At 47.8% G+C, this 141,442-nt stretch overlaps 7 protein-coding genes, 2 long non-coding RNA genes and 1 other non-coding gene across 18 annotated transcripts; 2 read left to right on the top strand and 8 right to left on the bottom strand.

The window, feature by feature from the left end:
- Positions 1 to 3,672: 3,672 nt before the first annotated feature.
- On the bottom strand, positions 3,673 to 7,592 carry LOC120680919. Its single transcript, XM_039962496.1, has 3 exons — positions 4,737 to 7,592; positions 4,250 to 4,396; positions 3,673 to 3,732 (listed from the first exon to the last, which is right to left on the bottom strand). Exons 1-3 carry the CDS (start codon positions 7,590 to 7,592, stop codon positions 3,673 to 3,675), a joined length of 3,063 nt encoding a protein of 1,020 aa, XP_039818430.1.
- Positions 7,593 to 20,236: 12,644 nt separating this feature from the next.
- LOC120684154 lies at positions 20,237 to 20,375 on the bottom strand. Its single transcript, XR_005679134.1, has one exon. It is a non-coding gene; the product is annotated as a small nucleolar RNA Z247 (small nucleolar RNA).
- Positions 20,376 to 31,381: 11,006 nt separating this feature from the next.
- LOC120683203 (disease resistance protein RGA2-like) lies at positions 31,382 to 35,512 on the bottom strand. Its single transcript, XM_039965231.1, has one exon. It carries the CDS (start codon positions 35,035 to 35,037, stop codon positions 31,804 to 31,806), a length of 3,234 nt encoding a protein of 1,077 aa, XP_039821165.1. The 5' UTR covers positions 35,038 to 35,512; the 3' UTR covers positions 31,382 to 31,803.
- A 10,015-nt stretch (positions 35,513 to 45,527) lies between these two features.
- LOC120680918 lies at positions 45,528 to 46,590 on the bottom strand. The gene is made up of 2 exons (XM_039962495.1): positions 45,855 to 46,590; positions 45,528 to 45,706 (listed from the first exon to the last, which is right to left on the bottom strand). The coding sequence occupies exons 1-2, from the start codon at positions 46,588 to 46,590 to the stop codon at positions 45,528 to 45,530; spliced, it is 915 nt and encodes a 304-aa protein (XP_039818429.1).
- Positions 46,591 to 52,052: 5,462 nt separating this feature from the next.
- Positions 52,053 to 59,677, bottom strand: LOC120682353. 7 transcript variants are annotated; one of them, XR_005678376.1, is made up of 4 exons: positions 56,892 to 59,514; positions 52,875 to 52,993; positions 52,392 to 52,768; positions 52,053 to 52,361 (listed from the first exon to the last, which is right to left on the bottom strand). XR_005678376.1 is itself a non-coding variant. In XM_039964203.1 (4 exons), the coding sequence occupies exons 2-4, from the start codon at positions 57,226 to 57,228 to the stop codon at positions 52,454 to 52,456; spliced, it is 771 nt and encodes a 256-aa protein (XP_039820137.1). In that variant the 5' UTR covers positions 57,229 to 58,352; positions 59,521 to 59,677; the 3' UTR covers positions 52,053 to 52,453. The 7 variants fall into 7 exon arrangements, 5 of the variants coding, with proteins under 5 accessions (XP_039820137.1, XP_039820138.1, XP_039820139.1 ...); XM_039964203.1 differs by adding an exon at positions 59,521 to 59,677 and having other exon boundaries at positions 52,053 to 52,768; positions 56,892 to 58,352; XM_039964204.1 differs by adding an exon at positions 59,521 to 59,661 and having other exon boundaries at positions 52,053 to 52,768; positions 56,892 to 58,409.
- Positions 59,678 to 80,278: 20,601 nt separating this feature from the next.
- Positions 80,279 to 82,143, bottom strand: LOC120682164. Its single transcript, XM_039963932.1, has 3 exons — positions 81,933 to 82,143; positions 80,920 to 81,017; positions 80,279 to 80,823 (listed from the first exon to the last, which is right to left on the bottom strand). The coding sequence occupies exons 2-3, from the start codon at positions 81,000 to 81,002 to the stop codon at positions 80,694 to 80,696; spliced, it is 213 nt and encodes a 70-aa protein (XP_039819866.1). The 5' UTR covers positions 81,003 to 81,017; positions 81,933 to 82,143; the 3' UTR covers positions 80,279 to 80,693.
- Positions 82,144 to 84,285: 2,142 nt separating this feature from the next.
- Positions 84,286 to 86,734, top strand: LOC120680717. 2 transcript variants are annotated; one of them, XR_005677775.1, is made up of 4 exons: positions 84,286 to 84,587; positions 84,819 to 85,177; positions 85,735 to 85,957; positions 86,430 to 86,734. It is a non-coding gene; the product is annotated as an uncharacterized LOC120680717 (long non-coding RNA). The 2 variants fall into 2 exon arrangements; XR_005677776.1 differs by having other exon boundaries at positions 84,287 to 84,587; positions 84,819 to 85,131.
- An 11,452-nt stretch (positions 86,735 to 98,186) lies between these two features.
- LOC120683951 lies at positions 98,187 to 103,631 on the bottom strand. Its single transcript, XR_005679003.1, has 2 exons — positions 102,837 to 103,631; positions 98,187 to 98,405 (listed from the first exon to the last, which is right to left on the bottom strand). It is a non-coding gene; the product is annotated as an uncharacterized LOC120683951 (long non-coding RNA).
- Positions 103,632 to 110,749: 7,118 nt separating this feature from the next.
- LOC120681567 (thaumatin-like protein 1b) lies at positions 110,750 to 112,491 on the top strand. Its single transcript, XM_039963095.1, has 2 exons — positions 110,750 to 111,183; positions 111,482 to 112,491. The coding sequence occupies exons 1-2, from the start codon at positions 111,081 to 111,083 to the stop codon at positions 112,192 to 112,194; spliced, it is 816 nt and encodes a 271-aa protein (XP_039819029.1). The 5' UTR covers positions 110,750 to 111,080; the 3' UTR covers positions 112,195 to 112,491.
- A 236-nt stretch (positions 112,492 to 112,727) lies between these two features.
- Positions 112,728 to 140,294, bottom strand: LOC120681566 (pullulanase 1, chloroplastic-like). 2 transcript variants are annotated; one of them, XM_039963093.1, is made up of 27 exons: positions 139,967 to 140,294; positions 139,472 to 139,607; positions 139,323 to 139,375; positions 139,093 to 139,201; positions 138,873 to 139,009; positions 138,576 to 138,772; positions 138,344 to 138,493; positions 138,191 to 138,251; positions 137,976 to 138,096; positions 137,517 to 137,607; positions 137,325 to 137,418; positions 137,071 to 137,166; positions 135,866 to 136,006; positions 135,585 to 135,635; positions 134,699 to 134,769; positions 134,518 to 134,610; positions 130,494 to 130,584; positions 117,573 to 117,644; positions 116,576 to 116,701; positions 116,332 to 116,388; positions 115,997 to 116,071; positions 114,902 to 114,990; positions 114,631 to 114,708; positions 114,303 to 114,441; positions 113,771 to 113,880; positions 113,500 to 113,599; positions 112,728 to 113,103 (listed from the first exon to the last, which is right to left on the bottom strand). In XM_039963093.1, exons 1-27 carry the CDS (start codon positions 140,219 to 140,221, stop codon positions 112,996 to 112,998), a joined length of 2,901 nt encoding a protein of 966 aa, XP_039819027.1. In that variant the 5' UTR covers positions 140,222 to 140,294; the 3' UTR covers positions 112,728 to 112,995. The 2 variants fall into 2 exon arrangements, with proteins under 2 accessions (XP_039819027.1, XP_039819028.1); XM_039963094.1 differs by lacking the exons at positions 139,472 to 139,607; positions 139,967 to 140,294 and having other exon boundaries at positions 138,873 to 139,013; positions 139,301 to 139,323.
- Positions 140,295 to 141,442: the final 1,148 nt, after the last annotated feature.

Raw genomic sequence — 141,442 nt, 5'->3', positions numbered from 1 at the left:
GCTCCCTTTGTGACTCATCCTTCCACTGGCCAGGCGAGGAAACTGTTTATCCGGAGACACTACCAGCTTTAGCGAAAAACATCGCCGTTAACTTCATGGAGCGCTTCTTCAAGGGCGAAGGTCGTGCCCTTGTACGACGTGAAGTCGAGCGGATGAAGCCCCAGGTGATTGTCTGCGCTCTTTTTTCTTTTTTTATTACGGAAAACCCGCTGACTTCTGGTTGCCATCGTTCAGCTCCAGGCCAAGGCTGATGCCATCGCGGAGCCCGTCCTCCAAGAAGCTGTGTCTGCCGAAGAAGGACCTGGTGGTGAGGGTGCGAATGGCGAAAACGGCCGCGACGCTACTAACGGAGCCCCGGCACCCGAAGACCAGACAAGGGCGTCCTCTTCTCGTCCTTCGACTGGCGAGGTGCTAGGGTCATTGTAGGCTGTTGTATAGGGGTCTTCTGGTTGTAACTATTATTTTTGTAAGCTAACACCTTCGGTGCCTGCGCAGGACCCTGCGTTGGCCCCTGCGCAGGTGACCAAAGGCGTGCTTCCTCACAAGCTTCATCGAGGGGATTTCTATGTCGCTGGTGCGTCCTGGGTGAAGTTCCATATTCGTTACCCTTTGGTTTCATTTGAAGAATTTTGGGCGGATAGGATGCGTGTTTACGACCTTCGGAATGCCGATACGAAGCGTTTTTTTGCCGAATTTCAGCGTGATCTTGAAAAACACACGAAGATCCTTGCTGATCGCATGCTTCGTCGCGAAATAAAACGGATTCTCTATACCGATAGGCCATATAGTGCTCCCGCCGGTCTCCGTGAGCCGAAGCCGGAGCCGGTGGACGAAGAGCCCCTGTCGCCTTATGAGTTTATGTACCGACACAAAGGCATCTTCGACGAGAGCTCTAGTTAATTTGCGTTGCCCTCGGTTTCAGGGGATGACTTCGAAGCATTTCTTCGACGGACAGCCGAAAAAATAATAGATGTGGCGGTCCGAGAAGTCATATCTGAGGTGGACCGCCTAGTCTTCGAGGAAGAGGCCTCGGATGTAACTATGTAATTTATTTCTTCGTGCCTTCGCGTGAAGTGTATCTTCGCGGTGTAATAAACCTGTACTTTGTGTGTAATAAATTATGTAATTTTTTGGCATTTATCCTTCGACTGTGCACAAATATATCCTGCGAAGCGCCACCCCCCCTTTGCGCGGGCGAGGTTACAAACGCCTTTTTGTTCGTTCATCTTCACCGGCGTCGTGCATGTTTCTTGTTTCACGAAGCGCCACCCTCCCTCGCTCGACTGGCGGGGATGATGACTGTGAAACGTGTTTTAGCCCCTCCAACCTCCTGTTTTAATTATGCACGCCTACAGGGTTCTTCGGCTCTTTTGCCGGAGAGGTTCGCGCCTAGCCTTCGACTTTGCTCGTGAGGACTTTCCACCCTTCGCTTTCTTGCGATGGGGGATCCTCGTCTCTTTTGCCGGAGAGGTTCACGCCTAGCCTTCGGTTTTCGCGTGACATTCCACCCTTCGCTTTCATGCGACGGGATTTTGTTAGGGGACCTTCGGCTCTTTAGCCGGAGAGGTTCGCGTCTAGCCTTCGGCTTTCGTGCGACAGGACTTTCCACCCGTCGCATGAAAGCGACGGGATTTTGTTAGAGGACCTTTGGCTCTTTAGCCGGAGAGGTTCGCGCCTAGCCTTGGCTTTCACGCGACAGGACTTTCCATCCGTCGCTTTCATGCATCAGGATTTTGCTAATCTCTCCGGAAGTGAAGCTAAGAGGAGCGAAGCCCTTAATCGGGGTTGTGCCTCGTGCTTACTTCTTTGAAGCATTATGGCTTGTACTTCGCGCCGATGACTCCCCTCTTCGCTTTGACGAAGAGGGATAGACGCTTCGGTGCCTTTGCAGTGTGCCTGTTCCTTCGAGACTTTTTTGTGGGGGCCTTGTTTATATTTCACAAGGGGTTACATAGGGTTCCGCCTCGTTAAAAACCTCAAACCTTCAGCGCCCGAGTGGGCACTTGAAAGCTTTCCCCGTGAGGAAAAGAGTACGGGCCCTTCGGTACATTGTGCGGATTTACACATGAGAAAAAAGGAAAGATGCAAAAAGAAAAAGAATTTTCCCTACAAGCCCCTTCGGTTATTTTCCTCCGGTGGCCTTTACACATTTCCTACACGTAGTACTTCTATAGCATGTCCTTGTTCCATGAATAAGGGTCTTCGGTGCCTTCTAGCGTGCGGAGCCTGCAGGCCTCTGGCCTTGCCATAGATGTGACGATAAATGGGCCTTCCCACTTGCTGTGCATCTTTCCCTTTTGCTTGGCCTTCGATATTCTTTGAAGCACCAAGTCGCCTTCTTTGATGTTTCTGGGCTTCACTTTCTTATTCTTCCACCTTCGTGTTTCCTCTTGATATTTTCCCAAGTTGATTGCTGCTTCTATCTTGCCGTCTTCGATTGTGTCAATTGAGGGCTTGATGTCTTCTTCGATATTCTCTGCCCTTCGGCTGTTCTCCAGGATTTGAGTTTAATTTCCTCGGGTGTTACGGCTTCTTCGCCATATAGAAGCTTGAAAGGGGTGAACTTCGTGGTCCTGGACTCTGTTGTGTTATGAGACCATATGACCCTTAGCAGCTTATCCGCCCATTTCCCCTTCGGCAGCTCAGTGATGATTTTCTTGATGCCTGCAAAGATGATGCCATTGGCCCTTTCCACCGCGCCATTGGACTGCGGGTGGTAGACCGACGCGAAGCATAAGTTGGTGCCAAGTTTAGTGGTGAACTCCCTGAAAGTTGCACAGTCGAACTGCTTGCCATTGTCCACTGTAATCTCCTTCGGGACCCCGAAGCGGCAGACGATGTTCTGCCAAAAGAATTTTTGCAGGTCTCCTGCTGTGATGTCCCTGAGTGCTTTGGCCTCGACCCATTTGGAGAAGTACTCTACCACCACAGTGGCGTACTTGTAGTTTCCTGGAGCTGTAGGCAATGGTCCAACAATATCAATGCCCCATCGCGCGAGGGGCCATACCGGAGGCAGTAGCTGCACCTCGTCGGGTGGGAATTTGCTGTATGGGGCATGCCTTTGACAATTTGGACATGTGCAAACCACATCGTGAGCGTCCGCCACAGCCGATGGCCAATAAAATCCTTCACGGAAAGCTTTGCCGACCAGGGCCATCGTTGCTATATGCGAAGAACACATCCCTGCATGTATCTCTTCAAGCAGCTGTTTACCCTCTTCGCATGAGATGCAATTTAGGAGTGGTGCGCAGACTCCCCCTTGGTATAACTCTTCGCCTATGATTCTGTAATTCCTGGCCTGAAGTGCCATTCTCTTTTCTTCCTTCTCATCCTCCGGGACGAAGTGTCCGCGAAGATAGGCCATTATGGCGGCCCTCCAGTCTTCGCTGGTTATGGCGTTGACGAATTTGGCTGGTTCTTCGACATAATTGACGGAGGCCTAATTTAATGTTTCGAAGAAGACATCTGGTGGTAATGGATCGAACTGCGCTGCTGCCTTCGCCAGTTGATCAGCTTGCTTATTCTTCATTCTGGAGAAACTGCGGATACTAAACCCGAGGAAGTATTTCTCCATGCTTCGCACTGCAGCCAGGTACTTCGCCAATTCTGGCTTGAGAGCGCTGTTTGACTTGTTTATTTGTCCTGTGATCAACTCTGAATCAGACCTGATTGTTAATCTTCGTGCGCCCAGCGCTCTTGCTTTTCGAAGACCCAAGAGAAGGCCTTCGTATTCTGCGACATTATTGGTGCACCCATTGAAGTCAAGTCTGACTGCGTACTTCAGTTGCGTATCTGAAGGTGCTGTCAGGACTGCTGAAGCTCCTGCTCCGTCTCTCTAGTAAGCCCCATCACACTCAAGTTGCCATATTGCTTCTATCTTCGGCTGCTCTTGCGAAAGTGTGACTAGGGTCCAGTCTGCGATGAAGTCTGCCAAGACCTGTGACTTGATTGCTGATCTGGAGACGAAGTCAATGGTGTGCTCGGCTACTTGCGTAGCCCATTTGCCTATCCTGTCGGACGCTTCTCTGTTTTCAAACATATCCCGAAGTGGGAAAGAGGTTGGAACCTTGATTTTGTGGCTTTGGAAGTAGTAACGAAGCTTGCGTGCTGCCATGACCACCGCATATGCCATCTTCTCCATTTTTGAGTATAACAATTTTGACCCGTTTAAGGCTTCGGAAACGAAGTATATAGGCACCTGTGTCAATGCCCCTTCGATCGTGTGCTCTTCGACGAGAGCAGCACTTACGGCTGCACCTGATGTGGAGATGTCTAACAGCAACTCCTTCTCCGAAGGGCTGGACATGACTGCCAACTTCTCAATGTACTGCTTGAGGTCTTCGAAGGCCTTTGCCTGCTCTTCACCCCATTCGAAGTTGCCTGAGCCTTTCAGCGCCTTGAAAAATGGAAGGCACTTCTCCGCAGATTTTGATATGAATCGGTTAAGCGAAGCCAACCTGCCTATTAACTTTTGCACCCCCTTTCTTGTAGTCGGCGGCTTCATCCACCTGATGGCTTCTATCTTCTCCAGATTTGCCTCAATTCCCCTTTCGGTTATCATGCATCCCAATAATTTGCCTCTTCGGACTCCGAAGACGCATTTCTCCGAGTTCAGCTTCAAACCATGACGGCGAAGGTTCGTGAAGGTCTTGGATATGATCCTCCTTCCTCTTGCTTCGGACAACGACATCATCGACATATGCGGAGATGTTCATCCCCAGTTGATCTCCTAGTACCTTCTTGATCATTCTGTTAAAAGTACATCCGGCATTGCAGAGGCCCTCCGGCATTCTCACGTAGCAATATGTCCTGAAGGGGGTGGTGAAACTGGTCTTCTCTTCGTCTGCCTTATTCATGAATATCTGGTGATAACCAGAGAAACAATCCAACATACTGAGCATCTCCGAGCAAGCTGCTGCATCGACCAGGGTGTCAATTCGTGGTAGTGGGTATTCGTCCTTCGGGCATGCCTTGTTCAAGATTGTGAAGTCAATGCACATTCGCCACTTCCCGTTCTTCTTCGGTACCATGACAACATTTTCTAGCCACTCCGGGTACTGGACCTCGCGGATGACGCCCGCGTCGAGCAATTTCTGCACCTCGGCCTGAGCCGCTTTCTGCCTTTCTTCGGACATTGTCCTTTGTCCCTGCTTTACTGGTTTTGCCTTCGGGTTCACCCTGAGCTCATGCTCGATGACCTCTCGACTGACCCCTCGCAGATCCGACGAGGACCAAGCAAACACGTCTTGATTGTTGCGAAGAAACTGTATAAGCCTGGCTTCTTCGGCCTCTTCGAGCCCTTTTCCGATGAGCACCATTCGGTCGGGCTCATCTTCGCACAGTGGCACCTTCTTCGTGTGTTCTGCCGGGGATACTCCCCCTGACTTCTCTGTCTCTTCACTGTTTGTGGCCTCATTGTCCTCATTTGGTGTTTCAATGACATGGACATTCTTGTTGCCGATTGATGCATTGTCTTCGCATCTTCTTGCTTCTTCCTGGTTGCCGAAGACTGTGACAATTCCTCCGGCCGAAGGTAACTTCATGCATAAATAGGACTGATGAATCACTGCTGCAAATTTAACCAAGGTGTTGCACCCGAAGATGGCGTTATATGGGTAATTGATGTCAACTACATCAAAGGTTATTGCTTCGGTTCTTTGTGCTGCTCCTTCGCCGAATGTGACATTGAGCTCTATCTTGCCCAGAGCTTCGATTCTCTTGCCTCCGAAGCCAATGAGCGGATACTGTGACTTGTGCAGGGCTGTTTCCGTGAAGCCCATTTTTACAAAGCACTGCCATACGAGGATGCCTGCGGAGCTCCCATTGTCCACCAGTATTCTCCCTACATCGTTCCCTGCGAAGTGCATTGAATTCTTGCCGATGTTGGCCCTTATGATGAGAGGGTCATTATGTGGGTAGTGTTGCAGCCGAAGGTCTGCCTGTGTGAAGGATATCGGGACATGCGACCAAGTTGTTCGGAAGCATTTGCCCTCGCTGACATGAGAAACTGTTCTGAAGTACTCATTGCGCTGCCTCTTCGTCTCAAGCACTGGTTCGTTAGATCCTCCAAAGGTGGCGTTGATGATGTTCACCCTGCTGCCCGAAGGTGCATCGATTGCTCGCTCTGGAATCTGCCCCGGCTCAAGTTTCGGAGGTGGAGGTAGATTTGTTGTGTCGCAAGACAATGGTATTGAGCTTCTGGCCCATGTCTGACTGTACTGCGGAGGTGGTAGCATTGGTATTGAATGTTGCGGAGGTGGTGCATACGGTAGCGGGTTGTAATTGAAAACTGGGTATGACACCGGCCAATTTGGTGTAGGAGCCCAAGTGGTTGCCGTTGCCGAAGACTGAGGTGGCAACTGCGAGGTATGATTGACTGGCTTCGCTGGCTGGGAATTCTGCCGATCAAACTCTTCTTTCCTTTCAATGGCGAAGGGGCATTCATTTGTCCAGTGGCCTTTGTCCTTGCCGTGGAAGAAACAGAATGGAATTTTCTCTCTTCGACCGCCGCTGTCTCTTCGGCCTTTGTTGTGTCGTTCTTCACGCTGGTGACGATCATCGTGGTTGGATCGTTCTTTGTGACGGTCCCTCTCGCCTTTGCCCCTGTGATGGTGTCTGTGCTCTCGGGGTCCTTCTTCGGACACGTTGTTCACTGTTCTTTTCTGCTTCGGCTCGTCAGCGTGCCACGGTTTTGAATGGGACCTCTCACTGTTTCGCGACTTCTTCTGCTCGTTCTTCTCCTCAAGCCTTCTCCTCTTCGCATGGTCAGATATGCAACATTCTTGCATTATCTTGAACAGCTTTGTGAGTGTCTTCGGCTTGCGCCGGGATATGTATTCTGCGCATGGTCCCAGGTTGATCCCCTTCACCACCGAATCGATGATGCTCTGGTCAGCAACATTTGGTGCTCTTGCGCGAATCTTCATGACACTCTGAAGATATTCTTGCAAGGTCATGTTTCCTTGCTTTAGATCGTGAAAATCGCAAGATGTGACTTCGTCGGGCCTCACGGCACGGAAACTTGCACATAACTCGAGGTGAAGCTGCTTCCAAGACAGAATGGTTCCTGGTGGGATGTTTGCATACCAACGCTGCGCCAAGCCCTTCAATGCAAGGACGAGCGCCTTCACTTTACACGCGGTGCCTCCTCCTGATGCTTCAATGGTGGCTTCGTATTTGAGGAGGAACTCTTCGGGGTCCGACTCCCCATCGAACTGCGGCAATATTGCTGGGTTGAGGCGATGAGGCCACTGCACCTCCTCCAGCTCTTCGGACAATGGTGATATTCTTTGATGCCTTCTTTGGTAACGCTCTTCGCCGTCTGACTCAGAATGGTCAGAAATCTCTTCGACCGGCACGAATTTTGAGCGGAACCTTGGTGGTTCTTGTTGCCGCGGGTTGACCCCGGTCATCTCCTTCTGCGGTGGTGGTGGTGGTGGTGGTGCCTGCAATTTCTCGAGCTGCAGCCGCTGGGCACGGAGCTTCTCCTGCATCGCCTTGCAGCGAAGCTCCTCCTCCCTCAACTTGTTATACTGCTCTTGACGCTCTGCTTCGGTGAGCATGGTCTGCTTCCCTTTCGCTCTTGTCGTCATCTGTGGCTCCGAAGGTTCTGCTTCCAAGGCCTGCTGCTGAGCCCTTCATGCCTCTTCGATGCGAGCGTCGATATGACGCATCGCCGCGATGTCTTCAGCTGAGATGCCAAGGTCCAAAAGGTTGACTTCAAGCTGGCCATCTGCAAGGGCGTCGACGGAGACGCCATCGCTGCTAGTCCCGTTCGCCTGTGTTGCTGCCGCTTCGCCCTGCGAGGGTGTTGTCGTCGTCGTCGTCGTGGTCGTCGTGTCCTCCGAAGTGGCTCCGGTGGTTCCTCTCTTCTTTGTCGCCACCATGTGGTGTATCGAACCGACGGGTGGGCGCCAAACTGTTGGTGGAGAGTGTTTCCGGAACGGACGGGCACTACAACAGTAATGAGCAGCACACAATTCAAGCAGTGAATATTCTCTCTCTCTATTCAATATGTCCCATCAGTGAATATTACAGGGGGTATTTATAGGTGGCATTACACCTCCTATGTACAATTACTCTTTTGCACCCTTACAATGGTTATATTCCTAGAATATTCCCGGACATACACGTGATTTCCATATCACAGCCTAGGTGCGGTACAGCTCAGAAGGGCCCACAACTCTAGGCGGCCCTCTTCGTCCTGACTGACGAAGACCGTGGGGCCCACCGATTACTCCTCGTCACGACGCTTGGGTCGCCCGGTCTTCGTCTTATGACCCGAAGATACACGAAGACGGGCCATCTCCGCACTTGCCTTTGGCATCGGCTTCATTGTTCCTGACGTCTTGTCTTCGCGCACCTTCGGTGACCGGCCCGAAGGTGGTGTCCCCAATAGAGTGTTAGAATGTTAAGGTGTGCTCTTTGTGTGTTGTGTGAAACGATGTGAGGAGACGTCATATTGCACTCATACCTCGCATGCATGCATACTCTCTCTTTTGGTCTCCAAATCTACACCAAATCCACTTAAAGTGTGGCAGGCTAGATTTTTTAGTCTCCCAATCTCGATGTTCATAGTGAATCTAACTATGAATCTAATGTACCATTCTATTAGAGTTTGCTACCCAATTATCAATCTTGTGTCGATCATATGTTCGATTTTTATCCACGCATTTTCCTTTCGCCTTTCTTTCAAATATCGTTCTCTATCCTTCATTCCCGATTGTTAACCTATCTTGTTTGATAGCAGGATGGTGTTGCATTCGGGAACCGAGCAGGATGGTGCTAGTGGTTCAGGTGGTAATAGTGACAACAACAATGCCCCTCTTCCTAACCCTCCCATTCACCCAACCTTCGTGGACATCCTTGCTCAACAAACTCAACTCCTTGGGCACATAGTCAACCAACTTAGCAACATCGGCAATCAAGGTCCTAGAACCTCAAGTTAACAAGTTCAGGGAATTCTTCCGCACCAATCCACCCATCTTCCATGGCTCCAAGGATCCTCTTGTTGCGGACTGTTGGCTTAACGTCATTGAAGAAAAGCTTGGTCTTATTCAATGTGATCAATATGAAAAGGTTCTTTTTGCCGCTCATCAACTTCATGACACCTCCGGGGCTTGGTGGCGGAATCTCAAGTCCTCGCGGCCCGCAGATTACCACTTCACATGGGAGGAGTTCCGGACGGCTTTTCAGTCCTTCCATATCACCAAGGGCATCATGGACATCAAGAAGAAGGAATTTCTCAATCTTACTCAAAGAAACCGTGATGTGATGGCATATGTCAATGTCTTCAATATCCTCTCCCAATATGCACCCGAAGAAGTGGTCACCGATGCCAAGAAGTGAGAACAGTTTTATGATGGGCCCTCCGAAGAGTTGCAAGACAAGCTCTCCACCATCAAGTTTGATGACTTCAATGACTTGGTTAATATTGCCATCCCGGCCGAGCATAAGATGAAGAAATTTGAAGCCAAGAATAAGCGCCCCGCTCCTACCTCGGCGGGTGGTACCTCCTCATGTCCACATGTGGGACCTCCTCCACCTCGTGCGCCGGGTGCTCAGTTTCCGCGCCCTATGTGGGTTGTGTGCCGATCTCCACCTCCGCAAGGACAATCTCCTAGGCCGGCCAATGCTTATTGGAGTAACCCAAATGTTGTCATAAAGGGACCATGCTACAATTGTGTTGGCGCGGGCCACATCTCCAAGAATTGTCCCTCTCCAAGACAAAGTGGTGCCTTTAATGCACCTAGACCCAATAACCCTCCACCACAAGCACCACGTCAGGAAGCCAATCCACAACAAGCTCCTAAGTGTGGCCGTCTCAACTACACCACCGCAGAAGAAATTCTGGAGCATGCCGAAGTACTCATGGGTACGCTCCTAATAAATTCCCACCCCGCCACTGTTCTTTTTTATTCCGGAGCAACTCTTTCTTTCATCAATAAGAAGTTCATGTTGCATAGTAAACTCTCAATACAAAACCTACAGGTACCCTACCATATAGAATCACCGGGTGGGGAGATCATCTATAGAAACATTGTGGATAGGGTTCCAATTCTCATTGAGGGAGTCACTTTTCATGCTAATCTTCTCATCCTAGACAAGATGGGTTTGGATGTAATCCTTGGGATGAATTGGTTAGGAAAACATGATGGGGTTATCAAATGTGGGCCACGCACCATCAATCTTTTGCACCCCTCTGGGAATAGGGTCCTACTCTCTCTTGCCAAGAAGGAAGTTTGTCTCTATGCTTTGACGGGTACCAAAGCCACTGCGTTGGAAGATATTCCCGTGGTGTGCGAATTTTCGGATGTCTTTCCAGAAGAATTATTGGGTATGCTTCCTGATCATGAGGTTGAGTTTGTCATAGAGCTTATGCTCGTGACGGCTCCTATCTCCAAACACCCTTACCGCATGCCACCAAATGAGTTGAAGGAATTGAATGAACAACTCAAGATCTTGTTGGACAAGGGTTTCATTTGTCCGAGCTCCTCTCCTTGGGGATGCCCGGCTCTCTTTGTGAAGAAGAAGGATGATAGTTTACAGATGTGTGTTGATTGCCGTTAAATGAGGTCACTATCAAGAATAAATATCCTCTTCCTCGTATTGATATTTTGTTTGATCAACTCTCTGGAGCTCGTTGTTTCTCCAAGATTGACCGAAGGTTGGGTTATCACCAAATCAAGATTCGAAGAGAAGACATTCCAAAAATGGCTTTCTCTACTAGATATGGTCTCTATGAGTTCACCGTCATGTCATTCGGCCTTACCAATGCACCGGCTTATTTCATGTATTTGATGAATAGCATCTTCATGGAGAAACTTGATGTCTTTGTGATCATCTTCATTGATGATATTTTTATTTATTCCAAGACCCAAAAAGATCATGCTCGTCACATTCATATTGTCCTCCAAAAGCTTAGAGAGCATCGTTTTTATACCAAGTTTAGCAAATGTGAATTTTAGCTTGAAGAAGTAACTTTTCTTGGTCATATTCTCTCTATGGATGGTATTGCCATGGATCATAGCAAGGTGCAAGATGTTCTTAATTGGAAGCAACAACGGAATGTTCTCTATGGATGGTATTGCCATCACGCCGGCGCGGGCCCGCCTCCACGTCATCCACCTGTGGCACTTTGTTGCGCCGCATGCATCGGCGTGATAATATGGTCTCGTCGCGCCATGTGGGCCAGCGTGACCAAAAAGGTTACGTGATGAAAATAAATTTTGGGAGGAGTTATTTTTAAAATATTAACAAAAAAGTTTAAAAAATCGCTTGATTAAGGACCGTTCGTGGATGCCATCGACTTTGAGTAACTTAGCGTGCTACCACATATCCGAAATAATGGTAAGGATGAGCCAATTACCTCCTTTGGCTTGGTCATTGAGGCCCGGTCCTCGATGCGTGTCCAAGAGGCTATGTGAGAGGCTTAGGGATGTCTCCGGTGGACCTATGTGACTCTCCGCGCAATCTAGGGGTACCCTCAATGGCTGAGACTTGTTGGGAACGGTTGACACGCCCCCTCATCCAATGTGATCAGTTGGGTGAGCTGCATGGTCTTTGTGTCGTGTGGGGAAAGAAATACTCCCTTGCAAGGTTATAATCAATTTGAATTGCCGTGCTCTCGGTTATAAGTAAGCTCATTGTCTGTCAAATTCTTCGTAGAGAGTTCCGTGTATGTTGAGCTGGTTCATGGTACCTTTTTGGTACCGTGCTTATTTTGCTCATAATCAACTAAAACTTGAGTTTTGGATGGGCAAGATTAATTAATTTTGCTAGAAAACTTGAGGATAGTTCAAAGAGCACTTGCTTGCAATAATTATTTAACCTTAAAGCCTCATTTGTTAAGCCCTTTGCATAATTCTTGCTTATTTATTCGCGTAAGCCTTGCGAGTACCTTTGTACTCATGTTGCTCCCTATCATAAGTTGCAGGTGAGCCGGAAGCTGTGTTTGGCTACTTCTATCTCACCAACCTAGGCGCGGGAGAGTAGTAGTTCCTTGCCTTGGTCTTGTTGTGCTCTCTTTGATCTTTCGCTACGTAGTACCTCTTTCATGAGAGCATGTTAATAACAATAAATTTTAAGTTTCTGTTTTAGTTATGTCTTTTGTGAACTTAAGGCTTGTAATGAAAGTTTGAACCCTCCTATGTTGAACTTGTAAGAGCATCTCCAAGAGTTTGCCATATTTTACTTGGCATATCTTGTGTTTTGCCAACTTCTAAAAATATATGCCAAGTAAAAAAAGAGCTTATCTCCAACAGTTTGGCATAATTCACTTGCCAAATCCAAATCTAACTTACATCAGGAACCCTGAGAGAGAAACAAAATTGTATTTATGCCCTTCCACCTCTTGAAAACTTAAATAAGGAACCCTTCTCTGTTATATATTTCTTTTTTCACCCTCCCACCTGACTAGAAACCACGATGCCAACCGCGCGCCGCGTGCGTATATTTACGCGCTGGAGGCTGGTTTTTCCCAAATTGCCAAAAATTGCCAAGTCTTTTGCCAAACTGTTGGAGGAGTATTTTTAATATTTTTGCCAAAAATCAAAGATGTCAACTTGATTTGCCAAACTCTTGGAGATGCTCTAAGACTTAAGTGTTAAACCTTTGTAATGGTTTAAAACTGCTCATTATGGTGCTTCGGCAATGTATCTGAATGTAAACGGTATGTGTATATGCTTGATCTTGGACATATAGTGGAAGCACATACTCGGACTACCGAATTTAATATTATTTTGAACGAATGACGTGTCGAGTGTTCGTGTTTTTAGATGTGAATTAACACGTAGCACGCTCTCTGGTGAGCACGTGTTAGGCCTCGTCTTAATGATAATAACCGACGGTTTACCTGTCAAAATTGGACGAAAATTGGACGGTTCTTACGCTCCCCGCCGCCAGCGAGCTCCTCACGAGCTCCCAACCGTCGTGGCCATGGCTGCCGCGGCCGCTGTAGCAGACATCCCTCTCCCCTGTCCGGAGTCACAAAAGTGGAATCTCCTCATCCTCCTCTCTCTCCCCATACCCTTGGATTCAAGAATGGTGTCCGGAGCCGCCACCAGCTCGAGCTCGAGCTCGAGCAACCCAGCCATGGTGTCCTGGCAGGGAGGAACACGGGCTATTGTCTTCTCTGTTTATCTCCTAAGCACGAATGGGCTTGGTTCTTTATGGACCAAAGGCACCGTTGCTGGGCTGTCCAGCCCACAGACTAGGATGGACCACGTTGTGCTACTGATTATGGAAGCACTTAATCAATATTCTTTTCTATTTTCGAAATTTAATTAGAAGCCACCAATTACAAAGCCATACCTCACCCATCCAAGCTCCGACTGAGTTGTTTCTTTTTCCTAAATTCCTATGAAATCATATACTATCTATTCCACCTATTTTCATCTCCGTTTGAGCTCATTTTATTTTATATTTGTGCTCGCTTGTGTTGTCCATCAATTGTGCCATTCTCGCCCGTAGTTGGCGGAATGATGGAGGAGGAGAAAACTGAGGAGTTCGAAGATCAGTACCGCGAGGAGGAGTTGGCTGAAGGCTTTCAAGACGGCAATTCCAACCTATTTCCTTTTAATCATATTTATCCCAGTTTTCAAACACAACCTGCATATATATATATATAAAAATATATATATATATAAATATATATATATGTCTATATATATGTCTATATATGAATACCTTAGTCTTAGTATATAAAAATATATATGTCTATATACTATATGTATGGTCACATACCCAATATATATCATCATAGATATTCTAGTATGAACACATACTCCATGTACATATTCTTTGTTGCATCAGATACGTACTACATCATAAGATACACACGTGGGAGTAGCTATAAAGGAGGATATATATATATATATATATATATATATATATATATATATATATATATATATATATATATATATATATATATATAAAAGTTATTCGGTACCCAAGCTGATCCGCCCGCGTCCCCGATCGGGCTTGCCCACCCCGCGCACGCGCCTGAGGCTCATTCGGATTTTTCGCAATCGACGGTTTCTGCTGATTTTTTTTCCAGTTGTCCGTTGTCACCCACGATTCCCACGTTAATAGCAGATCGATTCGTCCGTCCGTTCCGTTCCGTTCTCCGCCCCTCCCGTCGTCGTCGCCCCTACCTCCGCCGTCGCCTGCTGGAGTCCCGAGACCTGAGTCCCTAGGCATTTCGCTTCGCAGGAAGCGGCGCTGCGTGCATCCAGCTTCCTCCACGCGCTCCATCTCCGGTTGCTCGCGCTGGATCCCCGGCAGCAATGCGCCAATTCTCCACCTGCTGCGCCAGCCACTGGCAGTCTCGCACTCGTCAGGTAGAGCCTGGGCCTGCTGGTTCAGCTTCATTTGCGCAGATTTTTAGCTAGTCGCCCCAACTCCGCCTCGACTGCGGCGGCGAGGCGATTGTGTCGTCATCAGCACTGCCTCACTCTCTCCTGCCGGCGCTGCCGCCAGGCCAGCTAGATCCAGGTTAATTACATCGGCACCCATCGTTCCAGATATTGGAATCTGTGAAGGAGGCATCGACCGAAGGTAATTGCAGATAGGAATTCTTTGATATATCCTACGAATGACTTCAAATCCTAATATTTCTTTGTCGCTTGCAGATCAGTCTCCAAAAAGAGAATGAACTGATCTGTTGATTGATTGTGAGCATAATCACCTAATCTGAGCATCTAGATTTGGATTTGCCGGTGGCTGTACTCAAGTCAGCGCGGTTCATCCCCGCTCCTTCCTGTTTGCCCGTACCGTTGGTTTTTTTCCGGTTCTTTTTCACCCATCGCCAACGATTCCCCCGTCGGGTCATTATTTTCGTCTATATTGGATTCGTCCGTTCCATTGCTTCCGCCGTGATTGATTGAAAAGAAAAGATGCTGAAAATTACAATTCTTCTTCTGTGGCGTCCGCCGCACCAGTGGCTGTATCAATTTGGGTGGGTTCATCCTTTCATTAGTGAGAAGGTGCGTCTGAATGAGAGCCCCGTGCCCCCATGTTCAGATCATGAATGGGTCCCCTTGCGTGCATAATGATCTCTGTGTCTTGAATGCGGCAACCTTTCTAGGATGCTGCTGCTTATGAAGCATGCCCGTGTCCATGGTTTCTGTAGTGGCCAGGTGCATGCAAGTTTTAGATTATTCTTGCCTTGGTTAGTCTGCATCTTCTTCATCTTGCCTATGTATGAGCTTGTGTTGCACGTTGTTCTTGCACGTTATTCCTTTTAGTGCTTTTCCTTCTCTCCTTTTCTTATGTGCTCAGTCAGCTGGAATGTTATATATTTGGTAGCTGGGGGACTTGTAACTTGTTTGATGTCTGGTAGCTGGTTTGCACTTGTAAAGTACTATAATCAGCAACTGGCGGATACTTTATTTTTCATCAGTATTATAGAATTAAATAGTCTACGTTGCTTCATTTAATTAGGAGATATGGTACAGTGGTACTAGTACTGCTCTTAATAAGATGTGGTACTCTGTAATTGTTTGCTACTCTGTGTGATTGTTTGCTACTAGCCTGCTACAGCCTTCAGCTTGTGTGTCTCTGGCTGCTACATTCAGTACGCAGATGTTTCTGGATGCGTAAATTTAGGTGATACATGTTTCCCAAACATCCAATTTGTTTACTGGATCATTCAATCTGGTGTCCATCAGTATTATAGCATTAGATAATCTCTGTTGCTTCACTTAGTTTACTCAATCATTTAATATAAGAGGTTAGATGGTTTCCATCTTGCAGTCTTGTAGCAATTTAGTCTGGATACTAGAGTGTACTTTTTTTTCTCGAACGGTGCAGGAGGACTGCACGTCATTTCATTTAAGATAGAAAAAAGGAAAGAGCACAGAGGTTAGACAACCCCTGTACTCTGTACAACTCATACAAATAGGTCGACTCTTACAAAAGAAACAACCCATGACCACGCCCCTAGGACCCAAGGTGTCGGGGCATCCAACTATCGAGGAGCTCCTTGAGCTTGGATGCTCCTGCCATGCACCAAAGAACACACTCGCTAGACACTGTCTGGAGTAGCAACTGAACACTTGGTCGAGCACCCTCGAACACACAAGCATTGCGATGCTTCCAGATCTCCCACGTGATCAGGATGATGAGGGAGTTCAGACCCCTGCGACGATCTTTAGGCACAGATTTTATAGTTATGCTCCACCAAGCCGAAAAACTGGTCGTTGAAGTGGCAGGCCCGGCAATGACCAAATTCAGGTGCTGAGATATTAGCGACCAGCATTGCCGGGTGAACACACAAGTGAGAAGGTGATGCTGGGCTATTTCTGGAAGAAATCAGAGGAACGGAAGTTTGTGGGGGAACCGTGCGTCTCTATCTTGAGTATGCCGGGTTACGTGTTATCTTGGTGCATCTCAATGGAACAAAACAATGTACATATATAGACCCCGACTAGGCTCGGCCAGCTTCATCTACAAGTAATCTAGTTAACAACCCTATCTATCGTTACAACAGAATCACAACAACTTAGAGTCGGCCGAGCCTATCAAGATCTATTACGTTACAAGATATTGTTCAACTATAATATCTAACACTCCCCCTCAATCTGACCTTCTTAGGTTAAGATTGTTCTTGAACATCTCAAGCTGTCGCACCGTGATTGGTTTAGTAAAACCATCCGCAACTTGCTCCTTTGATGAGATATACTCAATATCAAGTAACTTCCTGGTTACTCTTTCTCGTACAAAATGATAATCAACTTCTATATGTTTTGTACGTGCATGAAGTACTGGATTAGCTGAAAGATACTTAGCTCCAATATTATCACACCACAACTTTGCTGCCTTTGGCGCTGGGAACCCAAGCTCATACAACAAAGTCTGAATCCACACGACTTCAGCTGTTGCATCTGCTACTACTTTATACTCAGCTTCAGTACTTGATCTTGAAACCGTTGCCTGTTTTCTAGCACTCCAAGAAACAAGATTAGATCCAAGGAATACAGCAAAACTTCCAGTAGAACGTCTATCATCAAGACCCCATGCCCAATCTGCATCAGAAAAGGCACTAACAAGCAAAGAATTAGACTTGCATATCTTAATTCCAAGCTTAGTTGACTATTTCAAATACCTTAGGATCCTTTTAACTGCTGCCCAATGCACTGTAGTAGGGGCATGCAAAAATTGACAGACCTTATTAACAGCAAATGAGATATCAGGCCGTGTCAAAGTCAGGTACTGAAGAGCACCAACTACACTTATATAATTTGTTGCATCACTCGGTCCAAGAGGTGATCCTTCATGAGCCGATAGTTTCTCAGAGGTGGAAAGAGGTGTGCTAACTAGCTTACAATATGTCATGCCAACTCGTCTCAGCACATCATTAGCATACTTTTCTTGTGTCAATATAATGCCACCTCTGACTTTGTTAACTTCTATTCCTAAGAAGTAATGCAACTCACCAAGATCCTAAAGTGCAAAGTCTCTGTTGAGATCTTGTAGAAGTGTCTTAGTCGCCTCTTGAGTAGAGCTAGCAACAATGATGTCATCAACATAAACCAATACAAAAATAGTTATTGGTCCTTTACTATAAAAGAATAGAGATGTGTCAGCCTTTGAGGATTTAAAACCAAGTTCATGCAACTTTGTACTCAACCGGGAATACCACGCTCTTGGCGCCTGTTTTAACCCATACAAAGCCTTGTCCAACTTACATATAAAATTCGGTTTTGAAGTATCCTCATATCCTAGTGGCTGACTCATATAAACATCTTCCTCAAGAAAACCATGTAAGAAAGCATTACTCACATCTAGTTGTCTAAGACTCCATCCTCTAGAGATAGCAATAGACAAGATAACTCTGACAGTTGCAGAATTAACAACAGGGCTGAAAGTATCCTCATAGTTTATTACATACCTTTGTTTGAATCCTTTTGCAACCAAATGAGCTTTATATCTATCAAGACTACCATCAGCTTTTCGTTTGATTTTATAAACCTACTTGCAATCTATGACATTAACACCCTTCTGAGGAGGAACTAGATGCCATGTTTTGTTGTTTATCAAAGCATTGTACTCTGAATCCATAGCTGACTTCCAATTTTTATCATGCAAAGCCTCATCTAAATTACATGGTTCACCAGAAGAAGTAAATAAACCATATTTAACAGTGCCATGTGTATACCTTCTCTTTTCGAATGCCACTCATCAATCTTGTTTTTGGCCGGAGAGGAATATCAGCTGATGATGCATCTGTAGCCCCTTGTGCATGTGTTGACACCTCTGAATGATCCGGCGCAGAAGATCCCGCACCAGGAGGCGCCTCGAGCTATTCCCCCTCGCTTGCGGAGCCGTGCGACTGCGTGGCAGACGGCGATTGGAGCGGGGCGGAGCACTGCAACGTGTCGGGCGCTGACGCAGGAGCAAGCGTGACGCGGGGCGCAGATGCGGTCGGCGCCGTTGAGACTAACGGCGCAAGTGTCGCCGCCGCCATATCAACACCGGGATTAACACCCGATCCTCCTCCATCTGCTACATCCACCCTGCTGCATGCACCATCATTCTCACCAGAAACATTAGTAGTATTAGAGAAATCAACCATATGGTCATGTGCATGTCCCAACTCAAAGGAAGGATTAAGAAGGGTGGGAGGAAGGAGGGAAATTTCAGATCTCAGACGTGCCCCAGCATTTGAGTGAAGTTTGGAGAAAGGAAATTGTGTTTCATCAAACACAACATCACGTGAAATATATACTCACCCGGATGCCACATCAAGGCACTTGAACCCTTTGTGGGAATTGCTGTATCCTAGGAACACACATTCCTTGGATCGAAACTCAAGCTTATGCTTGTTAAAGGGGCGAAGATTAGGCCAGCAGGAGCAACCAAAGACACGAAGAGATGAATAGTTTGGTTTTTGTTTAAAAAGGCGTTCTAAGGGAGTATCATAGTTGATAACCTTGCTGGGAACACGATTAATCAAATAAGCGGCGGCCAAAAAAGCTTCATCCCAATATTTAAGGGGCATAGATGAATGAGCTAAAAGAGATAGCCCTACTTCTACAATATGGCGATGCTTTCTTTCTGCAGAGCCATTTTGTTGGTGGGCGTGGGGACAGGATACTCGATGAGATATGCCTACTTTTTCAAAGAACGTGAGGAGGCGCTGATATTCACCCTCCCAGTCAGTTTGAATAGAAATAATCTTGCGATCAAATAATCTCTCAACAAGGTTTTGAAACTCATGAAACTTTTGGAATACCTCGAACTTAAATTTAAGCAGATAAATCCAGGTAAATTTGCTATAATCGTCAATAAAACTCACATATTAGTTCTTGCCCCCAACAGAATTTGATGCAGGACCCCAGACATCTGAATAAATAAGTTCCAAAGGAGAGCTAGAGGAATTCAGAGATTTATTATAAGGTAGCTGATGACTCTTGCCTTTTTGACATGCATCACAAACTGACTCTTTATTGGACTCAGAAGAACACGGAAGATTATTTTTGCTATGACTCTACTAACAATAGGATTGGAAGGGTGGCCCAAGTGACTATGCCACCTCTCTAGTGACGGTCTAACAGCTCCAAAGGCTTGCTTTATTGGTGTTGTAGGAAGAGGATAGAGCCCATTGCGACATCTCCCTTTAAGAATCGTGTTCTTCGTTGCCTGGTCCTTGATAAGAAAGTAATCAGGATGAAATTCAAGAAAAGCTGAATTATCTCAAGGCGATGAACAGAAACAAGATTTTTCTTAGCATTGGGAACATGAAGGATATTTTTAAGATGTAAATCACGAGATTGAGTTGGGACAATTGTATGACCAATGTGGTTGATTTTCATACCTTCTCCATTGGTCGCATGGTTCTGATTGCTGGTGATGTGGTCGGTGGAGCCGCTGTCTGTGTACCACACTGTGTCGCCACCATACGAATAGGCAGTGTTTACGAGCTTCTCATCAGCAACATAGTCTTCATCAAATCTATGCCAGCACTCAGAGGCAAGATGGCCCTTATTGTAGCACACTTGACACCGAGGACGCTGCTGAGAGTTGTTGTTGGAGTAGTTCTGCTGCTGTTGCTGCTGGCCGCCGCTGCGGTTTGATCCACCGCCATGGCCGCGACTAGTACTGCGCCCACGGTAACCATTGTTACCGCGACCGCGACCTTGACAGCCTGGCGGATGGCTCTGTCCACGGCTGCCATTTCTGTTGGCAGAATTGGCAGACGAGGACGAGTCGCCCAGCTGTAGATCAACTCTATTCTCGAAGCTCAGAAGTTGGGAATAAAGATCATCAAGAGAAATAGGGTTTTCTTTAGTCATGAGAGCAGAAACTATTGGATTGAAATCATCATCCAAACTGTTGAGGTTGTAGGCCACCAGCTCTTCGTCTTCAATTGGCTTGCCCGAAGCAGCAAGCTCATCCCCGAGAGATTTCATCTTCCCGAAGTAGTCGGAGACATTCATGGTCCCCTTCTTGGTGGTGGCGAGCGCGAGCCGGACATTGAGAGCCCGTGCACGCGTTTGCGAGGCAAACATGTTGCCGATCGCCCTCCATGCTTGTGCCACCGTCCTTGTAGCAGCAACTTGCGCTAGCACATCCCTTGATAGAGATGTGAGGAGGAAGCTTAGGATCTATTGATCCCGAGCCTCCCATTCTTCGAACGCCGGATTTGGGAACTTCACGGTCTTGCTGTCTTCCTTGTGATCAATCTCGACATCTGGAGCAGTGGTTCTTCCGCTGATATGGCCTTTGAGGCGTGCGCCGCGAATGGCCACGAGCACTTGCGCTACCCACATTGCATGATTTTGCTTTGTGAGCTTCTCCATAACTTGAGCGCCGGCGAGAGGGTTGGAGGAAGAAGAACTAGAGGCCATGGATGAGATCTAGTTCTAGGTGGCTCTGATTATCATGAAAGAAATCAGAGGAACGGAAGTTTGTGTGGGAACCATGCATCTCTATCTTGAGTACGTCGGGTTACGTGTTATCTTGGTGCATCTCAATGGCACAAAACAATGTACATATATAGACCCCGACTAGGCTCGGCCAGCTTCATCTACAAGTAAACTAGTTAACAACCCTATCTATCATTACAACAGAATCACAACAACTTAGAGTCGGCCGAGCCTATCGAGATCTATTATGTTACAAGATATTGTTCAACTATAATATCTAACAGTTTCATGTTCCTAGTCGCAAAGAGGGCAAGCAGCTTGGTGGGGTAGGTCCCGCTTGGCGAGGCGATCAGCAGTCCAAATGCATTGCTTGATGGCTAACCAGAGGAAGAACTTGCAGCGCAAAGGAGCCCAGCTCTTCCAGATTCGCCTCTAGGGTGGAAATCTGATGGAGCCGACAAAGCAGGCAGCATAAGCTGTTTTGCTGCTATAAGAACCTGACTGACTTAATTTCCACCGGAACTAATCAGGTACGCCCTGCTGTAGAATTACCCCATCCATAAGGTCCCAAACCTGTAGATACTCCATCAAGACCTGAATTGTTAAAGCACCTCTGATGTCACGAACCCACCCTCTATTTTGTAGTGCTTGAGCTATTGTCCTTGACTTTCTCACTCCTTCTGGTACAGCTTTGAATAAATTGGGGGCTAATTCAGCCAGTGTTCCCCCATTAAGCCACCGGTCTGTCCAAAATAGGATGTATTCGCCGTCGCCGACCACTGCATCAACTGCCATTTCAAAAAGAGCTTTTGCTTTCGCTAGCACTTGAATCGGGAGACCAGCTCAAGGTCTGTTGGGATCAGTTTTTTGTGCCCAGAGCCACTGTATCCGTAGTGCCCACCCAAAAACTTCCAGATTATGAATTCCCAGACCACCATATTCAAGAGGCCGCTGAACCTTGTCCCAAGAGACCAGGCAGTTATCGCCATTAGCTTTTTCCTGACCCTTTCAGAGGAAACCCCTTCGTTTTTTGTCAATTGCTTTGATTACCCATCGAGGAAGATCCAAAGCAATCATCGTGTAAGTGGAAGTGGCTGTCAGGACTACTTGAGTTAACACCAGCCGCCCAGCCCTATTCATAAGGGAGGCCTTCCACCCCGGCAGGTGATCTGCCACTTTGTCAATGAGAGGGAGTAGAACTTCCTTGCTGGTTTCCTGATGGTGAGAGGCAGCCCAAGGTATTGGCAAGGAAAATTTAAAATTGAACACGCTAAAACCTCTGTCGTGCGCTGCAGGTCCTCCTCGGAGCAGTGAATTGGAGAAGCAGAACTTTTAGACAGATTGGTGTGGAGCCCCGAGCCTTGCCCAAATAAATCGAGTAGAAACTTCATGACCCGGAGATCATTGCTGGTGGGGCGAAAGAAGATCACTTCATCATCAGCATAGAAGGAGGCTCGGTGTGCAACCTGCTGAACTGCTAAGGGTTGCAGAAGTTGCTGTTGGATGACAAACCTGATTAATGAGTTCAGTACATCCATTATTAGGATGAAAAGCATTGGGGAGAGGGGATCCCCTTGTCGAAGACCAAGATCGTGATAAATGACATCACCCGGCACCCCATTGACCAAAATCTGTGTGGACGAAGTAGAGAGGACCAAACAGAGCAGGTTGCACCACTTCTGGCCGAACCCCAAGTGCTTCAGGACCTCAATTAGGAAAGACCAAGAGACTAAATCAAAAGCTTTGGAGATATCCAGCTTGAGTAGGATGTGAGCTTCTTTCTTGCTGTGTAAGGCCTAAACCATCTGCTGAACAAAAAAAATTATCTTGGATGCTTCGACCTCTGACAAAAGAACTTTGGTTTGGAGGGACCAGATTGGACAGCAAGGGAGCAAGTCAATTGGCCATGATCTTGGTCACCAGCTTAGCAAGGCTGTGAATCAAACTTATCGGCCGGAAATTCTTGACCGAGATAGCATCAGGTTTCTTAGGGAGCAAGGTGATAAAAGCTGTGTTGAGCTGCCTGAAGCGAGCCACATGACCTTGCTGTATTACTGAGAGTGCTAGCATAATATCATCCTTGATTATATTCCAGTAGGTTTTGTAGAAACGTCCGGTGAAGCCATCCGGTCCTGGTGCTTGATCTAGCGGCATATTTTTACTGTAGTCCAAACCTCCTCCTTAGAGAAAGGTTCTTCTAGCACCGAGAGATCATGCCGCTGCAATCCAAGGGCCTCCAGATCGATTGTGTGATCTCTAACCTCTGCTGTACCCAGCAGGTTTTCATAGAACTGCAGCACAACCTCTTGTTTTCCTTCTTGGTCGACAATGATCTGCTCACCCACTTGCAGCTTAGCAATGAAATTCTTTTTCTTTTTGAACCGAGCTTGTTGATGGAAAAAAGAAGTGTTTGCATCCCCTTCACGGAAGTTTAAAATCCTGGAACGGAGTTGGGCAATGGTGTGCTCGAAAGAGGCCAAACCAAGGCAATGCAGCTTAAGTTTTTTCCTGAAGTTTTCTTCTCTCTCGCTCAGATCCCTTGAGTCCCTAGCTATCTCATGATGGTGTAGGATCTCTTTTGCAATTTCCAATTGGAGTTTGACATTGCCCACCTTGCGCTGCCCCCACCTCTGAAGATCTCTACTTAGTCGCTGCAATTTCAGAAACAGGCGCTCGACCGCGCAAGAGGAGTTCACAAGTGCATTCTAGTTCTGCTGAACCGCCTCAAGAAAACCCGGAAGCTTCATCCAGAAACTTTCAAAATGAAAATGTTGGTTGCCCGCGGACGCAACCTTCATCCCGAGGACCAACGGACTGCAAAACAGCATCAGGGAAAACCTCCTCCCAGTTCACACAACAGAAGACGCGATCCAACCTGACCAATGTTGGAGAAGACCGTTCGTTATTTTCTTCCCAAAAGGGGGATTTCCTTAACTTCGACCTCGTCGAGAAACCGTCTGAACCTTCCCTTCATTGCCCTATCGAGGTTGGTGTTGTTCTTGTCTTTAGCTTGGTAAATAAGGTTAAAATCCCCAGCCATAATCCACGTTCCCGAGCAGAGGGTGCGAACGTCCCTGAGTTCCTGCAAGAACGCCACCTTCTCAGCATCTGCCTGCGGCCCATAAACACCTGTAAACCACCAATTGCGACCTTCCTGCTCAGCAAACTGAACCGAAACTGAGAATGTATCCACCCTGGAGGATAAAGCTTGGCAGACGTCACTTTTCCATGCAATCAGAACTCCCCCTCCGGGTGTCAATGGCTGGCAGATCAACAAATTTATCATAAGCAGTACCAAACACTAACAGGAAGAGGCGCTAAGACAAAGCAGCGACCTTAGTTTCTTGAAGACACACAATTGGTGCATTTACAGAATGGATAACATCTATAGAATTGCGCCGATCAGCTTGGTTAAGACGACGCACATTCCAAACTAGAATAGAGGAAGGATTCATTGGAAAAAGGGGAGAGAACGACCAGGAACAGAGGGTCAGAACCCAAACCACGTGCCGGTGCCACGCACCTGCAAATCCTCATCGGGCGTCCAGCCGAGGATAGCAGCCATGGTAGCCATGTGGCTGTCAGAGAGCATCTGCCCAAACGTCTTGAAGTAGGCCTCTTGAGTTTTAGGATCAATCTTCTCTGTAGCTTCAAAACCGAGGCTCCTCATTACTTTCCTCTGCACAACCGTAGTCACCGGACCCGGCGAACAGGGATTAGCGCCGGCCACCTGCCTGCTCCGGCGCGGGAGAGAACCAGGGGGGAGGGAAGAGACAGTCAATTGGCTTGCGAAGTTCCTGGAGTTGACGAGGCGGTGATAATGCCAGAGTAGGTGCCACCGCAGCAGGTGGTGAAGAAGGCCCAGCTTGGTCGAGGCCGCGTCATCGACGAGAGTAGACCTTGAGGGGGGTGGCTGTAGGTCGGGCAGTGACCGCCTCCCCAACCAGCCTAGCAAAAGCCGAGGTGTTGGGGACCTGAACCAGCCCCGCGTCGGAGCCAGCTCCACAGGTGTCCTCGACCACCATCCCCACGGTCGCCAAACCAATTGGGTCGACCATGACAGGAGTTTCCGCCGCCAACAAAGAAACGAATGCCGCGACCATCTCCTCCGAGTCATGGTCGGCCGCCGGTGGGGAGGTCACAATAGCCGGTGCAGCATCCGGCGCCGCCACAGGGGAAGAAGGAGCACCTGGGCCACTCTCGGGCTGAGATCCCAGCTCTCCCTGGGTCGAGGAAGAAAAAGGCCAAGCAGAAATATCAACCGGCCCAGCAGCACCATCGACCTGAGGCCCCACCTCCACGGGAAAGGGGGGCACGGCAGGGCATGTCGCCTGGGCTCCAGTGACGGCATTAATGCCAGCAACAAAGGAGGTCTCCACAACTAACTCCACCGCATCGTAACTTGGATCCGCATCCCCCATCACCCGCAGGAACATCGAAGGTCCGGCCCCATCGGGAGAAGAGAGAGCCGCCAAGACTTGAAGGCCCTCACACGTAACCAAGGCGGTGCCTGTGGAATGTGAAGGGGAAGGGGCGTCCACCACGTGGTCCCGAACCACAGGGAGAGACCCCAGCCGCGCATGCACCGAAGCCCGTGGTTCAACAGAAGCTGCACGCGCCAGAGGGGTTCGCGGCAACCTGTCCTACCGCCACCGCCGACGGCCACGCTCGTCACCCTCAGCTAGAGATGGAACAGGGGGATCCCCGGGTACCACCGGCTGCTCCACGAGGGCCACCGAGATGCTGATTGGGTAGACCAGTGTGCGCCTCACTGGACGAGAACCACCAACCGCCAACAAAGGCTCCAAAATCTCGAGCTCCAACTCCGGCGGGATCAAGCCCGGGTGCGAACACCAGGCGATCACCGTGAACACATCCCGTCGATCCAAAGTAGCAGGGTGAATTTCACTGATCGAACAATGATCGTTGAGGAGTAGCGCAGCAGTAGCTAGCTCCCAAGCGTGGGCAGGGATGCCGCACAAGTTGATCTCCACTGCGACAAGCAAGGACGCTGCTGTAGCATGTAGGAATCTTGTCCAGCGCATCACGTGCAGATGGAGGGATGGGGTGATGATAGGCCGCCCGCCATTGAGCACCCTCTCCACCAGCTGCACGCTTGGCAAGATCAAGAGGAACCGCTCCGGCCCAAAGCGTAGAAGGGACAATGAAGCTACCTCGATCTCAAACCGGCTGGCCACACAACCAAGGATGGAGTCAGGGTCGCCAGCGATCACGGAGATGACCAATCTGTAATATGTTCATTCAAATGATTATTTTCAGGAAGTCAATCTATAAAAAGACAGCACAGTATATTCAAGTGTTTTTTTCGCAGGAGATGAGGTGGACACCATGATCTCTATTGACAGTGCCATATTTCAGCGGTACCCATCATCACCATTAGCTGTTTAGTGACAGCTCCCCTTGTTCATCACTTGATGGATTTTGTGGTTCGAAAGGATTTTACATGGATATTTTTTTGGGCCATTAAAATCTCAAGTCTTTATGAAGAGCAGATCTAATACAGGATGATTCCTTTCTCAAGAATGTGCTTTTATAATCCAAATTTACATATGGCGATGAAGCAAAAAATATATATGTATTTGTGATCCTAAATTAAGCATCTTATGTTTTATCTTATTGCACTTAATGTAAAGAACAGTTAATTTGGACTGAATAACGCATTACCTGCCAATATAAACAAATTGCTATTCAATTAGCCCTAACATCAGTGGCTAACGGAGCTGCAAAACTTTTTCTTAGAGCAGCAATGCCTTTTGTTTTCCACCGCTCTGGGCATAAGAATCAATTTTTCAAAGAAGAATCAATTTTCCAATCGCACGCTTGCTCGCGGCAACGTATTTTGTTTCCTTCTCTGGCAATTGATTCGTGGCTTCTTGTATATGGCTGACATCAGCCTTGCTTGCAGCTCCAAGAGAGCAAATACGTTGTGGGCGTGCGTGTCGTGCTAGGGTTTGGTAGTTTGTTTCTCTCAGCGCTCCGGAGAGACGGGTCACGGTCAAACTGGCCTCCGTCGGTGGGCCTGAAAAAAGGAGGGCCGGAGAAGCGATCGCGAGGTGGTGTGGTGCGCGCGCCAGCGCGCGCGGTCGCTCTGCGTCGGAGGGGGCTCGGGTATGGAATAGTTACTGGAAAGACTGGCGCGGTGTTGCCGCGCCATGACTTGTAGCTCAGTGATTGGTACGAAAGCTGGGAATGTTTTTTGCGAAATTTTTTGCTATGGATTAATTTATAGAAACTTTAGGGTATTATTATTTGGTTAGAATGCAGGGTCGTGGGTTGATTGTCATGGATTTGGGGGGCTTTTCTGCAAAGTTTTGGGCTGTGGGTACATTTTTAGGAAGTTTAGGGCCTTTTTTGTAAAAGTATGTGGACTGTGGGTTAATTGCTGTAGAGCTCGAGTTAGTAAAAAGTACATGGATCGCGAGTTGATTGTCATAAAGTTACCTGAGAGGTGGCTGGATCGAGAGAGTTGTCGTAAAATTGCCGGAGAGGTGGCTTGAATAAATGGTATTTATGAAAAGCTCGAGGGGTTTCAGTAAATTGCCAGAGGAGTGGCTGGACTACATTTTAATTTTGATAAAGTTTGGGGGAGTTTTGTAAAATTGGCAGCCCTGCTGGCATTCGTTCAAAGCTTGAGGTGGTTTCTATAAAACTGCCTGAGAGTTGGCTTGATTAAAATTGTATTTATATGAAGCTCGAGGGGGTTGCCGTAAAACTGTTTGGGAGGTGGCTTGAGCAAATGCTATTTCCGCGAAGCTCAAAGGGGTTTCTATAAAATTAACTGAGTGTGGGCTAGACTACATATTAATTTTAATAAAGTTCAAGGGTTTTTTTTATAAAATTGCCAAGCCTTCTGGATAATCCGAGCCATCCATGCGCGATCCACAGAAATTCAGGATGACGTGGCTCAAATTGTATTTCTATAAAGTTCGAGGGGGTTGCTGTAAAACTGTTTGCAAGGTGGCTTGAGCAAATGCTATTTCTGCAAAGTTCAAGGGGTTTCTGTAAAATTAATTGAGTGTGGGCTGGACTATATATTAATTTTGATAAAGTTTGAGGTTTTTTATAAAATTGCCGACCCTTCCAGATAATCGGAGCCATCCACGCACGATCCAACGGCCGGGATATTCCGACTGACATGGCTCAATGGGGGAAGGGCAAAAATCCCCCGTTTCAGGTCTTTTAAAGATTCCATGGGTATTGGTACTGAATAGCGGTGTCATATATATGCCAAAATTATTTTGTTGCTTGATTTAGTTATAAATCCAATTTGATCGCCACTCCTTACTTACCATTACCTCACTGATGATATACATAACCTAGAATTTATCGCTAGACATGATGCGCTCTGTTTACGCGATTACCTTGATATTAGCTAAATGCCTAGGACCTGTTATTCAATACTTTACTACTCGCTTTACAAATACAATTGTTTTGCAACAAGAAAATGTGTGAGTATGTTATTGGTGTAAACATTGGTTGGAATTTTGAAAAAGTGTTAATGAATAACAAGTGTTGGTGATTATCTTGAGATGAGGCGGATCATGGTTCCTTGTGTGGGATGCCTAGGAGTTTTGGCTCGTACCTTTGTGGCTGAGTATGGAAGATTTCTGCCTTGTCTCGACTAAGGACCGAGTCGATGTGTCATCTTGCATAACCCAATTTATTGTACAACCACTCGACCCTTGGGTGTGGCAAGGGTTTATTCTAAATCCCACTAGCTAGTCTATTAGCCGCCAGAAGGCAGGCGTGCAGCGAGAGACTAAGGAGCAGGCATAAGCAAGTGCAGGATTATTCGTGGCCTGGATGGAGACCTCGTTGGAAGGTCATGAACCCCTTAGTTAGCTCTCGTAGATGACTAGCATGACGACGCTATGGTGGGTAATGACTTTGATGGATCCACACTAGCACTAAGGTGATCATGTTGGAGTACCCTACTTGTAGGTAAAGTGTACACCTCTACAGAGTTTGAAATCTATTCGAATAGCCGTGTCCACGGTCTTGTACGAGTTATGACTTGCTCACTTTGACTAGTGTTTGGAATTTTTTTTTTGCGAAAGGAGCGAGTGTTGTATTAAACCATAGGAGAACAGTACAACCCTGCCCTTTTACAAAAAAGATCCTTAAGAAACTGAAAATTACAACCGCCACACTAGGTTACAGGGTCTTCACGTCTTCTTCCTCGATTCCGGACGCAACAGTCCGCCGGAGCCAAGGCTATAGCCGTCGTCTGCACCAATGACGAAGTCCACATGGTGGAGACCGCAGAGGAGGACTTACTGCTAGGCGACGAAGCCGAGTAAATGGTCTCCCAAGCACATCGGCCATCCCCACAATCAGTGAAGACCGGCAAGACTCTCCGGCAACGACCAGCAACAATCTGCAGTCCAGAGATGCAATCCGCGGCCGTCGACGAGGACATCAACGACCCGGAAGAGAGATCCGCACTTGCCGACCATGCCGATAGCCCAGAAGCAAATCCCTCCGCAGGGACAACCTTTCTCCCCCCTTTCGCAAAGAAGGAGCAAACAGAGCTCACAAGGTGGTGGGAGATGAACGAGTCACCTGAACCATCTTGGAGAAACAAAATTCCGCTCCGGCCGCCGCCGCCGTTGAATGCTGTCGCCGCCCGGAGCAAATCCTCCCCCCGAACTGTCAGGAGGCGCCAAGCTTTGGAGAAGCCGCAAGACTCAGCACCACAGACATGCCATGGCACATTAAGAACACCGAACGCCCATCGGCCGACTCCCACCGGTGCCGGAGAAGAAACAGAGCCGCGATTGCCAACTCCACGTGGTGAAGCACGCAACCCAGCACAAAGACCCACCCTGCCGGCAAGGGAGCCAACGAGCCGGAAGCAAACCCAACAACAGGGACAAAATCCTCCCCCACTTTGCAAGAGCGGAGAAGGAACCAGACCTCCAAAGCCCTTCGCCGAGCACGCCGCCGTAGACGCCGCCATCATCGAAGAAGAGCTTGAGGATTATTGCAAGCTGGCGCCGCAACTTCGCCGCCGCCGCTGAGAACACAAGCTCCGACTAGAAACCTAGCTACCTTATATAAGCTCGCATGGCGAGGGTCGGATCCCCTCATCTCCAGCCCCGGCCACCGCTGGACCGTCGGAAACGAGGGGATCGACGAATCGCCGCCGAGAGAATGCGGATCGCTCGGTTTTCGCCCCTCTCGACTGTAGCAAGGGAAAAAACGGAGACCAGTGTGGAGTGATTGAGTTGACTAGTGTTTGGAATTGGGCACACCAAAGGAGTTTGACTAGTGTTTGGAATTGGGCAAACTCCTTTGGTGTGAGTAAGGTGTGTGTGATTTTAAAAATTCCGGGGGTTTGCTACCATGGATGGGGTGTCCGGTAGCAATTAAAATTTGGATCCTTTGTGTAAGATCACCCCACTCTTTCATAGTTACTGCCGTTACGGCAACAACTTGTTTTACAAAAATTCAAATTACTGAACAACCTTGGATGTGTATAAAAATTGGCTTTATGCAAAGATAAACCTCAGCCTATTCCTTGAATTGCCCTTATGCATGTATTCTTATACCCCCTCCATAAGGCGGAGTTGGATTTGCTGAGTACGTTTATAATCACCCTTGCTGCTATTATAGAGGAGGACCCGGTCTTCGTCGCCGGTGAAGACTTTGAGTAGATCGTCGCGTCTGCACCCAACTTACGTGTGGCGTTGGGCTATTAAGGATGTTTCCGCTACCGTGTAGTCTCGAGTGTTGTTTGCGGATTTTATTATCCGTATCCAGCACTCTCAGTGTGTTGTGGTTTCTTATCTTTTGGCTTTGGATCACTCAGCCTTTACGGAGGGATTTGTATCGAGACTTAATCATCTAATGTAATAAATGTGTGTACTAGTCATCCTGGAACTGGTAGTTGTATCACATTTAGTCCCTATGCAAACGGGGCGCTTCAGCTCTCTTGCTAGGATGAGAATTTCAATCATTTGGAGTAAGCATCTTGCTCTGCTGCATAGTATATCAGTACGTGCAAATATGTTGTCCGATTGTCCCTGAATAAATAATTGGAAAAGCTAGCTAGTTAAATGCATGGTCCACACCTTGATGTCGAAGAGTCGAGATACTACCTAGTTCATCAGGTTATTCTCGGACATATGCAGCCTTATACTACTCTCAAAAGATAGAATATTGACAAACATATACACCGATTAATGCCAAAATTAATTAAAAACTGAGAAATACAACTTGAATTAGGTGTGTCCGGATCGTGATATATATTATGTTTGAACCTGCATGCCTAGTTCTTGTCCTGGTTAAAGTAAATTGTTAGAGATAATCAATTTTCATCGACAAACCAAAATCTAAAATTATGACAGCTAGTAAGTTAGAGCACTTAGAAGCCCATGCCAGCAAGATTAGTGAGATATAATAACTGCTTAGGTTTGATAACGACAACAACATCATGGCTTCATATGTTCCGTTCCTACATACAAAAAAGGCTGAAACCAAATCAGAGATAAACAAAGTGATGTTTTACAAATTTTTAGAACATCACTGAATCATTTGCAACAATATTTGCGCATTAGTACACTTGACTCCCACTCAAGTTGAACACAAGTAAAGTCGCAAATATAAGCAGCTGAATAACCCAGTGATACAAATCGTATGACCAACGTTGACATAGCAGTGAGAATACATCGCTTGGGCTGGATACTTTAGGGTAGAATAAATATCTCTAAAATATGGTCTGGTAGATATGTCAGCTGCAGGTTGGCCAAAGTACACCATCACCATGGTTGGCACTGAGGCATCTGGATCAAAATTGAGTCAGCCGTTGGATTGCATCTAACCACCCCCTCACATGCACTGCAACTCAGACGTGGATGCACATTATATGCGGCTGCGATAAGCCATATATATAGTCACAAGTGATCTGGAACTACCATATTGGGTTTGCTGCATCCAAATCCCTGTAATATCTATGCATATATTTGAGTAGTTCCTTCCCCTCCTTGGTCTGTAGTTCCTTCTTCTCGAAGGGCTGTTGCACCTCAGTAAGCTTAGGGCAGTCAGATAGCTCGACATGCTGTATGGATGCAAGGCCCTGCAATCCTCCGATGGATGCCAACTCCCAGCAGCCACATAGTACCAGGCATGTGAGCGTGACGATCGAGTTCGACAGGATGCACTTGACCCAGCCACATCCACACAACTGCAGGAGGGTGAGAGAGGTGAGGTTCTCTAGGCAGGCTGGGAATGACCTGTCCAGCTCATTGCAACTCACTATACAGAGTCGTCGGAGTGAGGGGGGCAGAACCATTTCCCGTGGGCACTCCAGCTTGCGACAATGACATATTTTCAGGTCCTGTAGGCAAGCAAACCCCACAAAAGTATGAACCGGTATTGATACAAGATCCCCACACTCCTCAAGCGTTATCGACTTGATGGATGGCAGTATCTCTGGGGTCAAAAAGTGCTCAAGATTTGTCAGCGCCCAGCATCCGAAAACAGCTAAAGTAGTGAGGCGTGTAAAGGCCAAGGACACAATTCCATTGTTGCGACTGATGCTGCTGCTCGCATGCTGCGTCCCATTATTGCCATTGCCACCCGTTTGTGTTCCATCGGCAAAGCAGGGGATTGCTAAACTTTCCAAGGAAACACAGTAGGAAAGCTCCAGGCTTCTCAAAGTTGGAAGGTCTTCTGGCTTAAACCAGCTTGGAAGCCTATCACCACAAAAGGCATCGACTTTAAGGCATTCAATTCTTGAATGCGGACGCAAGCCTTGGAGCACTCCATTATCACTGCGTGTCAACCTTAATGATCCCTGTCGCCACTGCAGAACAAGTTCCTTGAGGTATTGCTTTCCAACAAGTCTAGCCTCAGCAGCCTCTTCCTCGCTCCAAACATTAGCAAGACATCTGATGCAAAGCGTTCCATTGAGTTGATTCATGAACTTCAGCTCATCAATCCCTCGCCCACTCTCTTCTGCAACTATGTACTCACTCAAGTTTCGTAGACAAGACAGGTTTCCAAGCCCTCTTACCCATGACAAGGCCTGAAAGGATTCTGCTGGCAGTGCTAGATGGCGCAAGTTGATTAGCTTTGTTACGCCCTGATGAATTCTTTGCAGCTTTGAATGACTGGCATCAAGAACTTGTAGGTTGTAAAGGCACCAGAATTTCTCGGGTAATTCTTGTACACTGCTACGAGATATATCAAGATAACGGAGACTATTCAGCTCACATATGCTTTCGGGTAGCTTTACCAGCTGGCAGCCTTTCAAGCTCAAAAATAGAATGTTAGAGAGCTGATTGAACCAGGTAATTTCAACATCAAATCTGATTCCAAACCTAAGTGAATGCAATTTATTCAAATGTTGAATATCTCCCATTCTGGTCAATGACTCGCCACCCACCTCAATCGACATGTGCCGAACTGTATTCTGCATTCTGCTCTTCTTGTTCTGGTTTCTTAAATCTTGCATCACCAAACATTCATCCATAGAAAAGGACACAGCCATATCATGGATCAGATCGTGCATTACGTACCTTGTTTTATTCGGGCATTTTGGATCGGTTTGGAAAAGAAATCTGTTTCTCAATTCATCAAAGTAAATAATCCCAGCATCTTCAGGACGCATGCTCCCCCCTGGCACAACAAAGCCCTCGGCCACCCAAATGTTAACTATCTCATCTCTTCCAAAGCTATAATCCTTGGGAAACATGGAGCAAAATATGAAACATCTCTTAACCTCTTCTGACAGATACAAATAGCTGAGTTGAAGGGCCGGTAATATCTCATTCTCTTCATGCCGCAGCTCCCATAGTTCACTCTTCTGGATAGTACTCCAGTGTTGCTCTGTCAGGCTCATATTCAACAAGCGCCCGAGTGTTTTTGCAGCCAAAGGAGACCCGCACAACCTAGTGCAAATGCTCTTACCAATATCTTCCAAGTGAGGATATGACTCTGGGTTATTTGTACCAAATGCACACTTTCTGAAGAAACCCCAAAATATATCAGTAGGCAATCCTTCAAGTTGGACAGGCTCACAGTTGCTTGTGGTAACACGAGTAGCAACCACTGGACATCTTGTCGTCACTAAGACCATACTGCCTTCAGGTCCGTACCTCAGAGGTGCATAAAATGCCTCCCAATATGCATTGGCATTCGGCCAAATGTCATCCAACACCAAAAGGAATTTTGGGCACATCTTCAGGCGCTCCTTCAATTCGACTTGCAGAGCATTTAGACTGCACGATGATGTGTCGAATTTCTTCCCAGGGATGGCTTCAATGATCTCCTTTGTTATCCTTCTCTTATCAAACAAGTCCGAGACACAGACCCACATCACCACACCAAAGTGGCGTTGCACCCTTGGATCATTGTAGATGAACTGAGCTAGGGTAGTCTTCCCCACACCGCCAATACCAACAATCGAAATGACAGAAACATTGTTGGTGCAGTTAGTAGTCTCAGCAAGTCCGGCCCTGCCGCTGTTTCCTTTCGGTTGCTTAGCTCTGGATGTGGAAGCGACACCGTTATTGCTTGCTGCTTCTCTCTTCCGGCGATTAGACCCACCACCTTCAGAGGTATTGCCCCCAGTGAGTTGCACTCCCAATAGTTTGATCACCTGATCCCGTTGGGCTTCGCGCCCAATCGTCACACCAAGCATCTCGATCAACACATCTCGTTCACCGTCACGACCAACAACTTCCGGAGCGCTAATGACCGAACTCGTCTCCGGCATGATCTGTGATGGCTCAAAGCTCATAAGACCCATAAGATTGAGCACCCCCTCGATCTCAGCCACAACCTTGTCGAGCTTATCTTGGATCTCCTTTATCCTTGCTTTGCCACGAAGGATCCAAATTTTGGCAAAATTCAGAGAGGAAGATAGGAGCTGACCTGCCCTGCTCCGGTCAGCGTCCTGTATGCTTTGCCTCAGCGCCTGGTCATCTAGCTCGCGGAGAAAGTCCTCTGCATCGTAGGTGGTGTCCTTGAGATGCGAGAGAAGCTTCGCCAGCTCCTTGTCCTTGAACATGCCCCACTCGACGCGACAGATGAGCTTGCGAGCCTTGGGCATGGTGGCTCGGAGGCGGTCCAGCTCGTTGGTCGTCTGGGTCTCTTCGAAGAAGTTGGTCCCGGCTGAGAGAATCCATTGTAGTTTCTCCATGGCCGTCGGCCGCCGTCCGTCCTCCACGGACAGCAGCTGAGCTGAGCTGAGCAGCACTCAGTGGAGGCCGGCAGCTAGTGACAGCCGGATCGGACGCCGGTGATGAACGGAATGGAGAGCGGCGGCTGGATCCGAGACCGACCGGGGTACGGGAGATGTGCGCTGTGGGGGCGATGGGAGCTGCACGAGAAGACGCCGGCCAGGACAAAGTGGTAGATCTATTTTCCAGAGCCGTTGAGCGCATTCGGCTCGCTCGGCTGGGCGAGTTTCTTGGATTCCATGCGGTGAGGTGAGGCGAAGTTTCCCTGACAAAACCTCTGCAACCATGGGGAATACTTTCGGGCAAAGCAAAGCATAAACCTGACTTAGTGGGCTCTTGGCTCGAGATCGAATACACCAAACTTTATCAATAGGCATCAAGAGGAGGGACCTTTTATCAATAGACCCATATCCGGGCTGCCAAAGCGGCAAGAGGTCTCTGGTGGCGGCGACCGAGCTGTGCTCTGCCGTAAGCGTGACCATTTCCATCATCTCCGTCCTCTCCTCATCAAAAGTTGGTTGGTTCTAGGCTTCTGTTTTAATTCATGGCAACTAACCATTAATCGCCACCATTCGTTCTCATGGCTTCACTGACCGATATCGCCGGAGGATTCTCGGCTTGGAGCGAGAATGAGCTGCCTACCATCCACTGATCTGAGCTGAGGTTGTCAGTTGCCAGCATCGTGTTGTTGGAGCCCAGCGTTCTGTCAAGCATGTTCTGCTCCAGGATTGTGCATACGAGTGCAGTGCGCGCGCGTAAAATTTTCTTTTGATTCCATTTGGCAATATATTTTTGTTTGGATTTGTCTAAATATAGGTAGAGTGATGGTATTTAAACAGGAGTTCATATAAGCAAAGGTAGTACGACTAAAATTTGGAAACAAAAGCTTGAGTCCATTTGCCTTCCTTGAGACCAAAGTCAGCTCCTGTAACCAGCACTGTAAACTTGGAAACAATAGATCCATTGTAAAATTGGACATTTTGCTAAACTGTTATTTTACCGTGATTTTATCTTTTCATAATATCAATTGTTCAGATCAAGATTTAATTTCTCATTTTTATACGAAAGCCAGGGGCGGGCCCAGGATTTAGGGTGTGGGTATTCAAAATATATTAAGGGTCTAAATTTTTTTTTTGGATGGCCTAAAGCCTTTATACTTTTGGCAAGTATTAAGTATAGCTGATTTGATTATAGTATAACATAGCAGTAGTTCAATGTTCAATCATATATAGAAAAAATTGATCAATATACCAAAGTAGAAATTATTTGACATGCTAAAGTGGCAATTGACAACATGTGAAATACAAAGAAGACATTTAATAGCACAATGAGAAGAAAGCTTATAAATTATAAGATAGTGTAGACCTTTTGTAGTGTGCTGCTGCTTCCTGGTGCCTGGCTGCCTGCTGCCTGCCGCCAAGGACTTCAAATCAGGAGTACCAAACTTCTTCCTCTTCATGTTTCAAGGCTGCAAGAATAAATCACAGAATCACTTCATTCAAATTGTACACCACTAATTTAGAGGATCGAAGATAATGACACAATGAAATTTGTGCTCAATTAGACCTTTTGTAGTGTGCTGCTGCTTCCTGGTGCCTGGCTGCCTGCTGCCTCGCTGAGTCGCTGGCTGCAGCCCGCAGCTTGCCGCTGCCCGCCGCAGGCCCGTGCCCCGTGGCGGCGTGGCCGCTGCCCGCCGGCCGCTGCCCTGCAGCGCGCTGACGCGCTGGGCGACGGCACGCCGCCGGGCGCCGGGCGCTCTGCGTCGCGCGCCCTGCCGCACAGCCACAGTGCCGCTGCCGGCCTGGCCCTGCCGGCTGCCGCCGCGCCCGGCGCCCTGCCTGCCGCTGTGCCGCAGTGCCGCTGCCGCCCTGGATCTGCGCCGCCGCCGCGCCCTGCCGCCCTGGACGCCGACCGCCGCTCTGGCCGCGCCTCAGCGCCTGGCCGCTGGCCTGCCGCCCTGCCTGCCCGCTCTAGCCGCCGCCGCCGCCGATCTAGGTCGAGCAGGAGGCTCAAGCGTGCCTGTCGGGCTGAGGGAGGAGGACCGAAGGGGACTGGGCCATTGGGGAGTGGGGAGTTGCTTTGGCCTTTCGAGGTTGGGCCTATTGGGCTGATCGTTTGGCCAATGGGCCTCGTTGAGACGGGGAGGGAGGCGACTGGGAAACGAGTTTTGGGCCAAAATACCCTAAACCAATGTATTTTGCTCTTATTTGCTATTTTACAATGTATACATAGCATATACATGTATATATATAAAATTTTTTGCTCAAAATAATGGGTATTCAATTGAATACCCTTGAATTGAGCTGGGCCCGCCCCTGACGAAAGCAAAGGTACTCGCTAAGTGCAGACCAGCAACAGGCCGTCGGAGGCAGCCCAGCTAGCCCATGGCGGCGCAATGGTCGGGGCCTGGCTTGGGCGCCAGCATACCTGTACAGCAAGTACCCGCGAACTCCTGCCTCCGCTGCCTGGAAAGAAGGCTATTGATCCCACTGGAGATACTGGGTTATTAGCTGCAAAACCTCCAAGAACTCCTGGCAAATACTGCCCAATATTTCTTGGGAAAGGACCTCCATGGTAGCTTGCTGCTGTGGGAGGCACGCTCTGGTAGCTTGGACCTGGAAATGGATTGATATTGAGTGGGTAATGACCATGGAAGCTTGGATGAATGTTTTGGGGTGGGTAGTTCATGGGATAATGGCGTGGCTGGAAATTTTGGCTCTACTGCTGCTGTTGTGTGTTTGCATCTTGTGGATCTGAACTAAAGAGTGAGGAGTTGAGAAAATTTGTGAGGCTTCCAGAAGAGGACTTGTCCATTTGAACGGCTGGTTTTTGTAATAGGATTGTGGTCAGTAGTGTTGTGTGGAGATGGTATGTGTCTATATATATGCAGTGTCTTTTGAAATCAGCGGTCGGCCGTGGTGACCGTTGGTGGTTGAGCCCAACGGCCATGTAATTGGATAATACTATTTTATTGACAGGAAAGAGTGGACATTGGTAACAGTACTGTCCCCAATGCTTGATTTTTGGAACTGGGCATCGGGTGCTGCAGTGGGAAAGCGATGCCCCACCACACTGCGGGTGCCCTTATGGACTTGCTTGCACCGATGCACGGACAGGAACTCAACTTGCTTACATGCACGGGAACTCGAATCCACGAAATCACCGCCAACTAATTAACGTGAGCTAATCACTCGCATTCCATTAATGTATTCGGTTAGGAGTCTGGAAGCCACGATCGGCTCGGCTCGGGCCATGCAGCCTGGGAAGCCCCCGATGGTAAAAGGCGTCGGTGATTAAACTGGCTCATGCAATATCCCGCTATAGCTCCATTTAGCCGGGCTATTAGCTCTTTTTTAGACTAGAAGCTAAATAGCTTAGCCCGCTATTTAAAACAATGATCGACACTAATTGGTGCAGTCGGTTGACAGCAGTCCCCGATGGTGGAATCTATTCACTTGGATTCGAGTCCTCGACTCGGTAAGAGTGCTCGTATTTTTCTAGGTTTATTCTAGGATTCAACTGACATTATTATTTTAGTGGTAGACAACGTACCCGTCGACCGTGAGACGCCTATGGTGACTTCGTCAATCTCGATGTTCTGCCGGTTCAGTCTTTCGAAGATGCTCATCATTAAAGTATCTAACATTTTATGCCTATGTTAGCAGTGACATTAGCTGAAAGGGACAGTTTTCCTTTCGGGTGCTCCTGCACATGTTGGGAGCCAACTATGCATGGGACACGTGCCAGTAAGGATGGAGAAGGTGCGCTCCCGCATACTCAGTTTACACATGCTAGCATATGATAGTGTGTTGCGCGATTGGTTTCTGCGCGACCAGTCGCGCATTATCTCGATAACGAGCAGAGGTACGGAACAAGTGTCTATTTCTTCTAAATCATTCTGCAGGCAGAGGTACTGGAGCAAGTCAGTAACCTTCTTCTTGGATTATTGTCAACAGTGCGGACTAACACGAGGAGTTACACGACTTGTCCTTCTTTCCATCATCCCGTAGGCTCTCGGATCACTCTGGCACAGGGATGAAAACCGTCAGAAACGATCGGTGAAAAGCTCCACCACTTTCATATTTTTTTCATCGGAAATGAAAACGATACGATATTTTTGAAAATGATGTCGGTATTCTGGTAATTTCAGAAACGAAAATATACAGTTGAGAACACATCGATAACGATCGAAACCCATCAAAACGATATTTCAAAAATGATAAACATATCAAATAATAGAGCATATCACTAACTATATGACATCTTATATGCAAATACTGAAGATTCGATTAAGACATTAAATCCAAATATCCAACCAATACATGACGATTAACGCATAGTTGCATACGGTGTACATGACATAGTTGCATACACGATCATTAATCAAATTCAAAGATAGACACAAGCAGTAAAAGAAATTGTCTTAGAACAAGTTGTCCAAACTGCCGCCGTAAATGACACAAGCAGTAGTGCGGTACATATCTAATTTATAATAAAAAAAGAAATTGATCTGCACAAGTAGTATCTTCTTCTATTCTTCTATCCCCTAAAGTACCGATTGTTCTTTGCTACGGACACCCAGCAAAAACATTCCCTGCAGACATAACAAAACTGGTTTACCCAACAAAGTGTACCAAGGAAAACAACTTCAAAATCAATGGCTCAAATGGCTTGCTACCTGGTTTCAACTCGATCCTACGGCTGATCTTCTTCGGATCTGCCAGCTTCAACGCGTTGAAGCCCCGCCCCACCAGTCCACCACCGCCCTCCGCACTCCCGCATCGGCGCGCAGCGCTCCGCCAGGGTTCGATTCCCACCACCTACAATTTTGCCGACAACTCCCGGCCTCTCGCTCCCCAACCCTAGCGCGCCTCGCGCCGGCCGCCGCCGCCGTCCCCGCCGCCCGTCGCCGCTGAAGGGGTGCTGCCGGTGCCTCAAGAAGGCATTTTTGTGCGATGGGCTGTTCGATTTCGACTCCAGGAAGCGGAGGCAGAAGGAAAGCACGTGAAGCACGATCCAGCTCCAGGGGAAGGTACGGCGGCGGCGGCCCATGCGGAGGTGCTCTCTTCTTTCCCCTTCCTCTCTCCCAAGTTTTCATCCGCCCTGTCTCAAGCTCTTAGACCCCCCCCCCCCCCCCCCCCGGCAAGCAACGGTGAGGCGGCGGTTGGATCTACATGAATTGACGCTTCCTCCTGTCACTCCGCCGTAAGATCCAATGTGCAGGTCGCTACCCTCTGCCTCCGATCTGCATTCTGTACAGCGATCCCTCTCCAATATGCATGGTCTTTCCTCCTTGCCTGCACCTGCTTGGTCAGCATTAGTCTACTCTCTGATGTTGTGCTTTTGCATAATTTGTGCATGATTTTAATACCCCTGGTACGGGACTGCAAGCCCTGTATTTCTTAGGTAGTTGTAGAGATTTCTCCTAATGCAGTCTCAAAACTCAATAATATATGCAAACTTATCTAATAAATTTTATCACCAATACTGTTCTTTTAATTATGCCACTTGCGGCATTTGAAACTCGAGTATTTGCATATTAATTAGAGAGAGAGAGATATCATATTCGGTTGTTTCAACCACTGTTTTTCTTGTATCGACTACAATGTTGAGCATTGCCGAAGGCTGTTCTTTCCCTCTTACACTGAAATTAGTAAAACGTCCTACCTCTGTATTTTTCTTAGAATTTAATTGATGTAGATAGTACTGATAGATATTAACTATTTGCTGCAGAGATTCTTGGCTTCTGCAATTTTATCTCACATTCTAATGAAGAGCAATCTTCATGGGCAGTTGCTGTGCAAGAGTATCTGTTGTGCAAGGCAAGTTAATTCTCTTGTGCTGGAGAACTGATAGCTTTGAACTATTTGGTGATCATTCCCAGTATTGCATGGCAGGTGGAAGTCTTTGGATCTTTGAGAAAATGGCTCTGTCTATCCACAAGTGATATCGATGTAAGCATTTACATTTCCTCATCTTCTCTAGATTTCTAGCTTGGCATTTCACTTGCATTCCATTGTGTTTAATTGCTGGAGCATAATACTTACTTTGTTAAACAATACTATTCTGCTCTATGCTACTATGGAAATTTGCTTGGCAGTTCACATGTGTTGTCTGTAACATGTCTTCTTTTACTACAATACATGGTACAGATCTGATCAACCACTAGCATGAGTTTCACTCTCGGCTTTCGCATAGACTAAAGAGATAGTAAATTTTAGTGATTGAAACATTCTTTTTTACAATTTATAAACTTATTTTCTGTGACCAGTATTGGTCATTAGACAGCCGCAGCCTGTAGTTTCATCACCTATTAGTTCTGGTCATACTACTGTGGCAACAGTCATTCCCATTGAAACTGAAGTTTTATGTTCAGGTCAGTCTTCTTTCTTACTTCCCATCTTTCTATCTAAGGACTACTTCACATAACAATGCAATTCTTCAGTAAACAGATGATATCTCAAAGACTGCAATGTGAAGCTCCAACGAAGTTCTGATAAAGGTAACCTTCTGTTCAGCAATCTCCTATGATAAAGGTAACCTTCTGTTCAGCAATCTCTTATGTATATAGTGCTTTCCGTCAAACTATGATTTGAGTGAAAATAATTTTTTTGCTCCCTTTCATAATTTGGTGTGTACCAAGAGATAATTCACACATTAATGGTTTTGACACACTGATTGCTTTTAAAACAAAGTGGTGCTAGAACATGTCTCAAGAAAAGAAATTGTACTGAAGTCAAGTGTATTGAGTATTAGAAAAGAAATTTCAAGTCATAGGGAGCAATGCCTGACTCATCTGTTCAACGTGAGAGTGCTATAGATCATATTATTGACGTCATCAAGGAGAAAATGCTTCACTGATCTATTGAATAGGAGACTGCTAGAATGATGACATCACAAAGTAAACTCTAAATTTCTGTGGGGAAGGGTGGGGGCATCAAGGCATCGCAAGTGGGAACCTGCAAGGTGCGTCAACTGTCGACAGTACTTTACTTTTAGTTATAATCATATTGCATCAGCAGCATCATGGATTATGTAAAATGAAGAGCAAGGACAGCTAACTCACAAGGTAATATTTGTTAATACTCCTATTAGTATTTTAATTTTTTTAATAATAGATGATGCTTGCCTTGTAAAAATTTGATGTGACTCTTAATTTTGAAGTGTGATGATAATTACTGCTCTGATAATCCTTTTTTTCGAAACAGCAAAAAGGGCAAACGAGTAGCTAATATTAAAGTGTTCTTGTAATCTCAATTTAATTATTCCATTGAATTGACCTTCTACACAAAATTTGCAACCTCTTTTAAGTGCACCAAGCAAAATTTAATCATTGATGCTCATGTAACTCCAATGCTCTTTTGTAGGACATGAGTTTGCTTGCAACAGCTGAACATGACCAACTTCGATAATTATGTGAACCATTTCATAACTTTGTAGTCTATTTGAAGATAGTGCCTCGTGAACTAATTGGTTGTCATTTTGTGCAACAGATATTTCATTATATTCTCTTTTTTTGTGAATTATTTCATTCTATGCTTGACTATGGAAACATATATTGTCTTTTGGTTGTTTTAATATGCATGGACAAAGTGTCACCTGTAGCGTTAGTACGGGCAAGCTACTTATCAATATAATAATTGTATGTTACATCTTTTGGTTGTTTCAATATTTCTTATTTTGGACTGTGGATCATGTGGTGTTTTTTTGTGCTTTTGAAATGCACCCGTAGCGTTAGCACGGGCACCCTTACTAGTACTTCTTAATAGTTATCATTATCAACCACATCTCCTGCCGGTGCCATTGCTGGCTGCCTGGCTCGCCGTCGCCTAGCGACCGTCTGCAATCCGAGCCGAGCGCGCCGAGCACCCAAGGCGAGCGTCTGTGCGCACACCGTCGTGCTTGGGCCGCTGCCGAGCCACGAGACGAGCGCCTGTCCACGGTCCGCCCAAGGCTCGAGCCGCGTCGCCACGGGAGGGGGGCAGCGGCGGATCATGGGAGAGCAGGAGGCCGGAGGGGGCTTGTCACAGGAGGGCGGGACTGCGGGAGGCCGACGCGTCGGCCGGAGGGGGGGCGGCAGATCACGGGAGGTTGGAGGGGCCGGCGGCGAGTCAAGAGAGGGTGGGATGCCGGAGGAGAGGAGCAGGGGGGAGGGGGGCGGGGGCGCCGGCTGGGGAGTGCGAGAGCGGCAGGAGGAAGACAGGCAGTAGGGGGCGGTGGGTCACAGCCCACGGGAGGAGAGGTCTAGTGAGTGGTGTTGGGTTGGGCCGACTGGGCCGCTAGTGACAGCTCCTCAAATTCGGTATTATCGGCGGTAAAATACCGGCTAAATACGGTAGTTGTCGAAAATGGTTAGAAGGGGCCGAAATCGTTTTCGTTTTCATTACCGGAAGAAAATACCGTTTTCGTTTTCATATTTTTAGTAACCGATTTCATTTCCATATAAACCAAAATCAGGTAAAATCTCAAAAATGATTCCCGGTAACAGAAAATTTCCGTTTTCCTTTTCATCCCTACTCCCTTGCCTTCTCTTCCGACTATGGCTGGGCATTCGGGTTACTCGAATATTTCGGGTCGGGTATTTCGGGTTTTGGGTATTTCGGGTTTCCAAAAATGATACCCGAAATTAGTTGGGGAAAAGAAAAACCCGAAAATTCGGGTACCCGAAAATTCGGGTTCGGGTTCGGGTTTACCCGAATTACCCGATTTTCTCACACTTCACATATGCAACACAGCAGAGAGGCGACGACGGCTCGGCGACGGTGCCCCGCGGCAGGAGACCGGCTCAGCCAGGGCGCCCCGCGGCGGCGGCTTGGCTAGGGACGCAGAGACCGGCCGGGGAGGGGTCGGCGGCGGCTCGGCCAGCGATGCGCCGACGTGGAGACCGGCGGGGGCGGGGGCGGGGTCGTCGGTGGCTCGGCCAGCGACGCGCCGACGCGGAGACCGGCGGGGGCGAGGATGCGCCGCAGCAGGGAGACCGGAAGTTCCGACTGTGAAGTCCTCCCCTAGCCTTCCAACCCGAAAGCTCCTCCCTCCTCAAAAATTGGTGGTGGAGATTGGGACCTCCAAGAGATACTCAATCCCCCTCCTAATAGAACAATAGGGGAAGTGTGGAAATTAGTTGCATAAGCTTAGGGTTAATTCACAAGATAAATTTGTTAAGTCTAATTAATTTATAATTAGCATATGTTTACTGTGGCATCACTTGGGCTAATCATTGATTAATTAGGATTAATAGATTCATCTCGTGAATTAGCCCGGAGGTTATAGAATTAGTTTTTTTATTAGTCTAAGTTTAATACTTCTAATTAGCATCTAAACATCCGATGACCCAAACGGGCTCTAATTACATGCAGATACAACCACTGCAGCTGAAAAGACGAGAATGACGCCCCTGCTAATCAATATGAGAATCACAACCAGACAACCTGCTGACTGGAAAACCATTCCAGTCGGGGCCAACCTACATCAGCTAGCTATCAGCATGTCTACAGGTCATGTTTGAAACAGGTAAGCAATGGACTTACGGACAGGCAGCTCGCTCAAGAAATGCAAACATCATGACGCATAGACTAAAAAAAAGTGCTGACAGGAGTCATGCAACAAACAAGGACAACTCTGACCCAAATGAAAAAGCATTGGTGAAAATCGGTGGAGTGAACCACCAGCTAGGCAACAATTAGGCGGCAAGCCAATTATATATATATATATATATATATATATATAATCTTCTCAAAGAGCAGCAGATAAAATCACAACATGCTAGCTAGTAGCATAATCGCATTGCAATTAACTAAGGTGCTCAAGGCAACATAGCAGTACCATAGTAGCATTGATATTAACTAACCAAGGTGCTCAAGGGTAACATAGCAGTACCTACAGCAGCATTGATATTAACCAAGGTTCTCAAGGGCAACATTATCAACCAAGATCCAGCAAAAGTACCAAACTACTACCGTAACACCCCAGGGCCCTCCAAGACACAGGAGACTCTTGTCAGTTCAGAAATCGCCGGAGTCATAAGGATCGCCCCCTGGGCCCTCCTTGCCACTTAGTCCATCACTGTCATCACTAGCCGTAGGCGGATCCTGTGGGCCATAGTCATCCTCAACATCTTCATCGTCAACCACAAAAGTGTCATCATCTTCAGTGTCTGAACCTGTCACATCAGTCATATCTGAACTTCCTTGTCCGGGGTAAATCCTAGGACGGTGGTGGTCTTCAAGTGTGAATGATCCACCGGTCACATCTTCAACAAGTTGCCATGCAAGTCTATCCCTGTTATAAAGCTGTGCAGTGTGCAAAACTGCAAACCAACCCATTCATGGTCAAACTCATAGCCTTCAAGCATCAAAGGTAAGCCCTATCCTCCAGCCTCTTGCAGTCTGACGGTTTCATAGTTACAGTATGGATCTGAAATGTACATATAGAGAAAAGGAAGTCAGTAAACTTATCTTCCTAACGGGCAAAGACAGCTATGCCTATTTGCTGTTAATGGTTGGTTACTTACGCAGTCAAACATAGTCCAATTACGGTCATAGCCAGATGCTGAGCAATAAAGACCAACGATACGCCAAGCAAAACTTTTGAGCTCTCTAGCAGACCCACCATAAGCACTCCACCAATCATCTAAATGTAAGGCATATTAACAATTTTATAAAAAGCTTGCAAGGAAAGATAACATTGAAGTTGCAAAAAGATATAAAGTTGTACCATTTCACATAAGCTAAAAAAGAACAGGAAATTTAAAATTGAATACAAATAGAAGTTTACATACATGGGCTCAGGGTTGGTAATTTCTTCCCAAAGCTAGTTTCAGTGCTATCATATTGATTAGCTTGGCCACTTACCTTGGTGATCAATTCATCATCATCAACAACCATTTTTTCAATCACATCATTAAACATCGACCGTAGACTGGAAGCATAAGCAGGATCATTTTCTTTAATGTCGAAAAATTTGTTTGGATTCAGGAATAATGCAGCCCCATATAGCTTTTGCTCCATTTGGTCTGACCAACGCAGCTCAACAATATCAATCACTTGCTTGAGTAGTCCTGGATTGCTCGCAAAAGAGTTGCTGATTTTCTTCTTAGCAAGATAGAGACCTGCGAAAACCTCTGGCATTGCTGGTCTCTCAGCCCCATAAACCATCCTCAGCAGAGCAAGAAGTGGTTCTGATGCTTTTATGCAATCTTCTACTCCATTCCAAAATGTGGTAGACAACACAATCTCACGCACATTCCTGCCTACCTGTGTGCTTGACAACTTAGACCTACTCCAATCCTCGTTAGTGAATAGACACTTCATTGCATCTCTATGCTTGTACATCCTTTCCAAAGTGAGAAACAATGTGCAATATCGAGTGGTTGCAGGTGCCACCGGATCCTTCACACCCATCTTCTCGCGCATTGCATAGAGAAATCTCGGATGCCTGTATATTAAAGTGGTGACATGCTTGGCCTGTTGAATACGCTTCTTGAACTGTTCCAACCTCCCAATGTCCTTCAACATAAGGTCCAAGCACTGGAAAGCGCAGGGGGTCCAAAACAGCGTAGGGATCCTATCCATTAGAATCTTGCATGCCTCCTTAAGGTTATGGCTGTTATCAGTGACAACATGAACAACTTTGTCCCTACCAATGCCCTGAATCCTTTCCTCTATCAAGCCTGCCAGCAAATCTGGATGATCCGATGCATAGGTAGCATCAGCGGATCAACAACAACAACAACATAGCCTTTTTTCCCAAGCAAGTTGGGGTAGCATCAGCGGATCCCAAGAAGAAAATCCCCTCCACGCTACCGACCATGAAACGGAGCAAGTGAAGGTTCCTCCTAGGATGGATCCAGGAATCCACCATGAGCGTGCAACCATGCCACTCCCACGCCTTCTCATGCTTCTGCCTCCGCTCAGCCACCCAGTTCATCTCCTTCTCAAAGAGAGGCCCATTCAACTCCTCCTAACTAGGAAACACATAGTTAGGTCCACACTGCCGAATGGCCTCCATTATAATATCAAAGTTCATATTGTCAATGACACTGGGAGGCAGGTCATTTTCTTGCAGGAACTTGGTCATAAGCTTGGTGAATTGGGCATGCAGTTTCTTTTTCTCCTCCGACAGCTCGGGCTGAACAAAACTAGGGGCGCGCCTCTCCCGAACAACCTCCTCGGGAGTCTTGCAAAACGTACCCAGCGTAGTTTGCTTCATCCGTGGCTGCTTCCTCTGGTAAGATGCTGCGCGAAAGTGGTGAAGTGAGGACATTTTTCCTTTCAGCTAGCTGCGCAAGAGATGAAATTTGGGTAAGCACTTGATAGCAATGAATCTTGAGTATAGATACGTGAATTCAGTTGGTACCAAGAATCCATCCATGAATAGATTAGTAGAGTAAATCGCGTGCACAGATAAACTAATTTAGTTGCTAAAATGTAGGGAGCAATCAGCTAGCTACTGATGCAGATCTCATTCTGTGTTGTCAGCAGCTGAATGTATAATAACCCCTGCCTATTCTTTGGTTTCTTTGGTTCCAGAAGGGGGAAAACCCTACTTCCCCTCCCTCCAAATGCCCTTACTTCTGCCACCCGTGTGGTGTGCATGACAGATGTACAGATGCAGTGCAGAATCAATTTCTTGTAGACGGATAAATGCAATGCACCTGCTTGCTAAAAATCCATGTAAAGGTTCAATCTTGCGCACACAAAAAACGAGTTTGACCGCTAAATAAATAAATAATCGACACGCAGAATCAATCCCGTGTCGCAACAACAAAAAAGAGTTTACTGGCTAAAACCATGGGATAAACCCGCTGGTTCCCCACGACGAATCGGCTCGAGCAAGCAAAATCGCTCGCTCCCTCGCGCGCTAGAGACAGAGAGGCGGGTGCGAACCTGGAGAAGCCGCCGGTTGCCGGGGGGGGGGGGGGGGGGGGGCGCCGACTGTTGGCCTGGGCGGCGGCGACTAGGGTTCGCAATCTTTGTGCGGATTGGAATGGGAAGGTGGAGGGGCGGTTGGAGTGACTGAGGGCGCGTTTAGTTCCAAGAACAAAAAAAATTTTAGTTGTGACATCAACAGTTTCACCAGATGTCAGGAGGATTTTTTTTTATACTAATTGAAAAACTAATTTTCGAATTTACCTGAAAACCGCGAGACGAATCTTTTGATGGCTTTGACCGCATTATTAACACAAGTGGGGGTTACTGTAGCACTTATAGCTAATCATGCACTAATTAGGCTCAAAAGATTCATCTCGCCGTGTACATTCAAACTGTGCAATTAGTTTTGTTGTTTAACTATATTTAGTACTCTATACACGTGTCCAAAGGAAAGCCACAAATTTCGAGGTGAAAATTTTTTGGAACTAAACGCGCCTGATTGATTGATATCCGGGGCATGGACTCGCGCAGTGGACTGGTGGAGTGAGGGCACAAAGTTCAGCATAGTTTTCATACCAGTAAATATAAGTTATGTAAAATTTTTAGCTTATATAGACTATAATAAATAAAAATAAATGGAGGGAGGAAAAAATCGGATCTCAATATAAGGGCGGTCTCAACACTCCAACTCAGCTGATTTCTATAGTAGTAAATATGGTACCACATAGGCAAAAAACTGATGTTGTCTGGAGAGTTAACGAAGAGAGAAAAAAATATGAAAAAACCATATCTATATAAAAACCAAGATAAAAGAAGAGATAGAGGAGAAAGGAGAGAGAATATATATGATTAGATAGCAATTTATTTTGAAAAAAAATATTTATTGAGGATGTAGTTTCTATGATAGTGTTTGTATGATATGGCAAGTATAGAAACTACTAGTAGTGTCTTGGATTGGGATTGCCCTAAGATCCCGTGTCGATACAAGAACCTATGCGCTAGACACTGTTAAATTGTGCAATAAGTGTGAGGTGGTATCTTCATAATAAATGAAGAATAAATATGATAGGTAGAGAAGAGAGAATGAGTTTAATAGCAAACCACACCAAAATATTATGAGCTGTAGAGTGTAATTTCTAAAAGTGATGTTTTAATGATATGGCAACATAGACACTGCGCGCCTAATTCCTTCATGCGGCGGGAACAAGCGGGCCTTCAGAGACTGACTGCGTGGCCCACGAGGTCGCGAGATAGTCACTACTACAGAAATCTTAACCGAGGCGGTCAAAGAGGCGGTTTTTGCGACCGCCTCGGAGCGAAGGCCACTGTTAATCGTGGCATTAACCGAGGCGGTTTTTATAATGCAACTGCCTCGGTTAATTAGATAAAAAAATTAAAAAGAAAAAGAAAAAGCCCGTGGACAGGCCCGCCAAGCCCCATCCACAGGCCCGCCGAGCCCATCCACGGGGATGCCGTCGCCGCCGCACCTCCGCTCGCTCCGCCACCGGGGAATGTCGAATCCCACCGAGCCCATCTTTGCGCCGCCCGCCGTCCTGCCGCACGTCGCCGCGCCGCGAGCCTGCCCGCCGCCGGATCCGGCCAAGGATGAAAGGGAAGGGGGCGGCGCGCGCAGCGCCAAGGCATCGCCCACCGAGGCCGAGGCCCCTCATGCCGGAGCCCAGCTGCTGCTACTGCCGACGAGCGCCACCAGGAAGAACTTGGCCCGCGAGTCCTGCCGGCCCCCTCGGCCGCCGGCGCCGAATCCCGCCACCCGCTGCCACGCAGCGCGCATCCACCGCACCCACCACGTGCATTCGTGCTCAGGGCCGCCGCCGTAAGGTCGGCTGGGAGGAGAGGGAGGAGGGAGTCCGAGAGAGAGAGAGAGAGAGAGTCCGCGCCGCCGCCTCTTTGCTGCACGAGGAGTGGGGGTGGGGAAAAAAATGAGGATAGAGCTAGAGTTTCTGGAAAGAAAGTACATATATATGTGTTCGTAACTGGGCTTTTCGGGCTATCGGGCTGGGCCTGATTTACCAAGGCGGTTGAGTTACCATGCTCGCCTCGATTAATATATTTACCGAGGCGGTTACATTAGGATGACCACTTCGGTTAATCTATAAACCGCCTCGGTTAATCGATTTTGTGCCTCAGTTAATAAAAAACGACCACCTCGGTTAATTGCAGGCATTAACCGAGACGGTTAGATATCGTGTCCGCCTCGGAGGTCATTTTTAAAGATCGCGGTTAATATTTTTTTTAGTAGTGAATAGCCCAACAGGTCAGTGGGTAGGGAGGTTATTGCAGGCAGCAGCAGCGTGCGTTGATGTGTTCGCAATCACAACACACTAGTATATTTTTATCGGCAAGCAAAAAGTCTATTTTACTGACCTTAATGATTCGCTTTGTATATTTAACTTCTTAAACAAAATGTTAATTTATTACTTCCTCAAACTATTTAAATTAGTTCAATCTACACCCAAATAAATATTTGTTAATTTTTTCTTTCATTGTACATTTTTAGTTTTAGGTTCAACTTTTGCTAACTGACTATTGATGTTGTATCATATGTTACAAAAATATATATAATTATTTTATGATTATTTTTATAGGTTGAGAATATATAATACTTCCTCTGTTTCAAATTGTAAGTCATTCCAACATTGAGTCAAACTATTTTAAGTTTGATCAAAATTATAGAGAGAATTACAAAAATTTATAACACCGAATGGATATATTATAAAAATATATTTAATAAAAAATCTAACGGTACTTATTTGGTATCATAAAGGTTGGTACTTTATTGTAAAAATTTGGTTAAACTTAAGATCCTTTGAATTTCCAAGAAAATTGGAATGACTTACAATTTGGAATGGAGGGAGTAAAGTTTAACATTGGACATATAATGAATACTAATAATTTTTTCCTCACATAATTTATAATGTTATCTATTACCTCACAATTTGTGAACTTAAAATTCAACTTTTAGATGGAGGAACAGAACAGAAAATTTTCATTTGGGACTGGATTAGACCAATTTAAATAGTTTGAAAGGAGTAATTTGATTCATCATTTTGTTCAGGGTTTAAAACGGACAAAGTGAATCATTGATGGAAGTAAAATAGACTTTTTCCAAATGATATTGTAGCAAGATGTCATACGCTCATGGTGCTGTGTCAAGATGCGCTTAATTAGACAAGTCAACCTTTTCTCGGCCACAAGTTATATTAGTTAAATTTGATGTGAAAGTAGGACAACACAAGATAACCCTTAACCCACCTTCGAGCTCGATTGATGTGTATTCGGGTCACTAGCTTATTTGCCACTACCAAAACTGATGTTGTACCGGCGAAGAAGAATTCATGGCTCTCCGGCAACCTGCACAACTTGCAATTCTCTAGAACTATGCATCTACGGAAATTTCAACAGTTTTTGTTCCATGAACTTGATGTTCAGGAATGTCATAGATTCACCATACACGCCATTGTTTCGTATGAGCCGCTCTGTACAGCTGATCCCAGATTCTATTTTCCATTTAAAATTCTGGAGCTCGAGTTAGAACAAGCAACCCTGTACAAAACATCTAGGTAAGTTTTCCACTCAAGGAATAGTCAGCAATTTTCTTTACTCAGCATGACAAAGAACTACGTATACTTACCTAATTAACACATAAAAGAAAAGCAGCGATGCTCAGCATCTACGACTACGAGCCTATGGGACAAAGCAGAGAGCTGTAAAAAGGCTAAGATGTTTACAAGCACAAGGAACCATTCAAGCTGAAATCAGGAGAACGCAGCTCAAGTTACAACCACACCAATGACTGAAACTATAATTCAGAGCCAGCCTATAGCAGCTACATATCGTATTCCCTGCAGTTGATACTTGCAAAAAGTAACCAATGGAGCGATAGTATCTGAAGAAAGAGAGACATCTTAATGCAGACAAAGAAAAAAAAGGTTACTGGAGCTACGTTATTAACATGGACGACTCCGATTTGACAGTTTCATCGAAATAAATGGACGATGATACCACTGAACATCAGTCCAGCGAGCACCTAGGCAACTATTAATTCTGCAGACCGATTATATGTATCTTCTTCTCACAGATGCAGATCAGAGCAGCAAAGGAAATTAACTAACATGGTAGTACCATAACAGGATTTGCCATTAAACAAGGTTCCCAAGGGAAACATAAAACGCTAACATCCACCAAAAGCACCATGGTACCATAACACCAGAGTTCTCAAAGCTAATTAGATACCATACATCACATTCTGTCAGTACCAACTATCACCATCCGTCTCAAAGGTCCTTCAAAAACTCATCCATGTCAAAAGGATCAGCCATACGTCTAGGTGGTTCCTCACTCTCATCACTAGAAGTAGGTGGATCCTGTTGGCCGTAATCATCCTCGATGTCTTCATCATCAGCCATAAAAGACCCATCGTCTTCTTCAGTGTCTGAATCTGTCTCATCTGCGATCCTTGACATGGAACCTCCATCTTCAGAATTCATCATGTCATTACTTCAAAAAAAAAAATCATCATGTCACAGAAGGATCTTCTGAGACGATAGTGGGCCTTGAGCGTGTATGATCCAGAGATGATTTCTTCAACAAGTTTCCAAGCAAGATTATCCCTGTCATAAAGTTTAGCATACATGCCAACCCAATCATAATCCATCTCACAGTCTTCTAGGATCAAAGGGTCAAAGTTGCTTCCTTCTGAATGCTGCCTTTCGGACCTATCAGACATCATCCGGTTGTATTGGATGTAAGCACGATCCTCCAATTTCTTCCGCTCTGATTGTTTTATATATGTGGTATTCATCTAAAATGCAGAGACAGAAACAAAGGATATAAATAAACTGCTATTTCCACTTGGATAAATAAAACATCATATGTTTGTCTTTTATTGATTCTGCTTGGGTACTTACACACTCAAACATAGTCCAATTGCGATCATAGCCAGATGAAGAACAATAAAGACCAGCGATACGCCATGCGAATTTTTGGAGGTCTCCAGCTGAGCCAGCGTAGGCAGTCCACCAATCATCTAAAAATTAAGACAAAACACCAAAGGAGAACTTCAATACTGATATAAACCATACAAATTTTGCAAAAAGCACAAAAGGAAAAGGCGAAATAGCCAAATTCATCCCTGAACTATCGCGTCCGGCTCAAATTCGTCCTTGAACTTTCAAAAGGTCCAATTTAGTCCCTGAACTATCTCCATTGGTCCGGTTTCGTCCCTGTGCTGAGCTGGCGTTGACACCGTCTACTGCCTCCTTAACTTTCCGTCCATTAGGTTTACAGCAAACGCTGAAATGTCCATTTTACCCTTGTTTTTTTTTCTCAGTACATCAGCCCTTCCAGGCAGCCGTCTCGCTACCTCGCAGTCTGGCCGCCGCTGTTTCCAGCGAGCGCGGCGCCTCACCTCGCCACCCCCTCCGAGCCTGCTCGCTGGCCCCCTCCTAGCCTGCTCGGCATCCCCGGCAAGCCTGCTCGCCGGCCCTTGCAAGCTTGCTCGCCGCCTCCTCCAAGGCAGGTCGCGAGCCCTCCAAGGCTGCTTGCCGCCTCCGTCCAAGCCGGCTCGCCGCCCCCTCCAAGGCAGGTCGATTCCCCCCACAGTGGCCGCTCTCTGGACCTTGCACGGCGCTGCACAGGACGCCGCTCCAATCGTGGACGTTGGCTGTCGATTGAAGGTGAGCGAAAGTTCTGCTCGTGGGATCTAAATTTGATTTCTGTTTTTGGTGGAATTTGACCACGAACTAGATCTGTAGGGCGGAATTAACATGGGAGAGGATGAGGTATTGACTGTTCGATTTCATTTCAATGGGGATTTTGTTCTTGATGGGTCACAGATGCAATATTGCAATGGGGATTTGGGAGTATCACACATAGATAAGGACAAATTATCAATCCCAGAGCTGAATGGCCATTTGTTAGATCACACCACCTTTCAGAGATCTGTTAGGATGTACTGGTTACCAGTTGGTGCAAAGCTAAATAGTGGAATGAGGCTGCTTGTAGATGATAAGTCCTGCATGGATTTGCTTGATGAGATAGGATCTGCAGGTATTGTGGACATATACACTGAAAGAAATGAGTTGGACATGAGTGCCAATGAAGGCACAGAGACACAATATGGAGATGAGGACGTCTTTGCCTTATTCAGAGATGAGAACATTATGGATTTGAATGAACAAGAAGGTAACCAAAGCGCTGCACTGGATGAGAATATTATGTATTTGGAGGCTCTCACCACTCGTGAGGATGATCAGAATGATGGAAAGGGTGACCAACATGCCGAAAATGAGAAAGAAGAATCAGGAAGCGAGTTTGATGCCACAGGATTTACAAGTGATGAAGATGATGAAGTAAGGGAGATAAGAAATAAATACAAAGAGTTTATGTCGATTGCGAGGAAGGGAGGAGACATTGCATTGGATGCTCCAATTTATTTGGATGTCCCTGGTGGTAGTGATGTAAACAATATTGGTGAAGCCAGTGAAGATGGTGATGGCATTGCATACTTTGATTCAGATCATGATGCATCATATGATGAGGATAGTGATGGTGTTTCTAGGAGAAGGAACTGCAGGTTTCCAATATTTGATAGTCATGCTGAGACTCCACATTTTGCAGTTGACATGTGCTTCAGAAAGATATCCGTATCCCTTATGGTGCTGAAGGATGGGTTTTTATAACAGACAAACAAAAGGTAATTGGGACCACAACCTATGACATGTATGCCACTGAGATATTTAGAATTGTATAATAACATTTATGACATGTTATTGCAGGGTCTTCTAAGTGTAGTGAATGAGATATTTCCATTAGCAGAGCATAGGATGTGTGCACGACATATTTATGCCAACTGGAGGAAAAAACATAGGCTACAAGAGTACCAAAAGAGGTTCTGGAAGATTGCAAAGGCTTCAAGTGAGATGTTGTTTAATCATTACAAGAACAAACTCGCCAACAAAACTCCTAGAGGATGGAAAGATTTGCAGAATACAGACCCCATACATTGGTGCCGAGCTTGGTTCAAGGTGGGATCCAATTGTGAATCTGTTGATAACAACATGAGTGAATCATTTAATAGTTGGATTATAGAAGCAAGGTTCAAGCCTATCTTGACTATGTTGGAGGACATAAGGATCCTTGTGACCAGAAGAATCCAAGAGAATCGGAGCAACAGTGAGAGGTGGTTAATGGAAATATGCCCCAACATTATTAGGAAGGTCTGTAAGATCAGGCATAGGACCCAGTACTGTCATGTCTTGTGGAACGGTGAAGCTGGTTTTGAAGTGAGAGATAAAAAATGGAGGTTCACAGTTGATCTCAACAACAAAACATGCTCATGCAGATATTGGCAAGTTTCTGGGATTCCATGTGCACATGCTTGTGCTGCCCTGTTCAAGATGTCTAAAGAACCTAATAAATATGTGCACAACTGTTTCTCTCTTGAGGCATACAAGAGGACATATCAGCATGTCCTGCAACCTGTAGAGCATGAGTCGGCATGGCCTGTGTCCCCAAATCCTAAACCATTGCCTCCTAGAGTCAAAAAGATGCCAGGCCGGCCAAAGAAAAATAGAAGAAAAGATCCTTCAGAGCCAAAGAAATCAAGCACTAAATCATCAAGAGTTGGTACTAAAATCAGATGTGGCCGATGCAAAAGGGATGGCCACAACTCCAGGACATGCCCTAGGATGATGGTGTTTATCCTTTCGAGTTATTATCATGTCATTTGTTTGCTGCTTCCAGATGCACTAACTTTTGGTGCTTAACTGCAGGGAAGGTCAGTGCCACAACCAAATCCTTCACAACAGCATGCTACCAATGCAACGAGTCAAGCAATGGTACCTGCATCAGACGAGCAGCGTAAAGGAAAGCGTCCAGTACCACCTTCAATCCACACAAATTCATCTGCCAATTCATCATTTATTCAGGTTAGCAAATTTCAAAGCAGTGATTATGGAAGACAAAATTTTAGTAAACTAATTCCTTTCCATATCTTCTTTTCTCAGTCTAGCAATAAGAAACAAAAGGTGTCTAAGTCAAACTCTAGAGCCATTGCTGAAGCATCTGCAAAGGCAGCTGCTGGTGGGACTGCATCTATTACAATCGAGACAAGTGCTGGCATGGTTGCTGGGACACATGCAAAGGCAACCATCAATGTTTCAGGAGCAACCGGCACAGCCAAAATTCGATCCACTTCAACTGGTCATGGAAACAGCTTAGGAAAACGCAATGTCATCAGGGAAGAGCATCATGTAGTTTGAGTGCCAGTGCATGGCACATGTATCATTTGGCATGTTCTGTCACTTTGAAACTGGCATGTTCTGTCACTTTCGATGAACAAGTACTTTATTTATTTCAACAAGACATGGTTACAATTGTTGCAACATCATTTCGTACTTGCATTTTACATTACAAAATGAGCCATAGGCCTCCAGCGATTACAATACAGCGGCGGCCAGACTGCGAGGGAGCGAGAGGGCTGCCTGGGAGAGGGAGGGCTGATGTACTGAGAAAAAAAAACATGGGTAAAATGGACATTTCAGCGTTTGCTGTAAACGGAAAGTTAAGGAGGCAGTAGACGGTGTCAACGCCAGCTCGGCACAGGACAAAACCGGACCAATGGAGATAGTTCAGGGACTAAATTGGACCTTTTGAAAGTTCAAGGACGAATTTGAGCCGGACGCGATCAAAGTTCTCAAGGCGGTAAGGCAGACGCCTAGCAAGGTGGGGCGTCTGGACGCCTAGGCGGAGCAAGGCGGGCGCCTAGGCGAGCAAGGCGCAAATCAGTGGACGGCGCCTGGACGCCTAGGCGTCGCCTAGGCGACGCCTTAAGAACATAGGACGCGATAGTTCAGGGATGAATTTGGCTATTTCGCCAAAGGAAAACAAAGCTTGAAATCTAATAAAGATAGAAGTTTACTTGCTTGGACTCTTTCTCTTTCGCTGCAGCATAGCGTTCTCATATTGATCAGCTAGGTCGCTTACCATGGCAATCAAATCATCATCATCGGTGATCATTTTCTCAATCACATCATTGAACATCTCCTGAAGTCTTGAGGCATATGCATGATCATTTTCCTTAATGTCAAAATATTTGTTTGGATTCAGAAACAATGCAGCTTCACATAGTTTTTGCCCCGTTTGGTCTGCCCAACGCCGGTGAACAATATCCATTACTTTCTTCAGTATTCCAGGACTGCTTGCAAAGGAGTCACTGATTTTCTTCTTAGCAAGATCCAGACATGCAAAAACCTCTGGCATTGCTGGCCTCACACAGTCACACCACCATAGACAATCCTTAACACAGCAAGAAGTGGTACTGATGTTTTCATGCAATCTTGTACTCCATTCCAGAATGTGGGTGAAAACACAATTTCTCGCACTTTTGTCCCTGTTTTTGTGCTTGACAATTTAGACCTACTCCAGTCCTACTGAACAGACACTTCATTACATCTCTGCTTGCACATCCTCTCCAAAGTTAGGAACGATGTGGAGTATGTGGAGTATCGAGTGGTTGCTGGTGCCACAAGTTCCTCCCGACCTATCTTGTCACACATTGCACAGAGAAATCTCTAATGCCTGTAGATAAACGTGGTGACATGTTTGGCCTGTTGAATATACTTCTTAAACTCTTCCAACCTCCCAATGTCCTTCAACATGAGGTCCAAGCACTGGAATGCACAGGGGGTACAAAACAGTGCAGGAATTCTGTCCATTAGAATCCTGCATGCCTCCTTAAGTTTATGACTGTTATCAGTGACAACCTGAACAACTTTTTCCCTACCAATGCCCTCAATCCTGTGCTCTATCAAGTCTGCCAAATCTTCATGATCTAAAGAAATGAGGCATCAGCAGACCCCAAGAAGAAAATCCCCTCCACACTACCGACCATGAAACTGAGCAAGTGAAGATTTCTCCCATGATCGGTCTAGGAGTCCACCATGAGCGTGCAACCATGCCGCTCCCAGGCCTTCTCATGTTTCTCCCTCAGTTCAGCCATCCACTTCATCTGCTTCTCAAAGAGAGGCCCCCTCAACTCCTCTTGGCTAGGAGGTACAAATCCAGGTCCATACTGTGCAATTGCGTCAATCATGAGCTCGAAGCTCCCGTTGTTGATGACAGAGAGTGGCATGCCATTCTCCTGAAACACCTTGGCCCAAAGCTTGGTCAGCTTCGCATGCTGCTTCTTTTTCTTTTCTGACAGCTCAGGCTCAACAAAACCAGGGGTGTGCCTTTCACGGACAACCTCCTCAGGAGTCTTCCGGAACATGTCTAGAGTAGTTTGTACCATCTGTGGCTTCTTCCTCTTGGCAGGTGTAGCACGAAAACAACGAGCTGAGGCTCTGGTTGGTGATTCTTGGTCCTGCATTTTTCCTTTTAGCTTGCTGGATCAAGAGATGGAATTTGTTTAATTTGGTCGGTGCTCTATGTGCAGAGTAAATCTGTGCAACAGGGAAATGAAATAACTTTCCAGAAGGCATGCATCCATGAATAGGGTAAATCTTATGCACAGAAAAAATTGATTTAGTTGTATAGACATCTATGCATAGCGTAAATATTGTGCACATGACATGATTTTACTAGCTAAAAGCATCAGCGTTTTGTGCATAGGAGTCTGGGTTGGTTTGTGCCTCTTGCCTCTTGGTCCGAAACAGAAATTTACCAGTTAAATTTTGTGTGTCAAGAAATTGATCTAGTTGTTACGTAACACCGACTCATATAGAGTAAACCTTGTGCAGCCATAGAGACATGAGTTTGACTCGCTACTACTACAAGACAAGGATTTATGTTGTGCACAGAACACAGGCTTTGGTTGTTGTGCCTTTGATGCTTATGCATATGCTGTACAGACCCAATCTTGTGCACGGATTAAAAAAAGTTTGAATAGTAAAAAGAATCCATGTAAAGATCCAATCATTTTTTTTAAATTTGCCTTTGATGCTTATGCATATGCTGTACAGACCCAATCTTGTGCACGGATTAAAAAAAAGTTTGAATAGTAAAAAGAATCCATGTAAAGATCCAATCATTTTTTTTAAATTTGCCAGAAGCACTGGCCCGTCATGTAAGGGGTTAGGCGCCCACACTCAATGGACTCAACGTAGACAAGGCTGCCCGAATAGTCTCGGAACGCAGCATACCGAGGCCCTCACACCACACACGCGGACACACCCTCACGCACGCCTCAGCACCCAATGGGAATCGTGGGTCGAGCAAGGCTCGAACCCACGACCGGCCGCTCCACCACCTGGAGCACAGACCGCTCGAGCTACGGCTCGATCCCTAAAGATCCAATCTTGCGCGCATATAAATCAGTCAACTTACTCAAAAATGAACATCCAAGTAGAGAGATTTAATCTTGTACACAAACAGATGGATTTTTATGTGCCAAAAAAATTGATATTGAGATAAAGGAGTAGGCAAGTAGAGAGATCTCCCCTATCCGCCGCTACCCACTGGAAAGATGGACTCATTAATCGAGGGAAATCACGCGAGTTCTCACAATCAGAGAGGTAGAGGCGAGAATGGCAGGAGCAGAAAGAGGATGCGAACCGGGAGAAGCCTTTACGGCGGCTGGGCGCGCCGCGGCGGGTGGCCTCGGAGGTGGCGGCGGCTAGGGTTTGCTCCCCCTCCTGCTCTTTCGCTCTCGAATAATGGAACGGAATGGAAGCGTGCGGTAGTGCTAGTGAAATGTGGAGTCGCTAGCAGCGATTTTTTTACCGACCGGTCGCCTGAAACTGCCGGCGTCCGTTCCATTTTAGCGGTCCGGTTTGACCGGAAACCGATAAAAATTGATCAAATTCAAATTTCAAATTACAGACGCCAGTTCAATTAGTTTTCACCGGTTAGCTGACTGGTTTGAGTGAAAACCGGTCCGTTGAAAAAAAAAACGACTTTGTTCAAAACTTGAATTTTTGTATAACATGTTTTTAGCCTAAATGAATCATCCAACCCTCTTTTATACTAATTTTACATTAATATAATGTATAACATATTTTACATTGTAATTGTATGTTTTTGTATGCACGCCTTTTTTTATTTAACTTCAAATGCTCGCAAAGTATACTAAATGAACGAATATTTGAAAAAATTTGACACCAATAGATTCATCGTAACTTGAAGTATTTTTAGGAATTTTTTGAAATTTTTTCATTTTTTGAATTTAAATTTAAATTTTAAATTTGGGCCGGTTTGAAACCGTCCCAAATCAGAACCGGTCCGGACCGGTTTGACCGGTTCCCGCGGTATCCGGATCGGTTCCGGTCGGCTGGTCGCTAGTAACTAGATGGGCGATGGGCTGGCTTGTCGTCCGTCAGGGAATGGAATGGGCGAGTGAGCAAGGCGAGAGAGGACGCGCCAAGGCGGCCATGGCGGGTCCATACCATTAAAAAAACTAAACTATAGATATATACCATCAAAAAATCCTACTATAGATATTTAGTATCAAAAGTTCCAATGTTACAGCTATTTAGCATTCCGTTAACTTCCGTTACCGTAAATGTTAGGGGGCGTTTAGTTCCCAAAACAAAAAAATTTTGGGTGTCACATCAGCGTTTGACCAGATGTCGGGAGGGCTTTTCGAACACTAATTAAAAAACTAATTTCAGAACTCACTTGGAAACTGCAAGACGAATCTTTTGAGGCCTTTGACCGCATCATTAGCACATGTGAGTTACTGTAGCACTTATGTCTAATGATGCCCTAATTAGGCTCAAAAGATTCGTCTCGTCGTGTACATCCAAACTGTGTAATTAGTTTTGTTATTTAATTACATTTAGTGCTTCATACATGTGTTTAAAGGGGAGGTGAAAATTTTTGGGAACTAAACGGGCCCTTACTTCTATTTTTTCGTTGGGACAATACAGGTTGGGAAGTTACATTCTTACCCCTCACATTGAAGGCAGGGGGCGCACAGCAGCCCATCATCGCTGCCTCCTCGAGTCGTGCAGGTCAAGCCCGCCGCTCAGCTTCCTCGACTCGCCCCGCGTGAAGGGGCCAGCGAGCGGCGGCCCCCTCGGCGGCGCGCTCCCTGGCAGCGTCTCTCCCCAGGCAGCAGCGCGCTACGCCGGCGGCGGTCGCCTTCTCCGTCCTCCCATCCAGGTGTGTATCCCCCATCTCTCTTGCTTCTCCCTCTCTTTCATGGTTCTAAACTCTTGGATTTTCTTCTCCATCTCTCACAGTGCTGAGCAATTGAACCAAAATTTAGCTGAATGGATCCTGTTGAAGTTCCCGAGGGGTAAGAATCATTTCCTCTGTTCTTTAGTGGACTGGAATCTGAATTGTCGTCGATTGATTTCTGCTGGAACCAGAGATAGACGATAGCCATACAATCCTTTTCTCAGTAAGGGTAAAATGGTCACAATTAACTTGGAGTTAACTTAGAGTTAACAGAATGGTATATAGCTGCAGCATTGAATCTTTTGATGGTATATATCTACACATGAATCTTTTAATGGTATATATCTAAAGACTGGTTCTTTTAATAGTATGGATCCAATTTTACTTTTTTTTTATCAAGTATACATGTATTAAAAGCTAAGGAAAACATACAGGAGCCAGTATGAATACAGGTGCATCGTAGAAAGATATGGAGGACAGCTGTCCCACCCTACTTGCACAACAGACCTCTAGAAAACTTAAAATTACAAACTGGTCCTTGAACCACCTGTTGACGGAAGGCTCGAGAAATCGTCGCCGGGAAGCGCTGACTCCGGCCGCCGCCGCCGAACCCGAGGCCAGAGGGAGCTCCTTCACACACAGGCTTTGAAGTGAGCCGCAGTAGGCACGCATCCGCGCGGACGAGTTGGAGCCGTCGCTGAACGTCCATCGGTCGGGACCATGCCCCAAGCTCTATCGACCATGAATGCAAGCTCACCGACGACGACGACAACGGCTGCCACAGGAAACCGAGCCCAATCCATCCTCCTGGCTTCCGCAACACCCGCTGAAGCATACGCACCCTCGCAACACAAGGCCGACAAACTCACCTCCCTCTCGGGCCGAGGAGCCACCGGCGAAAACCTCATGTACACGGGCTCCACACCTGGAGCACCACCTCCACGAACTCTTGGAATGGAAGGAACAAGGAAAACCCCGCCCAAGTTGCGCGCCAGATCCCACCTAGTGGCGGGAACGCGGCGGGTTGACGAGGTGGGACCAAGGTTCTAGATAGCGGGCTATAGCGGGTGTTGGGGGCGCCACCTTCGGCCATCGACCGAAGGCCCGCGCACAACTTGAATGCCATGACTAGGTCTTCTGCCGGCTCGGCAAGAGAGGCGAAGACGAGGGCAAGCGAAGAAGGGCGAAGACCAAGGCGCCAAAGGCGAAGACAAAGGCAAGCGAAGAAGGGCGAAGACCAAGGCTGTAGGGTCGAGATGGCGGACTAGAGGGGGGGTGAATAGTCCTTTCTAAAACTAATTGCGCCGGCTAACCGAAACTTATGCTGAATTGAAACTATTCGCTTAGCCAAGACTTCACCCCTCTAACTATGACTCTAAGGCACCTCCAAAAAGATCCTACACAAAGCAAATGGAGTGCCAAGCTAGCAAGAGCTCTCCTAACAATTCTAATGCCAAGCCACACAAGTCTAAGCACTAGTACTTCACAAACCGGGGGAGCTCTTACACACTTCTTATGAGCAAAAGTACAAAGCCAAACCTAAACTCACTAGATGCTCAAGGACAAGGATACTCAATCCAAATCCAAGAGCTCAACTTGCTTAGCTACACAATCTAAGCAAGAGCAACTAATTAAGCTACACAAGCTAACTAGTTACACTAGAGAGCAACTACACAAGCACAAGATATAGATGAATGTAAATACAAGGCTTGTGATTTGGAGAATGCAAACCACCGAAAAGAGTAGACAAAATTGACACGGTGATTTTTATCCCGAGGTTCACTTGGTTGCCACCAAGCTAATCCCCGTTGAGACAAGCTCCAAGGTTGCCGCCGATCCTCTTGCTAGTGGTGACTCTCAAGTCACACTCTCCCACGTGGAGTGCTCACACCGAGCTCTAGCACATGATCCGGCCGAACCACTTGTTGCTCTTCACGTCTCGCTCAACTAGAGTTGCTCTTCGCGGCTCCCGCGGGGTGAGCACAATACCCCTCACAATCTCTTCTCCGGAGCACCACACAATCTTCTTGCGGGCTTCAACGGAACCTCTTGCCACCAAGCCGTCTAGGAGGTGGCAACCTCCAAGAGTAACAAGCACACCGGCTTGCAACACGATCACCTAGTGCCACTCGATGCAATCTCTCAAAGCAATCGCACTAGAGTCGCTCTCTCACTCGATCGGATGATTACTATTAAGTTAGAGTGAGTAGAGGGCTCTCAAGCACTCTCACACATGGACACCAAGTCCCCAAGGTGTTCAGCCACCACAAATGGCCGGCTACACCCTCTATTTATAGAGGGAGGCCCCAAACTAGCCGTTACCTCACAACCCCGTCGAAACAGAGCACTCGCGGACTGTCCGCTTTACAAAAACCGGACTGTCCGCCATTCAAACCCAACGACTAGATCTGTAATGATAATGTGTCAGAGTCGACCGTTAGAGCCCTTCGCGGACTGTCCGCGCCATACTTGCGGACCGTCCGCCGTTCAGATACTCCGAGCACTCAGAGAGACAGCGTCTCTGGACAAACTTAAAGTTTGAGGGGCGGACCGTCCGCACCCCTTGAGCGGACCGTCCGCCCTTCACAACGTGCAACCCACCAGAAGCAAAAACGTCTCTGGTCATTTTCTCAACTGACCGGCGGACCGTCCGCTCCCCAATGGCGGACCGTCCGCCCTTCACTCTTAAATCCCACCAGGGACCCAACACGTCTCTGGTCAAAATGTTAAGTGACCTGCGGACCGTCCGCGACCATGGGCTGGATCATCCGCAGTCCAACCTTTCAGCCCAAGCCAGAGAAACAACCTCTCTGGACAAAAAGAATTAAACTAGCGGACCGTCCGCACAACAGGGCCGGACCGTCCGCCCGTCAATTCTTTTTCCCTCAAGTTGGTCAACCACAACTCCAACACTTTCTCCTCTGCATATGTGCCAACAACACCACGTGAACAACACCATGTGCATGTGTGTTAGCATTTCACAAACATTTTCAAAGGATTTTCACTTGATCTCACCACGCCACTCGATCCTAACAACATCGCAATGTTAGAACGCTCAAGTGGCACTAGATGACCGATATGCAAACAAGTTTGCCCCTCTTGATAGTACGGCCATCTATCCTAAATCCGGTCATGCACTTCTCTACACAACCTTTGACCGGTGAAATGAAATACCCTACAAGTCATACCTTTGCCTTGCGCATTCCATTTCATCTTCCCAAATGTTGATGCCACACAAGCACCAAACTCCATCAAGCCTTTTGATCATCATCATGAGTCAACACTTGGCTTGATCTTTCTTAAATGATATGATCCACTCCATATCATCACATGACCTCTTTGGTCCATCGATCTTGACCTTGCTCGCTCTTCACCATTGCCTCGGTCCATCAGCGCCAAATCTTGCCCAAGCTTCACCGCCTCGCGGTCCCTCGCTTCAAAGCCTTGACTTGCCCTTCTCCATTGCAACCGGTCCATCAAGCCAAGCCTTGTCTTGATCTTCTCCACTTTGGTCACATTACTCCATGTCATGTCTCATATGCAATGAGCTCCTCGATCACACTTTATGAGCATAGCATCAATCCTTAGTCATTTCTCCTCCATGGCACATGTTGCTCATACTAGTGTCTTTGTGTGGACTAATCTCCTGTGTATCTCAACATAAACACTTATTAGTCCACCTAAGTTGTCACTCAATTACCAAAACCAAACAAGGGCCTTTCAAAGGCGCCAAAGGCGAAGACGAAGGCAAGTGAAGAGAGGCGAAGACCAATGCGCCGTTTGCGAAGTCAAAGACCAGCAAAGGAAGGCGTAGGAGAGCAAGCGCTTCAGAAGCCGCGAAGGGATCGTGTTCGCCGAATGATGATATGCAAATCTGGGCCCGATGGGCTGTAATGGGCCCAATGGGCAGAAGGGGCCTGGATGTAATCTACTAAATGATGTAAAAATATGGTTGTGCCCCGAGAATATACCGGGAATATAGTTGTTAGGGGGCATTACAGTGTAATAACAGAGGGTGGTAGGTGAACCGTCACCTATAAATACCCGACCCCTGTACATTGATGGGACACATTGAATACAGAGAGAGAATCATTCGTACTGTGCGAAGCCTCGTTTCAGATTTGGAGTTGTTCTCTTCGTCTGGTGCGCACTTTCCTCACTGTTGTGGTGTTTGTCCATTCCGGAGGCACTCTCCACCAACAATTTGGCGCCCACCCGTAGGTTCGACACACCACGCCACACCACATGGCGGCGAAGAAGAAGGGAGATGCTACTACCACTTTGATAGACACGACAACGACGACGACACCTCCGCAAGACGAAGCCGCCGCCGAGCAAGATCCCGCAACCGGCAACGAAGACATCACCGTCGAACACATCGCAGAAGGACAACACGAAGTCGATCTGCTGGACCTTAGCATCTCTGCCGAAGACATCGCTCCAATGCGAAGGGTTGATGCTCGCCTCGAAGAGGCGCGAAGAGCCAAGAAACAAGCTCTTCAGGAAGAAACTATGGAGCCTCAAATCATCACGAGGGCGAAGGGGAAGGAAATAATGTTGACTGAAGTAGAAAGGCAAGAGCAGTACAACAAGCTGCAAGAAGAAGAGCTCGACTGCAAGGTGTTACAAGAGAAGATCAGAGCACAACGATTGCTGCTCGAAAAAATGCAGGCACCGCAGCCGCCGCAGCCACTGCCGAAGGACACGGTCGCAACGAACCCACCAGGACATGCACCATCAAGGGTCCGAACAAGGACTATACCAATCGAAGAGATCTTTGACCAGTCTGAGCCAGAGGAGGAAGGGTATTATCGAAGGGGCCACCCGCGAAGAACGCCATTGTTCGAAGAGCTAGAAGAGATACAATGGCCTCATTGTCTCAACCCAGCAGTACTGCCTCAGTTTGACGGTGAGGCCGACCCTGAAGAGTTTCTCCTGAAGTACGAAGCCACCATAGAGGCAGGAGGAGGAGGCACAGCGTGCAAGGCGAAGGCACTTGTCCTCGCGCTGCGAGGACTGGCTCAGCGATGGTATGCAAACATACCCCCAGGAAGCATTCTATCATGGAACCAGCTTCGTTCCCAGTTGCGCTCAAGTTTTCGAGCCATCAGGCCCGACGAAGTCACATCCTGCGACTTCCATAACTTGAAGCAAGGAAGCATGACCTTACAAGAGTACCTTCAGAGTCTGATAAAGCTTCACGCAAGAGGTCCAGACGCCACCGACCAGAGCATTATTGACTCAGTAGTCAATTGGATCAGCCTCGGCCCATGCGGGGAGTACTTAACCCGACGAAGGCCGAAGACAGTTACCAAATTGTTCGAGATAATGCAAGAATATTGCATATCTGACCGTGCGAAGAGGCAGAAGCTCGAAGAAATGAATGAGAAGAGGAAGTCAAGGAACAGCGAGAGGTCGCACTAGAAACCATGGCACTCCGACCAGTCCAAGCAAAAAACTGTCAATACCGTCTCCAAGGAGGAGTCACGCGAAACCAGGCACCACAAGAACAAGAGTGCCAGAGATCACTGCGAAGACAGATCTAGCAGCGAAGATAGATCTGGCCGCGAAGATAGATCTGGCCGCGAAGACAGGTCCAACCGCGAAGATAGATACAATCGCGAAGACCGCTACCAGAAAGGCCGAAGAGAAAAGGGGGGCCGAAGGGAAAAAACACCATTTTGATATTTCCATGGCAAGGACCAAGGTCATTGGACCAATGAATGCCCAATCGCAATTGAAACGAAGGCAGAGCTCGAACGCAAAAATGCCCAGTCAGCAAAACCAGTAAATTACACTTCGCAACCACCGCATCAAGTTCCCCTACCACCCACCACTTGGACCCCAACACCAAATTGGCCAGTATCTTACCCAGTCTACAACTACAACCCATCATACACACCTCCAATGTCATTGCCTTCGCAACAATCCATGCCACCACCTTCGCACCAGCTGATACCGATGCTACCCACTCCGCAGTACGCCAACACATGGTCATGGAGCTCCACGCCCTTACCTCCACCACCGAAGCTCGAGCCAGGATAGATACCAGAAAGAGCAGGCGACGGACCTTCGGCAGCATGGTTAACATCATCAACGCCATCTCCGGAGGATCCAACGAACCGGTGCATGAGACGAAGAGGCAGCGCAAAGAATACTTCAGAACTGTTTCTCATGTGAGCGAATGTAAATGCTTCCGAACTCCGTGGTCGCATATCCCGATATCCTTCACACAGGCGGATCTTCGGCTGCAACACTACTCTCACAATGACCCCCTCGTCATTAGAGCCAACATTGGCAAGAATTCAGTACACTTCGCTGGGAATGATGTGGGAAGAATCTTGGTCGACAATGGCAGCTCCGCAGACATTCTGGTATGGCAGTGCTTCGTCAAGATGGGGTTCACAGAGCAAGCTCTGAAGAAATCGCAGTACCCGCTCATTAGCTTCGGAGGCAAAAGGATCGAAGCCCTCGGCAAGATAGAGCTCAATGTCACGTTCGGTGAAGGGGCCATGCAAAGAACAGAAACAATAACCTTCGATGTGGTAGACATCAACTACCCCTACAATGCCATCTTCGGCCGCAACACGCTGGTGAAGTTCGCAGCTGTAATCCATCAGCCGTATCTATGCATGAAGATACCTTCGGCAGGGGGAGTCGTGACTGTCTACGGCAACCAAGAAGAAGCACGCAGATGCGAAGACAATGCATACAACACCAACAAGACTGTGCACGCCATTGAAGCATCCGAAGAGGACACCGAAGAATTTGTTGGCGAAGACATGCACAAGAAAAACGAAGGAGTGTCACCAGTAGAACACACAAAGAAGGTACCGTTATGCGAAGATGTGCCTGATCGTATGGTGATCATCGGCAAGGAGCTCGAGGAGCACGAAGAGGCAAGACTCATACAGTTTCTGAGGAACAATCAAGACGTCTTCGCATGGTCTTCGTCGGACCTGTGAGGTGTCAGTCGAGAAGTTATTGAGAATACGCTTACAGTCAACCCGAAGGCAAAACCGATAAAGCAGGGGCAGAGGTCAATGTCCGAAGAAAGGAAGAAAGCAGCACAGGGCGAGGTGCAGAAGTTGCTAGACGCAGGCGTCATTCGCGAGGTGCAATACCTAGAGTGGTTGGCAAATGTTGTCATTGTACTGAAGAAGAATGGGAAATAGAGAATGTGCATCGACTTCACCAACCTTAACAAGGTTTGTCCGAAGGATGAATACCCCTTGCCTCGCATCGACACATTGGTCGATGCGACGGCCAGCTCAGAAATGCTGAGCATGCTGGATTGCTTCTTCGGCTATCACCAGATTTTCATGAATAAGGGGGACGAAGAGAAAACCAGCTTCACCACTCCCTTCGGGACATACTGTTACATCAGGATGCCAGAAGGCCTTCGCAACGCAGGCTGTACATTTAACAGAACGATCAAGAAGGTGCTCGGGAATCAGCTAGACAGAAACATCTCCGCATGTGTGGACGACGTGGTCGTTCGAAGCAGGAAGAGGGAAGATCACATACAAGATCTTCGTGAAACATTTGCAAACCTTCGCTGGCACGGACTAAAGCTAAATCCTGAAAAATGTGTCTTCGGTGTTCGAAGAGGCAAGTTGTTGGGCTGTATGATCACTGAAAGGGGTATAGAGGCGAACCCTGAGAAGATCGAGGCAATCAGGCGGATGAAGCCGCCAACCACAAAGAAAGGGGTCCAAAAGTTGACAGGTCGATTGGCTTCGTTGAACAGATTCATCTCTAGGTCGGCAGAAAAGTGTCTCTCATTCTTCAAGGCATTGAAAGGAGCTGGCAACATGCAATGGGGCGAAGAGCAAGAGAAGGCTTTCGAAGCCTTGAAAGCATACATAGAAAACCTGGCAATCATGTCTAGCCCTTCGGAGAAGGCAGAACTCTTGTTGTACATCGCCACTTCGGGTGTCGCGGTCAGTGCAGCTCTCGTCGAAGAGAGATCAATCGAAGGCGAATTTAAGCAAGTTCCCATCTATTTTGTCTCCGAAGCCCTGAGTGGCTCGAAACTATTATACTCCGAAATGGAGAAAATGGCTTATGCAGTTGTCATGGCTTCGCGGAAGCTTCGCTACTATTTCCAGAGTCACAAGATAAAAGTTCCAACTTCGGGATATGTTTGAAAACAAGGAGGCCTCCGGCAGAATAGGCAAATGGGTCACAAAGTTGGCGGAGCACACAATTGACTTCGTCCCCAGAATAGCAATCAAGTCCCAGGTCTTGGCAGAATTCATTGCAGACTGGACTCCAGCGATGCCTTCGCAAGAATCACCGAAGTTAGAATCAATATGGTAGGTTGAATGTGATGGGCATACCAAAGAGATGGGGCAGGGGCATCGGCAATCCTCACGGCCCCTTCGGGCACACAGCTGAAATATGCGGCGAGGCTTGACTTCAAAGGGTGCACAAACAATGTTGCAGAATACAAAGGTCTGCTCTTAGGTCTTCGCAAAGCAAGAGCGCTAGGAGCGCGAAGGTTGTCCGTCAGATCCGACTCTGAGCTAATCACAGGGCACATCAATAAATCTAATAGAGCACTGAAGCCGGAGCTAGCAAAGTATCTAGCAGCTGTCCGAAGCATGGAGAAGTTTTTCCTCGGATTCAGCATACGAAGCTTCCCAAGATCACAAAACAAGCAAGCCGATATACTGGCGAAGGCCGCAGCTCAATACGATCCATTGCCACCCGATGTGTTCTTTGAAACATTGAAGCAGGGCTCTGTCAACTGCACCGAAGAGCCTGTAAAATTCATCAATGCCATAACCAGCGAAGACTGGAGGGCCACCATAATGGCCTATCTGTGAGGGCATTTCATCCCGGAAGATAACAAGGAAGAAAAGAGAATGGCTCTTCGTGCCCGCAACTACAAGATCATCAACAAAAACCTATATCGAGGGGGTGTCTGAAGATAACAAGGAAGAAAAGAGAATGGCTCTTCGTGCCCGCAACTACAAGATCATCAACAAAAACCTATATCGAGGGGGTGTCTGCGCACCCCTCCTGAAGTGCATCTCTTGCGAAGAAGGCAGACAGTTGCTCGAAGAGATTCACGCAGGCATGTGCTCTTCGCATATTGCAACAAGGGCATTGGTAGGCAAAGCTTTTCGCGAAGGCTTCTACTGGCCTTCGGCGGTTGCAGATGCGCACGAAGTGGTCCGAAAATGCCCAAATTGCCAAAGGCATGCACCGTACAGCAAATTTCCACCAGACGAAGTGCAATTATTGCCTCCGGTGTGGCCCCTCGCTCGATGGGGCATCGACATTGTAGGGCCTTTGCCCACAGTGCCAGGGAACTACAAGTATGCTGCAGTCGTAGTAGAATATTTCTCGAAGTGGGTCGAAGCTAAGGCTCTCAGAGATATCACAGCCGGAGCCTTGCGGAAGTTCTTCTGGCAAAACATTGTATGCCGCTTCGGCGTACCAAAGGAGGTCACCGTAGACAACGGCAAGCAGTTTGATTGCGCCACATTCAGAGACTTCACCACACAGTTGAGGACGAAGCTATGCTTCGCTTCGGTCTATCACCCGCAATCGAATGGCGCGGTGGAAAGGGCCAACGGCGTCATCTTCGCAGGCATAAAGAAGAATATCACCGAGCTGCCGAAGGAGAAGTGGATCGATGAGCTACCAAGGGTAATTTGGTCCCACAATACGACATAGTCAAGAACCACGAAGTTTACTCCGTTCAAGCTCTTGTATGGAGAAGAGGCTGTCACGCCCGAAGAAATCAAGCTCAAATCTTGGAGGACTTCCGAAGGGACAGACAATATAGAGGAAGACATAAAGCCTTCAATCGACACAATCGAGGCAGGAAAGATGCAAGCGGCAATCAACCTTGGCAAATACCAAGAAGAAACTCGAAGATGGAAGAACAAGAAGGTGAAGCCCAGGGAGATTCAAGAAGGGGATCTTGTGCTTCGCAGAATCCCGAAGGCCAAACAGAAAGGGAAAAATGCACAATAAGTGGGATGGACCATTCATTGTCGCCTCCATGGTGAGACCAGAAGCCTGCAGACTTCGCACGCTGGAAGGCGTCGACGACCCATACTCATGGAACAAAGATATGCTGCAAAAGTACTATGTGTAGGAATAATGTAAAAGCCCGCGGAGAAAAATAACCGAAGGGGCTCAATAGCTTAGCATTTATTTCCGCAATTTTTTATTTCATTTTCTATTTGCGAGACATTTGCACAATGTAATCGAAGGGACCGTACTCTTTTCCTCACGGGGGAAGCCTTCGAACGTTCACTCTGGACGTCGGAGGTGTGAGGTTTTTAACAAGGCGGAACCCTGTGTAACCCCTTGTGAAATATAAGCAAGGTCCCCCGAAAAGAAAAATCTCTCAGGAACAGGAACATGGTGAAGGCACCGAAGCGTCTATCCCTCTTCGCCAAGCGAAGAGGGGAGTCATCGGCGCATAAAGCAAGCGATAACGCTTGAAAGAAGTAAGCACAGGGTGCAATCCCGGATAGGGGTTTTGCTCCCCTTAGCTTTACTTCCAACTAATTTAATAGTGAAGTCCTTGCGAGCGAAGAGCCAAAGGCAGAAAATTTCGAAGACATAAAAGTCCTTATGAGCGAAAAGCCTAAGGCAGAAAAAGCCCTTAATAGCGAAGAGGCCAAGGCAGAAATTCGAAGACATAAAAGTCCTTATGAGCGAAAAGCCTAAGGCAGAAAAGTCCTTGTGAGCGAAGAGCCCAAGGCGAAAAGTTCGAAGACATAAAAGTCCTTATGAGCGAAAAGCCTAAGACAGAAAAGTCCTTGTGAGCGAAGAGCCCAAGGCGAAAAGTTCGAAGACATAAAAATCTTCATGAGCGAAGAGCCTAAGGACAGTAAAATTCTCTTGTGCGAAAGCCTAAAGTCGAAATCTCGCACATAAAAATTCATCGCCCCCCGCAAGTCGAACGAAGGGGGGGTGGCGCTTCGCAAAACCTACACACGCTCGACTGCGGCGTCGGCGACGTTCATCCTCTCGCCCGTGCAAAAGTGGGGGTGGCGCTTCACAAAATACAAATTTGCACAGTCAAAGGATAAAACGAGGAAACATAAATATACTCGTTGCATATAAAAAGCACGGTTCACGTTACAAGAAAAATTACACTTCGCAATAAGAGCGAAGAAAATGTAAATATATACTTCGCATGAAAGCGAAGAAAGATACAAAATTTATTCTCTTCGCGCTAAATCGAAGAATCCACAAAAACCAGTTCATGAAGTTACATCTGAAGTTTCTTCGTCGAAGATAATGCGGTCCAAGTCAGATATGACTTCGCGGACCGCGACATCTATTATCTCTTCGGCAGTACGGTGAAGAAATGTTTCAAAGTCATCCCCTGCAAGCGAGGGCACCTTAACATTAAGAAGAGCCTTCGTCAAAAATCCCTTGGCGACGGTACATGAATTCATGCGGAGCAATCATGTCTTCAACAGGCTCTAGCTTCGGCTCTAGATGGCCCATGGGCGCTTTATAAAACCTATCGGTGTCCAAAAGACGTTTTATTTCACGGCGAAGCCGGTGCTCAGACAGAATTTTTGCGTGTTTTTCGGGATCGCGCTAAAATTCTGCGAAGAAACGCTTCGTATCGGTGTTCCGATATTCATAAACGCGCTCTCGATCAGACCAAAACTCATCAAATGAAAGCCAAGGGCGACGGGCACGGGCTTTTTCCCAAGTTAAACTAGAAACATAAAAATTCCCGCGTTTCAAGCACCAAGGAACAATACCTTCGGTGATCCGCGCACGGGCCAACGCAAGGTCCTGCGCAGACACCGAAGGCGTTAGATACAATGATACTTTTGTTTTCAATACAACACTATTACAAAAAAGAATCACTCCGCCTTCGGTCATCACACCTCGCCGGTCTTCGGCACATCGTCCGCTTGCCCCCCGCCATCTTCGCCCTCGCCATAGCCAGGGGCTCCGTCTTCGTCGCTGGCGGGAGCGCCGCTGTGCAAGTTGCTGGCTTCAGCCTCGCCAAGGAAGCCTCGAGCGAAGATTTCAGCCTTCTCTTGAATCTAATAGAAGTCAAACATGTTAATCAGCGAAGACGATAACAAAAAGTGAACTTTGGGAAAAGCGAAGTGGTACCTGATCCTTCATGCGCTCCAGCTCCACATCAACAAGTCCCTGCCCCTTTTCATGGAAGTACTTCGTGAAATTCTTGGCGATATTCTTCGGCAGAACAGAAAGGGATTCGGGGCGCAAGGAGTCCAACGAAGGCCATTCGAAACACGAGTCCCGAAGAAGTCGCAGCTGAGCCTTCACGATGCCCGTCGAAGAGCTGCTGCTCTCCGCTGGAAGCAAACGGCAGACGGCAACACTAAGAGTACGTGCCGCAACCGTAGCGGACAGCTCGCATTTGAAGTCCGCGCCAGATCTGGCCATCGCCATGGAGGCACAGATCCAACAGAAGAGCTCCGCCACTTCGACATTTTCCTCTTGCGATATCTCGGGGGGTCAATAGCGAACTTCCCGAGCAGGCCGTGCATGTCAGTCTGCACCAAATTTGCGAAGGAGCTGATAGTGGTGCGCCATCGCTGGACAACATCCTTCCCGCGGGCACGCTGGTCTTCGGCAATCTTCCGGGCCTCTTCAGCTTCCGCTCTGGCTTTTTCAGGGCTAGCCTTCGCCTTTTCCGCCACGCGAGCATCCTTCCGGGCGGCTTCGGCAGACTCAGCATGGCTCTTCGCCTCGGCGCGTGCGGCAACGAGGGCCTCCTCAAGAGCTGTTTTCTCCTTCTCGAGGCTAGCCACGCGCTCCTCTACCCCCGCCAAATGCGAAGTTCACTCGTTGTTGATCCTGAGTTGACGGGACGCGCAGCAGGAAGCAACGAAGGCCTTCAGAGAGAGGTCTTCGACGTCCTGAATAATTTAGCTCACTCCGGAGGCCATCAGGCATTTCTCCATAAGGGGAAAGCCGAAAGCGGAGCCGGCTTCGGCGAGGAACCTCCTCTCCCGATCACTGCTCGAAAACCGAAGACTGCCGACGATGTTGCCCCCGATCAGCTTCGCGTCAGGCATCCCGAGAGTGGCAGCCACCTCAATAGAATTGGAGGTGCTTACATGGTAGCTGCTGCTCTCTGTTGAGGTGGACGTCGCAGGCCTTCGAATAGAGGACCTGGAAGGAGGAAGCTGGCTGCCCTCGCCGACACCGCCAGTTGGGCCCGTCTCAGGGGCGGCGGCATGCTTCTGGGGACTAGCGCTGGACCCCTCTACGTCCTCGCCGCTGGACGACAACGACGAACCCGAGGACATCGACGTCGATTTCGGAGAGGAAGGAACTGCAGGCGAGGTGTTCACCGGGGCTTCGGGGGCCGCGAAAGCGGACTAGTTCTCATGCGCCGGCTCCTTGTCGTTGTCGGGTTCCATGGCGCTGTACTCCAAGGTTGGAGGGAACTTCGCCCCTGGAGCGACAGCCGAAAGGGGAGCAGCAGCGATAGGAGGCGAAGTAGCAGCAGCGGGGCTCCCTTTAACCACATTGTCTTCGGAGTCCCCGGCGCTGCGAAGGGGCGACGAAGACAAAAAGTCAAGAAGCTTCGATCATTTCGCTCCGCCAGGGCCGGAGCCTTTCTTCTTCCGTTTTTTCTTCTCAAGTGTGGTAGTAATGCCACCGGGGCCTTCAGGTTTTCCACCCGCTTTTTGAACGGCGAGCAGAGCTTCGGCAGCACGTTGCGGGGCTTCGATCCCGAAGAAGGAAAAGACCCGATTGCCTCGCGCACTGGCAAGCTTGGACAGCAGTAAGTCATACTCATTCCCGGACACTTGTCCGAGCATCTCAACAGTATGGGTCTCCACCTCCGCTGCATCAATTTCTAAAAGACGAAGACAATATTTCATAACGCCTTCGCAAAAAAAAACTTATGTTCTTTTTGAAGTCCGAAGACTTCGCTGAAGTTGGGCATTGGAAGCCCGTAAACTTCCTTCTCCGAAGGAGCCCAGGAGGAAATGGTCCAGCCTTCTCTCAAGGGGAAGCACCCGCATGCGACGAATTCTTCCGTGATGTCACGCATGCTAAGCACTTTGGACACCCCGCGAAGAACGGTCATGTACGCTTCGTGATCGGGGACGCGGGCCACGTCCACCTTCGGGGTGTCGCCCAAGTTGCCAAGCTTTCGGGTGACCAGAGGGTGGCGCTTCGTCTCAGGGTCGAGGGGCACCTTGTGATAGAACCAAAACGAAGACCAGTCCCCTGGCCATTTGTTCTTCGACGCCCCCCACGGGGCTGGGAGCAGTTTGTTGAAAGGCGAAGGTGTAGCACCCGTATTGGGGCTCCATCTCTGTTGATGTGCCGTCAATGCCTCAGACGGAGATACTCTTCGGCTGGTAGTGAACCCGCATCACCCGAGCGAAGTTCTCAGGGGTCGGAGCAATGCGGCAAGTCTTCGACAACCACATGAAGAGGTTGATGGGAGCAAAAGAGTTCGGGGTCATGTGATGGAGGAAGATGCCATACCGGGCGAAGATGTCGACGACAGCGGGATCGAGGGGTAAGCGAAGCCCAGCGGGAAAGAAGTCCTTAAAGACGACCACTTCGTCTTCTCGAGGCTTCGCGAAGGTGTCCGTCTCCGGGGCAACCCGTCCAAGGCCAGGAGTCAGTACTCCTTGCTTCTCCATTTCTCCAAGCATTGCCAGAGTCATCTTCGTCTGGCCGAAGAAGGTGGTAGGCGGGAACTTTCTCTTCTTCGGAGCCATTGCAGGATCAGGAGAGTTCGCCGTAGCACAAGCGAAGGGAAAGGAGCTAAAACTGGGACGAAGAGGCTCAAAGGCTGAAGGAAGCGAGAGAGTTCGGCGCCGGAAAGCAAATGTGAGCGTACCCTCCCCCGCCCGGGCACCCTCACTTATATAGGAGGGGGACATGAAAAGCCAGTTTTACCCCTCCAGAATTTTCGCGGAGGGAGCGCGCGTGGAAGGACAATGTCGGAAATTCGCACCGGACGCCTCGTTCGACGCGTCGAAGGAAAAAGTCAAATTAATTTTAAGTAATTCATTAATGCATTTATTAATACGCCTCAGTGTCTGGTCCATTGCTTAGCAGGTGAATTGAGAAGACTCAGGCCTCGACGGTCCGCGAAACGATCGGTCGAGGCCCGAAGGGTGGCGCTTCGGGAGAAGAAGTCGAAGTCATCGTCCCTCCAAGGATGGGCGACGACTCCGAGGGGCTACTGTTGGGGGCGCCACCTTCGGCCATCGACCGAAGGCCCGCGCACAACTTGAATGCCACGACTAGGTCTTCTGCCGGCTCGGCAAGCCGAGCGAAGAGAGGCGAAGACCAAGGCGCCAAAGGTGAAGACGAGGGCAAGCGAAGAAGGGCGAAGACTAAGGCGCCAAAGGCGAAGACGAAGGCAAGCGAAGAAGGGCGAAGACCAAGGCGAAGACGAAGGCAAGCGAAGAGAGGCGAAGACCAATGCGCCGTTTGCGAAGTCGAAGACCAGCAAAGGAAGGTGTAGGAGAGCAAGCGCTTCAGAAGCCGCGAAGGGATTGTGTTCGCCGAATGATGATGTGCAAATCTGGGCCCGATGGGCTGTAATGGGCCCAATGGGCAGAAGGGGTCCTGGATGTAATCTACTAAATGATGTAAAAATACGGTTGTGCCCTGAGAATATACCGAGAATATAGTTGTTAGGGGGCATTACAGTGTAATAACAGAGGGTGGTAGGTGAACCGTCACCTATAAATACCCGACCCCTGTACATTGATGGGACACATTGAATATAGAGAGAGAATCCTTCTTACTGTGCGAAGCCTCGTTTCAGATTTGGAGTTGTTCTCTTCGTCTGGTGCGCACTTTCCTCACTGTTGTGGTGTTTGTCCATTCCGGAGGCACTCTCCACCAACAGCGGGGCTATAGCGGTTTCAGAGAGATGCCGCTATGAGATTTAGCGGGCTATATCTACATTTTTAGTAGCTGCCGCTAAATCCTATAACTCGCTATTTAAAATATTGGGTGGGACAAAGTCAGACGTAGGCAGCTTTAACTTTCAGAAAATATTTGGTGCAAACCTCCCATGCATATTTTCAAAAAACCGAAATGAGGCACATCCATACGCTACCGGAAACTTCTTCTTTGCCGTGTGCCCATTACTTTGCCATGTGCAATATCTCGGGCACACAGCAAGAAGCCTATTTACCGTGTGTGCACACGGCAAGAAAAAGCACGCGGCAAATCCATGCTTTACCGTGTGCTTTTTTCTGTCACACGGCAAAGACACAAAGAAAAACTCTACCGTGTGCCCTCATTTACGACACACGGTAGAGTTTTTCTTTCCTTTTTTTTGGATAAGTAGGGGTCTCGTGTGTTTTTTTTTTTGCGAAAGGGGAGGTATATATATTAAATAAGAGCACAGTACACCCCACCTTTTACAAACAAGACCTCAGGGAAAAAGAAAATTACAAAGAAGCCCCTAAAGCTACTGTTCATCTTCCTCGACTTCTCCGGCGTCTCGTTCGCCATCGTCTCCACCTGCAGCTTCCAAATCCGCCTCCCATGACGCCAAGGGACTCCAAATATTGGTAAAGCCGCAAGAGCCAATGCCCGGTACTCCACCAAGTGCATCGATTCTGCTGAATGCCTATCGGCCGTCACCTTGACATGATAGGAGAGGAACAAGAGGTCCGCCATCGCCGACCGGACGACCGGAAGAAGAGTCTGCCGTCGCTGAATGACTCAGCGGCGCAGACGAACCACGCACCCACAGGGATGTAGAAGAGTCCACCGTAGGGGACACCAAAGATTCCCCCCCCCCCTCGCAAAGAGGAAGAAACAGAGAGCTCCACAACCTCATACCTTCACCGTCGCAGGCACTAGAGAAGTCGTGGAGAGGCAAAATCATCCATGAGTCTTCCTCTGAAGGATCTCCAACGCCAATCACCTCAGCAGGAAGAAACCATGGGCTTGCAGCCACCCTCATCCCTCCACCGGAGATAAGAACGAGGAGGCAAATTATTAGCTCACACCGCAACGTCGCCGGGAGCAGCAACGGCGCCGGGAGCAACGCCGCCGGAAGCAGCATCGGCGCCGGGAACAGCACCGCCGCCGGGATTAGCACTGCCGCCGGGAGCAAGAGGAACCCTAACCTACCTAATCTAAGACTAGAAAGCCAGAGTATATACGCCGCCGGGAGTAGGGGTCTCATGTTGAGGAGCACTCCCCATGTTGCTGGAAGCGTGTATTGTTTCCATTGTAATGCCCGAGCCGAGAACGTTCAGCTTGTGTTGCTTAAAAAAAAACACAAAACAAAACAAGCCCCAAGCTTACAATCATGGAAGGCATGTGCCTGAATTTCGATGTTAGTCATATTTGTTGTTGTTTTTTTGAAACTTGGCAATCTCATTACTTGTCTGACAAATTGTCAGCGACAATTACATGGACGTTTCTTGGGACAGAACTAGTGATTAGCTCTTCCCCTTCAACGCACTCAGAACCCAAGGCGGCCAAAGCATGAGCAGCCCTATTGCCAACTCTACTCAGAAAATTACACTTGAATTCAGAAAAATTCACACGCACTAAAAACTTGAGCTCCTCTAGAGTGATACCTTCAGCCATATTTGTTGTTGGCTATGATGAAATGTTCAAAGAATGTAAGGATGACCCAATTGTTGAACTAAATTACTCAGATCGGCAATAGTGCTACATATTACATGGAGGATTAGCTCAACAGACCAAGAAAAAGGTAGCGAATAACTGAATTCAGGTTCTCCAAGACTCATTACACCATGGGAAATCGAAGGTACATTCCACCAATAACCACGCATCCAAATTCCACAAACAAGAAAATTGGGGAAACATAGGAGTCAGGAGTCAACATGCCGTAGGAACGACGCAGATGTGTCTCTAATTCCAGCATGCATGATATATATGCTTATGGACCCATAATCCCTGATGCCCCTCAAGCCTACAACATGTTCTTCAGAAAATATAAGCTGTTTGTAATGCATCGCCATACTCTACTACTCACACAGAGGCAGATGTGAAGACTGATGAGATTGTCAATAGACAGTGTTCAGCTGGAGACAAGTTTTGTAGTCTACATTGAGTGTACTCATCGCGTATGGCAGTATATGATCGGTTTAAGTACTGCAACTCTCTCTGTCCATGGAGTAAAACGGGGTAGGACGAATGGCTTCAGTCACTCTTCTGTCTTCAAAGCATTTACTTTGAAGTAATTTCTTGCCAGTTTTCCACGTGCATAATGAACTCAGTGCTGCTTAAAAAGATATTAAATTACACAGATCGGCAAGAGTTTCAAGCATCAATGACGCTCAATCTTGCTGCAACAGAACATGATCACTTAAATACATATCTATGTACAAACAATGCGTGAGACTGAGGCAAACTCCATTTTTGGAGACGTTGAATTAGCTACATAATCTGTTGACAAATAGGAATTTGTTTCTCGACAAATAATGTGATTACAGAGTTACAGACTGCTTATTTTGGTAGGACCAAGCTATAATAGCACTGGGAACTTAGGTGTAGCTGCCAGACTTGTTGCAGCTTAACAGGCACTGTTATATATTTTCGAACATATATATCTGAGCGATTTTATGGGCAAATTATCTAGCTTGAAAAAAAAAACCCAGACCATGGGACAAACTGCATAGTAAAAGAAGAATAGAAATTATTTCCATACCACTACAAATTTCCCAAATCCTGGATCTGCCAGTGCATGATCTTTTTCTAAGTCATCCATGCCACACACAGCTGTTTGCATATATATAGAATTATGGATATCCAGGCCCCATTTGCAATGTTAAAAAAGAAAACACAATCCTATTTCAACAGAACCAACGGAATTTCCCATGTTCAAAATGGCAATTTAACAAAGATTATATAGCACAGTAGGCATGGATAAAGGATGAATATGCCCAGCAGAAGTTGATTCTTCGACTGTACTGCTTTTAGCCCCTCAGATGATTACTATTGGAAAATAGTAACATAGAACGCAATCTGATTTTGACAGGATTAAGAGAATTTCCCATGTTCAAAAGCAATTTAACAAATAGTATATAGCACAGTAGGCTTGGATAAAGGATGAATATGCCCAGCAGAAGATGATTCTCTGACTACTGCTTTTAGCCCCTGAAATGATTGTTATTGAAAAATACTAATGGGCAGTAGCTACCTGGCAGAATAAGGTCTGTACACCATAAAGGGCGGCAGATTGTGCTAGACAGCCAATTCACATGGCTATTCTGGTTCTGCATAGTATATATATGAGATGGAGCTCCTAAATCTACAAGTAATCATATGCATCCACAAAAGTATATATACTATTTTCATATTGAGCAAACTTTGCACTTCTAAAAGGTCTTCAATATCCACCCTTCTTATATATACTATTTTCCTATTGAGCAAACTTTGCACTTCCAAAAGGTCTTCAATATCCACCCTTCTTTATATAGGAGATACTGAAAAAAATTAATTGTCAAGGCACATGCACAAACAGATGTCGCAAGACCCAAGAATGATAAGGACACACATAATACAAGGTATTCTTAACATGACACTATTTCAGAGTTGTGCCTAGTGATCTGCCCAAAGAGATGAAAGGGAACAGGCCTCAAATGTCAGGAAAGAATACATCACTTCTTGGGATAGTTGGTAGGATCAGGTCCAATATCGCGTGATCCAGTATTCACATATGGTCCTCGGAATGTGGCCTGTGGTGGCAGAGGTTTTGATGAATCAATGATAGGCCTGTTCTTTGATTTCCTGGAAACAATGTGCAGATTAAAAAAGAAAGTTCAGTGCCCAATTCTTCTTCCCAAGTTTCATGATGGTGAAAGACAGTGCACAGCTTGTACTTACACGAAAAGGAATGGAAATGATAAACCAGCACCAGCAAAGATCAGCAGGCCAGTGGCAACTAAAGCATTGCGAGCCCTCGACATGAGTTCTCCTTATAACTGTACAAATAAGGGAGAGAAATACATCCGACTAGAAATTACCACAAAAATCTCTGTGTTTTAAAGACTCAAGAAAATAATGGAACATTAGACAACTTGAAGGTAAAAGCTATATTGCGCCTCACAAGATTTTGTAATTACATTATAGTAAAATTACTTGCAAGAGATTTGATCACATGTCTTATTATTTGTGACTGGAGAGAGCAATTGGGAAACCTGAAAAATCTCAACAGAGCTAAGAAACTGATCGGCATACTGGTTAGGGTGACAAAGTGTGGTTGCTTAGTGCTTAGCAAATTGCTTCCACATTTTAGCCATAAAAGAGAAGTACCATATAGAAACAAATGAATTCAACAATTCAATCATACTTATCACCAATTAAACATAGTGTTTCTCTCAATTTTCTCTTTTGAGGACAAATGAAGGTTTTATGAAGTATTTGTCACAAGCTCATTATGAGGTGCATGATGCTTAGCATCGAATTTACAGTGTTCTCTGAACTTCTTGCAATTCAGTTAACAGAGACCAACTTAGTAAAGTCTAAAGTTTCAGTGACTTGTAAACTTTTCACATATACAAATTTATAAACATACTAATATTAGCAGCTACTTAATCACTGCTTCCTGGATCATAAAACCTGTGTCTTATTGGACAAGGTGTCACTGGAAAATAACGTAGCTCATTGCATAGTTTCTTAGCCAGAAAAGGGAAATGACCATATAAGGTACACTAGATTTGAGCTCTACGCGGAGATCGAATTTGAACCGCCACCGGATCGCACAAACTCACCGAAGGATATCCTAATTCGTAGATCACCAGAATCAAAAACCAACAGAATTGGTCCCAGAACCCTAACCACACACCTAATCATGTGGTTCCGACGTCGAAAGATCCATAGGTGCTGCGTCCACTTACCGGAGTCGACGATGTCGCGACGGGAGGAGCCGGGGGTCGCGCTACTCAGCGCAGGGAGAGCAGCGAGAGACTGGAAGCCACACAAAGGGGACCGGCTGTCGGCCGGGGAGATCGACGAGCACGACAGCCGGCGGCAGGGAGACGGGCGGCGAGGCGGCGGCGGCGCAAGGGATGTGTGGGCATGTGGCGTTGGCGTCGTGCAGGCTTGTGGAGTTGCTGTTTAGGCTGTAAATGGGCTGGGCCAGTCAAATGAAATTGTGGAATGGGCTAGAATGCAAATCTATAGTGGGCTGGACCGAATTGACCGAATCTCACCGAAATTCACACATCTCAAAAGGGTCCGAAACAAATTTAGTGCTTCAAAATTCGAATATTCTCAGAAATCTATCCGAAAACCGACCGAAATTCGCCCAATTCGATTGGGACCGAATTTTTCCCGAAATTGAATCCCAAAATCATGGGCTGGACTATTACCCATATTTTATATTCACCACAGAATATGTTTTTCTTTCAGGGAGAAATAAATGTTCTTTTCTATCCATATGGCAAATGGCTATTTTCTTTTCTTTTCTTTGTTTGTGTTGTGGTGGGCTGTACATATGTTATGTATGTTTGGTGCATTTTGCGCCACCTTTAATTATAAGCAGCCGTTGTTTATGCAAGCAGTCGGCTAATGAGTCATCAAATTGCCCGATGAGCATGGAATTTTTCACGAATTGTTTCGGGGGAGAGAGAGAGGTGGAAAAAAGAAGTTTCGGGGGAGAGAGAGAGAGGTGGAAAAAAGAAAAAGAAAATCTGACGTTTTTACGAGTCCTTGTGTAATGTAACATACTACTTTTCTTGAATGTTTACAATTATATATTAGTTAGGAAGTTTTTCTAGGCACATGCTTATTAATTTGGCCAAATAAAAGCACGATGATTGCAAGTTTGCAACAAGTCTGAACAAGCCTACGTTCGTTGTTCATTACTCGTGTGTTTCATGTTTCGTAAAGGACATACAGCTGGTGTACTCTGTAGATAACAGGTTCTACAATTGAGCACACTATATCAATTGCATCAAGAACACTATAACAACAATTCATTAGTCTTGGAGCCCAACCTACCATAAGTGATGCATCACCACAACTTGTCCATGTTAAACCGGTTGTTATGGTCCGCTATTGATACTCGTCGTTTATCTATGTGGGACCGTTATACATAGACTACTTGAAAAAAGAATACTTTTTCTGTGACGTAGAAAATAAAATTAATTAAACGAGTTAACATCACAATTTTATTTGCCTCTCGTTGAGTTTATATTACTCTATATATGTGCATGAGACACACAAAAAGAACACTTGACACAAGTAACATCATACGCTTGAGTACTAAGAAGGATCCATATAATTAAGAAATTCAACCAGCATCCATCAACAGCTACAAAGAAATATATATAATTAAATGATATAATAATTCATATAAATATATATATAGCAGCTCTATTTAGTACTCTAGGTATGGAATAATCAACCAACCGGACCTTGTCATGTCCATCTAGCTCTACAAAGCATACATTGGGGCAACTACCGCCTCATTTCTGTATCTTGTATTTGATATTTCAATAAAGTCCTTAAGTATAAAAAAAAAACCAACCGGACCAACATTCGCACCCGACCGATCGCACCCTGCACACCCGACCCGCTCTCATCCCCGCGCGCGGCGCCCCCCCACCCGGCCTCACCCCTCCCCCATGACGAACCGCCCAGCTCGCCCACTCCCCCATCCCCCACGACGAACCGCCCAGCTCGCCCAGGCGTCGCACCTCCCCGTTCCCCGGCGGCGCCGCACCACCCTGCCGTCGCCACTCCCTCAACTCGACGCCCCGGCGCCGGTTCACGCCTCGGCGCCGCCCCCCGCCCGCTCGGGTTTCGTTCTTCGGCGGTGCCGCACCGCGATCTCAGTTATCCACGCCCCGGAGCCGCACCCTCGCACCGGCGACGCCGCTCTCATCCTCCCGGAGCGCCCGGCGCCGCACCCTCCTCCCAACGGGATCCCCTCTTCCCGGCACCGCACCCTCCTCCCGACGGGGCGCTCCCTCCTTCCGGCACCCCACCCTCCTCCCGACGGGGCTTCGTCCTCTCCCGAAGCGGTTTTGTTCCCCAGGTCGCGATCCGTTTTGCTCCGCCATTCCTCCTGTCGCCGATCCGGGTACTGATGCCGCCCGCGGCCGGTTGCTGGCCAACCCTTGCGTGTCCCCGCATTCAACGCGACGCCGCTCAGTGCTCCCGTCGTTGTTCCACGAGACCGATCCGTCCTCCCATCGCCGTCGATCCTCCTCAGCCTGCCTTCCGATCTGGTGATTCCCCGTTGGCTCAAGGTCCCTTGATGTTCCTACGGTTAATTTCGCGGCGCCCATTGAACATCATGGTCGCCGCTCTCGAGGTCTTCCATTAGCAGGGTCATGTAGCAGCACATCCCCAAGTTTGTTATCCCTCCCATCACCGCGCACCGCCGTTGCCCGTCGAATCTCCCACAGGCCGCAGCAGGCACGTCTCCACTGCGCAAAGCTTAGACATAATTCCTTTTTTCTTCAATTTTGCAGAAAGATTTACTCTAGCTCCTGGGTGGCGGCGCTCAATCTGATGAATCGCGGGGGAACCCCCGCTGGCTCAAGGTCCCCTTCTATCCTTTCCCATCAATTTCTATTGTTTTGGTCAATTTAGCTTAGAGATCCCGATAATTTGTGGAGGTTGTAGCTCAAATTAGGTCGCATCTTGGTAAAATCTCTAGCTTTGTGATCCTTTTTCCCTGTTCCCTTGTTTCTTGCGTGCAAAATATCTGACCAGCAGCTTCGCCTTATACCTATGGATGAACTCACCCATTCTACTTTGAGATCATGGTGCAGGTTTTCTATCCATCCACTTACCTCTCCCACTGGCGTGCACGGCGAGTGTGATGGCAACGGCCAGTGGCCACTGGTGGCTAAAGCTGCCTTGATGCATGTGTTATGGAAGATGAAACGTGAGGCAGCGGAGAGCTGGGGATGCTAACGTTGATTTGCTCTACACCATTCCTACATCGTGGAGATCAGCAACGAGGGCAGGAACAAGCTTTGTGTACTCGAAAGGGACTTCACTTTCCTGAATTTCTGAATACTTCACTGAATTTGATTCAGATTATGTGTGGCACTGACCGTAATGCCCCTCTTTTGAATTCAGGTGAGGTGGTCACGCTCCTCTCACGTGTATTCAGGATTATTGCTAGGTCTTTCTCTGATTTTGAATTAGAAGTGCCAGTCAGCAAATACACTAACGGGGTTCATCTGCTCCTTGTTTTTTCTTGCCACTAATCATTATATGCATTTAAGAATTATGTCAAAACCACAACAAAGATTGGTGCTTTTCAGCAAGTGTTTGCAGTACGCAATTAACTGATAGAGTGTACATACAAAAGGTTAGGGTGCGTTTCAGTCAGGGCATGTAAATCAGAGTACACTGACAGTGTGTTCTTCTATTATACTAACTGGAATTCAGGTTTCTATCTTTTTCAGCCCTTGTAGTTTAGGGTACGTTTTTTTTGCATTTTCCCTTGTCCTACATGATGGAAAATATGTTTATGTGGAATGTAAAAGAAATGAATACAATGATAAGTAGTTACTAAATATCTATTCATATACTGGATAAACAAGCATGAGTATTTTTCTGATTACTTGCTGTGGCAGGTTCACTAATCACTACTTTATCCTGCTTTGTTGTTTGCATTTAATACATGATTTGGGATGATTTGATATCTCTGCTCTCAGACCTCTCACTTGTGTGCAGTGTGAGGACACAAGCAGCTGGTGGTTAAGCTGGTTTGTACCAGCTGAGAGTCTGAGCTCCCATGGTGTCTCACTCCGTGAAGATCATGGAGCTCATTGCCAGAACCATTGTCGAGCCGTAGTTCATCAGCTAGGGGCAGAGGAGGTCAACACAATAACCTTTTGTGGCGCCTCCTCTGTCTAGTTGCTCATGGACCTCGCGAGCATGGCCATAGGAATCAGAGGTTATTACTCCTGAAGGATGCATTCGGACTTTCTTGGACATAGTAATCAGATTTTGTGTTTAATCTTCCATGATTATATCCTCTCATAAGCAGTTTTTAAAACCTAGTTTATTTTGATCTGGTGTTCTTGATGCTCTGTTTTGTGTTTCCAATCGAATTGTTGAAGTACATAATAGAGAATGGATAAGATAAACTAGAATTGATTGTTTTACTTACTGTAATTTCAGCTGTAAGATTCGTATGTGCAAATCCATGTATGCCTTTTCTTTAAAGTTTAGTGTAAATAGTTGCCCCTATATGTCATACTGATTCATAACCTTTCTGATATCTGAAATGTTTTTTTAATTTTGTTACAACAATTGGACCACCTTATATGTAGTCGTATATACAACATTAAATTGATTTAGTTGTGGTTAATTGTGACTAATCCCCCAAAGAGTTTTTTTAATCTTTGTGTGGGTTTCCTTTTCAGATGTAATTGGATGTACTGGTGCTGCTGCATCTTAAGATGGAAGTACTCATGCCTGATGGAAGATAAGAGCAAGCATGCTGTCAAGCCAAGAACAGCACATCCTCATCTACATCCATTTGAATTTGAACGTCTGTAGTGTGATCCTTCCTAAGAATCCTAACCCTTCTTATGGTCTGATTGGATTAAAAAAAATCATATGTTCATGCCTGATGCAAGTGAAGGTCAGCATAGGCATGTTGTTTCGTCACTAGTATGCCATTCAATCACTAGCTAGATTCTTGATTCAAGATATGTAAATTCTTTTATGTGTGTCGGTGTCCCGACCCGGGGGCCTGGATCTCAACTAGTAAATGCTGCGTGTTTCCTCGTCCCAGATGATGATGCAAGAGGCAACACAGTAACGCACGGTTTATCCTGATTCCGGCCGCGGGGTCATACGTCCAGCAAAGGAGGTGTACGAGGGCACTGTATTATCTTGCACCCGACGTGCTCGTAGTAGGGGGTACAAACGAGGCGAGAGAGGGAGGAAGGCTCCCAAGTCTCTGCTAGAAGAGGGGTTGAACGGGGCGAATAGGGATGCCGGAGCGTGGGTGATGATGGATCTCGTCAAGGAGCGTTTGAGTGTCCTCCCAGAGAGAGAGCATCAGAGAGAGTTTACCGGTAGCCCGCCTCATCCTTTTATAGTCACAAGGAGGGGCGGCGCACATGAGTGGGCGTGGAAGTCGTCGTTTTCCCCGAATCGCGGGGTACAGTGGCCGAATACTGTAGGAAGTACACCATAGGGCATGGCGTCAGGCGTGGCAGTCGTCCTGGATATCGTCCTTGGTCCTGCGGAGATCACGCCGGTCGTCCTGCCAGCCCCTGCTCGCGGCGTGGTCGTCGCTGGTGTATGGTCTTCTATATACGGCGCGGTGGCGTTCAGTGGGCCCTGTGGGCCAGGGTCCTGCACGCACCAGCAGTAGCGGTAGCGGGGTGCGCGGCGGTCCTGGACCCCCTGGTCGGAGCGCGGTCGTGCGCACTAGAAGGTCCAGGGGACACGTGGAGGCCCCGGACACCTTGAGGGGGGAGGTCCGGGACTCCGCCTGTGCGTGCTGGGCGCCCCTCTCTGAGGAAACACATGGCGTCGCCGGACCCCTTCTCAAGTAGGAGGTGGGTCTGGATGGCCGGTGTAGGCAGAATAGTAATCGGGAGCAGTGCCGAGACTGTCTTGTCCCGCTTCGCTGGTCCCACAGTGTTGCTACAACATTCGGTATGGCGGGGCGGTGACTGAAGTCGGCGGATGAGACCCCGGTCACATCCACTGTGGGAATGGCGGCCCGACGCCGCCCGTCCTGGGAGCCGTGGAGGAGTGGCTGGCTTTTAATGCTTCCGTACGGCGAGTGGTAGAGCGGCGGGGCCGTTTGTCCCTTATGCCGAGAGGTGACCTCGAGCGAGGTGGAGATGAGTTACACCCTTGAGGGTATGTTTGCTACCCTCGAGCGAGGCGGGGATGTTTCGCCCGCTCGAGGGTAGGTGCGCTACCCTCGAGCGAGTCGGAGATGCGGGGCGCAGTCGAGGAGTCTCGACGGGGACCCTCGAGCGAGGCGGAGATCGTCCCGCGGGTTTGAGGGGGATGCGAATGGGCCGCACGCTGTGCTTCTTTGAGTCCTTTCCTTCAGATTGGAAGGAGGCTGTGGGCCTTCGTGGGCCCAGTTGCCTTAGCATGTGTTTTGTGTTTTAAGGGGATCTTAGTATCCCGATTAGGGTGTCCCTAATCGTGGTACCCGACAGTTGCCCCCGAGGCTTTGGTCGAGTCAGGGGATTCGACCAAAGGGTGATTCGGCGATTTCCCCCTTAGACGTGATCGGTCAATGTCGCGCACCCGCCAGACGCGCCTGAGCGCCAGCCCGGCGGATGTGACAATACGCCGGTCGGGTAGTGCGCTCGTGGTGGGAGTCCTCCGAGGCGCGCGCCTCTTTGTTTGTTTGTTTCAAGGACAAGACGTGTCCGCGTGCTGAGGAAGGCCAGGGTGACGACGGCGTCCGCTGCTCGGCAGCTGGCGCTTCTGTCGCACTGTCCCGCACTCAGGGCCTTGGCCCTGCCTTCCCTGGTTGCCTCGCGGCGCACCGTTCGAGGGCGGTCGGCCTGGGCCGATGCTGCTCCGCTTAGCGTCCAGGGGCTCAGCCCCGCTTTATTTCATTTGGTCGCGTCTTGGCATGGTGACCGAAGGCATCTTTCTTTCGTGGAGTGCCGCGCCGTCACGGGTGATCTAAGCCTCCACCCTTCGATAGGCTTGAAGCTTGGTGCCCGGTGCAGCTATAAATAGGGGTCGTGGGGTTCCCTTTCCTCTCCAACCTCCCAGCTCTGTCTTCTAGCATTACCCAAGTCTTAATGTTTTCCTTTGCCTTTCGTGGCCGGCCCCCAGATGGGGTGGCCTGGCTTTTTTAGGCCTTGGTGCCAGAAGAATGCTTGCGAGCAGTGGGGGAAGACCAGAGAGGGCGTGCGCACCATCCCTCAGCTTCAGTGGGATCAGCAGAAGAGCATTGGGCCCGTGGGGTCCTGCTCCTGCGATGTCCCCTAGCCTGAAGGGGGATGGAAATGCCTGACCGTGGTGCTGGCACCAAGTCCGGCGACTGTTCTTCGCATCGTCCCCCCCGGCAACAAGGTTGCTCTCAAGAAGACGGCGCGGAGGGCGCTGTCCGCACGCTCGACCCCCCGCGGAGTCTTCGGTGGAGGAGACGCTAGAAGAAGGCTTGCGAGGAGAGCATTCCCCTGGACCCGTGCGGTCTGGGGGCCGCTCCTCGCATCCCTAGCAGCCTGGCCGTTGCGTCAGCCAGGGGCTTGGGGCCTTTCTTCGTCACTCGTTCCTCCCCAAGACAGGGAAAATTGCCACGTAGGTGGCAATGTGTTTGTATCTTTCGATGGCCTCGCGCCGGTAACCCTTTGTAATCTTTATTTGCATTTGAGCAATAAAGTCCCCTTTCTCCTCTACGGGGAGGATGACCGAGGATATAGGGGAGTACAGAGAGTTACGACCCTCGAATATGTGTGAAGTCTCCTTTGCGGGGGCGCGTCAGCGCACCCGCGGGTGTAGCCCCCGAGGCCTTGGAGGAGAGTTTGTGCTCGTCCAAGGGCTATAAACGTTGTCCCACTGGGTTGCCTCACCGGGGTGGCCGTCCAGCGTCTTTTTCAGCCGGCATCGGCACTCTTTCAGCCGGCCTCGGCATTCTTAGTGCTTGTACAACGGCCCGGCGTTCAGCTTAACCATCAAGAGAGCGCACGTTAACAGCGGAGGGTTTGGTTAGACATGTGGAGCTTCACAATTGACGGTCGTCGACTTATTCGAGGGTGCGGTTTGAACCGTGGTGCGCGAGGAGCCCCCGAGCCTAGGCCCGTGTGAAGGCATTCAGGGGAACCCTCGACTTTGATTACGACCCTCGTCTCCCTTCCGCAGAGAAGAGGGGTGAAGCGCACCATGCTACCCATGCCCGGGCCGCGAGCTATGGCTGCTTCGGTGAGCTGTTAGCGGGTTGTTCAAGCGGACATCCGTGCCCCGTTCGATAGGGGTCGGCTCGTGGTCCATGGACACGTCTCATAGAGCGCTCGCGAGGGTTCGCTAGGCGGGGCTCGGACCCATTCGATAGGGTCCGAGGGCTCGATGCTCTCCCTCGATGGGATCCCCCTTCTAGGCACCCTCGACTGGCCTTGAACACTGCATAGGATGTCTCGAACTCTGCGTTCGAGGGTGGCTTGTACGACACATCCCTGCAGTCCCTGACTCTGGTGATCTGGGGCGCCCATCGAACCTCCGAAGGGCCAGGCTTCGAACCCCTGATCAGTAAGGCCTCGAAATGCGGTTCCTTCGAGGGTAAAGGGACCCCTGAAGGAATATTCTGTCTTAACTCGAAAATGACGCAGAGTCGCGAGTCACGCGCGCGGGTCTTCCGCTGGTAGTGGGCGACGTGGCCCGATTCGTGCAGTGCGGTGCGGGCGCGCCTTTTCAGGCGGCAGCCTCGGGCAGACGAAGCGGCGTGGGCGGCGACTGACGGATGGGATAGCGCAACAGTCGCGCCGCGCCCGCCGGTTACCGTGCTGCAGTTATTGCTGCGTGCGCGTGTGGGAGACTCAGCGATAGCGAGATCTACCGCATTCAATGCGGTAGATTCGGGCTGTGGCTGCGGCTGCGCCCATCATGGTGAATAAAAACGAAGAGAAAGGGGGTGTTTGGGCTCACCTGGCTGTTTGCCTTCGTCTCCCTTTGCCTCCTCTGCCTCCCCTGCATCCTGAGCCCGCGGCCAAGAGCGATAGGAGGAAGAAGAAGGAGAGAGAGAGAGAGAGCGCACCTTAGCCACCCCGAAAACTTCACTCCCGCCCCCCCTCGACTCGCAGAGATGTCGGACATCCAGGAGCCATTGCCGTGGGGGAAGTCCTCCGCCACCGTGGCGGTTCTGGAGCAGCTGGTCGCCGACTGGCTGCTGCCGCGGATCACCGACTCGGGGGGCGCCGGCGTGGATTTCCCCGCACCCGGACGAGACCGAGCCGAAGCCCCCGCAAGGCTACGTCGTGAGCTTCGTGCGCCTCCACGAGCGAGGCTTCGGCGTCCCCGTCAGCAGGTTTATGTGGGCATTGTGCGACTATTACGGAGCAGAGCTGCACAACTTCAGCCCCAACGCCATCTCGCAGGCGGCGGTCTTCGTCGCCGTCTGTGAGGGGTACCTTGGGATAGAGGTGCACTGGGATCTCTGGATCCACCTGTTCCGCGGCGAACTCTTCGTCGAGAGCGGGCGGGGCCAACCGAGGCGGTTCGCGCGCGCCGGCGGCCTGACGTTCCACGTGCGTCACTCCCGAAGGAACCTCTACATCCACAGCAAGATGACGACAAACAACGCCGGGTGGAGCCGATGGTGGTTCTATCTTCGGAACTACAGCGGCGCACTCCCGGCGTTCACCAACAAGGTGCTCCGGGAGCGACCACCGAAGTGGGATTGGGGGGTGTCGCCCCCAGCACAACAAGACAAGCTCGAAGTCCTCACCGACGCACTGGCGCATTTGGCGAGGAAGGGGTTGACGGCAGCGGCCGTTATCGCAAATTTCCACCGGCAGAGGGTGATCCCTCTCGTGGAAAAGGCCCTGCCGATCTTCCAGCTGACCCCCGGGAGCCAGGTGGAGGGCTCGAGGACATCGTTCAAGCTGCTCTCCCACACCGCCGCCGCCCGGAGGGCAAAGTACGCGGTGGCGAAGTTCCCCCAAAATCCCGAGGATCTTTGGAGGATCAAAATGCGCCCCGAGACGGGGTACATTTCTCTGGTAAGTTTTAATTTCGAATCCGCTGTGTGTTGTGTAGCCCCCTTTTCCTGACTCCATCTCGGGCGTGCTTTGCAGGGATTGAGGTGCGGTACCTCAAAGCCTCCGCTCCCGGAACAACGCCTGATCAACCGCCTCCATGCGGAGAAGATGAAAAGGTGGAAGGACGCGGCGGAGGCAAAGGTCGAGAGGAAGAGGAAGAGGAAGGCGAAGCACGACAAGGCGTGCAAGCTTGCTCGCGCGGAGGGGAAACCGCGGCCCGCCACGCCCGAGTCCTCGGAGGGAGACGAGGAGGAGGCCTCGGATGCCGAGGACCACGCTCTGGGGAGCGACGGGGCGGCAGCGGGTGCGAGTCCCCCACCGACCTACCAGCGGGACGATGACGAGGGGGCGCCCACTGCGCCAGAAGAGACGAGGGCCGTGGCGGAGTCATCGGCGAATCCCTCCCTCGAGGGTGCGGAGCGGGAGTCATCCCCGCCGGCAGCCGGTGAGGAGACACCTGCGCCCCAGGTGCTGATCCGTGGCGACGAGGCTGCGGCGGGCGAGGAGTCGTCCATGCTGGCAGCCTCGAGTCACCAGGCCGACAAGAGGGGGGCGCCCTCAGGGCAGTCTTCGAGGGGCGGCACGGTGCCGCGGGCCCGAAGAAGTGCCACGACGAAGCGGAGCATGAGTGCTCGATCCGGGTGAGTAAACTTGGGTTTCTTTTTTGTTGCGTATTCTGTCGATTTCTCGATCTTGTTGTCCTCAACTTGAGTTCCTCGATTTTCAGCCCCGAGGCCGTCGCCAAGGATGCGGTGCAGCTTGCCCCAGCTAAGGCCCTCAAGACCGGGGCACGTAGCACACCGCACACGGCGCCGCAGCCCCTGCCTGTCGTGGACCTCGAGGCGGCGGCCGCGAAGCTACGGGAGGCTATGGCTCGAGGGGCCCAGGCGGCGCAGCAAGCTCGGGCACAAGAGGAGGGGGGCGACGCCGGCCAGAGCGGTGCCGAAGCAGCCGCTCAGGCTGCCGACGCCGAGGAGACCGGTCGGGGCGGCGTGGATGGCGCCGTCCTGGCAGTCACTGAAGTCGAGGCCGGTCAGGGCGATGCGGTTAGCGCCACCCGACCAGACACAGGAGGAGAGACTGGCGGGGGCGCGTAGGAGCGCCCTGCCGACCAAGCAGAGGAGGAGACCCTCGTCCTCGAGCCCCCGAGGGCCGAGGGCGAGGGCGTCGCAGAGGAGGAGACGGCGTTGAGGGCACCGGGGGCAGAGGGAGCCCCCGTTTCGGAGCCCACCGAGGCCCGGGATGAGGGCACCGTCGTGGTGGTGCCCATGCCAACGGCTCAAGGGAGCGCGGCAGTGGTGGTGGAGCTGCCGGATAGCAGCGAGGAGTACTGGGACTCGATGGACATCGACCCCGCTGCTGCGGCAAGCGCCGCCGCGCACATTGCCGAGTTCGCATCGGCCAGCGCGGGTGTGCTCGAGGCGGGGACGTTCGAGGGTCCCCATCACGGGGCGATCGTCCCGTCTGGCCCCCCCTCGGAGTTTCTCCGCAAGGAGCAAGAGGAGGAGGAGGCCTGGAACGCGCAGATGAGCGTTGGTCGCGAGATCTTGCAAGCCCTCGACCGCGCCTTCCAGCTCCACCAGAATACGGATTACCAGGTAAGCCAGGTAAATACTTCCCCCGAAAATTGCTCGGATTCGGTTTAACTTTAATGTGTCTTCACCCACGTCTTTCCTCTTGCAGCGGCTGAGGGAATTCTCGCACGAGAAGAGCGCCGAGATGACTCGGATGTACTCCCAGATGAGCCAGCTTGGGCAGCACAATGCCGAGCTAGTGCTCAAGAACATCGAGGCCAATACTAAAATGGCGGATCTGGGAGCGCGTCAGCAGGCGCTTGAGGAGGACTTGGCGCGGGTAACCGGTGAGCGGGATGTCCAGAGGGCCGCGGCGGAGCAGAAACCTCGGGACGCCGAGGCGCAGGCTGCCGAGCTGCAGCGCCTGTGGGCGGCGCTCGAGGAGAAGACTCGGGAAGCCGAGGCGCAGAGTGCCGAGCTGCAGCACCTCGGGACAGCACTCGAGCAGCAGAAGGCCGAGCTCCTCCACAAGGAGGTGGCCGTGGTTGCGCTCACCGGGACCCTCCGGGAAAAGGGCGAGGCCCACGAGGAGAAGGAGGTGGCCCTCCAGAACATGGGGACCGCCCTCAAAGAGAAGGAAACCTCCTTGTCCTCGCTCGCAGAGGCCGCCCGAGCCCAGAGGGAGGAGGCACAGAGGAACATCACAGGTGAGTACCTTCGAGTTTTCGTCGATTTGTTTCTTTTCATAGCTGACATTGATTTCCTTTGCGCAGAGCTGAGGCAGAAGGTGGCGGACGAGTCCGCGGCGAAGGAAGCGGTCCACACCGCGCTCACGGCGGCGCAGATGGAGTTTGCTGAGCTGGAGCAAACCGCCGTGAGCGTGTGTCAAGAGCTCGAGGAGGAGGGTGCCGTCTCGGGTAGTTTGGTGATCAGCCGCCTGCGCGCGCTGGGCGGTCGGATTGCCGAACACGCCATGAGCACCTTCCGTCTCGGTGTCCTGCGGTCCCTCGCCGCGGCCTCGACGCATTACCTCATGGATCTCCGGAGGGTGTCGTCGGGGTACGTTGTTCCCGATGATGCTGATGCGAACGCCGTGTCGGCCATCATGGACGAAGCCGATGCAGCCGCGGAGGAGTTCGCCACCGTACTCGCTAAGAAGCTCGAAGCCGACATCCCTCCCATTGTTGAATTCGACGTCACTAAAGACCCGCAAGGGGGGATGGTAGCCGCATGTGTTCTTCGAGGGGTGAGATGAAGTGGAGGCCGGCACCGGCACCGGTTTTCATCACCGATCCGTCGAAGTACACAGTCCAGCATTCGCCCTGGATTTGCGGTGGGGGTAGCTGAATGTCCGTCCATTCAGCCACGAAATCGGCCAAGATTTGTGACTTGATTGCTTTGCGGGGGGCGTAGGTGAGAGTCTCTCCCATCAGCTCCACAGACCATTTGGCAATTCTACCCACGGCTTCCCGGTTGTGGGCTATCTCTCCCAAGGGGAAAGACAAGACCACGGTGACGGGATGGGCCTCGAAGTAGTGGCGCAGCTTGCGCCAAGCCAAAACCACTGCGTAGAGTAGCTTCTGAATCTGCGGAGGGGCGGCGCACATGAGTGGGCGTGGAAGTCGTCGTTTTCCCCGAATCGTGGGGTACAGTGGCCGAATACTGTAGGAAGTACACCGTAGGACATGGCGTCAGGCGCGGCGGTCGTCCTGGATATCGTCCTTGGTCCTGCGGAGATCACGCCGGTCGTCCTGCTAGCCCCTGCTCGCGGCGTGGTCGTCGCTGGTGTATGGTCTTCTATATACGGCGCGGTGGCGTTCAGTGGGCCCTGTGGGCCAGGGTCCTGCACGCACCAGCAGTAGCGGTAGCGGGGTGCGCGGCGGTCCCGGACCCCCTGGTCGGAGCGCGGTCGTGCGCACTAGAAGGTCCGGGGGACACGTGGAGGTCCCGGACCCCTTCAGGGGGGAGGTCCGGGATTCCGCCCGTGTGTGCTGGGCGCCCCTCTCTGGGGAAACACATGGCGTCGCTGGACCCCTTCCCAAGTAGGAGGTGGGTCTGGATGGCCGGTGTAGGCAGAATAGTAATCGGGAGCAGTGCCGAGCTTGTCTTGTCCCGCGTCGCAGGTCCCACAGTGTTGCTACAGCATCCGGTATGGAGGGGCGGTGACTGAAGTCGGCGGATGAGACCCCGGTCACATCCACTGTTGGAATGGCGGCCCGACGCCGCCCGTCCTGGGAGCCGTGGAGGAGTGGCTGGCTTTTAATGCCTCCGTACGGCGAGTGGTTGAGCGGCGGGGCCGTTTGTCCCTTATGCCAAGAGGTGGCCTCGAGCGAGATGGAGATGAGTTACACCTTCGAGGGTATGTTTGCTACCCTCGAGCGAGGCGGGGATGTTTCGCCCGCTCGAGGGTAGGTACGCTACCCTCGAGCGAGTCGGAGATGCGGGGCGCAGTCGAGGGGTCTCGACGGGGACCCTCGAGCGAGGCGGAGATCGTCCCGCGGGTTTGAGGGGGATGCGAATGGGCCACACGCTGTGCTTCTTTGAGTCCTTTCCTTTAGATTGGAAGGAGGCCGTGGGCCTTCGTGGGCCCAGTTGCCTTAGCATGTGTTTTGCGTTTTAAGGCAAGCTTAGTACCCCGATTAGGGTGTCCCTAATCGTGGTACCCGACAATGTGTACTGTGCCTTATGTTTTCTGGATGCTAATCCTTTTTTTATTCATATAGTTACCTAGTTAGTTGTTTGATTTGTGGTTTTTCTTGCAAGTCCAAATCGTAAAATTTGGCACCATGAAGCGGATCTGTTAGTGCCCTTTATTCAACCAATGTATGCTTTTTTCATGGTTATATGTAAAGAATAATTAATTTAATCCATGAGCAAATGTATCACGGTTGGTATTGTAAAGAAAAAATAATTTAATCCATGAGCTGACGCATCCACACATTGATAGAAACAAATGGAATTGGATGAGTCGTCACATTAGGGCACATGCATGGCGTAATTTTGTACTCCGCTAGCTTACTGCGACAAATGATTTTCAGTACTGAATTCATCAAACGCCCCCGTGGATAAGATGTAACCACCGTCACAGCTCCCGAGAAAATCGCATCTTCGTAGCGACAGGGAACCGCACTGAGCCACTTCCGCAGAGAAAAACCAAAAACACTAGCAGGCGGCCGCGAGCAACGCGCTCGCGTGTGCGCCAGAGATCGGCTCGGGCATGGAATAACTATTCCATAGTTAGGGTATGAAATATTCCATATCCAGAGTATAGAATAATACTGTCATATATATATATATGGCCGATCTATTCAGCTCGCTACGAGCTGAATAACAATTCAACGCGCACGGTGGCGCACTCGCCGGACTTCTTACGTGATGAAATTACTGCCATGCACCATCTCGGCTGTGTTTCCCATGGGAAAAGTACTGTAGCGATGAATTCGTTTGTTTATGGTAAATATTATTCTACCATGATCTAACTAAGCTCAAAAAATTGGTCTCGCAACGTACATCAAAACTATGCAATTAGTTTTTTTATTTACCTATATTTAGTACTTCATGCATGAGTCATTTATTATATTTAATGTTTCGATGTGATGGAGATGTGATGAAAAATTTAGAAAGTTGGGAGGAATTTGGGTATCTAAACACACCCCTCGTAGTAAAGGTTGTGAGTGCCTTGATGTTGGTCCGACTCATTTAAGGATCGGCCAGGCACCGCCCCCACTTGATGTGAGTGCCTTGATGTTGGTCCCTTTTATTGCTCCCCATCTGTCCCATTTATTGCTTGCTTGACTAGGATGCATGCAGCCTTCAGCGCATCCTCACACAATTTGAGTTGACCAGCCGTCCCGTGCGGTGCGATCACCGGATAAGTTGCTGTCGCAGATACTGTGGCGGTGCACATCCAATAAGATCCTCTCCGTGCTTCTCTCTCCTTCACGTGTAGTTCTCTGTTCCATCGTGAGCTCTCCTCTGTCCTCTCTCCTGTGCTCTCTCCCTCTCCTCTCTGTCTACCTGCAGCTTGGGCATCGACGCCAACGGGGACGGCGGCCGCAGCACCGCGCGCGACGGCAACTCGAGCGCCCCGGACGCCGGCTCCAACTCCTTCGCGGCGACCGCGGGCATGGGGAGCGTCAGCAACAAGCCTGGCAGCAGCATCGTCGCCACGGGGAGCGCTGCCGCCAGAGGCTCAACGCCCTCCGCAACATCGTCCCCAATATGGTGCGTGTTGAACTGATTGATTGGTTGCCGTGTCAATCGAGACCTTCCTTTGTTGTTCGGGTGTTCATCATCATCTAACTAAAGTGTGCATCCCCAGGGACGCCATCGAGTATATTCTGCAGATGCAACAGCTCGAGCGCGGCGGCCGCGTGGGCGCGGCGGCCAGCAGGCCCGGCCTCCTGCGGCTTGGGGCGACGGCGCAGGTGGCCTCCTTGTCGAGCTCGTCGAGGAGGTCGTGCGCGTCATCCTTGGCCTCGAGGAAGCACTCGAGAGTGGCGGCGCAGTGAGGCACGCACCTCTTTGTCTGGGTGCCCGTTCTGGAGGAGCACGTCGTCCTACTGCGGCGGCCGCGGGAGGCGGCAGTGGCCACGGCGATGAGCAGCGGTGGAGCGGCGGCTTTTTTTTATTTTTAAATCAATTTGCACCCGTTCCTATAAATCAATTTTTTAGGAACAGGTGGGGCATCATCTGTCCCTAAAAATATATTTGTAGGGTGGGTGAGGAGGTCACCCGCCCCAGTTATTTTTAGTTGCGAAAAGTAGGGGCGGGTGCGGCATTTATCCCTAGAAATGTGATTTTACCCGCCCCTATAAACTGTTTCTGTAGTAGTGTGTAGCTCTAACATAAGTCAAACTACAACTCTTGCACAAATACAATCGCAGCAGAAAAAATAAAGAAAATCAAAGAATCAGAATTGTGTTTATGTTAAAAACACATGTGATGTGTTTATATTTGAAAACATTCAAAATGACGTGTGACACGAGGCTGATCACGCATCACACAAAAATCATAGAGGCAATGCAACAACATTCGCCACCATGTGGTCATGCATGCTGTCGCACAATGTCATTGTCTGACATGTAGCACTACTCTCAGGAGCGGCTCGAGATAGATGTATGCCTCTCCTGACCGCCTGCATTAATAAATATTTATTATGCTATCAAAACTATAGAATATGAAAACTGTAAAAAAATATACTACTCTAAGCCGTGAAGCAAATACTATATACTCAAAATTGTGAATTTACTATCTGAATATGAGCAAAAAATACTACTCTGATTTATTGAAAATACTACATAAAATTATTTGTAACTAAGAGGAGTAATTAATATTAATTCAAGTAAGGAATTACCAAAATTGTTTTAAAGTAAGAGGAGTAATATCCAAAGAGGTAATCAGCCCGTGCATGCGTCTGCCCCTGAATCCTTCTAGCTTGCGGCTTATGTAACAGAAGTGCATACTATTCTAAATTGTGAAATTACTGACCGAATATGAACAAAAGTACTTCTCTAAATACTTAAAAATACTACTTGAAATTTTTTTTAAATTAAGAAGTGTAATATTCAAAGAAGTAATCATCCCATTCATGTGACTGCCCCTGAATCCTTCTAGCTTGCAGCTTATCTAACATAAGCACATACTACTCTAAATTGTAAAGTTATACTACCTGGATATGAACAAATTACTACTCTAAATTATGGAAAAATGCTACATATTTCTTAAAATTAAGAGGAGTAATATTCGAAGAAGTAATTATCAAAATGCTACATTGTATATGGGTACAAACAAGCAGTAATTTTTCAATCTATTGGATACAATCTGAGTACGTACATACTAGTGTATCTAACCACTACCAGATAAGATCAATCAGAGCATGAATAGTTTGGTTGGTTTGCGATGGAATAATGCAGAAAGATAATACTTAAAAGGCATACACGCACAGGGGAGCGAAGCTTTTGCCTGCCTTCAGCGGTTTGTCATTTGATTAGCACATCCAAGTCACAATTAGAGAAATGGATTAGCAAACAAAACACATAAGAGAGGTGTCACTCGCCAGTCACCATCCCGAGAGAGGCGCATCAAGGACACCTCTCTAGCTAACGTCCTCCATCTCTTCATCAAAACGAGAGAAAGAAACAATGAATTTCTCTTGTCGTTATGTAAATTCATAAACGCACAGAGAAGTGGGAACCTAACCTAAAGATCTTCATTCGTGCAAGGATCATATACGCGTGCAAACAAGGACAAGGTTGCCACCGTGGATCAGGTGAATCAGGTGGTTACTGCGCAAGCATACAATGCGATTGTTCCAATTAACGGTTGATCAAATCTCCAGAACTGAAGATGACTGTGGTGGGATCGAACAAGCATGTAGGTGTGGTTGAACTCACCTGGTTTCTGCCAGAGGTTGAGCCGATGGCAGCCAATGGCTCCGACTAGCCGGCAGCGGTGGTGGTCGAGCCCCACCAGGTGGAGTACACCTGAATCATGGCTATGCCCAGTCGATGACGGTGCTGGCATCCCAAATCACAACTTGATGAAGCATCGGGTGGGGACAGGGGAGCGAGGGATCCGACGTCATGAGTCTCCAATGGTCCATCGGAGCCTCTAGGGATGAGCATCTCCAGTGGTGAGTTTGCAGGAGCCCCTAGGTGGTGAGGGAGAGAGAGGGTGGCAATTAACGAGGGAGAGAGGAAATTAGGGGAGGAAAAGCCGCAACTGCATTTGCAGCAGAAGGTATTAATGGCCCAATCCTCGAGTCTCCAACCATCCCCATATTCTATCCAAAACGAGTGATGTTGGCAACATGGACAGTAAAAGGTTCTGCATCTAATTACTCATTTAGATTGGAGTTTTTAGAGCATCTCCAAAAATTTGGCAAATGGAGTTGGCATCCTTGATTTTTGGCAAAAACATTTAAAATATCCCTCCAATAGTTTGGCAAACGACTTGTCAAAATATGGCAACTTGGCAAAAATCCTCCCTCACAGTGCATATTTAGCAACTTGGCAAAGAGCTTGGCAAATCCTCTCCCTGCTTGCATGCTGCGTACTGACCATGAAAATAAAGTCTTCTCCCTGCTTGCATGCTGCCTATTGCCTTTTTTTTCATTTTGCCAAGTCCGAAATAGCAAACTATTTGAGAGGAACTATTTTTTTACTTGGCAAATAGTTTTGGGAATTGACAAATCACAAAATTTGCCAAGTAGAATATGGAAAACTTTTGAAGATGCTCTTACTCTCTCTAGTGGGTGCCTTGTCAATTTGTGGGTGTTCAAGCCCATTGATTGCGGTGACTACATTTCTGCCACGAATTTAAAAAGAGCGGTGCTTTTACTGGTTCGTTGGAGCGGTGATGGCGCCGCCGGCGCGCTGAATAATGGTGCTTTTACTGGCTCGTAGGAGCGGTGATGGCGCCGCCGGCGCGCTGAATAATACCAAATAGACAATAGGAAAGGCTTAAAAGCGAACACTTAGTTAGAGAGAAACAAGGAAATACATGCATGATGTCGTAGGAAAGAAAGGAGAAAAAGAGTATTGCAATGAAATGTCCTTTTACAGCGCATAATAATACCACTTTAGTCCCTGAACTATAAAGCCCGGCTAAATTTGGTCACTGAACAATTAAAACGTCCAATTTAGACCCTGAACTATCCTAACCGGCTCAACTTCACTACTACAGAAATCTTTTTCGAGGCAGTTAGAAATAGTTTTTCGAGGCGGTCTGGCCCAACCACCTCGGAGGCATCATCACCATAAATAGAGCATTAACAGAGGCGGTTTCCGCCCGTCTCGATTAATCAAATAAAAAGAACAAAAAAGAAGAAAGCCCATGGACAAGCCCAGCAAGCTCATCCACAGGCCCGCCAAGCCCATCCACGCGCCGCCGTTGGGAGGCCAGATCCGACCTCCACACCACCGGATCCGGCCTCTGCGCCGCCGCCGGAGTTGAAGGCCTGCTCGTCCTTGTCGGATCCGCGCTGGAGGAGTGGGGGCGCCACCGAATCCAAGGTGGGGGCCAGACAATCCGCCGCCGGAGATGAGGTGGGGGCCGGATCCCCTGTCGGAGACGATGTGGGGGCCGGATCCGCCGCTTGTGGGAGAGGCAGGCCAGAGTTGAGAGAGTGAAAGGAGGGAGGGAGAGCACATGTGAGGGAGGGAGAGTGCGGCCACCGCCTGCCTGAGAGGAGAGAGAGAGAGTGCAGATAGAACCTAGCTAATGGGCTTGCTGGGCCTCAGCTATATTAACACAGGCGGGCATGCATAAAGATGACTGCCTCAAAAATAAAGCATTTTTCGAGGCGGTTGTTTGTTAGACGACCACCTCCCTAAATCGATTTTCCAGGCGGTTAAGTGTGACCGCCTCAGTTAATGAAAAATTACCTCCTCGGTTAATCGCAGGCATTAACCGAGGCGGTTCGAAATCGTGCCTGCCTCTGAGGGCTTTTTTAAAGGTCACGATTATTGTTTTTTTAGTAGTGTTCATCCTTGAATTCGACATGGCATGCCCCGTAGGCTCCTCTAGTCACCGCACAGTCAGCTTGGGTGTGAAATACTCTTTTTACCCTTCATCCATATATAGAGCAGGTTTAACACAGGCAGCTTCCAGCTCGCATCGAGCCAAACCGCTCCCTCCTCAGGTCGCCGCTCCCTTCGCCACCCTGTCCCTGCCAGTACGCCGCCCCTCCCAGCCAGCTCGGCTCAGTGTAGGTGGAAGCTATCGCTGCCCCCTCGCCACCCTATCCCTGCCAGCACGCCGCCCCCTCCCAGTCAGCTCGGCTCAGTGTGGGTGGAAGCTGCCTCTACGGATGGAGGGTAAAAAAAATGTATTTCACACCCCAAGCTGACACGTCGGATTCAAAGACGAAGTTGGGCCGGTCGGGATAGTTTAAGAACTAAATTGAATGTTTTTATAGTTTAGGAATCAAATTGAGCTGAGTCCAGTTTAGGGATGATTTTGACTATTTTGCCTTTTATACTGGGGCATGAAAAATATTCCATACTAAACTTTCCTAAATAAAAGAGGAAGAAGAACCCATGATGATTCAGTTACCACGGAAAGAATTATAATTGTTTTGAAGAAATAGAATTAGTGATCAATTTCTGTAATAGTTAATTAGATTAGTCATTAGCCGGTTACCTTTTATGAAAGGGCCATCACAAAAAAGACAATCCACGGAAGGGCCAACTCACGAAGGGGCCATACCGAAAGAGCATGTCCCTTCGGCCTCTCTTGGTTCTGTATATAAACAAAGATCTCTATCAATCTCAATCATTCATTCCCTAAATTCTCAAATTCTCTCGCTCTCTCTCTCTCAATTCTACTCTTAACACGTTATCATACACTTTGCTCTCTACTGGGCACAAACAAAGAACTCGCCGAGGCAGAACTCGAAGAGTTCAGCCTCCAGGGAACTCGGCGAGAACTCTCGCAAGAAAGAAACAGGCAGAAACTACGCCACGAAGCTTTAACGAGCACAACTCGACGAGAACAACAACAACGAGAAAAGGATAGAGGCCACGAGGCCGAAACTATGATGAGTAAGATGAACCCACTGACTTACGTCTCTTTGCATCCTTCCTCTCGCCGCCTGTGCACTGGACGTCGCCGTCATCACTTCCAGAAGAGAGGACGCTGCATCTTCACCCTGCATGGCCGGCGTCTCACAGGACGCCATCATCGCCATGGACGCCGTTTCCGCGGTGGTCGCGGCCGCCGCTTCACCGGTAGTCAGGGGCGCTGGATGCCTAGCCATCTGAGTCCTCACCGTCGATGAGGAGCCTGGCACAACCACTGAACCGATGAGGAAGCCTGGCACAACCACTGAACCACGCACCACCGGCGGCACGAACGACGCCCCTCTTCACCTGCCTGCGTCCTCCGTCGCGGGGCGGCCTCGCAGGGAGTGCCACCGAAGGCCGGGCTCGGCGCAAAGGGACGTCGACGGCGCCGGCAAGGCGCACCGGCGTCGCACACCGGCCGCGGCGGCGCATCGGGCCGACGGCCCTCGGCCACGGCGCGCACATGGATTGGAGCTCCCCTCCGACCATTGAATCGGCCATGGCCGGCGCACGAGGGGGAGGGGCGGAACCGAAGAAGAGGAGAAGGGGGCGCTGGGCGACGTCCCCGGCAGCGGCGGCGGCGCAGAGGCACACGGCAGCGGCCGGCATCAGCCAGCGCACATGGGGGCGAGAAGGCGCAAGAATCAAGAGGAAGAAGAGGCGGCGCGCTCGGCAACGGCGCGTGGCGGCCCTCGACGCCGGCGACAGCGCTCGCCGGTGGCACACCATGACGGCGGCGGCAGCGCATCGGCGAAGGGCCGCCGCTCGGGGGTAGGAACGGCGCTCGGAGGCACGGACGGCGGCAGCGGTTCAAGGAGTCGTGGGTTAACCGCCCCTTACCCGTTCTCTTTTACGGGCCCAAGCAGGCCGCGCCCCTGCTTGCTGGCTGGCTCGTCCACAGGCCCAAGCCAAGCCACAAGCCAAGCCACGGCACCAACCGAGCCAATTTCATCCTCTCCCATGGAATTTCACAAAAAGCCCCCAGATTTCTTCTACGAGTATAATTTACATGGTAATCCAAATAAGTAGATTACTAAGGTATTGTATCGTTATGTCCTTAGACTAGATATAACATTGCAATATATTATATTTATAATTGATGATATAAATGTTGTACCTTGTGTTTAAATGACTTATGATGCAAATTATTTACCTAGAGTAAATAGATAGTTTTTTTATACCTATGAGTCTTTAGAAATTACATCATAATATATTATATTGCGGAGATCACTATTTATATATGTTTTCTGTGTCTATGATTTTCTGTTTTAGTCATGGACTTTAACAGTATTTGTATAGTAGTGTTTTTACACCTATACATTATTTGCTTTCGAGACCAGAAAATTGTATATCTAAACACAAAGAATTTATCAATTTTGTTGCTTGGCAATTATTTTTAATTGCAATAAAATCAGATCCTCTTAATTAAGTGATGCTTAATTAATGACGATTTTATTTAGGCTCATATTGGCCCAGTCTAGAAAGGCAAAATGGCAGCCAAACCATTTTTGCTAGTCAGGCTAACATAAAAGTGGATTTTTGCTTTGATCCCTACAGGATTTGCGCAAAATTCTGCCATTATCCAACTATAGCACTATGTGCTTAGTAAATTTTCTGTTTCAGTCTCTGCCTTAAACAATATCGATACGGTAGAGTACTTTGTTAACCTTGTTAATTTGGTTTTTTTTCCATAAATTGCATTTTAACAAAGGTTGTTCTTCTTAATTAAGAATTTTTTAATTACTAATGGATTATACAAAATTGTTATATCCATATCTTGGATACATTTGGGATCCTAACACAAGTATTGGAGTCCTAGGCATTGGCTGTGCTTAATTCATATTGAATTATTCAGCCCAGAGACCGTGCCTATGGCAGCGATTATTCGCCCATTGCTGAGAGGTTTACATCATGTTTATCTGAACTTGATGATTACATACATTGTGTTCTCCCAAATAAGTATTTTGAAAATATACGAATGGTACACTTTTATGGTGACTACCATCATTCAATATTAAAGGTTACACACTGGTAGTAGAGTCTTAGGCACTGGCTACGGTATATTCATGTGAATATATCAGCCCAGAGACCATACCCATAGCAGCAATTTATTTGCCTACTATTGAGAGATCTACTCTATGTTTTGGACATAGAGATTATCTATTATGTGTGTACCATATTAATAATGATTGTTTGTGAGGTCTACACATCTTGTGACTACCTCTAACTATTGTGAGGTTTAATGTTTTGTTGACTACCTCCAAATATCCAAAACAAAGTGAAGATATGGACCCCCCTAAATTTTGCATTGGAGATTACAACATCACCATATAATTTTTAATTTACCTTAGGTGTAAATTAATTAAATCAATGGGCTGTCACATGTTGTGGATATTGACTTCAGAGGAGTTTGATGAACTCACTCTAGATGGTATCATTATCCCACATGGACAGTGAAAAATAGCATTGGTTTTATCCCATTGACTAAGGGAAGAATTTCATAAACCTCAATTAGGGGTTGTTTGTTATACATCAAAGATGTTGTAATACTTATTTTCAATGCATAAGTATTGTAGGTATCATATTGATAAATTTGATACTTGATAATATTTACGGATTTCTATATATTAGATGAGAATTTCATTCAATTCTTGTCATATAAAAATATAGATCGTCCGGGAATCATTCTAATGTGGGAATGGTATGTGCCTAGTGGACATTTTTTCCACAAACTCTATAATTGGGGAAGCAAAATGTTCCTGGTTCTTACGACAAGAAGAGGGAATATTTTTGGCCATCGTTGATGCGATGCAATGATAGTTTGATTTGTTCTAGCACTATCATTCTTCCTATGGATATAAGTTAACAAACAAGGATATTTAATTATATCCTAATTCGACTCATATCTTATCAAATTATAGAGATATCCAAATATGTTTTCGTTTCGAAACACAAAAAGATAATATTGGATATAGCATATATGTAATGAGATAAGTCTCATTTTGATTGTATTATGCATACAATCATTCCAGTACAAGATGTTGCGTATAAGATAATTTTCACACTATTGATGCATTCCAAATTTGGAATGATCAACTTGCCCATCCTATGGGATTAGTTGAAAAATTATTAGCAATTCTATGGGTCATATTTTTCCAAAAGTGTGGTTACGATAAGTGCCACAGTGAAACAGATTTTAAGACCCTCTTATCTTAAAATCATATTTTAATGTCTTCGATTCCTTTATCATATTCAAGAGAATATGTTTGGGTCTGATACAAACATTTTTGTATGGACAGTTCAGGAATTTCATGGTTGTAAAGATTCATCTATAAGATGATCTAGAGTGTGTGAAGTATCCACACTCAGCCATGCATTTGGTAAATAATGGCTCAAGATGTGAGCTCATTATCCTGAACACTACTAAATTTATATGCCTCAAAATGATTGTTTTGACCTTAGAATTTAGTTAAATATCCAAAAGGATAAATGAAATCTATGAGAAAGACATCAAAATAATATAGGACCACTGTTAGAGAATTAATATTTACCAACTTCATGTTGGGGTCAGATAGATTTACACACTCCTAACTTATGATTAACTGCATATCCCCTATACGCATTTAGTACGTGGGAATCCATGAAGATTTCCTATTTGCGTAAGATTGGGTTACGTTGTATACGTACCAATCTCACCACCACAGCATACATTGATGAGTACACACAGAAAATTTGGGATCAACATAAGATTTCAATCTCCGTCAATCGTTGAGTATCTAGAACCTCTCATGCAGGACCTACTTACGGCCCGTACGCTGGGTTTATTTTGATAACGAGCATTTCCAGGCATTAGGGGGAGATTTGAAGTATCATATATAATGCCAGAAAATTATTTGGAATGCTTAAGGCATTTCAAGCTCAGGATCACGTACTAAATGAACTGACTTTTGAGTTCAAAGAACTATTGATTTGAAACATATTGCAAATAAACTGTCAAATGCATTTACTGATTACTCCTTTGCATGTATGTGCCAGAAAGAGTGGAGGTACCAAATAAAACCACTCAAGCTCAGGATCACGTACTAAATGAACTGACTTTTGAGTTCAAAGAACTATTGATTTGAAACATATTGCAAATAAACTGCCAAATGCATTTACTGATTACTCCTTTGCATGTATGTGCCAGAAAGAGTGGAGGTACCAAATAAAACCACTCAACTCACAATTGTAAATAAGAGGGGGAGAAGTATGGCCATAAAGCAGGATTATTCATGCTAGCAATAGAAGGCTTTCCTTTTAAGATAGTAAATGCAGGTCAACCTATGGTTGGCAACACCTTGTGGGTAAATATTGGTTATTACCCAGTGGATGAATGTCATCCACAAACCTAGCTTAGAGGTGCACATAAATACTGATGCTAGGATATCGGAAAGCCATGACTCTCGTTTCAGGAAGTCACGATGAGTCGTTAATGGTACTTTTCAGTATTGATAGACTGAAAAGAACATATTTCTCTGAATAAATTCTATACAACATTCCAAGTCATCCAGTTAATAAGACATGGCAGAGTGTTTTGAACACTCTTATTGGAACTTGTTGAATGAAGTAATACATACAGAGATAGTCTTGCTCCAAGAAGAGATGTTTTAGCCTATGGAGCTAACATCTTAAGGTATCTTTACTGTGGGATACATAAGTGTTTTCATCCTAGAATGGATTGAGAACATATGGTGGTGAGATACAAAGATGGACTAGTAGCACAAGGGGTTTACGCAAAGCCCAGGCATTGATTTTCAATGCAAATTATTCTCTTAAATAATCATTATAAATTTCCGATACTATCTTTTGATTGGCAGTACAAAAGCATCTATCTTTGCGGTTGATAGTTGATAGATGTAGTGATTGTATATATTTATATAATCACTTGGTTTGGTATACTTGTGAAGCTTCCGGGAAGGAGTTCACATACCCAACCCTCATACATAAAATCGCAACATATATTGTGTATTGCTTAAGTCAATATATGGCTTAAAGCAGTTAAGTCAAATTTGGTACAATCGACTTTATGTGTATTCCTTAAACTTAAGGGATACAAGATTGATTACACGTGGGTGTTCATTTTACTATCCTTGATTGGACTTCATAGTCTTATATGGTGGTCAATAATCTTGACACCATTAGTAATGAATACACATTAATAGCGCAGGATAATCTAAAGGCGAAGTTTAAGATGGAAGATACAGACTAAACCAAGACATTATTTTGTGTTTATGATCTAAGCATCTTCTCTCAGGGTTTTGTACAAAGCTTCTATATCCAGATCATATTGAGCGATTCAATATGAAGGTATCCTATGGCTGTCCTACCTCTAGAAGAGAGAAAGATTATTGTATACCATAGTGATTGAGATGAGATACTAGGACATACGGTTCATTATCTCTGTGCTATTGATGCACTAATATATCTTGCAAAAGTTTCCGGTCGGATATTATCTTTGCAAAGATTTACTATCTAGTAGCAACGCTAGTCCAACCAGATATTGGTAGATTGGAATTAAGAGTATCTTTTGATATCTCAAATAGCACATGTGATCTTGGTATAATCCATGATTAGATTATGTGGATATAATGATTCTGGTTATCTCTAAGATCCCAAAATCCAGATCATTGGAAGACTTAATGTACATATAGAAATATCATTTTATAATAGTCTTTAACTAGACATTTAATGGTCAATTCCACTAATCATTCTGATATTGTATTGCACAAGGCTTCACATGAATATGTATAGCTTGACAGAATGATATATCACATACTGAAGTTATGTGGTATTGATTCTATTGAATCAATAGTCATTACCTATAAAGGTAATGCAACTTGTGTTGTGTAGATGAAGACAATTTACACTTAGTGTAATATTTTTGCACTAAGATGGTTTGGCTCCATAGGTAATATGGATATATGAACATTTGCAAACTAAGTGATGTGATAATCTCGCTGAAATATTCACAGTCTACCATACTCCACATTTTTTATGTGTTGAGTACATTGGTATGAATTTAATTTGAGATTTGCAAGTATTAGGGGGAGTGTCTCTCCGAATAGTAACTTGTTCCAAACATCATATTGCGCTCTTTTCTTTCTATGAGTTTTTCCCTTGGGTATCTCATATAAAGTTTTTAAAGAGGCAATATCAACACAAGGTTATGTCATATCATCTATTTTTCCCCACGGGGTTTTTTGGTGGATGATACTCAGACATAACATGCATTGTACTCTTTTCTTTATGTGAGTTTTTTTTAGGTTTCTCATATAAAGTTTTTGATGAGACAATGCCAGCGCAAAGGTATATGGTATATCATCTATTTTCCTCACAGGGGTTTTCGGAAGATGATATTAGAAGCATATTGACCATAGGGTCAATGTGTTATTAGACTAAGACTTTGGGTTTATCTCAAGGGTCTACTAACATTGATAATTGTATATTATGGTGTTTCTCCTTATTTTTTCCACTGGGTTTTAAGGAATTTTGTCTGATATACCGGTATTACTTTAGTTTTTCCATAGAGTTTTCCAAAGATTCTCTTCATATTTTTCCTGAAAGGTTTTTGGGGGAGTAATATATATATCGCATCTCCTGATTTTTTTTATAGGGTTTTCAAGGAGTTATTTGATTGATTACAAAATCACAAGAAGAGCAAATTGATTACAAGACCACAAGAAGAAGAAAATTGATCAAGGGGGAGTGTTATGAAAAAATAGAATTAGTGATCAATTTCTGTAATTGTTAATTAGATTAGTCATTAGGCGGTTACCTTTCATGAAAGGGTCATCACGAAAAGGGCTATACCGAAGGGGGCATGTCCCTTCTGCCTCCCTTGGTCTTGTATATAAATAATGATCTCTATCAATTAATACAATCATTCATTCCCTAAATTCTCTTGCTCTCTCGATTCTACTCTTAACAATAATGGCAATATTTATTGTGGTGGCATCTTGAATACCACTTCCCAACTATGTGAATGTTGTTTGGAAATTGCGATGAAGGTTCGGCATTTTGACACGTCACCGTGAATTGAGAGACAGCAAAGCTGCAACAGAATCACTGCGCCACTATTCATGCTTCGTCGTCCAATGCACCATATGTCCGCTGGTGTTTACCTTTCTCCACCGCTAAGGATATTTTCAGCTCTTCCCTAATTAAAAAAAAAGGATATTTTCAGCTCTGGATTCTTTTAGAATAGTGCAAAAAAGTTGAATTCATAACTGGACTACTGGAGTTATCAGTAATCCTGATTCTACTTTTTGATGCATTGAAAGTGAAACTTCACGTTAGCCAAGCACCTTTTGGTAAAATAAATAGTCACTAGCAATGAAACTGTGATGGCCACAAGATTTCCGAGGTCTTGAATTCGCAAACGCAGATTTTATGTATCCAGTAGAAAGAAACATATATCAAGATTCTTTTCTCATACTATCTTTTGTGGAAAATGAAGATATTGGAGCAACAAAATGTCATGGGTGACTCATAGTGACGCTATTTTTTTTATTTTATTCAAATCCTTTGCATGCAGTTCCGTACTGAGCTTCAGCTTTTGCCAACATTTTCTGGGGGATTGCATGAATAGGTTGGCCGGGTCCTGCCGATCCTCTTTGTCAGTTCACCTGTCATTTGACCCCCAGCAGAGACAAAAGATTCAGCCATCGCCAGTATCTCTAATCCACAGGAGGGTACCAAACCTTCACCAAATCGAAAAAGAGAGCTAGATCGATGCCCAGATCCACCATTAATGTAATCGGTGGAACTGATGATCAGTTCGCGCGTACACGTACGTGATGCCAATTAAATCTCCATCGCTTTTTTTTTTCCTGTTGCAACGGCCGGCTTTGCTAGCAATCAGCCAGCTTGCTAGATAGCCCATGCCAAGCGTGAGGGCCCAATATAAATTCGCCGAAAAGGTGGAAACTTTTTCTCGATCTGTTGCAATGCATGCCTTTTTCTCCCCTCCACGCATTCTTCTATCCGGCGGCCTATCTATATCTAAGCTGCAACCACCGTACCGTACATGAGGCCAGGCTTCTTGATTTTACTTGCTATATATAATTATATATATACGTCTAAGTATCTGCCATATACGTCCAAATATCGGCAGATACTTATATATATAGATCTATATATATGTTGCTTGTGCGCTTGTGATTGTTCCTTGTGAGATCCATCTAGGTTTCTTGTGCCTGCTAGCTACCATGGCGGTAGCTCACCTTCTTCTCCAACACTCCGTTGCCAATGCTGCTAGGAACAGGGTGGTTCCTCCTGCCATTCTCCTGATTCTTCAGCTTCTTTGCGGAGGTCTGGATCGGAATTAATTCTTCCACACAAACTTCAATTCCATGTTTTTTTTTCTCATTGTGGCAACAATTTTCGCGGAGAACGAACATCTAAGATTCGACATTTATTTCTGATCTGCATGTGAAAAAAAATGAAAGATTCATTTTTGGTTTTCTAATCTTGAGTTTATTGTTCAACTGACTTTTAGTACGCTTAATTCTCGATCGAATGTTTTCTTTGTTTTCGTTTCTTCAGGAATTTCTCCATTGTTTTTCCACTATGAATGCAACTAAAATGCGTCGTTTTGGATAATGTGCAGCGCTGGGCGCTGACGGCGCGACGTCGTTCCGCTTCACCAACGCCTGCCATAACCCGGTGTGGGTGGGCGCGCTCCACGGCGCGAGCTCGCCGCCGCTCGCGCGCTCCGGCTTCTACCTGGCGCCGTCGGCCACGTCCCACCTCGACGCGCCGTCGTCCGGGAGCTGGTCGGGCACGTTCTGGGCGCGCACGGGCTGCGCCGTGGACTCCGCCACGGGCCGCTTCTCCTGCGCCACGGCGGACTGCGGCACGGGCGACGTTGCCTGCGAGGGCCGCGGGCCGGCGCCGCCCGTCTCGCTCGTGGAGGTCACCCTCGCCGCGCCGGGCAGCGGCGGGCAGGACTTCTACGACGTGAGCCTCGTCGACGGGTTCAACGTGCCGGTGCGCGTGGCGCCCTCAGGCGGCGGCGGGGACTGCCGGCCGGCGGCGTGCGCGGGGGACGTGAACGCCATGTGCCCCGCGGACCTCCGCGTCGTGGCCGCGTCCGGCGGTGGCGTCGTAGCGTGCAAGAGCGCCTGCAACGCCTACGGCAGCGCGCGCTACTGCTGCACGGGGCAGTACGGCACGCCGGCGGCGTGCGGGCCCACCAGCTACTCGCAGGTCTTCAAGAGCGCCTGCCCGGCGGCGTACAGCTACGCCTACGACGACGCCAGCAGCACCTTCACGTGCTCCGGCGCCTCCAGCTATGACGTCACCTTCTGCCCTGGGAGTTAATTATCAAAGTGATGACCAGAGTGAAAAAGAAAAATTGGTCAAGGAAGATGAGGTTTAATTTGGAGATTATATTCCTTGATATGTTGGTAATAATAATTGAAGAGCTAGCAGTGTTTAGAGCCAGACTAGATATTTCTTTCAAAACTTCCTACATATGGTGGTGCTTCGAGCACGAATGAAGTCAGTAGGAGTACAAGCAATAAGATGTTGATATGCACAGAAGGTAACACACAAAACACATACTGATTTAATTTATTCAATACATACTCTTCATGAAAAGGAGGTGGTTCAACGATATCTTGTACTTCGTATTGAGATATTTTGGATGGTGCTACACTTCAACATCATCTATTTATCACAATCGAATATTTTCGTCGCTTGAAATCACGGAAAATTTCCTCGAAAAAAAAGAAACCACGGAAAATTTCTGACCGACGTGAAATTGCCAGCGGCGAAAACCTTTTGTAGGTGGATTTGTTGGAGCTCCAGTGTACTCCACGGGCTTTAGAAAAGGGGATCACATCCGCACAACATTGCAAAAAGATAAGGAACCAAGGCCCTTCATTTATTTTGCAAACCATGCAATACACTCTTGTTTTGATGATCAGCAACATACACATGGCAGCCAAGCATTGGCGACTTGGGCATCTTATTTTTATATAAACTGGCACCTTATTTTTATATAAACTAGCCAAGACATGCCCTTAGCTTCAATCCATCTCTTTATGTATACATATTTAAGGACTCCTATTCTTACACTCACTTTCTTCGATGCCGAAATGCATTTGTTTGCAAAAGGCATCAGCACCTGGGTTCAACGAACACTGCTGTTGTTCTTGTGGGTATTGTGAATCGACCAGTAGTGGAGTCGAATGCGGATTGCCGGACTAAAGCATCCGATGAGTTCACCTGAATCAATTTGAAATAGCCATCAGATATTCACATTACCTCCTGGTTGTAGTAGTTTGGATTCGTGAGTCATTGATGTCTACAGTTAAGTTCTTAACTATAATCTCCCCACAATCAAGTGATTATTCCATGCAGTTTGCAGATATACCAGTGTCCAGATTTTTACAAGGACGACTAATAACGGATATGCAAAGTGTAATCCAGGCATGCAGGCACTGGAAACACCATACTTACTGTTTTGTATTCAACATGCTACAGAAAATCACTTCCCAAAAGCATTACTAGGTTTCAGGACTGGGTTTCAAGTACAACACTTGCAGAACAATGCTTGTGATTAATGTATTTGGCTAAGGAGAGGATAATTGATGCAGCAAAAACTGAAAAACAGTTAGTTACCTGCACAGGATGCAACTGAAGCTCCATTGACATGAGATCAGGGATTTCCATTGATACTTCGTGTGGACATGCATTGAAGACTGTAACGACACAAGAGAAGCTGCAGAAAAGGACACGCTGTTAGCTACTGAACAGAACATTGAAAGATCCTATAACATATATATGTCAGTGCAGAGACCAAAAAAATACTTTAACTGCTTTTCGATCTCTCAGCTGATAAACAACTATATGTTTCCAGAGACTGAAATATAACTACATCAATGCTGCTTACTTTTTATCTAACTGGGCCATCTCATACGTATCATTCCGTGCATCTTCAATGCTCATGATAATAACTCCCGGAACCAAAGATGGGCCTGTGTTGTGAAAGTGAACACGTTGCTGAAACAAGATAGGAATACAGTCAGATCTGAAGAAAGCACAGGAGATCAAATATCCCTAAACAAATCAGCTCAAAAAAGATCCTTAAACATACAAAGTAGTAGTTTGTTTGTTTTTATTGTACTTATATGTGGATCCACAAATATCTATATCACACCAGGATTATTCTTCATCTATTTTTCAGGCAATTATTCATGTCCCGCTGCAAGGTGTAGTTAACACACATTTGTGTCCCATTGACAAGTACATAGCTCCAGAGTGCATGAAATTCATAAATTTTACTTAATGCATATATCAAAATGTCCAGAAGAGCAGTTTATGCTTTCCTTGCAACAAACAAAAAAAGTGCCCATCTAAGCGATATCACTACAGAAGTCTGGTGAAAGTAAAAACTAACTTGTTGGCGCAAAGAATTCGTGTACCTCAATGTCACTTGCTGTACTTAGACGAAATAGTGGCGATGAGTATCTAATCTTCAGTATGTCAACAAAATTGTCTAAGGCCGAAAGAATGTGATCTTTTGTAGATTTGAATGACGGGTTCTCCAATCTTTGTTTCATCCTGAAAAATTCCCAGTTGTACAATAAAATGATCACTGAACTCTTTAGTTCAAAAGAAACAATATAATGTACAACAGGATGTTGCCTAAAAAAAATGTACAACAGGATGAGTATGTGTTCTCTGCAGCTATGGTAAATTAAAGGAATGTCATATACTCATATGAAGTGTCAAGAAGGATCCAGAACTTACAAAGGCCAACTCCCTTCATTCTTTTCCCTTGGTGGAAGCCCAACACCCCAATTGTTTGTTTCATAGGTAAAATCAAGCCTGCAGACAAAGGAAGAAAACAGAACATTTACCCTGCCCTGCTTTCAAACATGCTCGGGGAACTTCCTTTCAACTTTTTTCACATAGGATAACTATTGAGAAGTTATGGTCGCAACAAACAATTCTTCAAAGTTCAATCGAATAATTTTGGGGAATTGATGTTCTCATCAAGGTCAAAAGGGCAGCACGTTACTTGTTAAACCAATCACCAGAGTTATATGAATCACGATCAAGCGACTTAGATCGCAGTATCTCATCACCAGCATGGAAAAATGGTATTCCCTGGAAGTAGACAAAACAATATCAAAGTGAGAAACCTATTGCAGATGTTTAAGTTATGGTCAATGCATGAAAACATACAATAGCACTTGATCTTAAGAAAAGCAACAGTCATGAGAATATGTATAGTGGTGAAAGCTGAAAAAACAAATCAGGTTAGATTGTGGTATAGTGCGTTTCTGCTGGATTTTAGCTAAGACTCATATTATTTATAGTTTAAGTAGCAATATTACAATATTACATCCTAGCAAAAGAATTCTGATGCTTAAGTGTCCTAATGAAACAATTTTTTTCTCGAACCATGCAGGAGAGCTGTGTGTCATTTTATTTAAGGTCGAAATAAATGTAGTGCACGAGTCCAGTACAGACCCAACCCAAGTAAATTTGCAACAAGTATTAGCAAGGTAACAATTTTCAACCTGTATTAGCAAACATGACCATTTAGTGACTCCATATCTAGCACCAAGTTTAAGGCTGAGCTGATTTGACTAGCACTAAACCTGTTAGATCAGAAATGCAAAACATTCATTTTTTTTTCCGAAAGCGCAGGAGAACTATGCTTCATTATATTAAGAAGAAAAATAGGGGGAACCTCCCCCCAAGGGTTACAGGGGTGAAGGGACTGTAACACTCCCTAAAATACAAAAAGGAGATCTCTTACTCTACGAAAGAACACAACAGGACCAGGACTAGACCAGACCCCCAAGAATTAGGAGGTCGGAGATAACAGGGCGAGGAGGAAGGACACTCCTCTAGCCCTAGCAATAGACCATTGGTGCAGATCTTCCCTAGTTGTCAACAGGATGCTGTTTAAATCAGGGACTGCCCCATCAAAGACACACTGGTTTCGGTGATTCCACAAATTCCAAGCCCCCAAGATGACTAGAGAATTAACACCTTTTTGGGTTACCATTTTACTATGCACATTACTTTCGTGGAAACCCATTATCTGGGTTATCAACTCCTATAATATGAAAAACAAATAATAGATAAAAACTTCAATAACCACCTGGGATAATGCAATGATGCTTGTGGACAAATGATTTATCCTGCATCTCTCGTCAATTGAGAGGCTCATCAGGGTCTGCACAAGGAAACCAAAAATACCAAACACCACTGTAACTAGAGAGTAGAACTGTTCTTGCAAAATTATACTCACACAGGAATAAGATGCTCACTTTATCTATATAAGACATAACGTACAAGGTAGCAAATACTGCTAGCAGCCAAAAAAAAGTGTTATTTTTATTTTTGAAGAAAGAAAAAGAAACATCAATTTGCAGACTGATAATAGATGAAAATGTAGAGCAGTTAAGTTTCTGGGTATCATGATACACTCCATACCTTTAGACTAATAATGTCAAATAGAGTTTCATTGTCATGAGCAGAAGCATAGTTGATCTGAAATGGAAGAAACAGTGGCGTATTTCAGTAATTAATTAGTGGCAGAATTTAATAAGAGACACAGAAAATAACTTATCCAATCAGGTTATGCAAATCAGAAAATGTATTGAGCTTCTCCAGAATGTGAGCTTTGACAATTTAACATATAATGTTTGGCTTGTTTTGGAAAGTTTGCAAAATTTACTGTTTCTATAGGGGATGAAGTATAGCCAACAGGTGACCCATCGAAAGTGCGAACTTCAGATCCTTTCTTAACTTCTCCGGTATGAGATATTAGTACATAGTCCTTCAGATTACCAGCTAATCCAATCTGCAAAAGGAAAATGAAATCAACAAGGATAATACTTATCTGAGTATGGTTCCCACATGGTGAACCTGAAAGCAATAAAATTACTTGCTGTGCCCATAAGAAAGTTTCATAATAGGCTCATGGTGACACCTCATATAAAAGAAATTCAAAATTCTTCTGCTGATACAAGGCTTTGGAGATGGAAGACAAAACATGGAAAAAGTCAAAGATAATTACTTAGTTGTATGAAAGACGGCACATAATTAATTGAAGCAAACAGACGAAACAAAAAAAAAATGCATGAAAATGAGAAGGTAAAGTCACTTCAGGGGAATGCTCATAACTAACATCAATTGGTACTATAAATACCTTAACTACAGCTTACCTATGCATGCATTTGCATCCAAATAGGAACTGATTAACTTTATTCAGCTTTACAACTTTCAAACTTATAGCGTGCTAACATTTAACAAGACTATTGTATCAAGGAACTGCATTTGTGGCCAAGACAATGACTTGTTTTTTCTGAATACTATCCATAGGTGGTTCGGTGGTTCCTAAAAGGGTACTCCAAATTATTCTTTGACAGAGCTTTGTCACACATATTTAAGAATTGATTCTACAATAGAAGCAATTTTAATGCCCACTTGTATACTGTCCAAGATATAACAGATAGTGAAGATCAGCACAAATGCGGCAAAATGTTGAATTCAAGTATTCGATCTCAAGTTTTCTCATGGGTCTCTATTAATTCAGTATATTCACGTAATCCTTGCAATAAGATGATAATAGACAACAGAACTGTTTCCAATTAGTAGATAGGTCAATAACTGTTTGAAATTCAACCAGAACATAGTAACTTCTAGAAAAAAAATGAATATTGATATCCAACCTGTATATGGTCACTGTATGTAGCAAGCGTGAGCCTGGTTTCTGTTTCATTGCCCTGATAAAATCCATTTGGCTGCACAAAAGGATCAATACAAACTAATAAGAAAATAAATTTTTAGGAGCTAATCTAATTCTGTTCAGATGCAATTTGATAGAATGTATCACAGATCAGCATGAGAGCTTGAACTCTAGAGGATTTTCAGCTCCAGCGAGGACAAAGAAGACAGTAGGTTGCTTACTGGTTCAATCAACCATTAACAAAACTCTGAACCTTACTAACTCAAATGACAAACCATCTGACCGAAGTGGCAGAGACTATAACAATAAAGCTTAAGTGGCTTCGATTTCTCCGTGGAGTACAAGGCGGGGAGCACGAACACGGTCGCGGATTCCCTCTCCCGCCACAACACGGAGGAGGCAGCGGTCCTGGCCATCTCGGGTCCCCGCTTCTTCTACATCGACTGCCTCCAGCAGGCCACATCCACGGACACGGCGCTGGTGGCACTCAAGGATGAGCTGGCGGTGGGCACGCGAGCAGGTCCCTGGTTGCTCATCGGCGGCCTCGTCGCGTTCCACGACCGCCTCTACATTCCGCCGGCGTCGCCCTTGCTCCACGAGGTGCTCACCGCCGTGCACGATGACGGCCACGAGGGCGTTCAGCGCACGCTCCACCACCTCTGCCGCGACTTCCACTCCCCCAACCTCCGCAAGACAGTGAAAGACTACGTCCGCGCCTGCGCCACCTGCCAGCGGTACAAGTTCGAGCACTTGCACCCCGCGTGACTACTCCTACCGCTGCCCGTGCCCATGGCGGTTTGGACCGACATCGGGCTCAACTTCATCGAGGCACTGCCTCACGTGGGAGGAAAATCCGTCATCTTGACCGTGGCAGATCGCTGCAGCAAGTACTGCCACTTCATCCCCCTCGCACACCCGACACGGCGAAATCGGTGGCCCAGGCGTTCTTCGCCGAGATTGTCCGCCTCCATGGTTTTTCGCAGTCCATCGTCTCTGATCGGGACCCCATCTTCACGTCGGCCTTCTAGCGCGAGCTCATGCGGCTCGCGGGTGATAGAGGAATTGTCACGCAGAATATGTGTTGTATTCCAGAGGGGACACACGATTACATATATGTGACCCAAACCACAAGATAGCCTCCCTAGCTTATAGCAACAGAACTAGGAGAGAAATCATGGGAGGGCTGCGTGAGGATTCCTGAGATCTCGGCAAAACAGCCCACGGTCAGCTAATGACCAAGACCATAAAGCTAAAAACAGAATAAATACATTTGCTAACACCCCCCCACAGTCGAATCGTCGGAAGCTACGACATTCAGACTGGACCGAAATTCAGCAAACACCGAGGTAGGCAGACCTTTGGTGAAGATATCAGCAAACTGAGATGTAGTAGGCACATGGAGAACCCGCACAACACTAGTAGAGACCTGCTCACGGACAAAGTGTAGATCAATTTCAACATGCTTTGTACGTTGATGCTGAACCGGGTTGGAGGACAAATAAACAGCACTAACGTTGTCATAATAGACAAGGGTGCTCTTTGGCAGAGGATGACGAAGCTCATGAAGCAGCTGACGTAACCAAGTCGCCTCAGCAACACCATTAGCAACTGCCCTGTATTCAGCCTCCGCACTAGACCGGGATATAGTATTCTGGCGCTTGGAAGACCAAGAAACCAAATTATCACCAAGAAAAACAGCATACCCAGATGTAGATTTGCGCGTGTCCGGACAGCCCGCCCAATCAGCATCAGTGTATACAGTCAGCTCAGCCGTGGCGCCACGGCGAAGAAGAAGACCATAAGCAAGAGTGCCACGAAGATACCGCAGAATGCTCTTGACTGCAGAAAGGTGCGGCTCACGAGGGTCATGCATATGAAGGCAGACTTGCTGAACAGCATATGATATATCATGCCGAATAAAGGTGAGGTACTGAAGGGCACCGGCAAGACTCCTGTAGTGAGTAGCATCACTGACCGGAGGACCAACATCCGCAGAAACCTTAGCCTGTGTATCAACTGGAGTGCTACAGGGCTTGCAGTCTGACATCCCAGCACGCTCAAGAATGTCCAAAATGTACTGACGTTGAGACATGAAGAAGCCACCTTGGCGCTGTTGTACTGAGATTCCCAAGAAGTGATGAAGAGGACCCAAATCCTTCAAAGAGAATTCATGTTGCAGAGCAGTAATGGTGCGACTGAGGAGTGCATGACTGGAGGCTGTAAGCACAATATCATCAACGTAAAGAAGCAAATAGACAGTGTCTGAACCTTGGCTGTAGATAAACAAGGAAGTGTCGGACTTTGCCTCAACAAAACCCAAACTCAATAAGTGCGATGCAAAATGATTGTACCAGGCCCTGGGCGCCTGTTTCAAACCATAGAGAGACTTGTTGAGACGACAAACGAAGTTAGGATGAGTGGAGTCCACAAACCCGGAGGGTTGAGAGCAATATACTGTCTCTGACAAGTTCCCATGAAGAAAAGCATTGTTAACATCCAACTGATGAACAGGCCGATTCTGAGAGAGCGCCAGAGAGAGAACTGTCCGAACCGTAGCAGGCTTCACAACAGGACTGAATGTCTCATCATAATCAATACCAAGACGTTGTGTGAAACCGCGAGCAACCCAGCGAGCTTTGTAGCGTTCCAGACTTCCATCTTCAAGAAACTTATGCTTGAAAACCCATTTGCCCGTGACAACATTGGCGCCAGGAGGCCGAGGCACGAGATCCCAGGTGTGATTAGAGACAAGAGCAGAATACTCAGCCTCCATAGCAGTGCGCCAGTGTGGGTCAGCGAGAGCACTGCGAAAGGTCTTCGGGATGGGAGAGAGCTGAGCACTATGAAGTCCAATATACGATTACCGAAAACCCAGCTTGCCACGGGTAGTCATGGAGTGTTGATTTACCACGGGTGGAATAGGTGTCGCGCCTGCAGGAAGAGGCGGCCCGACGGGACCCGGAGCATGCACCGGGACGCGCACCACAGTGGGGCGGCGCCCTGAGGCGGTGATCGGACCGTGTACAGCGTGGCGACGGTAGACTTGCGGAGGCAGCCGGCGGGAGGGCGGCGCAGGGGTGGTCGTGGCCGTCTGTGGCACAAGCGGGAGCGGAGACAAGGCCGCCTGCTGCGCAGGCACAGGCGGAGGCGGAGCCGCGCGTGGCGCGGATGAAGGCGCCGTCGTGGCCGCCTGTGGCACAGGCGGGGGCGGAGGCGAGGCCGCCTGCTGCGCAGGCGCAGATGTAGGAGACGGAGTCGCGGGTGGTGCAGATGGAGACGTCAGCATGGCCGCCTGTGGCACAGGCGGAGGCAGAGACTGAGCCGCGTGTGGCACCGCGACGGATGATGACGGCGCACGCAGCTCGTGCTCCGGCGCCCACGGATCAGCGGGAAGCTGATCTAGGGCAGGGTGCGACGAGAGCTCCCGAAGAGCGCCAGGGCCGCACAAGGGGCTGGAGACAGCCGAACCTGCAGGGGGAAACACAGGAGAGCCAATGGGGCAAACCTGCGTCTCAAACTCATCAAGAAAACATAAGTCATTAGTGTGAGTTGAAGGAGAGCGTCCGGCAAAGGGAAAGAATGCCTCATCAAAAAGCATATGACGGGATATGTGAATTTTGTTGGAGGCAAGGTCGAGACACCGGTAACCTTTGTGATTGGCGGAATACCCCAAGAAAACACAGCGAGCATAGCGAGCAGACAGCTTATGGGGCGCCGTGGCCGAGAGGTTCGGGTAGCAGGCGCAGCCAAAGACTCGCAGATGTGTGTAATCTGGTGGGGTGCCAAAGAGAGCATGGGAGTGCCGGACGCAAGAGTTTTGGTGGGTAGGCGATTGAGAAGGTATGTGGCGACATGGAGGGCTTCGACCCAGTACTGAGGAAGAGACGCTTGGAGAAGGAGACAGCGAATGAAGTTATTCGTGGAACGAATCGTACGTTCCGCTTTCCCGTTCTGAGGAGAAGTATAGGGACACCATGGGTGAGGAAAAAGGAGCGTGTGGAGGAGTTGTTGAACTCGCGGCAATGTTGCTGCTGTTGCATGGGCTGGACTGGCGCTGCAGGCTGCAACTGCAGTTGTGGATGCTACGGCTGCTGTGACAGGGACGGCTGTGGTGCAACCGGGTAGCCGGGATACCCAGGAAGCATGAAGGGGGCGCCGCTGTAGGGAGCTGCAGCCAGCAGGGCTTGCTGCTGTGTAGACGAGCCCTGCTGGGGTGCATGGAACTGCTGGTGCTGCTATTGCCCTCCCTTCTGCTGCTGAGGACCAGGCCACATGGTGATTGTGCCGGTCCACGGGTTGTAGAAGGAGGGCCAAGGAGTGCTGCCCTTGTTGCCGTTCTTGCGCCTGTTCTTGTTCTTGGAGTTGCCGCTGGGGTTGGCAGGCTTGGTGCTGGTGCTGCTGCTTGGCTGGGAGGCCGGTGCAGAGGCACTAGGCTTGGCAGCAGATGCGACCAAGGCAGTAGAAGACGTCGAGGATGCCCGGGTGCTGTTGATGGTGAGCTCCTCGAGAAGGAGATCGTTGCGGACCTCGTCGAAGGTGGGGAACGGTCTTGACCGCTTCAGGAAAGCCACCATGTGGGAGTACCGCTCATTGAGGCCACGCAGCACATTAAGGACCAGAGTCCGATCTTGGATGACCTCGCCAAGATCACCCAGATCATCTGCCATAGACTTCATCCGCCTGCAATAGTCAGTAATGGACGGGTCACCTTGCTCGAAAAGACGAAACGCAGTGTCGAGTTGGAGTGCCCTGGTTTCGCGGTTCCCACGGAACTGCTCCTCGATGCGAACCCAGGTGACGCGCGCCGTGTCCTCCCGAACACGGACAGTCTCCATGAGTTCGGCCGTCAGGGTGCCGAACAGCCAGGACCGGACCACCGCGTCCATGCGCCGCCATGCCGGGACGTCCAAGGAGGCAGCGTCGAGGAGGACGTGGTCGTCGAGGGAGTAGCGCTCGAGAGCGAGGATCACCAAATCGCGCCAGCGATTGTAGTGAGTTGAGAGGGGATCAAGAACAACCGGCACGAGAGCACGGATGTTCTGGATTGAGGCAGCCTGAGCATGGAGATTGGCGATGGTTGCCGCCTCGAGGAGATCATCGGCGTCGCCATGGTCAGGCTTGGGTGGGGGCGGAGCTGCACGAAGACGAGCAGCGGCGGCACGCTCGTTCTCGAGAGCAGCGAGGGCCTGCCGAACACGTTCCTGGGCGGCAGCAGCCGCCTTGGCAGCGGCGTCAGCAGCGTTTGCAAGAGCCTGGCGCTCCTCCTCCATCTTCTTCGCGACCTCGCGATCCTTGGCGGCCTGCACGTCCTCGGCGCTAGCGTCGGCAGAGGGATGCAGCGGGGGCTGTGTGGCCGGAGGTGGAGTAGCCATGGGCGCAAGGCAATTGACGGCGGCTACTAGGGTTTGGCGGAAGCGAGAGGTCACGGGACCGTGACGTCTCTTGATACAATGATAGAGGAATTGTCACGCAGAATATGTGTTGTATTCCAGAGGGGACACACGATTACATATATGTGACCCAAACCACAAGATAGCCTCACTAGCTTATAGCAACAGAACTAGGAGAGGAATCATGGGAGGGCTGCGTGAGGATTCCTGAGATCTCGGCAAAACAACCAACAAGGAGTTGTGCCAGATCAGGAACAGAGATCCACGGTCAGCTAATGACCGGATCTACAAGGCCCACGGTCAGCTAATGACCAAGACCATAAAGCTAAAAACATAATAAATACATTTGCTAACAGCGGGCACCAAGCTGCACATGACATCGGCGTTCCATCCCCAATCCGATGGGCAAACGGCGGCTGCAAACAAGGTCGTCATCATGTACCTCCGCTGCCTCACTGGTGATCATCCCCGACAGTGGGTGCGTTGGGTTCAACACCGCGTACCAGACGACACTCGAGGACATGCCTTTCAAGATCGTCTATGGCCGCGACCTGCCCACTATCTGTTCCTATGAGCCAGGGGAAACAAGGGTCGCAGCTGTGGCCAAGTCCATGGCAGAGCGGGGTGAGCTGCTCGCCAACATCCGCTACCGCCTCGAGCAGGCCAGGCGGTGCACAAGATCTACTACGACAAGATCCACAAAGAGACCCGACACGCCGTGGGTGACTGGGTCTGGCTCAGCCTCCGTCAATGTGCAGCGGCCTCCCTCCAAGCTCCGACGCCAGGGAAGCTGAAGCCTCATTTCTACGGCCCGTACCGCATTGCCACCATCATCAACGACGTCACCTACCGCCAGGAGCTGCTGGCATGCGCGCGCATGCAGGATGTGTTCCACGTCGGCCTATTGAAGAAGTTCATCGGCGCGCCTCCAACGACCGCACCGGGCCTGCCTTCGATCCACCACGGGGCGGCCGTTCCGAAGCCCGAGCCCGTGGCGTGCGCCAGATCCTCGTCCATTGGAAGGGCGAACCTGCTTCATCAGCTTCATGAGAGGACATCGTCAGCTTCGGCAACCGCTACCCCCCACTTCCAGCTTGAGGACGAGTTGCTCGTCGAGGAGAGAGATGTCATGTGGGGCCGCGTGTACCAATGACATGGCAGCACGAAGGGCGCCAACGAGGCCTCAACAGACGGCATGGAGCGCCAGGAGCGGCCATCGCTGTAACATCCCAAAAATTTACTAAAATAAATCATGCGCTAAGGTTGTTTTTCGTCATTGAACTCGACTCCCCCTTTAAACCCTGAACCCTAGTCCCGGAATTTTCTCCTGATCAACCCGACACCCGATTTCAACGCACGTCCCATCCATTTCCCATCCAGCGCGACGCGTCGCGTCCGACCGCCGCGAATCTCTCCCTCTTTCTCCTTTTTCCTCCCTCCTCCCTGGCGCGCACCCGACCGCGCAAGCCGCCCGCTGGCTCGCGCACTCCGCAATCGCAGCCGGCGCGTGCCCGCTTTTTCCCCTCCCTCTTTTTCTCTCTCCCCTCTTTTTCTTTTCCTTTTTCTATTTTTTTCCTTTCTTTTCTTTTCCTTCTTCTCTCTCCCTCTGCCCGCGCGCACGCCGGGGCTGACTCCCTCTCCTCTCATCCTTCCCCGAGCGCTCGGGCCCTCCCTTCTTCCCAGGCGCCACCCACGGCCGCTCCCCTCTCTGCCGCGCGGCCCACCGCGCCACCCCTCCCTGCTCGGCCACTCCGCTCCGCGCCTCCTGCTCGGGCCCGCTCGGCCAGCGTGGCACGCGCGCCGCCCAGCCCGACATGGCCGTGCGCGACCGCGCACCCGCGCACACGGCTGCTCGGCGCGCCGAGTCCCGTGACGGCCACGCCGCCCACGGCCGCAGGCCAGCGCGCGTGAGCAACGCCCGCCAGACCGCCTCTCCGCGCGGCGCCGGCTCACGCCCCCGCCGCCGGTCCCGCTCGACCAGTACCTTACACACCTCTAGTCACTACCGCCCCGCCGCTCGACGCGTCACGTCGCCGGCCGCACCGCCTGCGAACGGCTGCTGCCTGGACGAGGCGTCGTGTCACCTCGCCAGCGCACACCCCGCCACTGTCACCGTTGACGCCGCACAGCGCCGGCGACCTCGGAACAGCGCCGCCTGCGCACGGTCGCCGCTTGCCCGAGGCGTCGTGTCGCCTCGCCACCGCCCAGCTGCCGCCGCCCCCGCTACGCGCCGAGCCACCGCCATTAAAGCCGGTCGCGGAGTCCGCCGGCCCGCCACCGCCGCACCCTCGCCTCCACCGCCTTAGCCGCCTATAAAAAGGGCCAAGGGGCACCTCCGAGCTCCGCACCCACCACCCCGACCTCACTGACCTCCACGGCCCTCCTCTCCTCAGCTGCAGCGTCGCCCCGCCGGACTCCGGTGGCCGCCGCCGCTCGCTCTCGAAGACCCGCCGCCTCTCTCCACCTCAAGTCAAGCCAGGTGGGGGAATCAAGCCGCCGTGCCCCCCCTGCTCCTTTTCCCCCTCACCCTGGTCACCGTCGTGGCCCAGAGCGGCCGAATCGGCCGCCGCCGACGAGCGCCTCCCCCTCCCCTGTTTCCCAGTGCGGGGGAAGGGAGAAGACAGGGCAATATGCCCAAAACCCCCTAACTTTTCCCCTATTCAGTAAAGAAACCCCCCACCACTTGACCTTTTTGTAAAAGAAACCCTAGCCTTTATTATATTTCAAAGCAGACCCTCCCACCTTATGAAAATGTTTATAAATAAGCCCCTGACTCTTTTAGATTAACCCAAGTAATTTCTAAAATACAAACCAAGCCCCTGCCTTCTTAAATTTAATTACAATTAGGCCCCTGGACCCTAATTAAACCCAACCCTTTATGTAACCTATCTTTTCATGCGCCAAACGACCTCGGATCAACCTAAAATTTTACCACGCCTCTCATAACATAGTTTTGACCATGCCATTAGGAACACACCCAAAAATATTACTCCATGCCCTATATCTTATGTGTTCCCGATTCGAGCTCGACGATAAATCTTTATTTTCTGTGTATTGATTGTGTGCTTGTTTGTATGCGCTGTAGACCACGGAGTGAACGAAGGAGAGCCCGTTGACGAGCAGTGCTGTGAGCAGGTGAACGAGGACCCGTTCGCAACCCCGAGCCCGAAGGACAGGACATCCCAGAAAGCTTTGGAGACGGCAAGTTCAATCCCATCCTTTGATGCATGTTTCTGTCCTAGTTTTTATAAAACACAACCCAATGGCTTACTTTATAAAATTGCATATGTTTTACTTGCATAAAAACACGGTTGGATAGCCACCCCTTGATTTGTGATGACCATTCCTTGACCACCTAGATTAATGTCTGATTTTGCTTGGACGTTAATCGATATTAGAATGCTTAGGACTTTACTCATAATATGATTTATTTTTATAAAGAAAATGTGTGCGTATGTGGGATGGGATAAAAGTGGTGTTTTGAAAAGAAAGTCCAGACGGGATGGATGGCATTTCTACAGATTTGTCATTTGATGTGCTCATGCCAATGTGGCAGGGCAAAGAAGGGAGATATCCATCTTGTCGTGTTTAAGGACCGAGTTGGTGTGTCATCTCACCTAACTCCACTCTCGTGCAAACCACTCGACCGTTGAATGGGCAACAGCTTAGCATAAATCCCACTAGTTAATTTGATAGCCATCAGGAGAGCTGAGAGCAACGGGTGACTAAGGAAAAGGGATAAGCCCCGAGTGACTTATGCCTGGTTATACCTAAGTGAACGGTCGATGACCCCTTGGTGCATCCCGTGATGGCTAGTCAGGTCTAGCTAAGGTGGGTAATGGCTATGTCGGGATCTACACCGACACTTCGGTGCTCGTGTTGTGGTACCCGCTTGTGGGTAAAGTTGCACACCTCTGCAGAGTTAAGAATCTATTCGAATAGTCCGTGCCCACGGTATTGGGCGAGTTACGGTGTGGTCACATAACTAGTGTTTCTTTGGGGATGGGTTAGCGTGAGTTGTTTTGGAACTGTGTCCGGCAGTTGTGCCGTGTGCTACGATGGACGGGGAGTCCGGTAGCAGTTAAAACTTGAACTTCGTGTTACTCATTACAAAAACTGATTTCTGAAATGTTTTCTACTAAATAAACCCTTGCATAAAATTTAGCTTTCGACAAATTAAACCGTAACCTCACCCTTGTTTTACCTGTGCATATTTTTCTGATGTAACCCCCCCCGTGGGTGTGGTTGGACTTGCTGAGTACGTTTGTACTCACCCCATTCTTACTTTTTATAGAAGAAGACCCAAACTTCGTACCAGACGACGCCGAGTAGGGTTATCGTTCTACACCCAACCTTGCCTATGGAACCAGCCCTGTTCGAGATGTTTTCGCTGACGCAGTACTCTGAGCCCGAGCTAGACCCCATGTGGGTTGCGGTCTGGTGTTATGTTGTAGCCTGGTTACTTATTATCATTATCTGTATCGAGTGTCCTCCAAGGTTTGTACAGTTATGAACCATCTGATGTAATAAATGTGGCATCAGCCTCCTGGGACTGGTGTTTTGTATCACATTTAAGTCTTCTCTTATGATGGGACGCTTCAATCGCCCACAGCAGAAGGCACAGAAGGCGCGGGAGGCTTGCAGCGGTTAGCGCCATCTAGTGGCTAAGTTAGGAATTAGGAGCGAGTTTAGGGATTGGTTTCCTCGTGTTAGCCGGCCAAGGCCTATTTAAAAGGATGTACTGCTACTGATTTGGGTTAAGCAAGATCAATCTACCTCCCAAACCCCAACTCTCTACTCTTAATCTCACCCCCTTTGTAGCGAAAATGGCCTCTCATGCCATATTTCAATATAATGTTTTGGTGATTGATATAGACAACACAACACTTGGACTAATATGATTGTTAAGATGACCATTCTCAGGCTTTTAGGTTCAAGTGATGACAAAGAGAAGATAGGCGTAGCTAGGCCCGAAGGGCCGCACCTACGGTTAAACCGATGATGAGCAAATTGCACTCATCGGTGCAATGAACACAGAAGCTGCGAGCTAGGGTTTGGCACCGGATTAACCGGCGTTGGGTGTTTTACACTCACCGGTGTAATGGACTTGGAGGCCGAAGAAGTAGCAAGAGTTTTACAGGCACCGGTTAAACCGGCGATCAAGGCAAAGTGAACATCGGTGTAGTTGTCCAGAGAGTTGGTTTTCGGGAACTTTGGGACAGTTACATGCACCGGTTAAACCGGCGATGAAGATACATTCACCGGTTGATTACGTCGGTTGATTAAGGTAGCCGTTGAAGTATAACGGCTAGTCGGAAAAAAGTGCTCACCGGTTAAACCGGTGAAGACACAAAGTGGATCATCGGTTTAACCGGTGATAGCGCTTTTTGTCAGCCACTTTTCCAACGGCTCTTTTGGGGTGTGTGGGCTATATATACCCCCCAAGGCCGGTTGCTGCATAAGGTTGGACGCCAGAAAAGTTGAAGGAAGTGTTGTCCAAGCAAACTAACATCTCCAACCATCCTAGCAAAGTTTAGTGTCATATCTAACTTGTGAGAATCTGAGAGAGTGCTTTGTGCACTTGTATAGGGATTAGTTCTTGCGAGAGCTCCCTTGAGCAAAGTCTTGTTGCGGCAAGCAATTGTATACTCATCGTGTGACCCTCCAACTTGGTGTGGAGAGGCAACGACACTTTGTGCGGGGAAGGAGACCCCTCTTGGTGAGAAGCTCCAATAGTGATGACGGTGCCGTTGGTGACGCTTTGAGAGAGACGGTGGCGGTGGCCTTGTCTTGGTGACTTGGCGCCACTTAGCCTTTGTTTGCCGGAAGCCTTGGTGGCGAACGCAAGACGGTGATCAAGCGAAGAGACTTGGCATCACACTTCTTGTTGGACAAGTGGCCGTGGACGTAGGGAGGGACTTGGTGTCCTAACCGAACCACGTTAAATCGTGTGTCTTGGTGTCTTCACGGGAGTTTGCATATTCTCTCCCTTACCTCTTTACTCACCGTATTACGTTTCCGCATTTACTCTATCTTGTGTGCCTTTACTTTCCTAGTTAGTTTGATTAGGATTGGCTATAGGTTGCAAGTCTTTTAGGGGTAAGTAGAGAGTAGCATAGATAAACCTTAGTCATAACTAGCATGTGTAGGACGTGTTAGGTTTATCTTATGCAAATAGATTGAGCCCTAAGTTAGAAAGCGATTAGCGACCCTATTCACACCCTCCCCTCTAGGGTCGGACACCCCGGCGATCCTTACACCCTTCAACATTGGGCTGCCAGGGAAGGACCCCGGCGCCATTACCGGCCGAGGCTACGAACTACGCAGCCGAGGTCCCGCCGTCTTGGGCATTGACGCCCTTGACATCAACACTGTCAAGTGGAACTTATTACGAGGTTGCTCATTGTCTTGAGGTAAGGGTCTGTTTGGATTGGAGGTTTTTCAAAGGAATTTCACGGGAGTTCACTTCCTTTTTTTGCTGACGTCATGCACCATTTGGAACGGAGGATTCGACCTCATCGTTCCTCTGGAAAGGCTTGCCTTCATTCATAGAACACAGGCATCTAAACATCCACTCGAAACCAAAGTTTTCGCTGAAGCCTAAGGCGCACTCGCGCATGAGAGAAGCAGAACAGATAGAGGCGCAGGAAGATGAAAGAAGTGGCAGAAAAAGCAACAAGCATATCGAACTAATTTCTACAAATCAAGCCTGTTTTGCAAACAAGAATCAAAATTCAGGAGAAATCGAGCCCATTTTCGCAAAATACGAATCAGAGTACAAGAGAATCAAAAATAGTTCAACGCACTGCAAGCAAGAACAAGTCAAACAGATTTCACGCTGGCAAGGCAGTGCGACAGCACAGAAGACCCTTGCCACTCAGCGACCTTCCCAGCTCGCTGTCGTCCATTGTGCAGCTTGCGTGACATCTAGGATGTAGCGCTCAGTAGTCACCACCTAAAGCAGCTAGCCCTTCTTGCTTCCATCAATTCGCCCATATAAGGATCAGGCGTGGTGGTTCTTATCCATAATGATGAACCAAGGAACAGATAAGAATAATGCTTTGTAGCTAGACTGAGTTCATGGACCAAGGGGGCCAACTGTAAAAGCCTCCCTGTATGTAAAATATACTCTCAAGTGCACGTTCAACTCCATTATTCGTGTATCTTTTATTACGTGCTACTAATAGTTTCTTGATTATTTCTGTCTTAAAGATTCCTGTGTTCCAAACACCACTTCCTAGTCTTTTCCTGCATTTTCCAAACCTCTGTTTTGACCCATCATTTCTATTCCTTTCCTATGTTTTTCCCCATTCCTCTATTTTGTATTCCTCCATTCCAAACAGACCTAAACTGTTAAAGTTCAGAACATATCTCGGCCCAAATACTTTATTTTAGAAAGTACGACCCATAACTGCAATGTTCTTCAGGAATATAAAAGCAGCAGCTCGTTACCAAAATGTCAAACATTACTTGACATTTTCAGAAAGGATAAGGATAAAGGACACCAAGGTTACCTCTAGGAATAGACCAGTAGAAAAACCTTGTTGTAGTGGATTACCAAATGGACTCCCCCCATTAATAGCATCACGGATTCTGTCATTGAAACTGCAAATATGGTAGTGGTACTGGGTATTGTTATGTAGGGAAAAAAGAAGAAAGTAAATGCACAAGGACACCAAGAGAAAGTTTCCAAGAGTAGTTATTTACTACATAAACTTCACTAAGATGTTTCTTCAAAGAGTTGAGACTTTAATTTCCTTTTCCATTCCAGTTGCTGATTGTAAAAAAAAAAGACTAAATTTTTTTTCTGCACATCCAACAAGACCGGATGGTTTGCAGATAGGAATTAAAATAATATGCACACTCAAGTTAGTTAAAATTTGATATGGTAGATAGCAGGATTAGAGGCTACCCGCCCTCACGTTGGAGGCTCTGGGAAGTATTTGGTTCTAATCTTGCTTGTTCTTCATTGATACAAGATAGTCTCTTTTATAGAGACGACTGACTTGACCCCTAAGCAATATGACTTGACCCCTAAGCAATATCCTAACCGAATCAATCCATTTTATCTCTTTCCTAATGAACCAAATTAACCTAATCAAATAGGATTCGGCACTGTTCACGCACGCGCTACAGTACTCGTGGGTCTAGATCGGCCCATAACACTTCTCACGCGTTTTTCTTCCTCCTTCTCTCATATGTGCGGCCCACAAATGAGTCCACAACACTTCCGCTCTCCTTTCGAAACAGCTCGTCCTCGAGCTGAAATGATGGATAGCGCTCCTTGAACGACTCCAAGGGCTCCCAAGTCGTGTCGGCCGCTGGAAGGCCGAGCCACTGCACCGAAAGCTCCCACACGCCACGGTTGAGCCTTGCGCGCAGCACCTTCTGAGGAGTAGGGACAGCCCGGCCGTGGTCGATCGGCGGTAGTGGTACTGGTGCAATAGGAGGATCGCCCACATGCTTCTTGAGGAAGACCACATGGAAGACGTTGTGGATGCGGGCCGAAGCTGGAAGCTGTAGACGGTAGGCGACGTCCCCAATGCGCTCCACAACCTGAAAGGGGCCATAGAACTTGTGTGCCAGCTTGGCAGCCGCACTGGATGTAATGCCCGCCGCAGCCCGATGGTTGAGGCGTAACCATACCCAATCTCCGACAACAAACTCCTCGAAACGACGAGAGCGGTCAGCCGTCTCCTTCATGATGTCTTGGGCTTGGTGAAGGCGATCACGAATGTCGGTGAGGAAGACGTCACGCTCATAGAGCTGGCGGTCCAGGGCCATGCTCTTCTCACCGAAAGAGCACTTAGACCGCTTCAACACCAGCCCGTGCGCCCGGAGGGTGTCGAAGACGGCACGGACGTGTTGCAGATGCTCGCTCCATGTCTTACTGTAGATGAGGATGTCGTCGAAGAAGACAAGAACGAAGCGACGGAGAAAAGGGCGCAGTACCTCATTGATGAGCGCCTGGAACGTGGACGGCGCGTTTGTGAGGCCGAAGGGCATCACCAGGAACTCGAAGTGGCCATGATGGGTCCGGAAGGCCGTTTTGTCGATGTCGGCGGCGAACATCCGGACCTGGTGGTAGCCGCTACTCAGGTCGAGCTTGGTGAAGAATACGGCGCCGCGTAGCTCGTCCAAGAGTTCGTCGACGATAGGGATGGGGAACATGTCGCGGACGGTGACGGCATTGAGGGCGCGGTAGTCGACGCAGAATCGCCATGCCCCGTCCTTCTTGCACACCAGCAAGACCGGGGAGGAGAACGCGGACGTGCTGGGGCGTATGATGCCTTGCCGCAGCATGTCCGCACATTGGCGCTCGATCTCGTCCTTCAGCAGCTGGGGGTATCTGTACGGTCGAACCGCCACTGGAGCCGTCCCGGGTAGCAGGTGAATGTGGTGGTCGAAGCTGCGGCTCGGTGGGAGAGTTGTCGGCGGCTCGAAGAGGTCGGCAAACGAGTCGAGGAGGAGCTAGAGGTAGTCGATCGCCGCCACGGCCGCAGCAAGGCGCGGTCTAGAAGGAGCGCCCTTGCCCACGAGGCGCACCCGTCGGCCGCCGTTCCAGAAGGATAGGCGCTGGCGCGCGCAGTCCCAGTTGAAGGAGCCGAGGGAGCGCAGCCAACGGTACCCCAAGACCAGCTCGTAGCCCTCCAGTGGGATGACGAAGAAGTCAATGTTGAAGGGTTCGCCGCCGATGATGACGCGGACCGCACGGCAAACCCCGGATGATTGCAGCCGCTCGCCGTTGGCTACTTTGACGTGGACGCCGCTCAAGGGCTCTGGAGATATGCCCAGGCGGTCTGCTGTGGATGACGCCATGAAAGTGTGCGTGGATCCCGAGTCGACCAGGGCGGTGATGGGGACGCCTGCGATGTCGGTCTCGAGGAGGAAGGTGTCGGTGCTGCCGAGGCCCGTCATGGCGCACATGGACACCTCGACGGCCGGCTCGGAGTCGTTGTCGGAGGCATCGTCTTCCAGGGGGGAGTCTTCGGATATCTCAATGGTGTAGACCCCCTTGCCCTTGCACACCTTGTGCCCGGGAGAGCTTCTCGGGGCAGTTGAAGCACAGGCCGCGAGTGCGGCGATCGTCCATCTCCTCTGCGGACAGCCGCCAGAAGCGTGTAAACGGCGGGGCCGCTGGCGAAGGATCTGGCGGCGGTGGAGGGACGGCCGTGGACGCAGAGGGTGCCGGCCGATGCTGGGAGGTCGCCGCGGACGCTGGGGCGGCCGGCGACGCCGCTGCTGACGATGATCTGGAACTCCGGGGAGGAGGGCGCCACGCAGATAGCGACTCCGTGGCGATCGAAGTCGAACGCCGCTCGTATACCCGAGCGAGATTCATGGCGTCCTCGAGGTGCTCTGGGTGCTGCATCTCCACATCGATCTGCAGTGTGCCGCCCAAACCGGCCATAAACAGGTCGGGCTGCTGCCGTTCGAAGACGTCGTCGCAGCGGTCGAGTTGAGTGAGGAACTGGTCGATGAAGTTGACGACCGTACCCGTCCGGCGGAGCTGGGCCAGTTCGCCGAGGGGGTTGCTGCGGATGGATGGCCCGATTCGACGGTTGATGGCCTGAACGAACTCCGACCACGATGGAACGCCGCGATTACGCTCCAGCCGAAAGTACCATCGGGCGGCTGCCTCGTGGAGGTAGAAGGATGCCGTCCAGGTCTTGTTCTCCTCCGGGGTGCGATAGGCTTGGAAGCACTGCTCGCATTTCTGCAGCCAGATTGCCGGATCGTCCTTGCCGTAGTAGTCGGGGAACTTGAGCTTGTGCGCGGGCGATGGGTGGGGGGATGGCGGATCAGATCCCGAGGCCTCGAACTGGTTTGTGGGAAACTTCTCCAGGACCCGGGTTTGGATCCGATTGACGGCTACGTCCAGTGCTGAATACTGGTTCTTGACTTGGCCGATCTCATGGGTGTTGAGCTCGACCGCGCGGAGGAGGTCGTCGAGCTTGGTGCTAATGTCCGCCGGAACCTGTGCGTCGGCCATGGCGGACAGAGGTGGCGCCGGGTGAGGAAGTCTCTGATCCGGCGGCTGCGAGGGCAAGAGAGCGGCGGCTAGGGTTGGGATTGAGGATTGCGGAGGAAGATGGGACGGCTGCTGCCGCGGTGCTACAGTACCGCGGGTACTATTCACGAGATGGCGGCTAGGGTTGGTGGTGGGGTTGGAGGCGCAGGATTGGAGGATCGTGATACCAGATGATATGGTAGATAGCAGGATTAGAGGCTACCCGCCCTCGCGTTGGAGGCTCTGGGAAGTATTTGGTTCTAATTTTGCTTGTTCTTCATTGATACAAGATAGTCTCTTTTATAGAGACGACTGACTTGACCCCTAAGCAATATCCTAACCGAATCAATCAATCTTATCTCTTTCCTAATAAACCAAATTAACCTAATCAAATAGGATTCGGCACTGTTCACGCACGCGCTACAGTACTCGTGGGCCTAGATCGGCCCATAACACTTCTCACGCGTTTTTCTTCCTCCTCTCATATGTGCGGCCCACAAATGAGTCCACAACAAAATTAGACTTACCTACCAATCCCTGTGCCACTCATATTAAGCTGGGATCCATTTATCCCACGTTTATTTTGTGCGACTTCACCAAAGTCCCATCCTTCACCATACCTGTCACGGTGTCAATGTCTTATCAGTTCAATACACAGCAGGATTGTGCCCGTTTTTATGAAAACTGGTTGCACATCTTGGTGCTTACAAGTATATCTTTGAACCATCCACGCCATGTTCATCTATTGTAAGGCTCTGAAGAGCAGATGTTGCTCTCATCTGCTTTCAGCAACCATAAGAGTTCTCAAGCACAAAGTACAACAGACATAATTACAAAAAAAAAAGTTGAAATTCAACCAGCAACAACAATAATGTTCAATAATATGGACACATGCAACAAACAGCTAGTAACCTTTGGTTTACTGAATACCACAAAGTGATTATTTTCCCAGCTCAAATTTCTATTTCTTTCCAGTTGTGGTGGTAGACTGGTAAGAATCAGAAAGTCACACATAAAAATTGAAAAAAAAAATTCTAGAATAATATGCACTGTTACAAAGTTTAGATTTCTGGTATTAACAATCCATCGAGATATTGTTCGACTCTGGATAATTACTAAAAAGAAGTACTCTCCAAATTAACTGACATGCTAAACACATATTACTAAATACCCTAAAGCTAAATATATCCACCACCTAAAGCCGTGAGAAGATATTAAATTCAGAAACCAAATACAGAGGTTGCAAATGAAGCCCTACTCTCTGTTTTTGTTTGTGCATCTTGTAGACAGAGACTGAGGTGAGATTCGGTAAAGAATAAAGGTTCAACTAGATCAACCATTACAGGGGAGTTAATATGCCCAAATAAGAGGTTGGAAGGAAACTAATTAAAAATTTAGAAGCAGCCAAAAAACACCTTTGGGCACCTAGCTGTTACTAAAAGAAATGATAATGAACTAAAATTCTAATATTGAAATATGAAAAGGATTAATGCAAGACTTGTACTAGAGCATGGGGATGAAATAAAAAGAGATTCTGTTTTCAACCACCAAATCCCCATGTTATTTAATTTGGCCATTAGGTGTATTTACTTACCATTGTCTTTTTCATGATATGTCCCATAAGATCAAATCTGAACCCATCAACCTATGGTGAAAGTTATCATAAGATCATAAATAATGGAGAATAATAAGCTGTGATATTAAAAGACATGCATCCACCAACATGAAACAATTTAGCCAAAAAGGAAAGAAAGAACCAACTATATTTTCTGTGAGTTTAACTATCTATAATCTCTGATGGAATCATTAAGTTTTGAAAGAACCATATCATAATTATGAAATGCCTATAATTGTAATGTAACTATTACAACTCACTTTGTAATTTACTGCCCAATTCAGAAGGTCATCCACGATTAATCTATCAACCATGAAATGCTCGCTTGCTGTATTGTTCACGGCTGCGCTGTTCTCAATCTGACCATTAGTATCCCTTCTAAGGTAGTATCCAGGTACAATCTGCAAATGTCCAGTATAAACAATAAGATAGATTAGGATGCATATGGAATGTCCAAAGAACAAATAATTTTGATTTTTATGCCCAGAAATGGATAAACGACTTTGATTTTAATCAGCAAGTGTATATATTTGAACTACAAACATTTTATGGGCTAAGGAACAAAGATATCAAGGGGCAACAAATTCAATCACTGCTGTTTCCTAGATATAATTGTAGTTCAACAATTCGTTTCATTTGGTACACAAAAAAGCATCATGGTAAAACAGTCCTCGGCACAATTGATAAGCCAGTGAAACATTGTGGAATATTTAATATATTTTTTTTCTCGAATACGTAGGAGAGCTGCATATCGTTGCATTAAGAAGAATGTTCAATATATATTGGTCTAATTTTCTTCTAAACAAGGGTCAATAGATGGATAGTGATTCGAACTGGTGACCACAAATTTGGATTACATAATTGGCAGACCGACTGATCCACAGGTAAAGTAAAAAATTCTGAGAATCGCAAAAGTTCACACATGCATGTTCATCACAAAATAAAATGTGATAATTTAAAAGAAGTAACAGGTATTCATGAAAGCAATTAATCAATTTAATTCATGTAGTCCTTAGTATTGTGTTAGTCACATGAAGATATTACTTGCCAACGTAGATTTCATCTAACATATTAATGCACAACAACCAGATCAAGTGCTTCAAGGTATATCAGGCAAAAGGAGAAGATATACCAAACCCACTCAAAAGAGAATTAAATTTCAGGAAACGGACTAATTATAGAAATCAGGGAATTGCAGCTATATATTGCATGTTCAGGAATATTCCAATTCTTTGCTCTAATATTCATTGTTAAAAAGAAGTCTCCAAAGAATTAGTTACAAGAAGTAACTTCGATTGGACATTGGTTCTATATGCTGTTGAGTGGACAAGTTTCCATGAAACAATAGCATATGCATTTAACTCTACAAACCAGAAAGGACATAGGTACATATATAGAATAAACATCAAGCTGCTGTTTCTAACTCGAATGGCTAGGAAAAAATATAACTAAAAGCTGAGACAACCTTGTCAAGCACCGAAGTGGTGGCAGAAGGGCCACTTGAGTATAAATGATTGTATACAACATCCATGACAACACGAAGACCTAAGTGATTCAGGGCCTGCAGCAAGATTTATCAGAAAGATACCTGTTATCCTGGACACAGCTGGTTAAATTAAGGACACCTGCTACTCAGATCATTACACTAAAGCAACAGGCTGGGTGCTGAAAGTTGCTGCACGTTTATGTATCAAAATAGGGTTAAAAGCACAAGCACACCTGGACCATCTGTCGGTATTCAATAATACGATTTGGACCATCTGGGTTACTTGCATAGCTTCCTTTCGGAACTCCCCAAAGCACAGGGTTATATCTTTAGTTGCATGTGGCCATGTTTAGAATAATTTATGACACATCAGTATATTGTGAATCTTTGTCAGGAAAGAAACAACGAAGCAAAAAAATGAATACCCCCAATTATAAGGGTCCTCTTCCTGAATAGCTACAACTGCATCTTGTTGTAAATCTGATCCTGGAGGGAGTTTTGACAGCTCAGCCTCATCTGCCATAGTAGATGAAGTCCCCAAGTTACTTGAAAAGGAATAATCAAATGAAATGAACTAAAGGTGCATAAGATGTAAGTGACAGAGTTTAGTTTAATCAACCACTGAAACATATATACTGAATAAGAAAAACAAAACATAGCTGGAACTACATTGAACTCTGAAGATATGCAAATACCTGGCACCATAAATTTTATGATGTCAATGTATTCCAGATATTCTATATCAGATTGAAAGTGGATTGTTTCCATGCGTATTGTAGAGTTTCAAAGTAAATAAAAAGCATGTAAGTTACAAAATTATGTTTTTTTAAAGAACAGGTTAATGTCTTTTACTGGTAAAATATACAGAAAGAATGAGTCTTTACCAACAAATTTCCAATTGTTCTTAATGTCATCAACACCTCCAAATTGAAAGCTTGGCAACAAATGCACATGAGTCAAACCAGCATCAGACAGTTTCCTTAGGTGTCGTATTCCTGCTGTATCCTGTATCACAAGTTGCAGAATGCAGATAAGGTGAAAGCTGATGAAATAAGGTCATGAAATATATTACTCTCCTAGTAAATCAACTGTGAACAACCTGACATGTAAATGCGCAGAATCCTCCTCGAGAATGACAGTCCACGGTGCTATCATGGGCACTGTAACAAAAATGACAGAAAACATAGTGGTAAATTCATAAAAATGAGGGTGCAAAAAATCTCATCAAAGTTACAGCCACAGAACAGCTAACCTGAAATCGCGAATATGCAATTCATATATGCTTATGTCAGAAAAAGAATCAAGCTTTGGCTTTTCCGCCGCCAATTTATCCCATGAAGGTGGCTTCAATGTTTCACTATTAATGTCGACCAACCAAGTCCGTGTTCCATTTGCAGACAGCCTAGTCAAAACAAGATAACATTTATGTCTTCCACTTTCTCTGTGGCTAGTATTGTATTATGAAGTAATCAAAATGCACTTACCCTCTAGCATAAGGATCATCAGCCAAACATTTCTCAACTTGTGATGTAGCTGGATGATATACTGTGACTTCATACAGATAATACCTGTTCTCCCAGTTTTTTGGACCAGTAACACTCCAAACACCATTTGACTCATTGAGTTGCACAGCCTCCAGTAAAGGCCCCACTGGACCATCATAGAAGCTCACACTCACATCCTGCAGCACTATTGAGATACTTTCAATTGAAGTGGAAAATATAGAGGACTAGTGGTAAACTGGTAATAGTAAGATGTTAAAGGATTCCAAGATCCAGAACCTGTGCTGTAGGAGCCCATAGATGCAGACTCACAGCTTTCTCACTGAAAACTGCGCCAAGTGGTCCAGTGTAGGCAAACATGTCATCCAACACGCCAGGTAGTTGCAATGCAGTAAAATCTTGGCTTTTCCCATGACCTATCTTGTAACAATACAGAATTGTCCTCATGAACTGTTTGTCGAGGGGTCTTTACGGAAAGGCAGCCTAGTGTAAAGATTACCATCAAAAGAAGCGACAGCCAGTTGGCATTTCACAAGGCTGGCAACATCAACAGAGCTTGGAACTCTGAAGGCTCTATAGCAGCTGATAAAAGGGAATTTCTCAGTCACCTGAAGCATGTGAAGTGTAGGGCAACATTAGAGTGCTGCTTGAAAATAAAGTACAAAGATGAACAAACATAACAAGCACTGCAGAATAAAGATAATTACAATAACTCAATAATACTCATACACTGGCTGGAAGCCCGCCGTGTTCCAGTTGCAGCTGAACTTTGGAATCATAACCTGCCAAATCAGAAAGGATTGTGACATGCAGACTTTTAACCCTTTATTATTATATTCAATAGACGAAAAGAATCCACAAGTCTATAGATCACCCACCTTCAACAACCCCATTTGACATGCACATTGTAGCACTTCTGCTTGCATATAAGTACAGGGAGGTTTCTTGATCGCTGACATCCCAGGCAATCAGGGACTTGGTGACCCAGTAAGCTCTTGCATCTGACAAAAACTCCTGCAGAAGCAACATCACAGCTAGAGTAAGTACGGCCCAGAAACATGGCATAAAAAATGAAATATTTGGAAATTCTTCACAAGATGGTGATGAAAATGAACTACAGGTATCTTTTTCACAGTAGGCCTGATGATCAGTTGTGATATAGCTGCGTTCTGCTACAACAGGTTAGATAATAGCATGATCTCGAATCAGGTGATTTGACTGGAACTTTTAGATTGCATAATACTTTTCCCGAATTTGGAAACAGCTACAAGAAGTACTCTGTCTAGGCAAAGTGCGTTAAAAAAGTATTTCGTAAAATCTCGTTACAATTCTTTTTTGTCAGCTACAAGAGGGAGGGGCAGCAGCGGCCGCACCTGGGTGGCCTCGGCGACGCCGACGTCAGCGCCGGCGTCCTCCTTCCCCGTCGCCATGGGGGGCCTCGGCGCGGCGTGGAGCACCCTCAGGGTCCCGGGAGCCGCGGCGCGCGCGGAATGCGCCGGCGGCGGAGAGGCCCGCGCTGCGCCTGACCTCCTCGGCGAAGCTGACGACGGGGCGGCGGCGGCGGCGGCGGCGACGCGCGGGGGTGGCGCGAGGGCGAAGGCGGAGCTGGCGTGGAGCAGCATTTGCATTGGCGTTTGGATTCGAGGGAGGGAGAGGAAGGCGGAGAGGCCAGCCTTGTAATAATAACTGATTTATTTATTTATTCACTTATTATGTGATGTTATATAGAAGGGGGAGGAGAAAAGCAGCATGAGTGTTTTTGTTTTTATAATTTGCGTGAAAGTTTCTTTTATTTTTTTGCGGGTTGCGTGAAAGTTTTTGTTTGGCTCATGGGTACCTTGTTGCTTTTTGTCATTTATCTCTTTCTGTTTCTCTTTTATTTCCTTTTTCATTTCTTCATTTGTAGGTATTTTTCTCTGTGTTAATCCACACGCTTGGGTCATCCATTCCTTCTAAGTCTTTTTTTTCAGTTTCTTGCTTTCGTTTATCGGCATTTTGTGCTTTATATATAAGGTCATGGTATCAACTGGGCCAAACGTGAAATCCAAATTTGTTGCCTAGCTAGGGAGGCGGGCTTTAGTATACTTTATTTATGTTTGGAAAAAGCTAAGGAACCACTCGCTGCGCCGCGCGCGACCACTCAGCCCAGCAGGCCGCGTCCAAACCGGCTCATCAACTCGCCCCGACATCCCCTCCCCCATTCCAAATCCGGATCCAGGGTTGTTTCCTCGTCCCGCATCGCCCTGCTCCTACGGGCAAACCGCCGCCGCTCCGCACGGAGGTGCTGCCGGCGGAGGTTGGCGGACCGGCGGGAGGACCCGACGAGAGTTTGCAGAGGCCCCTGCTCGGGTGGATCTCGAGAGGGGAGCAGCGGCGGAGGCGGCTGCGAGGAGTAGCGGCAGAGGCGGCATGGCGGGAACATCCGCCAGCGGCGTTGGAGACGAGGCCCCGCCGGGAGGTGCTGGCCGCGGCGGCACCGGCGGCTTGCATCAAGGTAGGAAGGCGCTTGCGATGCGGGGTCCTAGGCCGACTACCTCCTCCACCTCCGCGGATCCAGGATCCGATGATGACGCAGCGAATGAAGTCGCGGGTCGCCCGCGAACAAGGGCGTCGAGTCGTGGGGGAGGCGCCAACTCCCCGATGAGGGCAGCGCCCGGCACGGCACCACTTCTCCCTGTTGGGAAATCACGGTGACTACTATCTATTCTCCAATTTTTTTCTTCCTAGTTGTTTTGTTTAAGGCAATTTTGTATCAAATTGCGTGGCAACTTTGTATCATTTTTGTGTTTTTTTTTGTTCAAGGAAAACATATAGCACCATGAGACACCAAGAGATTGTCGGAGTAGGTT

Source organism: Panicum virgatum, chromosome 7N (assembly GCF_016808335.1).
Source record: "Panicum virgatum strain AP13 chromosome 7N, P.virgatum_v5, whole genome shotgun sequence".
Taxonomy (NCBI): Eukaryota; Viridiplantae; Streptophyta; class Magnoliopsida; order Poales; family Poaceae; genus Panicum; species Panicum virgatum.
Note: the sequence above shows the minus strand (reverse complement) of the source record. Positions and strands in the feature narration are given on the sequence as shown.

What these genes read in the sequence shown, in the direction of transcription:
- LOC120682353 (XM_039964203.1), bottom strand. Translation starts at nt 57,228, where the DNA reads ATGCCAGAGGTTTTTGCATGTCTGGATCTTGCTAAGAAGAAAATCAGT. An exon ending in GCGAAAGAGAAAGAGTCCAA is followed by an intron (nt 52,994 to 56,891) that starts GCAAGTAAACTT and finishes CTTAATTTTTAG; the next exon opens with ATGATTGGTGGACTGCCTAC. An exon ending in ATTGGACTATGTTTGAGTGT is followed by an intron (nt 52,769 to 52,874) that starts GTAAGTACCCAA and finishes TCTGCATTTTAG; the next exon opens with ATGAATACCACATATATAAA.
- LOC120682164 (XM_039963932.1), bottom strand. Translation starts at nt 81,002, where the DNA reads ATGTCGAGGGCTCGCAATGCTTTAGTTGCCACTGGCCTGCTGATCTTT. An exon ending in TCATTTCCATTCCTTTTCGT is followed by an intron (nt 80,824 to 80,919) that starts GTAAGTACAAGC and finishes CATTGTTTCCAG; the next exon opens with GAAATCAAAGAACAGGCCTA.
- LOC120681567 (XM_039963095.1), top strand. Translation starts at nt 111,081, where the DNA reads ATGGCGGTAGCTCACCTTCTTCTCCAACACTCCGTTGCCAATGCTGCT. An exon ending in TCTTCAGCTTCTTTGCGGAG is followed by an intron (nt 111,184 to 111,481) that starts GTCTGGATCGGA and finishes GATAATGTGCAG; the next exon opens with CGCTGGGCGCTGACGGCGCG.
- LOC120683203 (XM_039965231.1), bottom strand. Translation starts at nt 35,037, where the DNA reads ATGGAGAAACTACAATGGATTCTCTCAGCCGGGACCAACTTCTTCGAA.
- LOC120680918 (XM_039962495.1), bottom strand. Translation starts at nt 46,590, where the DNA reads ATGTTGAAGGACATTGGGAGGTTGGAACAGTTCAAGAAGCGTATTCAA. An exon ending in ATTACCAACCCTGAGCCCAT is followed by an intron (nt 45,707 to 45,854) that starts GTATGTAAACTT and finishes CCTTACATTTAG; the next exon opens with ATGATTGGTGGAGTGCTTAT.
- LOC120680919 (XM_039962496.1), bottom strand. Translation starts at nt 7,592, where the DNA reads ATGACGACAAGAGCGAAAGGGAAGCAGACCATGCTCACCGAAGCAGAG. An exon ending in TTAACAGAATGATCAAGAAG is followed by an intron (nt 4,397 to 4,736) that starts GTACTAGGAGAT and finishes CCATTTTTCAAG; the next exon opens with GCGCTGAAAGGCTCAGGCAA. An exon ending in TCTCCACATCAGGTGCAGCC is followed by an intron (nt 3,733 to 4,249) that starts GTAAGTGCTGCT and finishes ATAATGTCGCAG; the next exon opens with AATACGAAGGCCTTCTCTTG.
- LOC120681566 (XM_039963093.1), bottom strand. Translation starts at nt 140,221, where the DNA reads ATGCAAATGCTGCTCCACGCCAGCTCCGCCTTCGCCCTCGCGCCACCC. An exon ending in CATACAGTGACCATATACAG is followed by an intron (nt 116,702 to 117,572) that starts GTTGGATATCAA and finishes TTCCTTTTGCAG; the next exon opens with ATTGGATTAGCTGGTAATCT. An exon ending in TTCAGTTGCATCCTGTGCAG is followed by an intron (nt 113,104 to 113,499) that starts GTAACTAACTGT and finishes AAATTGATTCAG; the next exon opens with GTGAACTCATCGGATGCTTT.